The following is a 117,891-nucleotide window of genomic DNA, read 5'->3' on the forward strand; positions in this document are numbered from 1 at the left end:
TACAGTTTATCTTTTTTATTCACCACAAACTCATTCAGACCTCTGTCCTTTTTATCTCCAGATCTGCTCATCTAACAACCCAGTCAGCCAAAACCACTTCAGCTGAAATGTTTATTTATCAAATTTGCTTTATCTCAGAAGTATCGAATATCCTTGCCAGCATCCATGAAACAGCCGCAGCCCCATGTATACAGGTCAAAGTTATAATAATAATGTCACCACTCACAAGTAGCTCCAGTTTGCTGAGGTTCTGTGTGGTAGGATAGTTAAGAGCTAGCTAGGATGCTAAGGCAGGCGCTAAACCGCTGCGCCACCCAGGGATCCCTGTTCCAGCATTTTGAACTAAATGGCCGACATCGAGACATTTTACTACAAACACTTTTTGAGTGTCAATAGCATCGCTTAAAAAAACTATGTTTTTAAGGTAAAATTGACATAGAATAAAATACATAATATAGAACTCCATCATCACCTCCAAAAGTTATCTCAAATTCTTTCCCAGTCATGGTCTCCAAAAGAGCGCTTCTGTTTTTCTCCCCAGCTAAATTAGTGTTGTCTGTTCTCGAGCTTCAAACAAATGGAACAACACTCCATGAATTCTGTGTGTTTTTTTTAAGATTTTATTTATTTATTTATTCATCACACACACACACACTCAGGCAGAGACACAGGCAGAGGGAGAAACAGGCTCCATGCAAGGAGCCCGACATGAGACTCGATCCCGGGACTCCAGGATCGTGCCCTGGGCCAAAGGCAGGCGCTAAACCACTGAGCCACCCAAGGATCCCCTGAATTCTGTTTTTAGAAGACTTATTTTCCTTAGCATAATGTTTTGGAATTAATCTAGGTTGGTTGCATGTTGTTTCGCTTTAAAGAAATTACCAGGGGCACCTGGGTGGCTCAGTTGGTTAAGTGTCTGACTCTCAATTTCAGTTCAGGTCATGATCTCAGGGTCCTGGGATCACATCTTCAATCAGGCTCCCTGCTCAGTGGGAAACTTGAACAAATTTTTCTAAGCAGTTGTGCTATTCTCTACTCCCATTTGTGAGGTACAACAGTTCTGGGGATCCTTCCCAGTGTTTGGTATTGTCTGCCTTTTTCAATGTAGTCATCCTAGAGGTTGTGGAGTTGTATCTCAGTGTGGTTTTAGCTTGTATTTTCCTTATGACTAATAATACAAAACACTTTTTCATGTGCCTATTAGCTACTTTTTGTTAGATTTTTTTTTCTTACCAAGTTGTAGGAGTTCTTTATGTATATTTAAGGCACAAGCCTTTTGTGAGATGGGTGTTGTGAATATTTTCTCCCAGCAGGTAACTTGTCTGCTTATTTTCTTTTTTTAATAAAAGATTTTATTTACTTATTTGAGAGAGAGAGGGAGTGTGAACGAGCACAGGGAGGGGAAGTGGGAGAGAGATACTTCAGCAGACTCCTCGCTGTGCTTGGAGCCAAATGTGGGGCTCAATCTCACGATCCCAAGATCCTAAGATCATGACCCCAGCCTACACCAAGAGTCAGGCAGCCCCCTACAGCATCATCCAGGGGCCCCTGCCTATTCATTTTCTTACTGGTGCTTTTTGAGGAGCTGGAGTACTATTTTGGACTCAGCCCATCTTATCAATTTTCTCTTTTATTGCTACTGATTTTTTTAAAAATATTTTATTTATTTATTCATGAGAGACATACAGAGAAAGAGAGAGAGAGAGAGGCAGAGACACAGGCAAAGAGAGAAGCAGGCTCCATGCAGGGAGCCTAATGTGGGACTCAATCCTGGGACTCCAGGGTCACGCCCTGGGCCGAAGGCAGATGCTCAACCGGTGAGCCACCCAGGCATCCCTTGCTACTGATTTTTATGTCCCGAATACAAAATTCTGTCTACCCCAAGGTTATGAAGATATTTGTCCAGACATTTTACAGCTTTAGCTTATACTTTGAGGTCTTTGATGCAGTTCCGGTTAATGTTTGTGTACCATGTAAAGTAAAAGGTAGAGTTCATTTTGTTTCCATGGATATTCAGGTTTTTGTTTTTTTGTTTTTTTTTTTTTCTTAACCATCACATTTGTTGAAAATACTGTTCTTTCCTCATAGAGTTACCTTGAAACTTTGGTCAAAAATCAATTGATCACATATTTATGAAGTCCCTATTCTATTCCATTCATCTATATTTCCATCTGTATACCAATATACCTTGTCTTTATTATTGCTATTTTATGGTGAATCTTGACATTAGATAGTGGAAATTCTCTTTGTTCTTGTTTTTCAAGATGGTTTAGCTATTTCTGATTCTTTAGATTTGCATATAAATGCTGGTCTCGGGATCCCTGGGTGGCGCAGCGGTTTGGCGCCTGCCTTTGGCCCAGGGCGCGATCCTGGAGACCCGGGATCAAGTCCCACGTCGGGCTCCCGGTGCATGGAGCCTGCTTCTCCCTCTGCCTGTGTCTCTGCCTCTCTCTCTCTCTCTCTCTCTCTCTCTGTGTGATTATCATAAATAAATAAAAATTAAAAAAAAAAGTTTAAATGCTGGTCTCAGCTTGACAAAAATATTAAATATTCTACAAAAAATAAAGCTCGCTGGGATTTTGACTTTCTTTGGGAATCCTTTATTCTTTGGATCAATGGAGCATTGATACCCTAACCGTTTTGACTCATCTAATTTTTGAACACAATGTTTCTCTCCATTTATTGACCTATTCAGTTTCCTTCAATAATATTTTGTGGTTTTCAGTGTACAGGTCTCACACATATTTTATTAAATTTATCCCTTAGTATTTCGTGATTTAGAAGTGAGGGAAATTGTGTATATTTTATTTCAATACATATGGGAAGTACAAACAAATGAATATCATTCAATGAATTGTTACGAAGTAAAACCAAGGTTAAGAGTCAGAATATTGTCTGCATCCTGGAAGCCCCTCTACTACCTCTCCTACCCCACTACTCCCCTCTCCTCCCAAAGAAAAGTACTTTCTTCACTTTCATAGCATTTTAATGTTTCATGTGTGTGTTCAGTATTTTTTTTTAAAGTAGGCTCCACACCCAGCATGGAGCCCAACTTGGGACTTGAACTCAGGACCCTGAGATCAAGACCTGAGCCTGAGTTCAGCAGTCAGACACCCAACCGAGTGTGCCACCCAATTGCCCCTAGCATTTTACTTCTCAAGCATGCATCCTTTTTTTTTTTTAATTTTTATTTATTTATGATAGTCACACAGAGAGAGAGAGAAGCAGAGACATAGGCAGAGGGAGAATCAGGCTCCATGCACCGGGAGCCCGACGTGGGATTCGATCCCGGGTCTCCAGGATCACGCCCCAGGCCAAAGGCAGGCGCTAAACCGCTGTGCCACCCAGGGATCCCTCAAGCATGCATCCTTAAATGCCTATTTTTGTGGGCATTGCACAAATGAAAGAGGTAATACGTATTGTTTTGTGTCTGACTCTCAAAATTATATTTCTGAGATTTATCCTTTTTATGGTATAAAACTGTAGTACAGGGGATCCCTGGGTGGCTCAGTGGTTTAGCGCTTGCCTTTGGCCTAGGGCGCGATCCTGGAGTCCCGGGATCGAGTTCGTGTCGGGCTCCCTGCATGGAGCCTGCTTCTCCCTCTGCCTGTGTCTCTGCCTCTCTCTCTAAGTCTATCATGAGTGAATTAAAAAAAAAAAACAAACTGTAGTTCATTCATTTTTCTTGCTTTATAGTAATCCATTTTAATGAATCTATGACGATTTATCTGTCCTGTCTCTTTGCTTTTTTTTTTTTTAAAGATTTTATGTATTTATTCATAGAGATGCAGAGAGAGAGAGAGGCAGAGACACAGGCAGAGGGAGAAGCAGGCTCCATGCAAAAAAGAGCCTGACGTGGGACTTGATCCAGGGTCTACCAGACCACGCCCTGGGCTGCAGGCGGCGCTAAACCCCTGCGCCACCAGGGCTGCCCTGTCTCTTTGCTTTCATTTTTATGTAGGTATAATTGACATACCATAAAGTGCAAAGCATAAAGCTTTATTTATTTATTTATTTATTTATTTATTTATTTATTTGAGAGAACGAGAGAGAGAGAGCGCACATGAGCTTGAGGAGGGCACGAGCAGGAGGGGAGAGAATCTTCAAATAGATTCCTTGCTGAGCACTGACGCAGGGCTTGATCCCAGGACCCTGAGACCATGACCTGAGCCAAAATCAAGAGTTGGCCACTTAACTGACTGAGCTACCCAGGTGCCCCAAGTGCAAAACCTTTAATTAAGCACACGGCTGAATGAGACATGTTCATAATAGAATTTTGGGGGGTACCCCTGCGTGGCTGTGTTCTGTCTTGTTTCCAGTAGATACCCACCAAGTGGAACCACTGTTCTGACTTCTGTCATCTAGAGTACTTTTGCCTGTTTGAAAACACACAGAATCATATATTATATATAGTATCCATTATTTTTCTAAATTCTAAAACTTTTGAGGGGAAGTGATTTCAAACACTCAGAAAAGTTTCAAAAATAAATCTAGTACAGGGGCATCTGAGTGGCTCACTGGTTGAGCGTCTGCCTTTGGCTCAGGGTGTGATTCTGGGGTCCTGGGATTGAGTCCCTCACTGGGGTCCCTTCAAGAAACCTGCTTCTTTGCATGTGTCTCTACCTCTCTCTCTCTGTGTGCCTCTCATGAATAAATAAATAAAAATTTAATAAAAAGAATATACATATATTACAAATAACACCCATTGTACTCTTTACACAGATTCACACTGGTTAACATCTTACCCCATTTCCAATATAATTTGTCCTGTCTCTCTTTCTCATCTATCTACCTTACACTTTTTCTGAATCATTTAGGGTCAATCATACACAACGTGGCCCTTTACACCTAAATCCTTCGGTGTGCATTTCCTAGCAACAGAGATATTCTCCAATATAGCTGCCATAGTTATCAACTTAAGTAAAGTTAACATGGATACAATACTTTCATCTCTACTGTATTCTAATTTTGGCAATTTGAGAAGCAATTTGAAAACTTTGAAAAGAAATGGCAGACTTATTGTCATCCAGAGGCATTACCATGGTTAAAGGGAAAGTCTCTGCAACCAGATCACCGAGGTTTGATCCAGCCTCTGCATCCCATCAGCAAAGAGACCTTGGTCAGGTCACTTAACGTCTTGATTCCTCAGTTTCCCCAACAGTAAAATGGAGATACTTCCTAGGGATACATAACTAAAAATATTTATAGGCAAGTTGATACAATGTCTGGGCTTTGTTTCAAAACAATCCAGATTTTTGGGAGGTTGTGGGGAGAGGATTGTCAAGATTGGCCGTAAGTTGATCATTGCTGAAACAGGATGATGGATATATTGTATATCTACCTTTGTATGTGCTTGAAATCTTCCACAATAAAAACCTTTTTTTTTTTTTAAAAAAAAGGATTTTATTTATTCATTTGAGATAGAGACATACCAAGAGAGAACATGAGCAGGAGGAGTGCAGAGGGAGAGTGAGAAGCAGACTCCCCGCTGAGCAGGGAGCCTGATGCCAGCTGGATCCCAGGACTTCAGGACCATGACCCCAGATAAAGGCAGACTCTTAAACATTTGAGCCACCCAGGCGCCCCTAAAATATTTTGTTTTCAAAGAAAAAAAAGTAAAATAAACATGGGGAGGGGTGGAGGTTATTATTAGTCACCTCCATTTAAGGGTAATTAATAATTGGGGTTAGGAGGAAGCATTAAACAATTTAATTTAAATTAAATCTAAATTAAACATTTAGAACAGTGCCTGGCACATGGCAAATGCTGTTAGCTATTACTTTTTATTTTGTTACCACCAAGTGGTGCTGTCTCCCAGCAACGCGGGAAGCTGGGCTGGGGAATGATTATTAGCCTTGAGTTTGAATTCTGCTCTGCGGCTTCCTAGCTGAGATTTGAACATTCATTGTCTCCTTTATAAAATGGGGGCAATCATAGTATCAAATTCTGAGTTGTTAGGATGATTCAGAGACAATGATATAAAATGCCTGATGAAGTATCTGGTGTATATCTTTCTGGACACCTGTTTCTGGGGCTGGATCTGCCTCTGGGCGTAGTGTTCCTTATTTTTCCTATGGAGATTCTGCTACCTGCCTGAGTGATTGTGAAACTCTGGAGAGGTTACAAACAGGGCGAGAACATTCTCCATTCCTATGGCAGATCAGTCGTCCAGCCATGAGATGAGGCTGGTCTTTCCAGAAGATGGGAACTTTTAGAAATCCAGTGCTCGGGATCCCTGGGTGGCGCAGCGGTTTAGTGCCTGCCTTTGGCCCAGGCCGCGATCCTAGAGACCTGGGATCGAATCCCACGTCGGGCTCCCGGTGCATGGAGCCTGCTTCTCCCTCTGCCTGTGTCTCTGCCTCTCTCTCTGTGGCTATCATAAATAAATAAATAAAAATAAAAAAAACTCCTCAAAAACAAAGAAATGACGCGTCTTTCTTCTACATCTATTGTGTCATCCCCCCCATGAAGTGGTAATTGTAAAATATTCTCGTTGGCCAAAAGGTCAAAGGACCAAAGACATAGGAAGCAATAGAATGGAATCAAAATCTTGGTTACTAGATCTTGGTGACTGAGTTGGGGGCTCTAGTGGGAAACCAGTGGCACCCTCTAGCCAGGTAGTTCGGGCGAGTTTCATAAAGGGACTCTGTCAGTTTGCTGGAGCTGCTATAACCAGATACTGAGTGGCTTGAACAATTGAAATTTATTTTCTCTCAGTTCTGGAGGCTAGAGGTTCAAGATCAAGGTGTGGGTAGGGTTGGTTTCTGGCAAGGCCTCTTTTCTTGGTTTGTGGATGGCAACTTCTTGCTGTGTGCTCCTTCCTCTATGGGCACGTGCCCTTGATGTCTCTTTGTGTGTCCAAACATCCTTTTCTTTTTTTTTTTAAGATTTAATTTATTTATTCATAAGAGACATAGAGACAGAGGCAGAGACAGAGGCAGAAGGAGAAGCAGTCTCCTTGCAGAGAGCCCAATGCAGGACTTGATCCTGAGACCCAGGATCATGCCACGAAATGACAGCAGATGCTCAACTGATGAGCCACCCAGGTGTCCCCAAATATCCTTTTCTTTTTTTTTTAAATTTTTATTTATTTATGATAGTTACACACACAGAGAGAGAGAGAGAGAGAGGCGCAGAGACATAGGCAGAGGGAGAAGCAGGCTCCATGCACCGGGAGCCCGACGTGGGATTCGATCCTGGGTCTCCAGGATCGCGCCCTGAGCCAAAGGCAGGCGCCAAACCGCTGCGCCACCCAGGGATCCCCCAAATATCCTTTTCTTATAAGAACTTCAGTCAGATTGGATTAGGGCCCACCCTCATGGCCTCATTTTCACTCATGGTAATTCTGAGAGATTAGGGGTTAGGGGTTCCACATATGAATCCAGCTCATAGCATCAATCCTTCCCCTCTTCCCTCCTTCCCTCTAATTTTCTGTTGTGGTTTCTCTTTAGCCACACCCAACTGGAATCAGACTGTCCATGCAATCCAGCCTCTGGTACCCAGAGCAAGGTGGAGGAGGGCAGAGAGTGAATCTAGAAGGCAAATAGAAGTTGTCTTGCAAGAAGAAGAAGAAGAAGAAGAAGGAGGAGGAGGAGGAGGAGGAGGAGGAGGAGGAGGAGGAGGAGGAGGAGAAGGAGAAGAAGAAGAAAGAAGGAGGAGGAGGAGAATAAGTTGTCTTGCATGATGTTCTCCTTCTGTATTTCCTACCCTACCCCCATCAACTTTTGCCTACACACAAGAACTCAGAATTCCTCTCCCACCATCCACCCCCACCACCGCATTTTAAGAGGATGGGAATCAGGGCTCTAACCCCAAATGAATTCTTTAAAAAGTGATTCTCATATGAAAACAACAGGTGGCTATGCAAGATCTCTTTCCCCATACTTGCCTCGCCCCGCCCCCCCCCCCCCCCCCCCCCCGGCTCTCCAGGTTAGACAGGCAAGCCAGGAAACCAGCCACTACCCAGTCATCCAAAGGACTCATCCTTCCCAACATGGCATGCATCCATATTCTATATTTTTCCAAGAATTTGGGAGCCCCATGCAGCAACCCCTGAGCTACAATAGGCCCCTAATGGAGTGACAATCACCTATCAGAAGCAGCAACTAACTGTCTTTGTTCAGGTGATGACAATGGGCTGTCCAGTCTTTGTCCCTATTCATACCCTCTTCCTCTTCCTCACGATGCCTTCCCGCGGTCCTCAAATGTCTAATATGGAGAGGGAGATGAATGTTTACTGAGCTTGTGCTTCTCTACTGTCCATTTCTTTTTCTAAAAAAAGATATATTTATTTATTCCAGTGGGGGGAGAGGCAGAGGGAGAGGGAGACAAGTAAACTCAATTGCAGGACTCTGAGGTCATGACCTGAGCTGAAATCCAGAGCCAGATTCTTGACCAACTGAGCCACTCAGTGCCCCTCTACTGTCCCCTTCTGTCTTCCTACATTCCTGGTGGAGTCATGGAAATTACCATCCACTGATCCCATCCACAGTGAATTTTCTAGAACATGTCATTCCTGCTTAAAACCTTCCATGGCTCCCCATCATCCTTTGGATGACAGTCACTTCTCAGCCTGACATTGAAGACTTGCATCCTTGAACCCCAGACCCTTCTCCCACCATCTTTCCCGCATGTCTCTTTTCTAAGTAACCCATGCTTTTCACCAGATCCCCAAAACACCATCCATTTTCACATCTGCTGGCTTTTCTCCTGGTGATTATTCTGGAAAGTAAAGGTTCATTCTGGAACCAGGATAAGAACCCAGGCTGCTAATTTTCCAGTCTCTTGGAAAATCTACATTTTGGCAGTCACTTGCTATTTTGAGATTGTTCTGGCTCTGTTCATTTAGACCCAGGGGAGATATTTTAATTTCTAAGCATAAGATATGGAGTTCTCCAGAGGTCACTTCAGCCATGCCCCTGCCTCCACAGTCTATGTCTCCTGCCCATCCACAGAGCACCACATCCCGAGACTCCTGTGATACCTCACTTATGGAAGTCCCTGTGTTTTAGTAGCCTCTCTTGTGCGCATATTAGAAGAGGAAGAAAGGGAAAGGATGAGTACATATTGAATTGAAATGACTATGTCCCAGAGATAATCATACACCATCTTTTTCTTTTTAAATATTTTATTTTTTTATTTGACACACATAGAATGCATAACTCTACTAAGTAGAGTAGCAGGCAGAGGAAAAGGGAGAACAGCAGGATCCCCACTGAGCAGAGAGCCTGACTTGGGGCTCGATCTGAAGACCCTGGGATGACCTGAGCCAAAGGCAGATGCTTAACTGACTGAGCCACCCAGGCACCCCCCTCCCACTTTTAAAAAGATTTTATTTATTTGAGAGAGAGCGCGTGGGCAGTGGGGAGAGAGGGACAGAATGAGAGGGAGAAACAGACTCCCCACTGAGCAGGGAACCCAACACTGGGCTCCATCCCAGGACCCTGGGATCATGACCTGAGCTGAAGGTAGACCACTCAACCAACTGAGCCACCCAGATGCCCCACTCATATATCATCTTACTTAATCTTCTCAACAACCTGTGGGTCTCATTATTCCCATTTCATAGAGAGGCAAGGTGATTTTGCCAAGTTACTGACAAAACTGAATTAGTTAGGATAAGTAATACCAATTTTTGTAACAGACTCCCAAAGTCCATTGACTTAACTCAATAAAAGTCTACTTTTCACTTATGTAAAGTCTAGCTAGCTGTACATAGTTGGTGGATGGACTTTCATGTGATCATTTAGAGACCCAGACTCCTTCTGTCTTGTGGGTCCATCCTCTCCTGGATTTACAGAGTCTTTGTCACTCAACCAGCAAGAGCCAGGAAGAGCATCGCACGTGGGAGGTTCTTGGAGAGTAGATTTGCAATCGTCAGAAAACACGACTTCTGCTCACATCCCATGGGCCGGAATGTATCATATGACCACACCTCCCTGCAAAGTACATTGGGAAATGCTGTCCAAGCATGTGTCCCTGGAGAGGAGGGACACTGGGTATTGGTGTTTGTAGGCAGAGGCCTCTGCCACAGCCACACAGAAGGCAAACTTCAGAGGGGCATGTAATGTGTTGACCAGGGTCCACCAGAAGAAGCAGGACAGGATCCCATGATTGTACCTTCATTGGAAGGAATAGACTGATAGCTGAAGTAATTTGGTGGACCACACAAGCAGATATTGGTAGGCTCCAGTAATGCTACAGAGGGTGGAGCACAGGGTCTGACCTTAAGGCCTCCTTCTGAAAGGATTTCCTCCAGAGATTAAGGGCGTGGTGCCCAGAGTCTGTATTTGCCCTTAGAGGTGGGCTCAGATGAGGCCAGCATGCAGAAATGTCTACTGAGAAGACACCTTGGCTTTGGCCCCATGTTCTATACCTTTGTTGGGTGAACTTGATGTTAATTCTTTGAGCTGAAGATCCCACCTCCTTCCAGAAATGACACATTATAGGTCCAAGTAGGGGTGATTTTACAGGTGTCTGAAATCTGTACAATAAAGATAGGCACCTGATAGGTGGGAGGAGCAGAGTCGGGAGGCTGAGCCCTGTGTTAACTCTTTAGGTGTTGGATTCTGGGGAGGTCTGAAGGTGCTGGGGTGGGTCAGATCCGTATGGGAGCCATGAGGGTAGATCCTCCGGGTAATAGTGGCTATTTACCAGCATTACAACCATGTCAGTCTTGATCCCAAGATTCCTGAAATGCAGGAATTTCCATAATTTAAGGACTCCATAGTTCCATATGTCAATGAAGCAATACCCAGGAAGAGCATGGAGTTAAATCTTAGACAGACTCGCCTTCAATTCTGCCCTTCCATTTCCTTCACCTCTTGGAGTTTCTGTTTCATGTATCAAGTCATACATAATAATGCTTGTCATGTACAAACACAGCATTAGTACAAAGTAAATGACCACTTCCTGGAAATGATTGCTGGGTTATTTGGGAGACAAAATGATGTTATGGCTAAAAACTTGAGCTCTGAGGTCAGGCAGACCCTATTTAAGTTGTAGGTCTGCTGCCAACTCACTGTGTGACCTTGAGTAAGGCCTTTTTCCTCACCTACATATCCTCCTCTTGTTTAATTAATTACAGCTACTGGGGTCCCCTTGCTTTTGAGGACACACCATGCCCACCTGCCTCAGGACCTTTGCACTGGCTAGCTCTTCTGCTTGAAATGCTCTCCCTCACTCAGCATATCCAAATGACTTCCAGCCTCACCTTGTCTGGGTCTTTGCTCAAATACTCTCCTTCTCAGGGGGACCTCCCCTCTGCCCAGCATTTGCTTTGTCTCCTTTTTACTTTATTTATCTGATGTACATATATTTTGTTTGTTTATTTACTGTTTCCAAACTCTCCAGACTGGAAACCCTTTGAAGGCAGGAAATTTTGTCTGTTTTATTTGTAGCTCTTGTCCTAGATACATAGTAGGTAGCAAGTAAAATTGGTTGAGTGAGTGAATAAATAAAACTGACATAGGGGATGGATGTATAAACAAAGCATGGTCTAGCCATACAAGGGGCTATGATTCGGTTTCAAAAAGGAAAGAAATTCTGACACATACAGTATGGATGAATCTTGAAGACATTATGCTAAATGAAATTAGCCAGACATAAAAGGATAAATGCTGCATGATTCCTCTTATATGAGGTCCCCAGAATGGAAACATTCATAGAAACAGAAAATTGAGTGGTAGGTGCCAGGGGCTGGTGGGAGGGGAAAATGAGGAGTCAGCGTTTAATGGGTACAGTGTTTCAATTTTGCAAGATGAAAGATTTTTTAAAAAAAATATTTTATTTATTAGAGAGAGAGAACATGAACACACACATGAGTGGAGGGTAGGAGCAGAGTGAGAGGGAGATGCAGACTCCCCACTGAGTAGGGAGCCTGACATGGGTCTTGATCCCAGGAGCCTGGAATCATGACCTGAGCTGAAAGCAGATGCTTAACCAACTGAGCCACCCAGGAGCTCTTATGAAGTTTTGAAATTCGAAGGTGGTGATGGTTGCAGAACAATATGAGTGTTCTTAATGTTATTGAACTATACACTTACAAATGGATAAATGGTAAACCTTTACATTATGCGTGTTTTACCATAATTAAAAGTAAATAAATCAGTAATTGGAAACAAATCTTAAATAGGGCTTTTCAGGGATCCCTGGGTGGCGCAGCGGTTTGGCGCCTGCCTTTGGCCCAGGGCACGATCCCGGAGACCCGGGATCGAATCCCATGTCGGGCTCCCGGTGCATGGAGCCTGCTTCTCCCTCTGCCTGTGTCTCTGCCTCTCTCTCTCTCTCTCTCTCTCTCTGTGTGTGTGTGTGTGTGACTATCATAAATAAATAAAAATTAAAAAAAATAGGGCTTTTCATACTTTCCCCACAGTTGTAAAGCTTAAATAAGATGGTCCATGTGAGCACTCAATAAATATATGTTGTGATTATTAATATAGAGCTCCATATTGTGGGCCCCATCACTACAGAGCTAGCATAGCATTGTGAGGCAGGTACAGTATGAACCCTGACACTCTTGAATAAACCCACTGCCAGCCACACGTGTAGAGAAAGAGTCAGTCCACTTGCCCTTACTCAGTCTCCTTGGTTTTAGAGATCTTGGTTGATTTTGATAACGGACCATTTGGGCCACTTTTTTTTTTCTCATCCTATGCTTTACATTTCTGCTCTCCTGCTCTAAATTCACCAATAAAGAGTGAGCCCACAAAACCTTAGGTCACCACCCTTAAGACTCCAATAAAAACAGAACCACAGGCCCATGGGTTCCCTGTCTTCTTGCAATCTCACTGTATGGCGCCAGGTGTGCTGTGTAACTGCTAGGTCCTATAAATAATAAATCTTTTATTTTTTCAAAATTTCTTGATGGTTAGTGCTGAAGGGCATCTTGCAATCCTAATAAAAACTACAAGAGCCAGCCCAACCACAACATTGATACTGACAGGATGAGAATGGCACAGAACAATTGGCATAGTCGGTGGTGTTGCATAACTGCCATTGTGATTAATGGCAAATTCCCTTTAACTGGAACTTGTTTACTAACCACCTAACTCAGGTGACTAACCATCGAGGAAAGGAGCACTGCTTGCTGGGGCGGTCTGTCATGCTGCTATGTGCTTTCACATCTTGTTTCTGTCTTGCGTTGCCTGTAGTCTCCAACCCAAAAGGTCACAGCTGCCGTGACAATCCACTGAATCAATGGGTCACATGTAGGCTATGTGTCCTAACCCAGAGGAATGAACTAGCATCACAACTAGGAATCAATGGCACCAGCAGAGGGAGAGCATGACCAAAGTCTGTGGTCTCTGTCCTATCACTTTACTTACTACAGTCAATCGTTGGTCTCCTGACCCCATGGGATTTTATGGGTCCAATCCCTGGCATGACGTTGCTAAAAAAAATTAATGGACAGAGACCTATGTCCTGAACATCTGATGCCAGTGCTGTCTAAGGACTCCAGGGAGGCACACTAGCTCCTTGGTAAATGCAAAACTCCATGGGCTCTTCCTGGGCCATGCAAACCAACATGCTAAGACTTCAGAAGCCTAGGGGGCTTTCTCCAAAAACTGCACATATCACGCTAGTGGAGGCAGGAGTAGACCACTCCTGGAGAGGTCTCTTGGAACACCCTGGAAAGGAATGTGGCCACTTACCAAGAGGGCTCATGGTGATATCACCCAAAACTTCCTGGTGACAACATATATGATTAAGGCAACAGGAGAAAAATGATAAGTGGAAACTGAGATAAAAAACTATAGCTTGCAGGACACTGGGGTGGCTTAGCAGTTGAGCATCTGCCTTTGGCTCAGGGCATGATCCCAATCCCAGGATCGAGTCCCACATCAGGCTACCTGCAGGGAGCCTGCTTCTCCCTCTGCCTGTGGCTCTACCTCTCTCTCTCTCTCTCTGTCTCATGAATAAATAAATAAAATAAAATAAAACATACCTTGCAACTCTTGATTTTGTGGTTGTGGGTTTGAGCCCTACAGTGGGTGTGGAGATTATTTTTAAAAATTTTCCCAAATCTCTTGGGTAACTTGAAGCTTTGTGGAATTTTGACAAGTTAAATTAAGTGGTGGGACATTCATTGAATATCTAGATTATTTCCAAATAAGATAGAATACAAAACCACAAATTGTTAAACAAGTTTAAGTTAACCTGTTTTTTGACCTCTTCTTACAGAGGAAATAAAAATACTTGCCTCTCTTAGTAAACATATCTTGTGCCATGTTGAAAACTGTGCCTTGAGGAAATGTATGTTTCTAGAAATTATGAAGTGTATTAATAAGTTTGCTGATCTAAAAATGCTGGTATAAGAGGCAGGTCACAATTGCTTCTCAGTTTTTACTAGAAATTAAGGTTTTAAGAGTTGAAAATTCTAATAAATGTAATTTAAAACTACTAGAAATTAAAAAAACTATTAGAAATAATAAGGAAAGTAGGATGAATTTTTGAATAAGAAAGATAAGGGAGTGTGGAAATGCATTTTTAAAAATATTTTATTTATTTATTCATGAGAGACACACAGAGAGAGTTAGAGACATAGGCAGAGAGAGAAGCAAGCTCTCTGCAGGGAGCCTGATGCAGGACCTGATTCCAGAACACCAGGATCATGACATGAGCCAAAGGCAGGCACTCAGCCAATGAGCCTCTTAGGAGCCCTTGGAAATGCATTTTTATTAAGGGAATGAAAGTGATTTTGTCCTAAAGCAAAGCTGTTTGTTTCAGAATGAGAAAGAGGAAAAATAAAGGACAAAATGGTATAGAAAGTCGAGAAGAGAGAGAAAGAAAGGGAGAATTTGGGATGCCTGGGTGGCTCAGAGGTTGAGCATCTGCCTTTGGCTCAGGGCATGATCCCAGAGTCCGGGGATCGAGTCCCATACCAGGCTTCCAGCATGGAGCCTGCTTCTCCCTCTGCTTGTGTCTCTGCCTCTCTCTCTCTCTCTCTCTCTCTCTGTCTCTCATGAATAAATAAATAAATAAAATCTTTAATAAAAGAAAGGGAGAATTTTACCTTATGTGGTCAAGTTGGCAAAAATCAAATTGTTATTACAAGCATTTTATTTATTATTTTTAAAATTTTTATTTATGTTAGTGAGAGAGAGAGAGGCAGAGACACAAACAGGCTCCATACACCGGGAGCCTGACGTGGGATTCGATCCCGGGTCTCCAGGATCGCGCCCTGGGCCAAAGGCAGGCGCTAAACCACTGTGCCACCCAGGGATCCCCTATAAGCATTTAAAAAAATAAACTTTAATATCAATAATATGCGTATGCAATTTTCTTTCATCTGCTGAAAGGACTACGTTTTCTTTAAGTATTTGTTAGCTCCTGATAAAAAATTGTGAAAGATTTTCTTTACATTTTAAGTAATCTGCCTAGAAAGCAAAAAGTTTGTGTCCCATCTAAATAATTTCCTGTGGGGGCAACTAGCTGGCTCAGTCAGAGGAGTGTGTGACTTTTGATCTCACGGTTGTGAGTTCAAGCTCCACATTGGGTGGAAAGATTACTTAAATAAATAAAAAAATTAAGGAAAATTTCCTGTGCTTCATGTCTTACTCAGGTCTTTGATAACTTAACAAAACTGAATCTCAATATTTAAAGAGATAAGTTTTGCTCACAGCAATGTAGCCTTCCATATTTGCTTTAAAAGTATTTTGTCATTTTGGGGCTTCTGGGGTGGTGTAGTTGGTTAAGTGTCTGACTCTTGATCTCAGCTCAGGTCTTGATCTCGGGGTTGTTAGTTCAAGCCCTATTTCAAGCCAGGTGTGAAGCCTACTTAAAAAAAATTTTGTCACTTTTGTTATTAGATAATTAAGAATTGCTTCACAATGGTCTGTGATCCTATTTAGTCAAGTGTCTGAAACGTCTTGATATTTTTCACAAACTTCTCAAAATCCAATTCTAAAGTCTTTTTGAGGGGTGCCTGGGTGGCTCAGCTGGTTGAGCGTCTGCCTTCAGCTTGGATCAAGCCACATATCCGGGGGCTCAGGGAGGAATCTGCTTCTCCCTCTCCCTCTTCCTCCCTTCCCCACTTATGCATGCTCTCTCTTTCAAATCAAATAAATAAATAAATAAATAAATAAATAAATAAATAAATAAATCTTCAAACAAAAACTAAAGTCTTTTTGACCTTGGAAATAACTTTGAGATGTTTCAGAGGGTCCCTGGAACATCTCAAAGGATTTGTTCTTTCTCTTTATAAAAAGAGAGGTATTGCATTAACTGGGCTTATTTGACATGTTAAATTGCACAGGAAGCAATGTAAATAAGAAATAATGCCAAATTTCTTAATGAGTATCCTTGTATGGATATATGTTATTAATATAAGTGTTCCAGAAATTACAAGAATCCTAAAAAATCAGATGTGTACTATTATCAGTCATAATTCCAATTATCAACTTAAAATATTATTTATCACAGAAATAAATTTTCTTATCAATTGCATTATAATGAACTCTCATCAGATCTTTTTTTTTTTAAGATTTTATTTATTCATTCATGAGAGACACACAGAGAGAGGTAGAGACATAGGCAGAGGGAGAAGCAGGCTCCTTGCAGGGAGCCCAATGCAGGATTAAATCCCCAGACCCAGGGTCATGCCCTGAGCCGAAGGCAGACACTCAACCACTGAACCACCCAGGCTCCCTCTTGTCAGATCTTTAACCAAGGACATTTTTAAGACTTTTTGTCATTATAGTTATTGTTTTCCTCTGATGCTTTTGTAAAAGTGCTTCATCTTCAAAGAGATTCATGAAAAGACCTCTTACAAGTTTCTGATAACTTTCAGATCAGATGACTATACTGGGTAAGAATAGATAGAACTCTAAGGAAAAACTGGATTCATAAAACTGTTAGCAAAAGTTCAGATCAAGAATTAATTATATAGGACTGAATGGGGTGATGAGGATGATTACAATTTTTTTATGACGTTTTCTTTGAAAGAGAACTGGTTCTTTATTCTTGTTTTCTAGATTTAAGGACACTTTTTCTCTTAGGCTTACTCTGACTTACAGCAATTTAGTAAAATATACTTTTGGGAATGAGGATGAGACAGTTACCTTTTCTTCCTACTTGATCCATCCAGAATTTGGAAACTCTCAGTGAGTATTCTTATTTTCATGGCAATATAGTTATTTGCATAAGCTTCATAAGAATCTGTTCTCAGGGTGCCTGGGTGGCTCAATTGGTTAAGCATCTGCCTTTGGCTCAGGTCATGATCTTAAAGTCCTGGGATTGAGCCCTGCATTGGGCTTCCTACTCAGAAGGGACCCTGCTTTTTCTTCTCCCTCTGCTGCTTCCCCTGCTTGTGCTCTCTCTCTCTCTGTCAAATGAATAAATAAAATCTTTAAACTTGAACAGACTCCCCCCAGGGTCACTGACCTATTTTCAGGGCTAGACCCTTTCAAGTTGAGGCAATGTCTACAGACTGGATTTCAAACTGCTTCCTGGATAATTCTTATAAGATTTGCTACTATATCCCTGGGTGGCGCAGCAGTTTGGCACCTGCCTTTGGCCCAGCGCGCGATCCTGGAGACCCGGAATCGAATCCCACGTTGGGCTCCCGGTGCATGGAGCCTGCTTCTCCCTCTGCCTATGTCTCTGCCTCTCTCTCTCTCTGTGTGACTATCATAAAAAAATTTTGCTACTATAATACTTTCTGGGTTTAGGGGTACCTGGGTGGCTCAGTGTCTGACTCTTGATTTCGGCTCAGGTCATGATCTCAGAGTGGAGATCGATTCCCATGTCTAGCTCTGTGCTCAGCTTGGAGTCTGCTTGAGATTCTCTCTCTCTCTCTCTTTTTTAAAGATTTCATTTATTTTCATGAGAGACAGAGAGGGAGAGAGAGAGAGAGGCAGAGACATAGGCAGAGGGAGAAGCAGGCTCCATACAGGGAGCCGGATGTGGGACTTGATCCTGGGACTCCAGGATCATGCCCTGGGCCAAAGACAGGTGCTCAACCACTGAGCCACCCAGGCTTCCCAGATTCTCTCTCTTTCTTTTTCTTTTATTTCCCCCAATCTGTCTCTCAAATAAATAAATAAATCTTTAAAAAGTGCATTCTGGGTTACTATGTGCCCTACCTCTGATTTAGCACATCTGCAACCCAAGCAGTTAATGGCCTCACCATTGACTCTGAAGACTTGGCATCACAGGGTGTGTTATAGTGTAAACCTTGACACATTTTTTTTTCTTTTTCATTTTGTAATGCAAGTGCCTGACTTAAGATTTGGTTCCTGAGACATTTAGTTCAATGGCTCTCTCAAATAAGCACAGTGCCAGCCAGAGGCCTAGGTAGTCAGGCCACCTCCCCCTATTCAGATTCTTTAATTTTAGAGATCTTGGTTGATTTTGAGAACTGACCATTTGGGCCACTTATTTTTGTTTTCTCTTCCCCTGATTTAAATTTCTGCTCTTCTGCTCCCAATTCACCAATAAAGAGTGAGTCTACAAAATCCTAGGCCACCACCTGTAAGATCCCAATAAAAGCAGAACCCCAGGCCCATGGGTTCCCTCTCTTCTTGCAACCTCACTGTGTGGCCCCAGGTGTGCTATGTAATTGCTAGGTCTTGTAAGCAATCTTAATTTTTCCCATTTCCTGAATGGCATCTTGCAATCCTAATAATAATTACAAGGGCCAGCCCAACCACAACACTGATTCTTGATAGGCTGAGACTGGCACAGAACAGCCGGGCATTTCAAATCCTGGCTTTCCCACTTATCAGGGGTAATCTCTGTACCTCAATTCCTTCAGCTGCAAATTGGAGAGAACAGTACTCACCTCTTGAAGCTGTAGAAGGATTGAATTAATCACTGTAAAATACTGACAGCATTGCCTGTCACAGAGTAAGTGGTTAATATTTTGGTTGTTTGAAGAGCCCATGATTCTCGCATTCAACCTACTTATGATATTAACTACTTACTCTTAAAGCCCCTAAAGCCACTTTTCCCCCCAGATAAATGGGCTGTAAAATCAAAGCTCATTTAAATTAGAAACCATACAATTTATTGTCTGCACCAGGATTGTTTTGAGAGCCAAAGAGGCGCTATAAATAATTAAGCCATGGGATGCCTGACTGGCTCAGTTGGTGAGCCTGGGACTCTTGATCTTGGGATTGTGTTTGAGCTCCATGTTGGATGTAGAGATTACTTAAAAATACAATCTTTTTTTTTTTTAAGATTTTTTATTTATTTAAGAGAGACAAAATATAAGTGAGAGAGTTGGGGGAGGGGCAGAGGGAGAGGGAGAGAGGTAATTAAAAAAAAAGACATATTTATTTATGAGAGAGATAGAGACACAGACAGGGGATGCTCAACTGCTGAGCTACCCAGGCACTGATGCTGGGAGAGAGCTAATTTTAAGTGGGCTCCCCACTGAGTAAGGAGTAAGGAGCCCAACATGAGCCTCCATCCCATGACCCTGAGATCGCAACCTGAGCTGAAATCAAGAGTCGGCTGCTCAACTGACTGAGCCACCCAGGCACCTCAAATTTTTTTTTTTTTTTAATAATTGAGCCAGGACAAGTAGCGTCAACTAGGCTGTCCTGCACTCATTGGGCCAAGGATCATCTTTGGTATAACTCACCCCTTTACAGGGCGACAGCAGAGAGTGAGCCTTTTAGGCTGATCTTAAAAAATAGATTTCAGGACGCCTGGGTGGCTCAGCAGTTGAGCGTCTGCCTTTGGCTCTGGGCTGATCCCGGAGTCCTGGAATTGAGTCCCGCACTGGGCTCCCTGCATGGAGCCTGCTTCTCCCTCTGCCTATTTCTCTCTATGTCTCTCATGAGTAAATAAATAAATCTTTAAAAATAAAAACTTAAGTCAGGGGCGCCTGGGTGGCTCGGTCGGTTAGGTGTCTGACTTCGGCTCAGGTCATGATCTCTCCAGGACCTGGGACACATTTTCAGAAGACCAATTTTACTTTTACCTGTTTATGGTAATATCTGCAATGTTAGAATGTCCTTAAGTAATATATAATTAAGTAAATCAAATAAGGAACCAGAAAGGAACGGGTTATTGAGTTATTCACAGCACACATTAGAAAATTTGAGAACACATATTAACAACAACAGCAATAAAAAACACTGGCAAGCTCAAATGCAAGTTTATATGCTGAGTTTTTTTTTTAAGATTTTATTTATTTATTTATTTATTCGTGAGAGACACATGAGAGAGAGAGAGAGAGAGAGAGGCAGAGACACGGGCAGAGAGAGAAGCAGGCTCCATGTAGGGAGCCCAATGTGGGACTCGATCCTGGGACTCTAGGATCACACCTGGGCTGCAGGCATTGCTAAAACGCTGTGCCACTGGGGCTGCCCTATGCTGAGTTTTCTTAAAGATTTTATTTATTTATTCAGGAGAGACACACAGAGAGAAGCAGAGACAAAGGCAGAGGGAGGAGCAGGCTCCCCATGGGGAGCTGGATCCCGTGGCTGTGGGATCAAGAGCTGAGCCAAAGGCACATGCTCCACTGAGCCACCCAGGCACCCCTATGCTGAGTATTTTTAAAGGATTTAAAAAACATGCTCAGGGATCCCTGGGTGGCGCAGCGGTTTGGCGCCTGCCTTTGGCCCAGGGCGCGATCCTGGAGACCTGGGATCGAATCCCACATCGGGCTCCCGGTGCATGGAGCCTGCTTCTCCCTCTGCCTGTGTCTCTGCCTCTCTCTCTCTCTCTCTCTCTGTGTGACTGTCATAAATAAATAAAAAAAATATTAAAAAAATAAAAATAAAAAAATAAAAAACATGCTCAGTTAGCATACAACCTTTTCTCACTTATATAACAGATGCATTTCTATCTGCTTGCGTACTGCAAAGGGTTATAAACCAAATCAACTTACTTATGACTGCAGAAATGTGCTATATGAGAAATGTATTCCATGGAATTTTCTTCACTGCTCTTACCACTGATTCTTCAAATAAGCAAAGTCCAGAGGGCCTCATCCCTTGAAACTGTTTTTAAACACCACCACTTTAAATGGAAAGATAGGTAGAAACCTAGCACTTCCTGGTATAGCACTTGGACTTAGTCTTAATTAATGTAGGAGTTGAATGTACAACAGAAAATCTATCATTCCTTTATCGTTGGAGTAGAGGAAGGGAGAAAAAGAAGAGGTGGGGGATATGGTGCAGTATTTAAGAGCTAAATAGGAGCGTGGTGACTCATAATGCCATCAATTCTACAATGAAGAACCATGGATCTCATCAATTTTATAATTCATGTTGGATCAAGAAGTTTGGTTCCCCTCTGTATATCAATGAATTCAAACCTCATACTGTCCAAAACACGAAGATGAATAATATAAGATAAACTCCAACTGCAATAGGTATATCCTAAGAAGAAGACGGAACACCAGAGGGAATCCCTCCTTCCAGCATCTTTTGATGTGGTAAAATTTTGCCAAAGTGGAAACCTAACACTTAAATATGAAATTGCTTGGCGAAGTAAGAAACTACAGCTGTTGTGGGTATTACCTTACATAATCACTACATGTATTATATATTAAACCCAGCATTACATATGCTTGCACAATTGTGCTGTGAATGATGATAGTAGTGATGATGTCCGTGAAAAAGGACCATCTTTAGCCCCAAAAGAGTACTGGGGTGGGGGCGGTGTAAACAAGTAAAAAGCATACAAAGAGATGGGTATTTTCTGGCCAGGAAAGATCAGTCTAAACACAGATATAGGGGCACCTGGGTGGCTCAGTGGTTGAGTGTCTGCCTTTGGCTCAGGTCGTGATCCTGGGGTCCTGGACTTGAGTTCCACAGCAGGCTCTACACAGGGAGCCTGCCCCTCCCTCTGCCTGTGTCTTTGCCTCTCCCTGTGTGTCTCTCATGAATAAATAAATAAACTCTTTTTTAAAAAACCCACAGAAATATAAAAAGAAAAGTATTCCCTTGTTTCCCCATGTGAAAATAATGCAAAACATTTATATTGTAAATCAGACAAGAACACAGCTAAGTAATCCAATTCTACTGTACATTATAGAAATCATCCCTTCACCACAGTATAAGATTTAAATGCATCTGCACAAGGGTGCACACTATATAAAAGGAGTAAGGTTGCTGCTGCCCTGCTACGCAGTTCTGGTCCCTCCCCAGGTCCTACTGTAATACTGATGGTCCCAATGGTTTTATACAAATAAATTGTGTTTAAAAAATAAAGCACTTATTTTTTTAAAAAGATTTTATTTATTTATTTGACACAGAGAGAGAAAGCACAAGCAGAGGGAGCTGCAGGCAGAGGGAGAGGGAGAAGCAGGCTCCCCGCTGAGGAAAGAGCCCAGGACCCCACGATCATGATGCTTAAGCATGATGACCCCAACAGCAGATGCTTAAGCAACTGAACCACCCAGGTACCCTCAAAAATAAAGCGTTTAAAAAGACAAGTCAAAATGCCTCAGTAACCACATCTCCGACTCAAACTTCATCTATTTAAGTGTTATATTTGCCTCCTGCTAATAAACTTTTATTTCACTCAAACTGAGCAATAAATCTTCCATGCTGAAGTGTGTTCCTTGCCCAAATAATCCAAAGGGGAAAAATGGAAATAATTAGTAGAGAAATGTAGGGACTACTAACACCCCCTTTTAATGTTTTTAAATATTTTTAAAGTTTAAAAAGTGTTTAAAGGACATCTGGGTGGCTCAGCAGTTGACCATCGGCCTTTGGCTCAGGGCGTGATCCCAGGGTCCTGGGATCAAGTCACACATTGGGGTCCCCGCAGGGAGCCTGCTTCTCCCTCTGCTTGTATCTCTGCCTCTCTCTTTGTGTCTCTCATGAATAAATAAATAAAATCTTTTTAAAAAATGTTTAAAGTTTGTAATTCCTAGTTGGAAAACATTATCTGAATGGATACCCTAATGGCAAACCACTGTAGAATGTTTCAGTTGCGTGGGGCTGAGGGTAAGGATTCGCTTCACAGCATTCCAGCCTTCTTCACGAGAAGGTCAAAGGTACACTGGTTTGTATTATTGCGACATCTATTAGGTGATCAAAGTTGCTTTTCCTTCAGCAAGGGCTTTATTTGTCAGAAAGATGTTATGCTTGACCTCCAAATTTGGCTGGCTATTTACTGATGAGGTTCATAACCTTTGGGTTGCTCTGATATTTTCACATATGTGCTGGATTCTGGGCTACATCCTGGAAGGCCACCATAACTTCTGGATCCTGCATGGCTGTGAAAACCTCTGGGTCACTAGAATTTCATTGAGCCCAGGTGTTCCTGCCTTTCCAGGCATCACCCCTCCCCCGCTATTCCAGGCATTCCTCCGGGAAAATTACTAGGCATTACCCCAGGAAAGCCACCTAGGAGAGAGCCATACTGAGTTCCTTTTTTTTTTTTTTTAAGATTTTTATTTTTATTATTTATTCATGAGAGACGCAGAGAGAGCGAGAGAGAGGCAGAGACACAGGCAGAGGGAGAAGCAGGCTCCATGCAGGGAGCCTGACGTGGGACTGGATCCCCGGTCTCCAGGATCACGCCCTGGGCTGAGGGTGGCGCTAAACCACTGAGCCACCTGGGCTGCCCCATATTGAGTTCCTAATTGTCATCTGGCTTCTTCCTCCCTCTGGGTTCTCTGATTTTCTTCCTGAGCCTTCTTAACCCTTTCTATTCTTTCTTTGCTCTCTCGCTCTTCACGTTTTCACTCATACTTTTTCCTATGTTCAGCAATTTTTTGGGCCCTCAGTTGAGCTTCTTTCAGCATTGCACTAGCATCTTCATCATAATTCAGTTTATGAGCAAGGTCATGATCATATCCTGCTTCTTCCCAATGACCCAGAAGCCTGTGTGCTTTCCCTCACCACTTGAAAGGCTGAGCTGAATCAGGATTTATTTCAATAGCTCTGTTAGAGTCTCGAATGGCATTTGGCTTCTGTAATTTATTTATTTATTTTTAAAAGATTTTTAAAATTTATTCATGAGAGACACAGAGAGAGAGAGAAGCATGTTCCAGGCAAGGAGCCCGATATGGGATTCAATCCTGGGACTCCAGGATTACACCCTGGGCCGAAGGCAGGCACTTAACCGTTGAGCCACTCAGGGATCCCTGGCTTCTGTAATTTTTTTAAAGGATTTTATTTATTTATTCATGAGAGACAGAGAGAGAGAGAGACGCAGAGACATAGGCAGAAGGAGAAGCAGGCTCCGTGCAGGGAGCTCGACGTGGGACTCAATCCCGGGTCTCCAGGATCACGCCCTGGGCTGAAGGCGGCGCTAAACCGCTGAGCCACCGGGGCTGCCCCATGGCTTCTGTAATTTAATGAAGACACTGGCTCTCTTGGGATACAGAATGGCCAAGCGAGGATTCAGTTTGATGGCATCTGTGAACAAGTCAATGGCTTTCTCTAGTTCGCCATTATTTAGGGCGTCAATGGTGGCAGCCACTTTTTTTTTTTTATCATTTGCCTGATCCATCATTTCCTAAGTTATCTCTACATTTTCATCTCCCATTCCTTGAGGGGCGTCAGTATCTGACTCAATCACAGCTTCATTGTCAATTTCTAGATCACTTTCCTCACTTCATTTTGTGTCCTTTTTTTTTTTTTGATGTGTCTGTCTTTATGTTTTCTTCCACCTTCTTACTATCTGTTTTTTCTTCCTTGATATTGTCTTCTGATTTAGTTTTATGAATAGCAGGTGGTATTTTACCCCCCATGCTCTCCACTCATTCCCACAGGGAGCGTATTTCCTCAGTGTGCAGAACACTTGGATCCTGCTTACACATTTTCAAGAAGGCCTGAAGCTTGCTCATTTTGTGGAGGTCCACGGTCCAGAGGTGGTGGCAGGCTGCAGGTGCAGCTGAGATTGCGACCTGATTCCAGGTGCGAGTACTAGCTCAGTGTGACCATCCAGAAAGGGGCAGCTACTGTGAGCAAGATTTACTTATTTTTAGAGAGAGAAGAAAGGTGAGCATAGAGAGGAGAAGGGAGAGAGAATCTTAAGCAGACTCTGCGCTTAGTGCAGAGCCCTATGCAGAGCTTGATCTCAAGACCTTGAGATCATGACCTGAGTCAAAACCAACAGTCCAACGCTTAACCAACTGCGCCACTCAGGCACCTCTTAGCTAAATCTTTCCTGATTTCCTTCTTGAACATATACCTTCATTCTCCCATGAGCCAGGATGCTATATTCTCTTATCTACCTGTGAGGGCAGGTGCATCCTAGGTGGTCATCTTAGAGAATGTGGACAGCTCCATCTGAGAAGCAAAACCACCCCTCTGTCCAAGGAGGAGCTAAACAATGGCACTTTTTTTTAATTTCTAGAAACATGTACCTCTTAATAGTACAATATTTCAATATTGCACAGAACATGTTTACTAATAGACCCAGTTTCTCTAGGTTGTGTTTTCTTAACAGAATTAAATTCTTTTCTACATATGCCCATATTCCTTGAAATGTGTGGGGAAAAATCCTTCTAGAACAGGTTAAATAACCTTAACCTGCTTAAATTTTATTTAGGTAGCTCCAAGTGTTATACAGACTTTATTTTTACCCTGTTTATGGTTCTAGGATCCAGAACAGAGCGCGCGGGGGGCGGGGGGGGAGGTTGTATATTTTTTTAATTGAAATTCAATTTGCCAACATATAGCATAATACCCAGTGCTCATCCCGTCAAGTGCCCCCCTCGGTGCCGGTCACAGTCACCCCAACCCCCCGCCCACCTCCCTTTCCACTTGTTTATTTCCCAGAGTTAGGAGTCTCTCATGCTGTCACCCTCTCTGATATTTCCCACTCATTTCCTCTCCTTTCCCCTTTAATCCCTTTCACTATTTTTTATATTCCTCGTATGAGTGAAACCATTTAATAATTGTCCTTCTCCTATTGACTTACTTCACTTAGCATAATACCCTCCAGTTCTATCCACGTCGAAGCAAACGGTGGATATTAATCGTTTCTAATGGCTGAGTAATATTCCATTGTATATATAGACCACATCTTCTTTATCCATTCATCTTTTTTTTAATTTTTAAAAGATTTATTTATTTATTCATAGAGACACAGAGAGAGAGAGAGAGAGAGACGCAGAGACACAGGCAGAGGGAGAAGCAGGCTCCATGCAGAGAGCCCGACGCGGGACCCGATCCCAGATATCCGGGATCAGGCCCCGGGTTGCAGGCGGCGCTAAACCGCTGCGACACCGGGACTGCCCTCCATTCATCTTTTGATGGACACTGAGGCTCCTTCCAAAGTTCGGCTATTGTGGACATTGCTGCTATAAACATTGGGGTGCAGGTGTCTTGGCTTTTCAGTGCATCTGTATCTTTGGGATAAATCCCCAGCAGTGCAATTGCTGGGTCGTAGGGCAGGTCTATTTTTAACTCTTTGAGGAACCTCCACACAGTTTTCCAGAGTGGCTGTACCCGTTCACATTCCTTTTTTTTTTTTTTTTTTAAGATAGTCTTGTAAAAATTTATTTATTTATTCATGAGAAACAGAGAAAGAGAGAGGCAGAGACACAGAAGAGGGAGAAGCAGGCTCCATGCAGGGACCCCGATGTGGGACTCAATCCCAGGACTCTAGGACCACACCCTGGGGCAAAGGCAGGAGCTAAACCGCTGAGACACCCAGGGATCCTCCCAGTTCACATCCCCACCAACAGTGCAAGAGGATTCTCCTTTCTCCACATCCTCTCCAACATTTGTTGTTTCCTGTCTTGTTATTTTTCCCCATTCTCACTCGTGTGAGGTGGTATCTCATTGTAGATTTGATTTGTATTTCCCTGATACCAAGTGATGCGGAGCATTTTCTCGTGTTTGCTGGCCATGCGTATGTCTTCCTCTGTGAAATTTCTGTTCATGTCTTTTGCCCATTTCATGATTGGATTGTTTGTTTCTTTGCTGTTGAGTTCAATAAGTTCTTTGTAGATCTTGGATACTAGTCCTTTATCTAATATGTTATTTGCAAACATCTCCCATTCTGTAGGTTGCCTTTTAGTTTTGTTGACTGTTTCTTTTGCTGTGCAAAAGCTTCTTATCTTGGTTAAGTCCCAATAGTTCATTTTTGCTTTTGTTTCCCTTGCCTTCATAGATGTATCTTGCAAGAAGTTGCTGGTGGCCAAGTTCAAAAAGGGTGTTGCCTGTGTTTTCCTCTAGGATTTTGATGGTTCTTGTCTCACATTTAGCTCTTTCATCCATTTTGAGTTTATCTTTGTGTGTGGTGTAAGAGAATGGTCTAGTTTCATTCTTCTGCATGTGGCTGTCCAATTTCCCCAGCACCATTTATTGAAGAGACAATCCTTTTTCCAGTGGATATTATTCTCTGCTTTGTCGAATAGTAGTTGACCATAGAGTTGAGGGCCCATTTCTGAGTTCTCTATTCTGTTCCATTGATCTAAATGTCTGTTTTTGTGCCAGAACCACACTGTCTTGATGATCACAGCTTTGTAGTACAACTTGAAATCTGGCATTGTGATGCCCCCGGCTCTAGTTTTCTTTTTCAATATTCCCCTGGCTATTTGGGGTCTTTTCTGATTCCACACAAATCTTAAGATTACTTGTTCGAACTCTCTGAAGAAAGTCCATGGTATTTTGATAGGGATTGCTTTAAATGTGTAAATTGCCCTGGGTATCATTGACATTTTCACAATATTAAAGTGTTCTGTAGTTTTTAGGATATAGATCCTTTATCTCTTTGGTTAGGTTTATTCGTAGGTATCTTATGCTTTTGGGTGAAATCATAGATGGGATTGACTCCTTAATTTCTCTTTCTTCAGTCTCATTGTTAGTGTATAGAAATGCCACTGATTTCTGGGCATTGATTTTGTATCCTGCCACACTGCTGAATTGCTGTATGAGTTCTAGCAATCTTGGGGTGGAGTCTTTTGGGTTTTCTATGTACAGTATCATGTCATCTGCAAAGAGGGAGAGTTTGACTTCTTCTTTGCCAATTTGAATGCCTTTTATTTCTTTATGTTGCGTGATTGCTGAGGCTAGGACTTCTAGTACTATGTTGAATGGCTGTGGTGAGAGTGGACATCCTGTCATGTTCCCGATCTTAGAGAAAAGGCTCTGAGTTTTCCCCCACTGAGAATGATATTTGCTGTGGACTTTTCATAGATGGCTTTTAAGATGTTGAGGAATGTTCCCTCTTATCCCTACACTCTGAAGGGTTTTGATCAGGAATGGAGGCTGTATTTTGTCACATGCTTTCTCTGCATCTATTGAGAGGATCATATGGTTCTTGTTTTTTCTCTTGTTGATGTGATCTATCACATTGATTGTTTTACGAGTTTTGAACCAACCTGTCCCTTCCCAGGGATAAAGCCCACTTGGTCATGGTGAATAATCTTCTTAATGTACTGTTGGATCCTATTGGCTAGTATCTTGTTGAGAATTTTTGCATCTGTGTTCATCAGGGATATTGGTCTATAATTCTCCTTTTTGGTGGGGTCTTTGGTTTTGAATTTTTAAAAATTTATTTATGATAGTCACAGAGAGAGAGAGAGAGAGAGAGGCAGAGACATAGGCAGAGGGAGAAGCAGGCTCCATGCACTGGCAGCCCGAGGTGAGATTCAATCCCGGGTCTCCAGGATCGCACCCTGGGCCAAAGGCAGGCGCCAAACCGCTGCGCCACCCAGGGATCCCCTGGTTTTGGAATTAAGGTGATGCTGGCCTCATAGAACAAGTTTATAAGTATTTTATCCCTTTTCATCTTCCGGAACAGCATTAGTAGAATAGGTATTGTTTGTTCTTTAAACATTTGATAGAATTCCCCTGGGAAGCCATCTGTCCCTGGACTTTTGTGTCTTGGAAGGTTTTTGATGACTGCTTCAATTTCCTCCCTGGTTATTGGTCTGTTCAAGTTTTCTATTTCCTCCTGTTTCAGTTTTGGTAATTTGTGGTTTTCCAGAAATGCATCCATTTCTTCTAGATTGCCTAATGTATTGGAGTATAGCTGCTCATAATACGTTTTTAAAATTGTTTGTATTTCCTTGGTATTAGTTGTGATCTCTCCTCTTTTGTTCACGATTTTATCAATTTGAGTCTTTTCTCTTTTATTTTTAATACAGCTGTCTAATGGTTTATCTATCTTATTTTTTTAATTTTTTATTTATTTATGATAGTCACAGAGAGAGAGAGAGAGGCAGAGACACAGGCAGAGGGAGAAGCAGGCTCCATGCACCGGGAGCCCGACGTGGGATTCGATCCCGGGTCTCCAGGATCGCGCCCTGGGCCAAAGGCAGGCGCCAAACCGCTGCACCACCCAGGGATCCCTATCTATCTTATTAATTATTTTGGAGAATCAATTCCTGATTTTGTTGATCTGTTCTACAGTTCTGGTCTCTATTTCACTGAGTTCTGCTTGAATCTTTATTATCTTTATTCTTCTGCTTGGTGTAGGTTTTATATGCTGCTCTTTCTCCTGTTCCTTTAGGTGTGAGGTTAGCTTGTGTATTTGAGTTTTTCCCAATTTTTTGAGGGATGCTTGTATTGCGATGTATTTTCCTCTTAGGACTGCTTTTGCTGTATCCCAAATATTTTGAACAGTTGTATCTTCATTTTCATTAGTTTTCACGAATCTTTTGAATTCTTCTCTAATTTCCTGGTTGACCCACTCATCTTTAAGTAGGATGCTCTTTAACCTCCACGTGTTTGAGTTTCTTCCAAATTTCTTCCTGTGATTGGGTTCTAGTTTCAAAGTATTGTGGTCTGAAAATAATGCAGGCAACAATCCCAATCTTTTGGTATCAGTTGAGACCTGATTTGTGACCCAGTATGTGGACTATTCTGGAAAAAGTTCCATGTACACTTGAGAAGAATGTGTATTCAGTTGCATTTGGATGGAAAGTTCTGTATATATCTGTGAAATCCATCTGGTCCTGTGTATCATTTAAGGCCCTTGTTCCTTTGGTGATGTTGTGCTTAGAATATCTGTCATTTGCAGAAAGTGCTGTGTTGAAGTCTCCTACTATTAGTGTACTATTATCTAAGTATATCTTTACTTTGGTTATTAATTGATTGACATACTTGGCAGCTCCCACATTAGGGGCATAAATATTCATTATTGTTAAGTCTTCTTGTTGGATAGACACTTTAAGTATGATATAGTGTCCCTCTTCATCTCTTACTACAGTCTTTGGGTTAAACTTTAATTTATCTGATATGAGGATTGCTACCCCTGCTTTCTTTTTTAGGACCATTTGAATGGTAAATGGTTCTCCAACCTTTCATTTTCAGGATGTAGGTGTCCTTAGGTCTCAAATGAGTCTCTTGTAAACAGCAAATAGATGGGTCTTGCTTTTTTATGCAGTCTGAAACCCTGTGTCTTTTGATAGGATCATTTAGCCCATTCACGTTCAGAGTAACTATTGAAAGATATGGATTTAGTGTCATTGTAATACCTATTCAGTCCCTGTTTTTGTGGATTATTTCTTTGGGCTTCCTATTTCTTTTACAGGGTCCCCCTTAATATTTCTTGCAGAGCTGGTTTGGTGGACACATATTCTTCCAGTTTCTGCCTATCTTGGAAACTCTTTATTTCTCCTTCTATTCTGAATGAGAGCCTTGCTGGATAAAGTATTCTTGGCTGCATGTTCTTCTCACTTAGTACCCTGAATATATACTGTCAGCCCTTTCTGGCTTGCCGTGTCTCTGTGGAGAGGTCTGCTGTTAATCTAATATTTCTCCTCATATAAGTTAGGAATCTCTTGTCTCTTGCTGCTTTAAGGATTTTCTCTTTATCTTTGAAATTTGTAAGTTTCACTATTAAATGTTGAGGTGTTGAATGGTTTTTATTGATTTTTTTTGGGGGGGGGAACCTCTATCTCCTGGATCTGAATGTCTTTTTCCCTCTCCAAATTAGGGAAGTTCTCAGCTATGATTTGTTCAAATATGCTTTCTGGCCCTCTGGCCCTCTCTCAGTGCTCTCTGGAACCCCAATTATACATAGATTCTTCTGAGGCTATCATTTATTTGCCTTAACATTTCCTCGTGGTCTTTTGTTTTTCTCTTTTTTCCTCAGCTTTCTTTCTTGTCCTCAACTTGTCTTCTATGTAGCTCACTCTTTCTTCCACCTCATTAAACCTCATCATTAGGACCTCCAGTTTGGATTGCATCTCATTTAATTGATTTTTAATTTCAGCCTGATTAGATCTAAATTCTGCAATCATGAAGTCTCCTGAATCCTTTTGCTTTTTTCCAGAGCCACCAGTAGCTTTATAATTGTGTTTCTGAATTGGCTTTCTGACATCGAATTGTAATCCAAATTCTGTAACTCTGTGGCAGAGAGTACTGCTTCTGATTCTTTCTTTTGTGGTGAGTTTTTCCTTCTAGTCATTTTGCTCAGTGCAGAGTGGCTGTATGAGTGGGCTGAGTTAAGAATATCAACCATGACCTAAGTAAATTTCACCCTAGATGATTCTTGCTAGAAGCGAAAACCCTTCTCTCTGTAGCATTCCGGCTGTTACCTCTTTAAATCTCAGGTCGAATTCGTAGGTGTTCAGGATGATTTGAAAGTTATCTAGGTAAGTTGGTGGGACCAGGTGAGTTGAGGATGCCTACTCCTCCACCAGCTTGCCCTGCCTTCCAACAATGACATTTCTGGTATCTTCCCAGAGTGTTTGAAGTGCTGTGGCTTACAAAGACCCCAGACTCAATCATGTTTTAAATATGCCACAAAGTCAGATGGGATACCATGGATTCGTGGTCACTGCTTTAGATCATCCTTGGGTCTGTGTCCTCCTATCTTTCAATAGTGGTCCGTAAAATCAGGCAGTGGATGTATGTGACCCAGTGGATGTATGTGACCCAGAAATCCTAGCCATTGCTCCTTCAGTAATATTCCCAGATGTGGCCCAAGACCCATGCAGAACAATGTACACTGGAGCCAGGTGAAAACAGAAAACAATCGCGTGCTATGGGAATGAGTGAATACATCATGGTACATCCACAATAGAATGCCATGCAGTGGTTAAGAAGAATGGGTTAGAACTCTATGTGCTCCAATAGTATAATGTTCAAGATGCGTGGTTAAATGGATATTTGTAAAACACGTATTTTCATATTTACACTTGCATTTGCTTAGGCAAATTCTAGAAGGATACGCAAGAAACCATTAACTGTGCTTATTGCTAGGTTGTGGGACTTAGAATCTAGGGAATAGGACAGGATCAGGAGGAAGACTTTACTTTCATTTTATGTTCTTGCTCTGCTTGATTTCTTTCTTTTTTAAAAAGATTTTATTTATTTATTCATGAAAATAAATTTATTCATGCCTCTCTCTCTGTGAAAGAGAGAGGTGGAGACATAGGCAGAGGGAGAAGCAGGGTCCCTGCAGGGAGCCTGATGTGGGACTCAATCCCAGGACCCCGGGATCATGACCTGAGCCGAAGGCAGATGCTCAACCACTGAGCAACCTGGGCGTCCCATCTGCTTGATTTATTTTCTAACAGGTGTTTGCATTATATATAATTAAAAACTAGTTTAAATAAAAATACTACATACTACTAGCTATGTGTTAGAAGCTAATACATAGCTTCTAATTTTCAGATAGCTGTAACAAGAGTGGTCATTTAAAAAAACATTTGTTATTTTGAATTAAATGTGCTATTTGTTTTATCTAGAATTTGAGGGTTATACTTACTTTTTAGAAGTTTTTTAGCAAATGAAAAAAATTTTAAAGCTTTTTAAAAAATGTTTTTCAAGGATTAGTATAATCCTCACTTCCTGAGGGAGGATCAACTGTGGTTGGAACACACCTGGGCTCTCTATTCACCCTCCTTACGTAAGTCTGGCCTGTAGCATCTGTCTTCTGAACCAGCAATCAGAACACCACTTGCTTATGTTAAAGAGAGGGAAGGTGTCCTCCCTGGAGCCACGTAGCAGCCCCTGGTCTGGACAAAAGCATGGATGCTGAGCTGCAGAGAAAGACAGAGAAGCAGAGTTCCTCTGAAAAGCTCCCTGGCACCCAGGAGCCTCTGGGGCTGGAAGGAGAGAGTCCTAGAATTGATCAAGGAAGGCAGATTAGAGCAGCAGGAGTACCATGGTGCTCTATGGGAGGAGCTGGTCTAGATGTTTATGGCTGCCCACCCAGGAAAGCCCCCAGAGGTATGCTTCTTGCACGATGGCCCAAAGCTGCCTGGTCTTGTTGGCCCTCAGCAACAGCAGCATGGGGAGACTGTGGTCACTGAATCCCAGCTCTGTCATTTCCCAGTGAGGTGACTGGGCAGGTGACATCTCTCTGAGTCTCAGGAAGTCCATCTGCAGAGTGGGCATACTAGTACCTATTCAGAGGAGTAGGTGAAGTAGTGAGATCACTTGGCATATGGTAAGCACTCTATAAATGATTGCTATTACTCAGAGTTATGCATGAGGTCACAAAGTTGTGCCTTGCACAAGTAGGACTAAAATCTCAAAAGGGCCCCCCCTTTCATGCCACGCATTCAACAGGCCACTTGCCTGGAGGCGGTGCCTTTCTCACAGAGGGGCACCATAAAGGCTAGTGGCTGCCCTGGTATTATTTACGTCACTTCTGACCTCAAAAACAGGTTTCAGCCCCTTCTGAGAACATGTAGCTATTCTATACTGTCTGTAGCTCTTTTGATTGTTTTTGAGCATGCCTTAGGTTTTTTAACCTCTCTAAGGGTACTCTACTGTCAGTTCCAGCAAATAAGTAAGCATGCAGCCAGTACTAAGGGCATTTGGGAACATTCAGGCCACTGGGGACCACTGTATGGGCACTCTCTTGGCAAGTTGCTCTCTTCCCTGGCACCACTCACACCCTCTTCACACCCCCGAGGGATCATACCACCTACCCTAAGTCTCACGGAGACTTTGCAGGTCCTTGAAATCTGATGCAGGCACACCCTACTTTATTGCATGTCACTTTACCATGCCTTGTAGACATAGTTTTTTTTCAATTGAAGGTTTGTAGCAACCCTGTGTGTAGCAAATCTATCAGTGCATTTCTTTTATTTTTTTCAATATTTTATTTATTTACCTGAGAGAGAGAGACAGAGAGTGTGAACATGCACAAGGGGGTGGGGCAGAGGGAGAAGGAGAAGCATGTTCCCTGCTGAGCAGGGAGTCCCAGACAATGTGGGGCACTCGATCCCAGGACCCCAGGATCATGACCTGAGCTGAACCATGACCTGAGCTGAAGGTGGATGCTTAACTGACTGAACCACCCAGATGCCCTGTCAGTTCTTCAGAAGCATTTGCCTGCTTCATGTCTCTATGTCACATTTTGGTAATTCTCAAAATATTTCAGACTTTTTCAGGATTATTATATTTGTTTTGGGGATCTGTGATCAGTAATTACGATGCACCAGATGATGGTCAGCATTTTTTAGCAATAAAGTTATTTTATTTTATTTTTTAAAGATTTTATTTATTTATTCATGAGAGACACTTAGAGAGGCAGAGACATAGGCAGAGGGAGAAGCAGGCTCCTTGCAGGCAGCCCAATGTAGGACTCGATCCCTGGACCCAGGATCACGCCTTGAGCCAAAGGCAGACACTCAACTGCCAAGCCACCCAGGCATCCCAGCAATAAAGTATTTCAAAATCAGGGTATGTTCATTGTTTTAGATGTAATGCTATCACACACTTAATGCTTATCACAGACTGTAGTGTAACTTTTATATGTGCTGGAAACCAAAATATTAATTTGACTCACTTTATTGCACTATTATCTTTGTTGTGGTGATCTAGAACCCAACCAGCAATATATCTGAGGTATGCCTGTATTTATGCTGTAACTCAGGCCTGGAGAGGGTGTCTGAGGGGGTGTCTCAGGAGCAGACCCAGACCTGGGCATGAACCCAAAAAAAGTGAACACAGAGACTTGAAGCGATAGTTGCATGCTCATGTTCATAATAGCATTATTCATAAGAGCCAAAAGGTGCAAGTAACTAAAATGTCTACCAGCAGATGAATGGGTATGCAAAATAGGGCCCATCCTTACAATAGAATACTATTCCGCCTTGAAAAGGAAGGAAATTCATAGGTGCGCTATAACACGAATTGACCTCAAGAACATGATGCTAAGTGAAATATACCAGTCGCAGAAGGACAAATACTGTCTGTTTTTATTTTTATTTTTTATTTTTTATTTTTTACATGAGATCCTTACAGTAGTCAAAGTCACAGAGACAGAAAGAGTGGTCATTGCCAGGGTCCGGGGAAAGGAGAGAGGGGAGGTGGTGTTTAATGGATAAGAATTTCAGGTTTTGGGGGGCACCAGGGTGGCTTAGTGGTTGAGCATCTGCCTTCGGCTCAGGTTGTAATCCCAGGGTCCTGGGATCGAGTCCCACGTCAGGCTCCCCATAGGAAGCCTGCTTCTCTCTCTGCCTATATCTCTTCCTCTCTCTCTATGTCTCTCATGAATAAATCAAGAAAATCTTTAAAAAAAGAATTTCTGGGGATCCCTGGGTGGCGCAGCTGTTTAGCGCCTGCCTTTGGCCCAGGGCGCGATCCTGGAGACCTGGGATCGAATCCCACGTCGGGCTCCAGGTGCATGGAGCCTGCTTCTCCCTCTGCCTATGTCTCTGCCTCTCTCTCTCTCTGTCTCTTTGTGTGACTATCATAAGTAAATAAAAATTAAAAAAAAAAAAGAATTTCTGTTTTGCAAGATGCTGATTTGGGAGATGGATAGTGGGGATGGTTGCACAAAATGTGAAGGTACTTAATGCCACTGAATTGTACACATAAAAATGGTTTATTTTTTATTTAAAGATTTTATTTATTCATGAGAGGCACAAAGAGAGAGAGAGGCAGAGACACAGACAGAGGGAGACATCTGGCTCACATGGGCTGAGGAACAGGATGGAGCTGTACGTGTGAAGGAAATAGAAGTGAACCTGGGGCCAGAGTGACTCACTCTGAATGGTCACATTCCTTTGAGGAACTCTGAGAATATCCAGATCAAACCTTGCTTTCTAGGTGGTTGAGAAGGTTTCTTTGCCAGGGAAGGAGGAGAAGCCGTGCTTTATTTGACGGTTGTTGGTTGATATGACACTGCCAAATACTTAGTGAAAGTTGGACCATCACTGGTGCCCTGCCCTGTGTAGTGGTCCCTATGGTGGTCTCCCAGACCTGCTTTGTGACTGAGACATCTGGTTGTAACAACAAATAGGGGGCAGCCTGGGTGGCTCAGTGGTTTAGTGCCACCTTGGGCCCAGGGCCTGATCCTGGAGGCCTGGGAAGGGCCTGATACTGGAGACCTGGGATTGAGTCCCACATCAGGTTCCCTGCATGGACCCTGCTTCTCCCTCTGCCTCTCTCTTTCTCTCTCTGTCTCTCATGAGTAAATAAATAAAATCTTAAAAAAAAAAAACCAAATAGCTAAATTTTTTGAGCATTTACTATGCTCCATTAAGCCACTCACAACCACACAGTGTAGGTAGTACAATTGTACCCCTTATATAGAAGAAGAGACTGAGGTCCAGAGAGATTGATTTAGTTGTCCAGAGTGGCAGAGCTGGGAAGTGGTGGTACAGGGATTCAAGATGACTCCAGAGCTCTAGTTCTCAACTGTGGCACATTGGCGCTCCACTGGGGAGCTGGCAATCTCATCTCTGCTTGGGTTGAAGGAGGTGAGGTGGGGATCAGGCCTTGGAAGGACCCAGGAACCAAATACTGAAAGGCCCAGTCTGGCAGCTCTACCCAGGAGATTTGAAACACCAGCTGAACTCAGAGGACCCATATTCAGCCTGTACCATGGGGATGTGGTATCCCCAGAAGTGGGTGTCCTGGCTGACAGCATAGGGTACACGCAGAAGTATGATGTCTAGGAGCCTCAGGATATTGGGGAGGACAACGCCAGTATTTGGCACCCAGGCCCTGTCCTCCAGGCAGCATGGTCTCTCTCCTCACCAACCAGTCACTCTCTGCGTGACCCTGGCTCCACTCAGAAAAGGATGGGAAAAAGTTGTGATCATGGGAAGGCTTACTGCCCTGGGCATCTCGCCCCACCTTCAACTTCCCAGACTTCAAACCCAGGATTGCATTAATGGCAATCACCCTGCATCCTCTAAAATGATACTCTCCCATGGAACATACTAGGAGTCCTAGATCCTTGTACCCAGCTTTGAAGACATCAGGCTGAGAGGCTGAGTAACCTGTGGGTACTTCAGGGGGATCTGGAACCCATATCTGAAGTAGTGTTGGTTGTCTCCATCCTGGCAAAAAAAAAGATGTCAAGAGTGGGACTGAGCAAATTTTCTTGGTTGAATTCTGTGTGTGGGTCCCCTTGCTCCTACATACAAATGACAGAATGTCAGAATCAGAGAGGAGCCAAAAGAGGCCATCTATCTTGACCAGGGACGGCAGACACATGGCCCTCCTTAGTATACTTCCACTTCCTTGGTCTTTGCCCACAGCAGGCAGCACCAATCAATCCCAGCACTCTTGTGCACTAAACCTCAGAATCCTTCTCAGGCTCCCATTATCAAATGAACAAAGTTAACACACGAGATGAAGCCCATTTATAATTCAAGATCAAGACCAAACACCAGAAATTGCCACCAGAAGCTCTGTATTTCAGAGAGCTAGGAGGAGGGCTGGCAGAAATCCCTCCTTCCCCCTCTCCATTTCTCCCTCCCCCACAATGTAATAGATGCCTCTTAGATGCCGCACCTTTGTGTAGTGCACAACCTGAACAACCTCCCTGACACAAGTCCTTAGAGCCTTCACCTGAGCCAAACTTTTGGAATGGAATATGCTTTCCCCATTTTTAAGCTTGACTAAACACTACTCCTGCTGCTATTCATGTCTCAGCTCAGACATCCACTCCTCCAGGAAGTCTGTAACCACTACTCTCCCTCCATCACCACCATTCAAGAGTAGGTCAGGATCCTCCTCTGGATTTCTAGGAGCCCTGTGATTCTCCCATTATACTACTGACTCTTCTGGCTGATGGGGAAAGCCCAGAGGAGGTTCTTGACCAAGACAAGTAGGAGGGTTTTGAGAAGGTTCCCTGGAGATATCTACACTGATATTTGAGATGAATAGAAGTTGATCAGTTTAGAGAGAGAAGAGGTAAAGAAGAAAGCATGAACAAAGATCCAGAGACAAGAGAGTTTGGTGCTCTGGAGAAACTTGAAATGTTGCATTTTGCTGGAGCCTATGGAGGTGGTTAGACACAAGGCTGGAGCCCCCAGGAGGGGCTAGCAATGTGAGGTCCTCTTATTTACGTTAAGAACTTGAACTCTGGGGCTGCCTGGGAGGTTCAGTCTGTTAAGCATCTGCCTTTGGCTCAGGTCATGATCCGCGAGTCCTGGGATTGAGCCCTGCTTTCAGTTCCCTGCTCAGTGGGGGGCCTGCTTCTCCCTTTGCCCCTCTCCCTGCTCATGCTCTCCTGTGCTCTCTCTTTCTCTCAAATAAATAAATGATATTTTAAAAAATTAACTTGAACTCTGTCTTGAGTGCACTGTGGAGCCATGGAATGATTTTGAGCGGGGAGTGGCATGGCCAGATGCATACTTGGAAGGTATCACTCCAGCTGCCATGAAGAAGGTAGACTGGGGCAGTTGACACCTCCTGGTCCTGGCACAGGCACACCCTTTGACCCCACCTTCCTGATTTGGTGCCCTCTCTCCAATATTATCTATGATTTTTAGTCATCATTTTGACTATCAGGATGAGGACTTTAAGACTCTAGGACTTCCTAGGGCTTCTAGCTGAAAACCTGAGCAGGTGGACATGTTTTGGGTGTAGGTAGCTGCTGAAGCCACCTCACCACCACCCCATAGCCCTTTCTTCAAGACCCTGTCATTCAATTCAAATGTCTGCCATGAATTCTGATCTTGTGTCCAGCTCTTTGCTGGGTACTAGAGACACAGCAAGGGCCAAGATAGCCCAGTACTGTCCTTATGGGCTCACAGTCTAGTGGGATAGACAGACCTGTCACCAGATACTGATGACCCAGTGTGACAAATTTAACAGTCATTTGATTGATGTGTACTGAACCCACTGCACTATGCCAGCCTATAATGGGTGATGCTGAGACACAGGGGTGACCTGGAGCCCTGGGACCTGCCTTCATGGAGCTTTCAATCCAGAGGAGGAGATGAAACAGTCACAAGACAGCATCAGCTCAGAATGGACAATTCTGGGAGGTGGAGAGAGATAAGAAGAGGGGTTAGGGCTGAAGCTCAAGCAATTGTGGCACACAGAGGCAGTGCCTGCCACAGTCTGAAGGTCAGGGAAGGCTTTCTGGAGGAGATTCCATCTAATCTGAGACCTCAGTGATAAATAAGCATGAGCCAGCAGAAGTGAGAAGTATGGGGAACAATATCTAAGGCAGAGGGAACAGCAGGTGCCAAGACATCTTTTCTTCAGGGCCCCTTTCTTACCAGGACTTCAATGACACCTTTCCCATTCACATGCAGCAAGGGAGACTTGGAGCAAGATTCATTCCATTCTGGAATCTGTGGGGGCTGAGGGTCTTGGAGCATCCTTGGATGGGACTCAAGAGACCTGGGTCCCAAATCATCCCACTCTATACCTCTTCGTTTCCTATATGACCAGGTACAATTTTCTCCACATCTCTGGATCTCAAGTTTTCCATCAGGAAAACTGATAGACTGATAACAGCTTTTGGTCTAGATCTTGAATTATAAATGGGCTTCAGCTCATGTGTCAACTTTGCTCATTTGATAATGGGAGTCTGAGAGGGATTCTGAGGTTTAGTGCACAAGAGTGCTGGGATTGATTGGTGCTGCCTGCTGTGGGCAAGGACCAAGGAAGTGGAAGTATACTAAGGAGAGCCACATGGTCTGCCATCCCTGGTCAAGATAGATGGCCTCTTTTGGCTCCTCTCTGATTCTGACATTCTGTGATTTTGTGTGTAGGAGCAAGGGGACCCACACACAGAATTCAGCTACACTTATCTATATCTATCTATATCTATCTATATCTATATCTATATCTATATCTATATCTATATTTATCTATATATCTATCTATATCTCTTGAAATATCATTTAGACTTGTTACCACTCTGAAATTATAGTGCTGTCGACCCATGACCAGATCTTGTTATCTAATGTGTTTATGAGGAAGAACATACTACATCACACATTTGATTTATTTTTAAAATCTGATAATTTGGGGGGTGCCTGGGTGGCTCAGTTAGTTAAGTATCTGCCTTCGGCTCAGGTCATGATCTCAGAGTCTTGGGATTGAGCCCCACCTCTGGCTCAGCACAGAGTCTGCTTTTCCCCTTGTCCCTTCCTTCTCCCTTCCCCACACCTCGCTTTTGCTCTCTCTCAAATAAATAAATAAATAAATAAATAAATAAATAATAAATAAATAAAATATTTTTAAAAAATCAATAAAATCTGATAACTTTCAATAAAAATAATTTTATGGGAATTCTAGGAATTAAAAATTTAAATTATGGTAAAATACACATAAGATTTACTATTTTAACTATTTGAAATTAAGCTAAGTGGCATTAAGTACACACATGACATTGTACAACCACACCACTAACTAGTTCCAGAACTTTTTCATCACTCCAAAAGGAAAATCCATAGCATTAGGCAGTCACTCCCCATTCCTCCTCCCTTACTACCTGGTAAAGATGGATCTGCTTTCCGTGGATCTGCCTATTCTGGACATTTCATATCAATGGAATTACAGGCAATATGTGACCTTTTATGTCCAGCTTATTTCATGAATTCAATATTTTGCAGTTAAAAACATTATCCTAAGAGCCCATAGCACCATAGTGCCTTGTGATGTGTAAGTGAACAAAAGAAGATTTATAGCAAACTTCTTGTTGCATGAATTGGCTTTTGGCAGAAAAACAAATGTTTAGGGCACCCTGGGTGGCTTAGCGGTTTAGCGCCTGCCCTTCAGCCCAGGGTGTGATCCTAGAAACTCAGGCTCCTTGCATGAAGCCTGCATCTCCCTCTGCCTCTCTCTCTCTCTCTCTCTCTCTCTCTTGCTCTGTGTGTCTCTCATGAATAAATAAATAAAATATTTTAAAACCCCCAAATGTTCAGTGAGTGCACACTATGTGCCAGGGTCTATCTAAGTGCTTTACACATATAACTGAAATCTCACAACATTCCTGGGGGTGGAGAGTGAGCATAATTTATACCCGTTTAACAGGTGAGGAGAGAGGCACAGAGAGGTTAAGTAACCCTCCAGCTGTCCTACAGAAAGTGCTAGGGTTGGGACTTGAACCCAAGTTAACCACTAGGCCTTGATGCATTGCCCTTTCTCTCAGCCTTTCAGCTGGGTTCCTAACTCTCACTGCCCCAGCTCCCCACTCACTCTTTCTGCCCCTACTAGCTCCCTCTGCCCCTCGCTAGTCCCTCTGCTCCTTTAGTCCCTCAGCCCCTTTAGTCCCTCAGCCCCTTTAGTCCCACAGCCTCTCACTAGTCCCTCAGCCCCTCACTAGTCCCTCAGTCCCTCACTAGTGCCTCAGTCCCTTGCTAGTCCCTCAGCCCCTCGCTAGTCACTCAGCCCCTTGCTAGTCCCCCCTGCCCCTCACTAATCCTCAGAACCCACATCTTTCTATTCTGTCTCTTAGTGAGACTTCATGTCTCCATGTGTCTGTCTGTCTGTCTGTCCTCAGTCTCTGGGCTCCTGTGTCTCTCTGGCCATCTCATCATCTCTCTACCTCCCTCTTTGCCACATCTTTCCCTTCACAGCCTCAGGTATCACGGTTCCATCCTTGTGCCTCCTGCCCTGATAGGGAAACGTGCTGCCCTCACACTGCCTTATGCTCAGCAGGCACAGGCACCGACCCACCACAATGGGCGCTGGAGGAGAAATGACCAGCAAGGACAAATGAGGGTATGATGCCTGAATATCACCCTGTCACTCTGAATTACTCTGTATTTATTCTGTCTCATTGTCATCTGTCCCTCTCACTCGCATGTTAGCTCTGTGAGAGTCAGGTATTTACCTGTCTTGTTCACTGCAGCCTCTCTAATTGGTGCCTAGAGTAGTGCCTGGCACACAGGTGCCTGATAAATATTTGTTGGATCAATGAGTGAATGTTCGCCATGTGTCTCACTATTTCACCATCAGGTTTCTCACTCTCTTGCCCTCTCGGTCATGTCACAAGTCCCTCCTTCTGGGCCTGTCTGATCCTCTGCTCCCATTAGCCTCAGCCTCTGGGCCTCTCCTGTAGCCATTGTGCATTCATTGAGCACTTACTATGTGGTAGGCCACGAGTATTGGATCGCATCTCCATCCTCATAGTGACCCCACAGGCTAGGTACCCACACCACCTCCAGGAAGTGACCTGAGACTCACGAGGAGCAGATACTTGCCTAAGTGTCTTTGACATGACAAGTATAGGGTGAAGCTGAGATTTCAGACTGAGTCTGTCTGACTCTAAAAATTAGTGCTTTATTCTGACACATGAGCATGTCCTAGAGTGTGTTATTCAGATCCTTAGACCTGGAGGTGGTCTAAGAAATAAAATAAAAAAAAAAAAAAGAAGGAAGGAAAGAAAGAAAAAAATGAAAGATGTGTTGAGGAGCTACTGTTGACTCTCCTTGCCTCTTGCTGGGCTATTAATGATGAAATTAGTATTCTAAAATCCCTGAAAAGTCCTGCAAGAAAGGAACCAGTTTGCCTTTGTTTAATCTAGTCTCTCCCTTGATTATTTTTCCAAAGAATCCCTTTTCCCCAGAACTTACTGTCCTCTTCTATCTCTTATTTTTTTTTTATTGGTGTTCAGTTTACTAACGTACAGAATAATACCCAGTGCCCGTCACCCATTCACTCCCACCCCCCGCCCTCCTCCCCTTCTACCACCCCTAGTTCGTTTCCCAGAGTTAGCAGTCTTTACGTTCTGTCTCCCTTTCTGATATCTCTTATCTTTTCTTTTTCTTTCTGCCTTTCACTGTCTGCTATCTCTCCATGTGTCCTCGTGCCTCTCCATCTGTGCCTCTGTGCCTCTGTGCTTCTCAGAAAGGCAGCAGAGTGAAGTGATTGAATAGCATGTTCTGCAAATGAGACTGGATTTGACACCTGATTCTACTTCAAGAGTGCTGTGTGATCTTAGGCAAGGTCTTAACCTCTCTGGGTTAAGACAGCAATACCTCCCTGAGAGGGTGAGGATTAAGTGAGTTCCTCCATGTGAAGCACTTCATGCCTCCTGGGGTTGAAATGAGGCCCCAAGCTCAGTGCTAAATCACACAGCACAGCAAGAGCCAGGGCCTTCGGTTAGGAAAGTCCACAGTGGCACCTCTCCATGGTCAGGAAAGTACACATTCTACCTCTGAATTCAAAGTATCAGAATTGTCAGTCCCCCCTTCCTGGATAGAGGTGTATGGGGTAAAGGTTGGCCTGGCAGCTTTGACTTTCAGACTCAGATAAAGCATTGACCTTGCCTCACTCCCATGCATGTGGGGTGACTCAGAATCACAGAGGTGTATGCCCTTGATAACTGAGCTTCAAAACACATTAAGCAAAAACAAATAAAACTGCGAAGGGGGCATAGACAAATCCCAGTTATATTCAGAGATTTGATTACCCTTCTTTGAATAACTTATAGAACAAGTTGGTGGAAACTCAGCGGGATATAATAGCAGTGAACAGCACTATCAACCTAAGTGACATTTATAGCACACTGAACCGTGCAACAGCAGAGTACACATTGCTTCCATGCCTTGGCTGTTGCAAATAATGCTACAATAAATGGTGTGTGTATGTGTTTGTGTTCAGATCTTTTTGAGTTAGTATTTTCATTTTCTTCAGGTAAATACCCAGAAGTGCAATTGCTAATTTTATGGTAGGAACCTCCATACTGTTTTCCACACTTGCTGTGCCAACTTACATTCTCACCAATGGTACACAAGGGTTCTCTTTTTTCCACATCCTCACCAACACCTTTTGTTTCTTGTCTTTTTAAATTTTTTTTTAGAGTAATCTTTATACCCAATGTGGGGCTCAAACACACAACTCCAAGATCAAGAATCACATGCTCCACCGACTGAGCTGTCCAGGTGCTCCTGCTTCTTGTCTTTGTAATAACAGCCATCCTAACAGGTGTGAGGTGATCTCATTCTGGTTTTGATGAGCATTTCCCTGATGATGAGTGATGAGCCCATTTTCATGTACTTGACCTTTAACTGGCCAACTGATTACATCATTGGTCTACTTGAATAATCCCAGTATAACCTGAATGAAGATGATAACAGTACTTACTCTATGTTTCTCATCATTATCAAATGAGGCAATAAGAGACAAATGGTCAGTAGTAGCTGGCTTTTTTGAACATTTACTACGTGCTAAGCACCTTACAGAGATCTTCTTAGTCTTCGCAACAATCCCGTGAGGTGGCCTTGCTATTTCTCCCATTTTACATACGAGGAAACTGAGGTACAGAGAAGTTAAGTAACTTGCCCAAGTCCCACAGCTAGCAAGTCATGGGCTCAAATGTAGGGTCTTTTGTCATTAGAGTGCCTGTGCTTCCCACCACACCAGCACTGCACCAGCCGTGGATTTCCTTTGTAAGGCTGTGTGCTGCTCTTTGTATACTTTTATGATAACCCTTTTGGAAGCAGGGGTGGGAGCCCCAGATGCCCCCTGTGGGCCCATCCCTGGCCTTTGCCTCTCAGCTTGTACCAGCCTGCACAACCCTTTTAGGTTTCTGGAGCCATTGCTTCCAGGATGTGAGTCTGTACAGCCCCTGCCGCTTCCCAAATGCTTATATTTTATGCCAAGGCTGCTAGGAAGGTTCTGTGGCAGCCTCAAACAGAGCCTGTGACTTCCCCACTTCTGAAGCCCCAGCTTCCCTCCCAGAGTCATGTATATTCTAAGCCCCATCATCATCCACCCACTTGAGATCAGGTTCCCACCACAGAGGCTCTGTGCCCCTAAGCCAGGCCTGGCTGTGGTGCGGCCCGAAGCCCAGAGAGGAGAGGTATGAGCTGGTCTGTCAATCCCTGTGTGGCGTTCAAGGAAGGACCGCAGAGCTGCCAAACATCCTGCAGCTCGGAACTGGCATTCTCTTGATGTTGAGGGGCTCAGCTTCAATGGGCATCAGAAACCCTGCAGAGAATGAATGAGGAGCCGATGCCCAGTGTGGTTGTCTCAGTGATGGTACCCAAAGATCCTAGGCCCCAATCTCTGCAAGCTATATTTTGAAAAGAAAAAGGGTCTGGGAAGATATGATTTTAGGCAAGGGTCCTAATGTGGGGGAGATAATCCTGGATTATCTAGGTGGGCCCTAAATCCAATCATGCATGTCCTTTGAGGAGAGAGAGATTTGACACACGCATCAGAGGACAAGGTGATGTAAAGACAGAGGCAGAGATGGAGAGATGGAGCCACAGCCAAGGAATGCTGGCAACCATTGAAAGCTGGAAGAGGCAAGCAATGAGCTCTCCCTTCAATCCTCTGGAGGGAGCACCATCCTGTTACCCCCTCGATCTTGGACTTCTGGCCTCTGGCCCTTGGAGAGAATACACTTCTGTTGTTTATGCTACCAAGTTTGCAGTATTTTGTGACAGCAGCCCCAGGAAACTGATATACACAGCAAGTGGTCAGGAACAAAGGAATGTGGGTTTTAACCAGTTCACTAGGTGATTCTGAGGGCTCCCACCTCATTTGGTGGTCCTTAATTTAATCTCATCTACAAAATCCCTTCTGTCATATTAGGCAGCATTCACAGGTTATGGGGATTAGGACAAGGACATATTTGGCAGGCTATTTTTCAGCTTACCCCAAACTTCAAAATAATGATACCAAGTGGAAAGAAGGCAGGCAAAAAATAGTGCATATCACATGGTTCCACTTCACATAGAATTGAGAAAGTGCAAGGACGCCTGGGTGGCTCAGCGGTTGAGTGTCTGCCTTTGGCTTAGGGTGTGATCCCAGGGTCCTGGGATCGAGTCCCACATTGGGCTCCCTGTGGGGAGCCTGCTTCTCCCTCTGCCTATGTCTCTATGTCTCTCATGAATAAATAATCTTTAAAAAAGAGAATTGAGAAAGTGCATGCTAATCTCTAGTAATGAACAACAGATCAGTGGTTGCCTGGGGAGGAGATTAAAAATGGGAAGGGAGGTGTACAAAAGTGTCATGAGAAAACTTTCATTGTCTTGTTTGTGATGATGGTTTCACAGGTGTGCAATATTTCAGAATTGCCCAAATTTTACTTTACATGCAGCTTATCATATGTCAGTTATATCTCAGGAAAGCTATTAAAAATGAAAAAAAAACCCCACAGATTTTCATATATGAAAACCAGCTCTTTTGGGGTGCCTAAGTGGCTCAGTCAATAAAACGTCTGTCTTTGGCTTAGGTCATGATCCCCAGGTCCTGGGATCGAGCCCCACGTCACGCTCCCTGCTTAGCAGAGAGTCTGCTTCTCTTTCTACCCCTCACCCCATTCGTGTGTGCACTCTTTCTCATATAAATGAATAAAACCTTCAAGAAAAAAAAAAAAGAAAACGAGCTCTTTCGTTGAGACCAGTTCTGCTTGTGCCCCCCACAGACCCTGTCCCTCTGTCTTTGTAACTCTGCCTCTCTCTTGCTCTTCTGTTCTCTTGCTGTCTCTCTTGCCCCCTCCCTTTCTCTGCCTCCATCCTCATATTATAGTCCTTGTCTATTTCTTGGCCTCTGCCTCTTGGCATATCTTCTTCTCATTATAAGTCTTTGTAATCTGGTGTGTATTTTGCACTTATAGGGCATTTTTATTGGGACTTTGACTTTTCTTCAGAAATACTTGATCTAGGGACACCTGAGTGGCTCAGTCAGTTAAACATCTGCCTTTGGTTCAGGATATGATCCCAGGTCCTGGCATACAGCCAGTTGGCCTCTCCCTCTCCAGCCCCTTCCTCCTCCACTGCTCGTGCTCTGTCTCTGTCTCTCTCTCTCAAATAAATAAATAAATAAAATCTAAAAAAGAAAAAAAGAAATACTTGATCTGTGTTTAGATTTCATGAGATTTATAACTGAAAAAGTAGATTCACATACCTAAGTTGTTCTAAATGTACTTAGAAGTTTTCCAAGAACTGAACTGAGTATCAATTTCTACTTAAAATTAAATTTCACATTTTCTGCTAGCCATATTTTGAGTGCTTAATAGTTGCATGTGGCAAGTGGCTACTATATTGAACAACCTGCTGTGTGACTTTGAGTAACACTCTCAACATCACTGTGCCTGGCTCTCCCCATCTACAAAGTGGGGATGACAACCATAGTTACCTCAAAAGGTGAGGATTGAGTGAGTTATTCTGTGTAAAGCACTTCATGGGTCCCCATCAGCATTCCCTGGGGCTGGAATGAGTCCCAAGTTCAGTGCCAGATCACAGGGCACACCAGGAACCAGGACTTGGGTCAGGAAAGTCCGTGATGGCACCTCTCCCTGGTCAGGAAAGTGCAGATTCTACCCCTGAATTCAATATATCAGGATTATCAGTCCTTTTCTCCTGAGTCAGAGGAGTGTGAGTCAACTGCTAGGGTCAGGGTCCTGGGTCCCGCAACGGGACCCAACATTGCAAGACAGATGCTGCCTCATCTCCCCCCAATTCCCTTTTGAAGATTTATTTATTTATTTATTTATTTATTTATTTATTTATTTGAGAAAGAGAGAGAGAGAGAGAGAACAGCAGGGAAGAGAGACCTCAAGCAGACTCCCTGCTAAGTGCAGAGCCAGACATGGAGCTCCATCTCATGACCCTGAGATCATGACCCAAGCTGAAATCAAGAGTCAGATACTTAACTGACTGAGCCACCCAGGTGTCCCCACCCCACCCCCCCGCCCATTTCCTTTTGAAGGAGAGAGACAGAAGTGAAAGCCAGGCCCGGGGCATGACAGGTGGATGTGGCCACCTTCAGTCACATACTGGGAAATACAAGACTGATCCTGCCAGAGGCCGAGAGTGATGATGATGGAGAAAGACATGGGCCTAGGGGAACTTCAACCAAAATGGACCTAGTCTCTGTGCTCCTGGAGCTTAGAGTCTAAAGGCAGTAACAGAGACACCAAGACAGAGGGATATAGCAAGAGAAAGAGAGAGAGTCACAAAGAAAGGATCAGAGAAGTGTCCTACCATGAAGGCAGAGCCAATGGCAGAGAGAGAAGTGTCAGGCACTGCACAGAGCAACCAGAGAGCCAGGGAGCCTGAACGCTATACCTGCTGGGCCTCAGTCTCTGTCTCTCTCACCAATTCTGTGTCTCTTCCCTCCCCCGCCTCTCCTGTCGCCCCATCACTCCTAGCTGTGGCTGTTGCCAAAGTGCGGGTGAAGGAAGGAGGGTTGGAGGTAGACATGGAGCATCTGAAGGCCCTGCAGAGACAGAGACAGGGCAGAGATACAAACACGTGGGCACACAAAGACTCACACACAAGGATGTACATCGCCACCATCACCCAAATGCTAAACATATCCTCACATAAGAAGCCTCATAAAACCATACATTTGCAAAAATATATAAACAACCTCATGTAGATTCACACATCAGCGCATTCACATAAATACAAACACTGCTTCACATATAAAATCATACAGGCATACACACAGGTGCAAAGAGGTATGGGAGAGCAAATGCAAGCATAAGCACCCAAGTGGACAGTGCATGCTCACCCATACCTGCAAAACAAACACAACTGTGTGCCATACACATCCTCATGTGGACTTTGGAATCACTAACACATTGTACCAACAGGTAGGGTTGCTTGAGCAGGAAATATGGGTCTGTAATCACCACTCCTTCAAGTTCACATTCCTGGCCATGATGAGAGGAGAGGCGGGGAAGGGATGAAGTTACATAACTTGGTGGGGAGGCAGGCTCCGGATAAAAGGCTCAGCTCGAGGCTGCAGTTGGGAGGAAGGCACGTGGACCAAACCATGGAGCTCAGCGTCCTTCTCCTCCTTGCTCTCCTCACGGGGCTCTTGCTTCTGATGGCCAGGGGCCACCCAAAGGCTTATGGCCACCTCCCACCAGGCCCCCGTCCTCTGCCCATCTTGGGGAACTTTCTTCAGATGGACAGAAAAGGCTTACTCAAATCCTTCCTCAGGGTGAGATGCACATTGGATGGGGTATGAGGGTTGCTCCCTGCCTCCGTATTTGGGGATCACTCACCAGGAGTGAGGGCATCTTGTCACCCTAGGGGGTGGGGTGAGGAAGGGGCATGGAGGTGAAGCATGCTGGATGGTGGTCAGGTAGTCAGGTGTCTCTGCTCAGTTGGAGTGTGTGGGCCATGTCCCTGCAGTGAGCAAGTGGGCGTGAAGAGGCGTCTGGGTGCGAGCCATGGTGTAGAACTCCATTCTTCTGCCACCCTCTGTGGAGTATCTGGGTGCCTGCCACCCTCCGTGGATTGACCTGGGCACTGAAAGAGAGAGAAAAAAGGGATGGTGTCACCACTAATATAGATCTCTCCTCTGCCAACAGAAGAGGTCAAAGACTAGCCCAGGTCAGTGCTGGCAGGAGGAGGGGTGAGGACAGGAGGCCATGCACAGAGCGCTTAGCCATAATGACCATGAGTGAGCTGTAATAGCTAACTCTGGAGGATTTACCAGGCTCCGGATCACAGCTTTCCTGGCATGATTTCTTGTTTGATTATCCATTTATCTTTTAATAATATCATCCACACCATGAATCCACTTCCTAACAGAGGAACTGGATCACCAGCTTCCAGCTGCCCCTTGCTGCCCTGTTCACTGTCCCCCCACCCCCACCTTGCCTCATGATGACCACACTCCTGAATCTTGGCCTTCTCATCCCTTTGCTTTTGCTTACCAGAGAGAATTTTCCCACATATGTGGAAGCACCAGGTACATGTTATTTAATTCTCATTGTCTTCAATGCATCACAAGGGCACCGTGCTTTCCTGTAGACTCCTGGGCTTGATTTCCTCGCTCAAAATTACGTGGCTAGAATTTATCTGTATTGCTGCAGGAATTCATCAGGTCTGGTTCACCACGACCCTGCGGGCTAGGTAAGGTGCTACCCCTATCCTCGAGGTATGGACTGAGGTTCAGCCCGAGAGGGACACTTGTCTGCAGTCACACACCTGAGACTGCATGGAAGGAACACTGAGGTCCAACATAGCATATCTTCATCTCCAATGCTCTCCTAGACTGAACTGTCTAATATTTGGGGGGATCACAAAATACCTTGAGAATTTGGTTAAGCTGTGGGCTCCCTCCCCTTCAAATGTCCATAAACACTTTTGCATATAATTTTGAGAGTTCCAGACCCCCTAAATCTCTTCCATGGACCTTCCAGGATTCCCTAGGGGTCCATGATCCTCTATTATCATATCATCTTTGGGAATAGAAAGGAAGAGAATGACCTAGTGGGGGTCATGATGGGACAGCTTGGAGAGGGTGGCCCCACTCCTCCTCTGTTCCCCAATACTTTCCCAGATCTTTCTAGAGAGAAATAGATGTGGATTTTGTTTTCTAGATTCAACTCTCACTGAGTTTCAGTTCCTTCCTCTGTAAAATGAGATAGTGATAAGAAGGCATGACTCATAACATTGTTGAGGATGGGTGGCATATTTCATAGAGCCTGGTGTATATTAAGTGCTCATTAAATGGCAGCTACTTTGATCCATTTATTAATTTATTCGCTCATTCAATATCATTTCCTGGGCATCTTCTGTGTGCCTGGAATATTCTAGGCATTGATGATATGACTTTGGACAGAGCATAGAAGATAGACAAGGAAATATGAGGGAGACAAAAGCTATGATTAAAAGAAAGCAGGTTTAGAAAGTGTGGAGCTACTATAGATGGAATGGTGAGGGAAAGGCTCTGTCTCACTTAGTGAGCAGAGACTCTGAAAGATGCAAGAGAAGAGGCAGGAGCAAGCAGGGCAGTTTTTCAGGACAACATGAAGGCAGGATTGGAATAATGAGTGAAGGGGAAAGAGAGAGGACAAGCAGAGGAGTGACGGAGCCATGGTGGATAACTCAGATCTTTTTTTTTTTTTTTAAGATTTTATTTATTTATTTGAGAGAGAGGGAGAGAGAGCCAGAGAGCACCAGCAGGGGGAACAGCAGAAGGAGAGGGAGAAGAAGATTCCTTAGCAGGGAGCCTGATGAGGGCCTCCATCCCAGGACCCTGGGATCATGACCCTGAGCCAAAGGCAGACACCCAACTCCAGAGCCACCCAGGCACCCTGAGAACTCAGATCTTACTCTCTGTGCAGTGGGACCACTGGAGGGTTTGGAGCAGATTAGGGGTATTAATTAATTTACATTTTCATGGGACTACTCTGGCTTCAGGGTAGGGTGGGGTGGGTGGTAAACCGATTGTAGGGGAATGGGAATGGAAGTGGGGAGACCAGTAGGGAGGCTTTGCAGAGATCAGTATGAGAGATTTCTCAGTAAACTTAACCTTTTAATGATTTTTAAAAAGATTTTATTTATTTACTCATTTGAGAGTGCATGTTCACACAAGTGGGAGGAGGGGCAGAAGGATGGGGAGAGAGAGAATTTTAAGCAGGCTCCATGCCCAGCCCAGAGCTGACTTGGGGCTCACTCTCATGACCCTGAGATCATGACCTGAGCCAAAATCAAGAGTCTGATGCTTAACTGACTGTGCCACCCAGGCACCCCTTAACTTTTCATAATTTTAAGACAACTTTTATTGAGGTTTACCCTAAAAGTGCACAACTCATGTGTTCAGCTCAGTGAATTCTCTCAAATGAACATACTCATGTAATTGACATACAGATACATAACAATACGTTTATCCCCAGAAATCTCCTTCCGATCACCACCCTCCCACTATCTTGACTTCATATAAATAGGATTATGACCAGAGTGCCTTGGTGGTTCTGTTGTTTGGGCATCGGACTCTTGATTTCAGCTCAGGTCATGATCTCAGGGTCATAAGATTGAACCTTGCATCCAGATCCACAATGGGCGTGGAGCTTCCTTAAGATTCTCTCTCTCTCTCCCTCTGCACCTCTGTCTCCCCTCCTTCTCCTTCCCCCCTTGCTTGCACACTTGCACTCTTTCTCTTTATAAATAAATAAATAAATAAATAAATAAATAAATAATATTATGAATTATGGACACTTGTGTGTCTGGTTGCTTTCATTCAACTCTATGCCTGTGAGTTTCATTCATGTTGTTGGCTATAGAGCAGGTTCTTTGTAATTGTTACATAGTACTCCATGGCATGAATATATCATTATATATTTATTCTCTCTCTGTGTTGTTGAGCTTCCATGGATCTTACTGTTTATATTTTCGTGAACCTATGTGCACATTTTTGTTGGGCAGGCATCTGGGAGTGAAGATGCTGAATCACTTAGTATCCATGTGTTTAGTTTTGATAAATACCACTGAGCAGTTTTGCAAGTGGCTGCACTGATGTTATGATTCCTCAGATTTCATGATCATCCCAGAAGCCATTGTTTTCCCTTTTCTGTCTACCAGGTAGGTGGTTCAGGGTAGGTCCCTAGGGGAAATAGTCAGGAGGCAGACAGCAGGTTGACCTTGGGTCACAAGAAGTATGACCCTTCAATTTCAATGCTGGGGAGATCTGGCTAGAGTCACAGGTATGGGTAGGAATGAGAGATATTTAACCATCTGTGTTGCTTAGGGCACCAATCATGCAGACCCTGGCTGGGCCACGGGTTAATCCTTTAGTTGCTGGGTCCTGGGAAGGGGAAAGGCACCCTGGGCTGGAGGGTCTTGTCTTACACAAGACCAATCTATGTGTAAGTGTTTTTATGGTTTAACAACTGGTATGGCTGCATAGGTGCATATGGACTAATAGTAACCCTGGTGTGGATATGCTTTGCAGCTCCAAGAGAAATATGGGGATGTTTTCACGGTGTACCTGGGGCCAAGACGCACGGTCATGCTATGTGGGATAGACGCCATACGGGAGGCCCTGGTGGACAATGCTGAGGCCTTCTCTGGCCGGGGAAAAATTGCTGTAGTGGAGCCAGTCTTCCAGGGATACGGTAAGGGCCTCAAAGGCAGCAGGAAGGGAATGCTGGAGAAGGGGAATTGGAGAGGATGAATTTGGGAAGAGAAGATAAGGGGTGCACAGGGACACAGGGTCTCCTTCCAGTCTCCTAGGCAACCTATGCCTTCTCTACACACCCAGGTGTAGTCTTTGCCAATGGGGAACGCTGGAAGACTCTTCGCCGATTCTCTCTGGCCACCATGAGGGACTTCGGGATGGGGAAGCGGAGTGTGGAGGAGCGGATTCAGGAGGAGGCTCAGTGTCTGGTGGAAGAGCTGCGGAAAACTGAGGGTGAGTCCTGTGTGATGGCTATGCGGGGTGCATGGCAACAGAAAGACATAGGGGGTACCCATGGACAGAGAAAGAGAGGTAGAGATAGAAAATGATCCCAAGGGCACCTGGGTGGCTCAGTGGTTGAGCGTCTGCCTTTGGCTCAGGTCGCGACCCCAGGGTGCTGGGATCGAGTCCCACGTGAGGCTCCCTGCAGGGAGCCTGCTTCTCCCTCTGTCTATGTCTCTGCCTCTCTGTGTGTGTCTCTCATGAGTAAATAAATAAAATCATAAAAAAAGAAAATGATCCCAAGAGACCATCAGACAGAGGGATAGACAGTGATGGGGAGGAGAGGAACACAGGAAGCCAGAGAGATGTAGAGTGTATAGTGTTGAGAACAACTCAAAGGCATAAACTTTAGGTGCTAGCATGCTGTTTACTTGAATTCAGAGAAACCAACTCATGGATTAATTGTATCTATCAAGAACAAAAATAGGACTTATAAAAAGAAGGCAGAGAGAGAAAGGGGAAAATGACAGATACTTTGAAAATGATAAACTGGGTTTTCCTTTCCTTGGGTGAACTGCTGATGAGCTGGCAGTGCGCAAGGAGGGCAGCCGGGGCATTCCACTCTCAGACAGCTATACAAGCTGTCAAAGAAGCACTTCTGCCTGATTTGGGATTCTCCATAAAAAGGTGTTTATGAAAAAAAAAAAGGTGTTTATGAGACAGGGTCCTTCCATAAGAGATATTTTGGGACATAAATGCAGAGGTTGGGAGGGAGAGGCAGAGGTAGAAACACATGTAGCTGTAGAGGACTAGGGACAGAGAACAAAGAAGCAGACCGGAGGATACAGAGTGACTCAGCTGGAGAGACAGGAAAGGAGAAAGAGACAGAGAGGGAGGGACCAAAACAGAGAGAGACTGGAAGAGCCTGGGAGAGGCAGAAAGAAACCAAGGCAGAGAAAATTAGACAGACAGACAGACTTGCTCAGAAAAGGCTCTGATGGGGACCAAAGAAGATGGACAGGTGAGACCCGCAGAGAGAGAGGCTGATCACACGTTGCTCCTGGGCATAGTCAGGATGTATACAGACAGTGCAGGACAATTCCCTGGAGACCAGAATGCCCTGGAGGTGGAAAGAAGAGATGAAGGGAGAGTGACAGGCCAGGGATAGGGAGAACAGAGTTCTTTACTTTGCACAGGTGATTGACTGAACGCCTGCTCTGCATCCCTCTGTCCCTGGGACTTAACTCCCTGCTCCCAGGGTCAGAGCTGAGGCCGGAGAGGGACAGTCCCTAGAGCTGGGCTGCCTGGGTCTGAATCCCAATCCCAGGGATGAGGAGCTGGGTAACACTGGGCAAGTTACTCAACCTCTCTGCCCAACTGTGGAATGGAAATAATAACAGAACAACACTTTCCTCCCAGGATTGTGGTGGGAAATTTAATGAAATAATACATGAAGTGCTTAGAATAGAGCCTGGCACATCATCTGGGCTAGTGCTTGTTAGCTGTTGTTGTCTCCCTTTCTTTACCACCACTGGGTGAGGGAGGGCAGACACACAGACATGGGGCAGTAGCCAAATGCTCCGAAGGCCTCTGTTTGAGTCTGTGTCCCATGACCTGTGCTGCCTCCTCCTAGGAGTCCTCCAGGACCCCACCTTCTTCTTCCACTCCATGACCGCCAACATCATCTGCTCCATTGTCTTTGGAAAACGCTTTGGCTACAAAGACCCTGAGTTCCTGCGCCTGATGAACTTGTTCTATGTGTCCTTCGCACTCATCAGCTCTTTCTCCAGCCAGGTCAGGGAGAGGGAGTGGGAGGGTGGGCATGAGGTGGACATCTGGGGCAAGGCAGAGGGGCAATCTGCTTTGGGGGCCCAGAAATGCACCTACAGGCTGGAAGAGGAGCAGAGACAACAAGGAGGGACAGGGGCACTGAGTGCTGGGTGGCAGGAGGGAGGGACAAGAGACGGGCAGAGAGCATAGTATGACGAGGCTGAGATGAAGAGACAAGGGGACAGAATATGAATCAGGATATCAAGCTCTCTACTCTTCTGTCCCCAATTTCTTAAAATCTTCACCTCTGTCTTTGGCAAAGCCCCTCACTTGAAGCAGTTCAAAGGATATATGAAAAAAGGAATGACATTTCTTTGTTTACCCCATTCTCCTTCCTCTGTTTTTTTTTTTTTCTTTCTTTTAAATGTCTCTCAGGTTGTAAAGTAATATCCTCTTCTTTTATAACAGAATAGTGTGATTTCTCTTTCTCAATGAACCTGGAAATACCCTAATTGTATATTAAGTTAAGAAAATTAAACTTCGGGGGCACCTGGGTGGCTCAGTTGGTTAAGCATCCAACTCTTTGATTTCAGTTCAGGTCATGGTCCCACGGTTGTGAGATGGAGTCCTCCCTTGGGCTCCACGCTGAGCATAGAGCCTACTTAAGATTCTCTCTCCCTCTCCTTCTGCCCCTCCCCCACTTCCCTCTCTCTCTCTCAAAAAAAAAAGAAGAAAAAGAAGAAAGAAAGAAAGAAAGAAAGAAAAGAAAAGAAATTAAACTTCAGAGCACTATGACTATGTTTCTTAACTAGTAGTATATGTCAGATTCATGCATAGGATTGTCACAAATACAAATTCCCATGACCTCCTACTGGAGAGTCTGATCCAAAAATCTGGAATGGGGCCCAAGGTGAGTATTTGGAAGAAGCCCAACAGGTGATTTCACTTTTCCCCTTCCATGGAAAACCACAAAGAGAAAACTCTAGAAGGAGATTCACCAGAGTTAACAATGGTTATCCCTAGAAGGAGCGATTAAGAAAAAGTTTTCTGGGGAATTCCTGGGTGCCTCAGCGGTTTAGCACCTGCCTTCGGCTCAGGGCTTGATCCTGGAGTCCTGGGATCCAGTCCCACATCGGGCTCCCTGCGTGGAGCCTGCTTCTCCCTCTGCCTGTCTCTCTGCCTCTCATGAACAAATAAAATCTTAAAAATAAATGGGAGGAGAACAGATCAAAGGAGACCTAGAATCAGTGAGTGGGTGAGAGACAGAGACAAGGGAGACAGAAAAAGAGAGACAGACACAGGGAGATGATACCCACCACCACCCCTTCCCAGGTGTCAGGGCCAGGGAGGTCTCCCTCCACTGGGACCCACAGCTCAGCCCCAGGACGATCTCACAGCCCCCCTTCTTTCCCGCAGATGTTCGAGCTTTTCCACAGCTTCTTGAAGTACTTTCCTGGCACACACAGGCAGGTCTACAATAACCTGCAGGAAATCAAAGCCTTCATTGCCCGCATGGTGGAGAAGCACCGGGAAACCCTGGACCCCAGCGCTCCGCGGGACTTCATCGACGCCTACCTGATCCGCATGGACAAAGTGGGGTTTGCGGGAGGGGGATGGGAGACGCAGGGAAGGAGGAAAAGATGAGGAGGGGGGCAGAAGGCAGCGGCGAGGGGGAAGGAATGGGGGGGAAGGACACGGGATGCCAAGGGATCTTGGAAAGAGGAGGGGAGAGGCAGAAAGGAAACGAGGGGAAGAGTTAAAAAGGAGAAAGGAGGACAGAGGAAGGGAGAGAAAAACAGGAAGCGCAGGACACGGGACAGAAGTCCAGCAACAGGTGGCAGGACTCACAGAGGCCAAGAGAGGCTGGGAGCGAAAGGGGGACGCGCACAGCAGGGGATGGCAGAGGGATTGCAGCCCAGGCAGCGCGCAGAGAGGCGGAGACGGATTCGCGGTTGGGGGCGCAGAGGGCGCAGAAAAGGAAGGCTCCAGACGCTGCGAGAGACCCTGAGGAGGGGAGGGCGCCCCGAGGGAGGAGCGCGCAGCCAAGCCCCCCGCTTCCCCTCGGATCCAGGAGAAGGCCGAGCCCAGCAGCGAGTTCCACCATCGGAACCTCATAGACACGGCGCTCTCGCTCTTCTTCGCCGGCACGGAGACCACCAGCACCACGCTCCGCTACGGATTCCTACTCATGCTCAAATACCCCCACATCGCAGGTGGCTGGGTCGGGGCAGGGGGGATTTGTGACCCCTTTGGGGGCTGCGGAAGTGGGGCTGAGGTCCTTCCCTTTTTTTTTTTTTTTTTGAAAATTTATTTATTTATTTATTTATTTATTTATTTATTTATTTATTTAAATTGAAGTTTGATTTGCCAACATATAGTATAACACCCAGTGCTCATCCTGTCAAGTGCCCCCCTCAGTGCCCGCCACCGAGTTACCCCAACCCCCTTGAGGTGCTTCCTGAATGAGAGAGGTGGAGTTCCTTTCCTATAACTGTAGCACTCAGGTTTTCAATGAATCCCTCACTAAGCCAGCCCTGTGGGTGGGTGGGTGAAGTGTGTCAGTATGTTCTCCCGCTGTTTCTTCCCATTGTTTACAGGCTGACTCATCTACCTCCCCAGCCATCCATGCACCTGTCTGTCCTTTTATTTATTTATTAACCTGTGTACTCAGATTCTTTAATCAATGATTAATCCGACGACATCAACTCCCATTCTTTATGTGGATTAATTTTTTTCTTTATGTGGATTAATTGCTTCATCTGTTGATCTTTTAATTTTTTTTTAATTTATTTATGATAGTCACACAGACAGAGAGAGAGAGAGAGAGAGAGAGGCAGAGACATAAGCAGAGGGAGAAGCAAGCTCCGTGCACCGGGATCCCGACGTGGGACTCGATCCCGGGTCTCCAGGATCGCGCCCTGGGCCAAAGGCAGGCGCCAAACCGCTGCGCCACCCAGGGATCCCTGTGGATCTTTTAAAACAGTGATTAATCGAATGAACTATTTGTCATTGATTCATCGGCTCATTTGTTCGTGCGTGCATCCATCTGTCCTATGAACTAGATTTCATTCCTTTTTTTAAAAAAAGATTGATTGATTTATTTATTCGTGATAGACATAGAGAGAGAGAGAGGCAGAGACACAGGAGGAGGGAGAGCAGGCTCCATGCCGGGAACCTGACGTGGGACTAGATTCCGGGACTCCAGGATCGCGCCCTGGGCCAAAGGCAGGCGCCAAACCGCTGAGCCACCCAGGGATCCCGAAGATTTCGTTCCTTAATTCTCCCATCGGTCTTTCAATCCATCCTTCATCCATCTATTATTCCTTTACTAATTCACTCAGTTATCCATCACTAATTTATGGATATATCATTCAATCCATCCATCCATTCATTCCTATATTTACCTATTCCTTCACTAATTTATTTATTTACTTATTCTTCTATAGATCTAGCCATCCATCCATTTATGGGATTTTTTGGTTAATCGGGTTCATGTACTTTTCTATGGGCCATTTATTAATTAATGATTAATGATTCATTAATTCCTACATTGAGTGATACATACATCCATTCATTAATGTTCTTCTACTCATAAATCATTAGTTGATTGCTTTATGTTTTCATTTATTTATCCAGTTGTTGGTGGGTTAATCTGTTGATCTATTCATTGTTATATTCCTGAGGACCTAGCACAGTGTGTCATCAATAATACAAACAATAATAATTATTAGTTCATTTTCTACTCTTTTTAGAGGGAGAATTTTGACAAGCTTATAGTCTTCATTTCTTAATCTGAAATTCTATACAAAATTGTGATGTGTATATGTGTGCGCCCATGGGGGAGAATTTGTAACATTCATTAGATTTCAAAAGGTGAGAATTCTTGCTTCCTCCTCATTCCCCTACCCCAGGCTGGTGGCTCTGAGGGGTGTCAATGACCTAATCCTTTATTATATTATATATATTGTTCCTGACTCATTCGTCCATAGAAAGCAGTATCCCTGCTAAAATGTCTTTTTATTTTTTTAAAGATTTTATTTATTTATTCATGAGTGAGAGAGAGAGAAGCAGAGACACAGGCAGAGGGAGAAGCAGGCTCCAAGCAGGGAGCCTGACACATGGGACTCGATGCCCTGAGCCAAAGGCAGACGCTCAACCGCCTAGCCACCCAGGCGTCCCTGAAATGTCTTTTTAAAATGAAGTTTCCCTAGATGGTATTATGCTGAGTGAAATAAGTCAGTCAGAGAAAGGCAATTATCATATGATCTCACTCATATGTGAAATTTAAGAAACAAAACAGAAGATCATGGGGAAGGGAGGGAAAAATAAAACAAGATGAAATCAGAGAGGGATACAAGCCATAAGAAACTCTTAACCCTAGGAAATAAAATGAGGGTCCTGGAGGGAAGATGGATGGGGGGATGGGGTAATGGAGTGATGGACATAAAGGAGGGCACATGATGAATGAGCACTGGGTGTTATATAGACTGACAATTCACTGAACTCTACCTCTGATACTAATATACACTCTATGAATTAATTGAATTTAAATAAAAATAAATAAAATTTAAAAATGAGATTCCCTGGTCCCACTCATCTATGCAGAAAGAATCTACAAGGAGATTGACCAGGTGATTGGCCCACACCGTCTTCCTTCCCTTGATGACCGAGCCAAAATGCCATACACTGATGCAGTCATCCACGAGATTCAGAGATTTGGGGACCTTCTCCCCATTGGCGTGCCCCATATGGTCACCAAAGATATTTGCTTCAGAGGGTACATTATTCCCAAGGTGAGGCCAACTGGGCTCCCACATCTCTCCTATGTGGCCAGTCTGGGTGCTCTTAATCTCTGTACTTGACCTGTTGTTATTGTTTGTTTGTTATTGCTTTTGTTTTTTAATCAAATGGGTTGAGGAAGGGAATGGCAATATCTTCTGACCATGTGACCCTCCCTTAGGGCACTGAAGTATTTCCCATCCTGCACTCTGCTCTCAATGATCCCCATTACTTTGAAAAACCAGATGTCTTCAACCCTGACCACTTTCTGGATGCCAATGGAGCACTGAAGAAGAATGAAGCATTTATCCCCTTCTCCATAGGTAAGCCAGGCCCACACTCCCTTTCCCAGATACCATAGTGCAGATGCCACCCCCTCCTTGAGACAATCCAGGAGAGATCTTTGCTTATGGAGCATTTAGTATGTGCCAGTTGCTTTACCTGCTTTAATCTGCTCCATCTTCATTACAACCCAGGGGGGTTTAAGAAGTAAGATCATGTTCCAAAGGCACATCTTGGTAAGTTGGACCATGGGAAAGTATTTTAACCTCTCTATACCTTGGCATGAAATATCCGGGAGCACTACTCTGAGCTCAGTACTCTATTGGAGGCTGAAGATAATGCACTGGACAAGTCTCATGGAGACATGGTTTCTGCCCTGGGAAATTTATCATCCAGCAGGGAAAATGGGCATTTGTCATTTGGCCACAATAATGTACCTAATTAAATTAATTAATGCTTGCCATGTGATTAGGACTGTTTGGAACAAAGTAAGTACTCATAGAAGTGGTGATTATTATTATAATTAATCCTAATTGTGATAGATGCTCTAAAAGGGGCTTTGGAGATGCAACATAGGAAGGACTGACTACTCTTAGTGGTTCATGAAAAAAGCTTCCCTGATGTACTGGCTTCAAAGCTAAGAGATCAAGGATAAATATCAATTGGCCACTAGAAAGAGTGGTCCAGGCAGAGCAAGGTCAAAACCTGAGGGTGGAGACAGCATGGCAGATTTGAGACGCTAGATGAGCCCAGGGAGCCTGGAGTATAGATTATAGAGGGGGTCAAGGATGAATCGCTCAGCTGGAGGGCCTTGAAAGCTGGGAGGTAGTTGCATTTATCCTGCTGGCACTGGGGGCTAGAGAGTGTCTTGATGTGCTCTGACTTGTCTCTATCCCCAACTCTCCACCCTTTGGCCTCATGCAGAGAAAACCCCAATGCCCGGGTTCCTCATCCTTTGGGAGAGAAGAGGACCCTGGAATCAAGGCAGAGATATAGAGAAAGAAAAGGACAGAGACAGACAGACAAAGAAGGAAGGAGTGAGTGAGAAACAGAGAGACACAGAGGGAGACAGTGACGGGGGACATAGTGACAGAGACAGAGTGAGCATGAGACGATAGAGTGAGAAAGAGGAGAGGGAGACAGAAAAGGAGGGAGAGAGAGAGAGTTTCAAGTGGAATCAGAATCAAATGGACAGAGACAGCGAGTTTAAGATTGAAGAATGTGGGCAAAAGATGAGGGAGACAGAAGTCAGATAGGAGATAGAGACAGAGCAGAAGTCTGAGGCAAGCTCGCCATGGGGGGAAAGAAAGGCAAACTGAGCCTAAAAAGATGTTAGAGCCAAAAGGATAGCAAAGGAGTCCCACAATAGACAGCCCCAGGGATGAGGAAGACAGGGTGAGAGGGAGAGAGTAGGGCCAGGCTGTTCTGGAAAGAACTGGGTGACAGAACGAGTTGCAGGACCTAGCCCTGCCCTGAGTTTTCCTAAGTTCCTATGTCCTCACTTCTGATGTGCCAAAAAAGATATGGAATACACTCCCCCCCCCCCCCTTCAAGAAACCTCCACACAAGCCCAATGGAAGGTCTAGGAAATGTCTGGAATGGTCTTTCCAAGGTGGCCAGCCTGCAGATTAAGAGCCATTGAAGTAAAGGAGCAGGCTTTCAGCATCTCTGCCTGAGGTTTCCATGCCCTGTGTCCTCATTTCTCGACAAGCCCAAGCTCTGTAACCTACTGGGGGCTTTCACACCTCTGGAGTCGGCCCGAGGCCATAGACTCCCACTTCATGTGCAGTTTGATTTTTCCCCAAAACTCTTGAAGCCCATGGCTCCCACACTGAGTTCAGACGACAACTCAGAGAGACAATCACACAGTGCCACATACACCCCCATAAACACTCCCCACCACACTCACAAAACCCACCATACGACTCCCCCCCACATGCACACTTCTCACCACCCGTTCTCCTCACCACACACACACACTCCACACACTCCCCACCACACAATCACACTCGGCACCACACAACTCCGCCCCCACATGCACACTTCTCAACACACGCATTCTCTTCACCACACACATAATCCCCACACACCCACAATATCCACCACACAACTTCCCACCACACAACTCTCCCCCACATGCACACTCCAACCACAAACAAACACACTCCTACCACACACAGACCCTCTCACTACCCCCCACATTCCCTACCACACACACACTACCCCCCGACTACCCCCAACTACCCACACACTCCCTGCCACAAACATGCACATTCCCCCACATGCACACTCCCTACCACACACTCACATTCCCTACCACACATATACGCACTTCCCCCCACACTCCCGACCATAACACACTCCCTGACACAAACACACACACACACTCCCAAACACACACATGCCTTCCCTTCCACATACATACTGCTCCCCAATGCACATATTCCCTACCACACACACACACACACACACACACACACACACACATTCCCCACCACACACACCTAGAAAGAAACACAAAGCAACAACCACCTACAGTATCCTTAGTACAGGGCAGGTACTAGTCTAAGAATTTTTACAAATACTAATTTCTTTAACGTCATGATAGCCCTAGTTGATGGGTACCATTCTCCCCACGTTAGAAATGAAAGACATTAAAAATGTTGTCAGAAATGTGCACACACCTACACATGTGGAGGCAGACAGACAGACACACAGACACACACACACATTCTCTGAGGGGCCACTGAATCCTCTAGAAACCCTTTTAACAGAAACTAGAGACTCTCCTGGTATAATGTGCAAGGCCAATCCACCCAAATGTTTGCACCTGGTTTCAGAGAGCCTGGGAACTCCCTAAAAGTCCACCCTGAATTTCAGGTCAAAGGGCAATCCCAGACAAATGTGTTGCAATGGACACAGATATATGGGTTTGGGATGTGACAGGGCAAAGGATGTACATCAGCTGAGTGCCCACAATGATGATCTTCTGTGCCCACAGGGAAGCGCATTTGTCTTGGTGAAGGCATCGCCCGCATGGAATTATTCCTCTTCTTCACCACCATCCTCCAGAACTTCTCTGTGGCCAGCCCCATGGCCCCTGAGGACATTGACCTCACACCCCAGGAGATAGGTGTGGGCAAATTGCCCCCAGTGTACCAGATCAGCTTTCTGTCTCGTGGAGGGTGCTGAGGGAAGGGGGGTCAAAGGATTCCAGGATCATGAAATATGTCCACTACTTCAGAGAACAGCTGCTTGCCTCTCTCTGGGTCTTCCTGCCACTGAAAGACCCACTTCCAGCCAGTGTCCTTCCCCTCCTTGATTGCTGCCTCCCTGGGAAATTCCTCTCTGCCATCTCATCTCACCCCATCATTCTGCAGCTCTTGTAAAGACTCATGGGGGTGTGTTTCTTTCCTTTGTCAATAAAGTTACATATGTGGTGTAGAGCTAGAAGCTGGGGATTAAGGGGAGATTTGACTCAGGTGCTCTCTGCATTTCTGCCTCCCAAACCACAGCTTCCCCCAGTGACTCCTCCCATCCTCAGAACAACCACCACCTCCACTGAGCAACCATTTGTGCTCCATGATCTGTGCCTATGTGAGCTCACTTGAATCTTCCTTCAGTAGTCCCATGGGATGGCTACAGTGATTGTGTTTTACAGACGAGTAAACAAAGGCCAGGCACTGGCATCAGTTTTCCCAGATCATATGGCTGGGAGTGGAGGAGCAAGATTCACACTCTGTCTCCCTGGTTCTCAAACTCAAATTCTTCACCTAACCACAACCCCCCATTATATTTTTAAATTATAGTAAAATTCACATCACATAAAACAAGTGTTTTAAAGTGTATAATTTAGTGGCATTGAGTTCATTCGCAATGTTGTACAACCACCACCACTATCGAGTTCCAAACATTTTCATCACTCAAGAAGAAAACCCCTTACCCAGTAACAGTCACTCTCCATTTCCCTTCCCCCTCAGCCCCTGGCAAACACCAATCTGCTTCCAGTCTCTGTGGCTTTGCCTATTCTATGTATCTTATGTAAATGGAATCATACAATATGTGCTCTGTTGTGTCTGGCTTCTTTCACTCAGGATAATATTTTTGAGATTCATCCACATTGTAGACCATTGCTGTACCCTACTGTCCTCATTCTTACTGACTCTCCTTACTGCTTCCCTCTGTGCAAAGGGCTCCTTGGCTCCTTGGCCCATGGGCTCCAGGCCCATGATTCTAATCTAGTGCCTAAACTGGTTTCTTTACAGTGCCCTTCAATTCTCTGAAACTCAAATAAACATCAAAAGCCTGACATCCCCTGGTCAGGTGGTGAGCCATGCCATTTTGTGTGAGACCCATTTATTGTCAGGTCACTAGGGATCTTTCTGGGAGGTAAGAACTTCTTCACTACAATGCCAGCTCTGAAAAAGCAAAATATTTGCTGAGGAATGAATGGATGGATGGATGGATGGATGGTTGGATGGATGGATAAATCAGGCAACCCCAAATGCACCCAACATGGAGTTAGCCTTCCCCCATCAGACCTTGTCTTTTTCCTTTCCTTTTCTTTCTTTTTTCTTTTTTAGATTTTATTTAGTTATTCATGAGAGACACAGAAAGAGGCAGAGACATAGACAGAGGGAGAAGCAGGCTCTCACAGGAAGCCCAATGCAGGACTTGATCTCCAGACTGGGATCATGCCCTGAGCCAAAGGCAGATGCTCAACCACTGAGCCAGGTGTCCCAGAATTTGCCTGTGTCTTCATATCTTACTCTTTTTTGATACCCAGAACAAATGAAGACAGGATGCCCCAATTCTGCCTTCTAGCTATTCTCAGTCCCTCGTGATGCAATACCACCCTCTGAGAAAGCTGGCCAAGAGCCATCCTTGCAGTGCAACCATCCTTCACCAGAATCTACATGTTCCACCAGCTGGCACCACTACCCTTCCTTCCTTCATGAAAGGACTCCAGGTTCAAGGGCATTGCCTGCTAGGACACTTCCAGCTAGCCAAGGGCCAATGGAAAGCTGACTCTGGGACCCATTTGAGATGTTAAACTTCCTGGCTTCTGCAGCCTCTGCCAGCTTTGGACCTCCTGTTGCACTGGAGAGTTATCAAGAGCTGTGCCAAGGTAGATTTATGGCACAGTCGCCCCCATTGACCACAGGGAAAAAAACGTGACAAGCAACAGATCAGTCTCCCTTTTAAGAGGAATGGCAGGATGGAAGGCAGGCACAACCAGGACCATGGCACTATCAGCCCTCCTGCTCCTCACTGTCTTCATTGGCCTTTTGTTACTCTGGGTTCACCCAGCTTCCCGAGGTTGCCTCCCTCAAGGACCTTGGCCTCTGCTCTTCCTGGGGAACATTTTGCAAATAGACCACAAGGGCTTTCTCAAGACCTTCCAGGCTGTGATATGGGGAAGGGAAAGGGGGTGGAAAGGAAGAAGTGGGTGGACAGGTAACAGCTCATAGGCAGCAAGGCAGGAGTGCGGGGTCAAACTGTGGGTGGGATTTCGCAGGCCAGCTTGGGAATGTCTTCTTCCAGCCTTGATCTGCCATCTAGCACAATATGCCCACTAAAGAAGCTTCTGGAATTTCTATAAGAAGGAAAGCGGGGGGGGGGGGGGGTCCCTGGGTGGCTCAGTGGTTTGGCGCCTGCCTTTGACCCAGGGCGCGATCCTGGAGTCCCGGGATCGAGTCCCACATCGGGCTCCTGGCATGGAGCCTGCTTCTCCCTCTGCCTGTGTCTCTGCCTCTCTTTCTCTCTCTCTCTCTCTGTGTGTCTATCATAAATAAATAAATAATAAATAAATAAATCTTAAAAAAAAAAGAAGGAAGGCAGGGAAGGTAGATTGGAAGGAGAAATGATGATAGACATGAAGCTTTGAGCTGTGTCCTGCAGGTGTTGGAAAGGAGAGGTACCAGAGCTCACATGTAAGGAGTCTCTGTCATTTTGAAAATTCAAAGCTGAGAGTTCTTGGAGAAGCTAAGAGAACATTTGGGCAAGGGCTTACGAGGGAGGCTTGAAGGAGGCCACTGAGTTCAGGTTTCAATTCTTCCTTGATAAATATGTGATGGGGAAGGATGACAGTGGTTAGGCTAGGCTGGAGGTTGTGATCCAGGTGTGAGGGTGGAGACTCTTGTCTTGAGTGAATGAGTGAGAGCCGGACCCTGCCTCCACAGCTGCGGAAGAAGTATGGGGATGTCTTCACAGTCTACCTGGGACCCCGGCCTGTCATCATCCTGTGTGGGTACAGAGCAGTGAGGGAGGCCCTGGTGGATCAATTTGGGAATCTTTGCAAGGGGAGATATTAAAGATTGTCTCTCACTATCCCCAGGAAAGCTCTGATCCTGAGAGTGAGTTCCACTATATGAACCGAACCTCATCTACACAATGCTCTCATTGTTCTTCGCCAGCACAGAGCTCCAGTACCACTCTCTTGTATGGGGTTCTTCTTAAGAACCTGATGTTTTAGGTGAGCTGGACTTATGGTGAATGAGGGTCAGAAAGAGTTGAGGGTCTTGCAACCCTGCTGGAAGGTGGTCACGTGATGGGTGACCAACAACTTCTGTCAGCAAAGATCCACTCCTGTAGGGATCAGCAACTTATTATAAAGCTTTGCTGCTAACAAAAGACTTTGAGGTTGACAGGATAATTTACAGTTTAATTACAGTTTAATTTACAGTTTTTCATTCAGTGAGCACCCTATGGTTAGAAAAGTACTTTCATACTTATAAATTATCTAAGGTGAGTTGTAAAATGCTTTATAGTTTAGGAAGTGTGCTCCAGTCACAAGGAGTATCATTCACAAAGCATTTTGCAGTCTACAAAGGCACATGGCTCTAGGCAGAACATTTGGAGGTTGACAAAGAACGTGACTCTTTGGAGTATGCTGTTGATGTACAACTAATTAAAAAGCCCCTGAATTGGTTCTTCTTCTGACAGTCTGCAGATCAGACTTAGAGAAAATCTGATCTAATCAAATTCCCCTATTTTGCAGGTAATCAATTTCAGGGCCAGAGTGAGGAAGTGGCTTATTCAAGTCATATAACAAGTTACTGGGACAAAAGGATATGACAGTCCCAGCCACATCCATTTAAAAAAATTAGCCTTAAGTGTTGAATGAACTTCATCCATCCTTACCCAAGTGACCCCCACTCCTAACTAAGAATGGAAACATCAGGCAAGACTTTTCCACAATGAAGCCATTGACTTTCTTTCTCAATGCTTTTACTAAGAAGGAACAATAATAACCCAACATCTTAGGAAAGATTTCAAGACACATACATACACACACACCCGCCAGCCTGCAGGACATCTTTTGGGTGACTTTGTTAAGCTCACCATCATTGGCATTCATTGATGTTATTCTCCCTTCCACCCTTGCTATATTTAAAGAAAGTCGAGGTGGAGATTGACAGAATTATTGGCCCACACCCTTGAAGATCTGGCAAAATTGCCTTATACACATGCTGTCATCCAGGAAATTCAGAGATTCAGTGACATCATCCCCCTTGGCATTCCCCACTGTGTCACCAAGGACACTCACTTCCACAGTTATCATCTCCCTAAGGTGAGGCCACAGAATCTTGGTGCAGTCTTATGGCTTATGTCTCTGGTTTGTTGGACTACAATGAGAATTTTAAATTCCAGACTTCTATGGGAGGGAGAGAGATTTTATAAATGTCCTCTCCTAGCTCCTCCTCTTCCTCTTCTTTGTCACCTTCTTCTTCTGCTTCTGCCTCGATATGCTTAAAAAAACCCATATTCTTATTGATATATGTCATATAATAGAGCTGTCATTTTAAAAAGCCATTTGTCATCTCCCCTACCTTCCTCCTTCATAAGAAAAATTCAAAGTTTGATGTTTCTCTTTCCATAATTTCTTTAAGTTTATATGAACATGTACCTTACATATACACATACAAAGACAGCTTATATTTTTTAAAGATTTATTTATTTATTTATTTGAGAGAGAGAGAGAATGGGGGGGGGGCAGAGAGAGAGGGAGAGAGGAAGCAAGAAGAAGCAGAGGAAGAGAGAGTCTTAAGCAAATTATGGGCTGAATGCAGAGCTCAACACGGGGCTCTGTCTCATGACCCTGATATCACAACCTGAGGCAAAACCAAGAGTCAGAGGCCTGACTGTGCCACCCAGGTGTGCCCCCCAGGTGTGCCCCATATCAGTTCCTATTTTATCTATCACTTTGATATTTGTGTCCAGTGTGCCTGTCTTCTTCCCTCCTGTCTTCATGTGCATATCATTGCAATGTGCAACTTATCTTTTATTGTGTGTTTGTGTGTGTGTCTTTCCTTTTTATAATATATCAACAGTATGCTGTCAATATATTTGCAAGTCAATACCTATGATTCTAAGTCATTTTTTTCTGTGGCTGCACGTGTTCTCAAGCATAGATATACCTAGGGGTAATAGTCACAATATCTAATCTCCTAATGAGCACTAACCCATGAGAATACAGGCATACCTCACTTTATTGCATGTCACTTTTTTGCAATTTGCAGATATTGGGTTTTTACAGATTGAAAGTTGTGGGAACTCTGTGTCAAGTAAGTCTCTCGGTGCCATTTTTTCCACCAGCATTTTCTCACCTCACGTCTCTGTGTCATATTTTGGTAATTTTTTTAATATTTGAAATATTTTCATCATTATTATATTTTTTCAGGTGATCTGAGATGGAATCAACTCCTAGGGAACATGCTGTTAAAACTGTTGAAATGACAACAGAAGATTTAGAATATCACATATTCTTATACTCATGTGCTTATATGATAAAGCAGTGGCAGGGTTTGAGAGGATTGATTCTAATTTTGAAAGAAGTTCTACTGTGGATAAAATGATATGCAAAAGCATCACATGTTACAGAGAAATTGTGAGAGAAGAGTCAATCAGTGATGCAAACTTCATTGTTATCTTATTTTGAGAAATTGCCACAACCAGGGGCTCCCATCTGGCTCAGTTGGTAGAGCATGTGATTCTTGATCTCAGGGTCTTGAGTTCAAGCCCCACAATGGGGCTTACTAAAGCTTACTTTAGTAGGAAGGAAGGAAGGAAAGAAGGAAGGAAGGAAGGAAGGAAGGAAGGAAGGAAGGAAGGAAGGAAGGAAGGAATTTCTAGAGTCACTCCAACTGTCAGCAACCATCCCCCTGATTGGTCAGCAGCCATCAACATTGCACAAGACTCTTTTTTTTTTTTTTTTTTTTTTTTGCACAAGACTCTTGATCAGCAAGATTATGACTTGCTGAAAGCTCAAATGATGGTTAGCATTTTTTAGCAATTAAGTGTTTTAAAATTAATTAGTTTTTAAAAAGATTTTATCTATCCATTCATGAGAGACACAGAGAGAGAGAGAGAGAGAGAGAGAGAGAGAGAGAGGCAGAGACACAGGGAGAGGAAGAAGCAGGCTCCTTGCAGGGAGCCCGATGTGGGACTTGATCCCGGGTCTCCAGGATCAGGCCCTGGGCCCAAGGCAGTGCTAAATCGCTGAGCCACCCGGGCTGCCCAAAATTAATTAATTTTTACTATTAAACTTTTTCAGACACAGTGCTATTGCACACCTAAGAGACTATAGCAGAGTGTAAATGTAACTTCTATATGCACTGGGAAATAAAAAAAATTCATTTGATCTACTTTATTGTACTATCCACTTTAATGTGGTAGTCTAGAACCACAACTGTAATGTCTCTGAGGTATACCTGTAAATCCTGGCTCTTATTTTTTTGAGTTGGGTGTTGGAGGCTTCTGCTGGGCCAAATGTGAACCTTTTAGTTGATGGATTATGGAGAAGCCCAAAGGGTCTTGGGGAAGAGGAGACAGGATAGTCTTTGGGAATACCTGAAGGCTTGGGACACAGCTATTAACAAAATGGGCCAAAATTATTCAATATATCAGCCATTAGCTGTAGAGCCATCCAGTGAATGAAGCTCATTATCAACTGTGGATGTGCCATAATTGATTCAGCCACTCCTTATTTATGCCCATTTGGGTCCTCTTGGCTTTGATGATATCTTAGGATACTACTGTGTATCCCATTTTGAGCTCTGTCCTCCATGACCCATGCCCCTTTGAGAAACCAGAAGCAATCCACCCTGGCCACTTCCTGGATGCAGAAGGCCACTTCAAGACACAAGAGGCTTTTAGCCCATTCTCCCTGGGTAAGCTGGGCCCTTCCCCACCTATCTAGAACTCCTGCTCGCCACCTCCCTTTTGTGTAACTTTCTCCCTTTGTCCAGCCCCAAACACTGGGTGAAGATTTTTGAAAAAGATGAGGATTCGGGGGGGGAGGGGGGAAATGCAAAAAATCTACAAAGACAAAGATGGTGTGGGGAGAAGGAAAAGGAGGTGGTATAATGGAGAAGATAGAGACGAAGTCAATGACGAAGATGAAATGAAAGACAAAGACATGCACATAATCACACATGCACACACAAAGAATAGACAAATGAATGATCCATTACTGAGCATCTGCTATGTGCCAAGAATTGGGAAAGGCATTTGAGCCTTTCTTTCAAAATAAAAATAACTTTATTGTGTTTTTCTAATTTTTACATAAGCAAGGAAGCTATAAAATTGAAAGTGAAAATCACCTGTAATTCACTACCAAAATCAGACTTTAAAAAAAAATCTAATTGACTTTATTAAGTGATTCATGAATTGGGAAGCATCCCATCTAGCAAGTAGAGAGGAGCTCCAAACCCCAAACCTGTTAATATCATAGAGGATGTCCTTCCACATTTTTTGTTAAATATATGCACAAACACAAAGGTAGGTGATGGTTAGACAGCTAGATAATAGGTAGGTAGATATAAGAAAGGTAAGAAGAAAAAGAGAACAGTAGGGAAGGGAAAAGAGGATAGTGAATTTATTTATTTCTTTTTTTTAATTAAAAGTTTTTTGATTTATTTCTTATTAGCCAGTTGTTGAAATCCAAGCCCTAGGGCATAAAAATGGAAGCAGTATCCACTCACTTTTGTGGCTATGCAAGTGCCTTGATTCACCTATCAAATAATTTGACTGTTAGCCACTGACTTGAAATTTATCATATGCTAGCATTTTAAATCTCCTTAGGTCTATTTCTGGCTTACTTACACTGACCCATATCCACAATGATTCACTGATCTGTCTTTTCTAGCTATACCATACTATTTGGATTATTATACCTGTGTAATATGTTCTAATATTTTACAGGGGCTAGTCCCCCTCCATTACTCTTACTTCTCAGATAGTTTTTAAAAAGTATTTAATTTATTTATTCATGATAGACACACAGAGAGAGGCAGAGACACAGGCAGAGGGAGAAGTAGGCTCCTTGTTGGGGAGCCTGATTGTGGACTCCATCCCAGGACCCTAGGATCACACCCTGAGCCAAAGGCAGACGCTCAACCACTGAACCACCCAGGTACCCCTCTAACTTGGATAGTTATATGTTTGTTTGTTTGTTTTAACATTTTATCTATTTATTGATGAGAGACACACAGAGAGGGGCAGAGACATAGGCAGAGGGAGAAGCAGGCTCCCTGCAGGGAGCCCAATGCAGGACTCAATCCCAGGACCCCAGGATTGTGATCTGAGCCAAAGGCAGACAGTCAATCACTGAACCACCCAGATGCCCCTACATGGTTTTTGTAACGCATTTTCTTTTCTTTTCTTTTTTTTTTAAGATTTTATTTATTTATTCATGAGAGAGAGAGAGGCAGAGACAAAGGCAGAGGGAGAAGCAGGCTCCATGCAGGGAGCCCGACGTGGGACTAGATCTGGGTCTCCAGGATCACGCCCTGGGCTGAAGGCAGCACTAAACCGCTGAGCCACCCGGGCTGCCCTTGTTTTTCTTCCAAGTATACTTCAGAAATTTTTTTCAAGGTCTCAAAAAATCCCACTGGAGTTTTATTCTAATTTGCAGATTAATTTGGATGGCTTTGACAACTTGAGAAATTTGATATATCCGAGTCAAAAAGATAGTATGTCCATTGAATCAACTCTTGTATGATTTGGTGGCATCTTGGACTTTTGTTTTCTTAATTAAGTTATGCATATTTCTTGCTAAATTTATTTCTAAGAAACACAGGAGGAGATTGTGGCTCTTGATCATACAGCCTCTTTGTCTCACTCAGCTTGGGCTTCCTTTTTTTTTTTAAGATTTTATTTATTCATGAGTTCATGAGAGAGAGAGAGAGAGAGAGAGAGAGAGAGAGAGGTAGAGACATAGGCAGAAGGAGAAGCAGGGTCCATGTAGGGAGCACGATGTGGGACTTGATCCCAGGACCACCCCTGAGTGGAAGGCAGATGCTCAACCGCTGAGCCACCCAGGTGTCCCTCAGCTCAGGCTTCCTAAAGAAAATGTCACAGACTGGGGGGCTTCACCAGCAAACCTATTTTCTCATAATTCTGGAGGCTGGAAATCTAACATCAGGGTGTCACTATGGTTGGTTTCTGGCAAAGCCTCTCTTCCTGGCCTGCACATGGCTGCTTTCTTGCTGTGTCTTCACATGGCAGAGAGAGTGAGCTCTGGTGTCTCTTCCTCATTTTTAAAGACACTAATCCCATCATACAGACCCCACCCTTGTGACCTCACTGAAACATAGTTTCCTCTGGAATTTCTCTTCTCCAAATACCATCATGCTGATAGGTATGGGGCAACATATGGATTGGGGTGGAAGGGAGACACAATTTAGCCCATAGCACTCTTTTAATATAGTATTTTAAATGGTTTTAATTAGTATATCAGAAATCCCGTGGGCTTTTTTTGGTAGGATATTTTTGTCAAAATTCGACAATTTCCTTATATCACTTTTATAGAGAACAGCTTTTCATTTATTCCCTTAGGTCTTCCAGATAATTGGTGTTAGAATCTGCACTGAGGATATTTGACTTAGTATTCTCCTATGTTAATCCATATGTTTTCCTTAATTCCGTGGGCCAAGACTTCCAGAATCATGTTAAATAATAGTAGTGATAGTGAGCAATCTTGTCTAATTCTTAACATTCTGAAGGAATCTTTTCTTTTCCTCTATTAAGCTTACTGCTGGGTATAGCCCTTTCCAGGTATTTTGTGGTTATTCTCTTTTTCTTTCTTTCTTTCTTTCTTTCTTTCTTTCTTTCTTTCTTTCTTTCTTTCTTTCTTAGTTAAAAAAATTTTTTTGTTAGAGAGAGAGAACAAGCAGTGAGGAGGGGCAGGAGAAAGAGAAAGAAGCACATTTCCCGCTGAGCAAAGAGCCTGATATGGGGCTGGATTCCAGGACCTGAAGATCATGACCGGAGCCAAAGGCAGACTCTTAACCTCCTTGGGCACCCAAGTGCCCTTGGTTATTCTATCATATATTTTTCTCCATTTTATATCCAATTAAGGAAAAACCCTTTCTGCCTCTACTTTACATCAGGTTACTCATTTTCAAACATTTTTTAAAAGATTTATTTATTTATTTTAGAGAAAGAGAGCATGCGCAAAAGAGCAGGGTGCAGGGTACAGAAGGAGAGAGAGCATCTCAAGAGGACTCCATACTGAGAGTGGAACCCAACCCGGGGCTCCATCCCAGGACTCTGAGATCATGACCTGATCCAAAATCAAGAGTTGGACTGAGCCACCCAAGCACCCCCATTTTTAAACATTTTAATCAGGAGTTTGTGTGTGTGTATTCTAAAATAACTTTTCTGCTCCTGTCATGATGGTCAAATTGTTTTTCTCTTTTGATCTGTTTAAAAAATAGGGGCAGCCTGGGTGGCTCAGTGGTTTAGCGCCGCCTTCAGCCGAGGGCATGATCCTGGAGAACCGGAATCAAGTCCCACATCAGGCTCCCTGGGTGGAGCCTGCTTCTCCCTCTGCCCCCTGTAGAGATGGGAGAAATTGGAGCCTGTCCTGACATGTGCACACCTCCATGACAAAAATCAATTTAGCCCTGATTTCACTGGACAAAGCAAGTTGTATCCAAATTCAACATGGCAGAGATGTTTTATGCACCCAGAAATAGGCCATGGCTATTTGTGAACTACCGTTCCCTTCACCACACTGTGAAAGGCAGCTCTCTGGGCCACCTCCCTCTCCCACTGAGGGTGTGGGTCAACAGGATGCAGTACACACTGTGGCCCAGCCCAGGACATGTTTGCTGCCCACCCTTGGCTATGCCAGTAGAAACAGGCCTGTGCTAAAGTCAGTGGGATATTGAAGGCTCCATCTGGACAGGACATTTTTGTGTCATTGGCCCCATCCTGCAGGGAGATATAAAAGGCAGAGGTGTGATTCTGAATGTTTATCAAACATTATGGGGCCCACTGACCAATCAGAACTGCCACCTGTTGGGATATGGAGACTGGGTCTGGGAGGCTTATGTTGTTAGCTGCTGATTGTGGGCAGGGTCTGGGGGCTTGGAAAAGGCCAAGGTGACCAGAAAAGTGGGACATTCAGAAGCTTAGATCAGTGGCTACACACTGGGGGTTCAGAAGTAGTTCTATGTCTTCATAACCTGTTCAATACTGTGCCCGCCTACTGCATATTGGTCTAGGCCCAGGACCCCAGAGATTTCAATTCTCCTCTATCTTTCTCATGATTCCTCATACTCAGGGCATACTAGCAAGATTCTTTCCACTATTTGCACATTTTCTCAAAAGATTGGCTCAGCTGAGCATGTAGAAAGATAGAGAACTCCTAACAGGCCAAGACTGGGGACCAAGAGACACAGGGGAGGTCACAGTATGGGACAGGCTGAGAAGAGGTGGGACCAGATAGAAACCTGTGTGCATGCATACACTGGTGTTTTTAGTATTGAGGACAAGAAAAGGAGAAGTACTTCACATGTAAAGTTATGTAAATGAACATGCAAATATCCCAGGAGAGTGGTGGTGGAGCAACAGAGTGCTCCCAAGGGCTCCTCCAATGACACATCCCCCCATCACACCCTCAGGAAGACACCTCTACTTGGGCAAGAGCTTGGCCTGCTCTGAGCTCTTCCTGTTCTTGACCTCAGTGCTGCAGAACTTCACCTTGGGATCTCCCAAGGCCCTGGAAGACATTGACATCACACCTCAGAGGAATGAGTTGGCACAAATGCCCCCTGAGTTCCAGCTCTGCTTCCTGCCCTCCAGGGAGTGGGAGAAAGGATGCAGATCCCATCACAGCCTTTCCATCTAGCCCCCACCTCTGCCCACAGGAAATCTGTGGAGGCATCCTGACTCCTCTCTGCTCACTCTCCCCTGGGGAAAGTCCTTTCTCTAGTCTCTCCTTTGTCCAGCCTGCTATCTTCACCATTAATCCCCAGATGGCCTACACCGTTGATGGAGGGTAAAATCTTGGGTTTCAGGGCCAAGAAATGCCTTCACTAACTTGGTGTTATCACCATCCATAGCATAGTTGGGGAAGCTGAGGCCCACACCTATATCCAACCACCCCCCAACCCTCCCGTTCTTTCCTTGAGTTGAAAAAGCCACTTCAGCTCTCAGCACCCTGTGCTGTGTGACTCCTAAATATCTCCCATATTTCTCCGATATTATTCACCAAAACCAATTAGATCAAAATAAAGTTCCACTCTTTCTGGACCAAATGGGTATCTGTGCTACCATGTTTTTGTTTTTGTTTTTGTTTTTTTGAGGTAAAATTCACATAACATAAAATTAACCACTAACCATCTTAAAGTGACAATTCAATGGCATTTAGTACAATCACAGTGTCATGCAACCATTGTCTCTGGTCTAGCTCCCAATCATCTCCATCACCCAAAAAAGGAAACTGTATTTTTGAGGGCCGAATAATATTCTGCTGTATGGAAATACCACATTTGGTTTATCCTTTTATCAGCTAATTGGCATGTGGGTTGTCACCTTTTGGGTCTTGTCAACAGTGCTGCTGTGGACATTTGTGTGCAAGGTGACCCTTTACTCTTCATCAGGGAATGGAAGGCAGGTGTTCTTCAGTTTCTGCTTTCTCACTTGAGGCTCTGGAAGGACAGGGCCAGACCTCCCCTCCCAGATGTTTTTCACAGGTGGTGTTAAGATTAAATGAGACAGTAGTGTCAAGAACAGTGCTTGGCACCAAGTGAGTATCATTGCAGTGTCTGACAAGTAAATAAATCCTCCAGGAGGTGAAATCACTGTCTTGAAGGTAGAGCCTGACACACTAGAGCCCAATGACTCCCAAAGCTGAGTTCTTGACACTGGGGTTCCATGGAGAGGGGTGACCTGTCCCATCAGCCCCGTGCTTAGGTTTTCCTCCTGCCCCATGCTGAGGGACCATTCAAGGTATGTCTGGAGTGAGGCAATTTCATAGAGCAGGGTGGGAGGGGTAGCTAGTTCCTATATCCGAGAGGATGGATGTGAGGATAGGGGGTCCTAGTCAGCCAGAGTATCCCCCCTTCCCTGTTCCATCCTCTTTGCCTCAGCTCCAGGCAGCTGCATCACACCAGTGCTCAGGAGAAAGGAGGCTGGGGTCTGGGGTGGGTGAGGGGCTTACTGTATCTTGCATTATGGTCTTTAGAGAGTCTGAGCTGCACCTTCCCAACTGAGGGATGGATCATGGTTGAGGTCACATGTGGACCTAACCAGTGTTTCTTCCCTTTGCTATCGGGGCCATAGATAGCAAGATTTAGGCTCAATGGGAGCAGGTAGTCAGAAAGAAAGCTGTGGAAACTACACTCTAACACTCGGAGGAACACAAGACATTGGTCTTTCTTCCAAGGGCTCTGGCAGATGACTGTGCTGTGGGATTGAGTTTGCTCAAGAGCAGCTGATGGAATAGTCCAGAGATCCTTCAGTAGGGATGAGATTGGGTTGCTGGCAGTGAATCTCACAGGGAATCATTAAGTGGAGTGTGAAGCACAGAGAGAGCCAGGTGGAAACTACTGCCTTCTAGCACCTTGCCTTGGAATTCTAGCAGTGTTACTTCCTGTGCATTCCATTGGCCAAGGCAGCTATGAATTCTACGCAGGATCCAGAGGAGGGAAAAGAGATAACATTGAATAACCAACAAAGCTCATATTTAACAAAGCAGGACAACAAACGTACTTATTTACAAATTACTTTGTAGTTTAGTGTGCTCAGCACTTTATACTATGTAAGAGCCTTCGCCCCTTGTCAATAACTTATTATAAAGCATATAGCAATTTATTTATCTTTCCAAAATATAAAGTGTTTTGCAATTGAAGAGCACTTTATACTTGCAAAGGAATTTGATGTGGACAGATCATTTTGCACTGAAGAATATTGTTTGCCTTCAGGAAACTCTTTGAAGTTTGCAGAGTGTTCTGTAGCATACAGAACTCCTTGTTTACAGAACATTTTGTAGTTTTTAAAATAGTTTCACATTTACAAAGCACGTCAGCAATTACAAGAATTCCATTTTGTAACAAAAATTTTTCTATTTACAAAAGATCTTAGCAGAGTGGCAGGGTGCATTGTAATAAAGTGATTTTTCCATTTTACAAAGTGCATATTTGTTAATTCCTTTATAATATTCACAAAGAAATTGCCTTTCACAAGGGACGCTATTTTTGCCTATAGAACAAGTCAAAACAAAACAACACTTGATGAAGGTTTCAACGTTTCCAAAGTACTTGGGGGAGGGGAGGAGTTTATAAGGCCTCCAGCTTTCATCAGATAAATGTTAGGTTGTCAAGGCGGGGATTAGGCAGCAAACTCGAGAGACACCCCTGCCATACTGGAACTGACATTCAGTGGAAGAGAAAATAAATGAACAAAATCATGACAGACACTGATAAACTCTATGAGGAGAGAGCAGAACTGGCAAAGATAAGAAACAAATGGGAAGACATAGAGAACTGATTTAGGGCAAAGATTTTCACTCAAGGGGACTGCAAAAGACATCCCCAACTCACTGGCCATCTACAGTACATTTCTATTTACAAAGCACTTTTGAAGTTATCATTACACTTGACTCTTAAAATAGCTTTGGGAGAATAGTACATATCCTAAACTAGTCTTGATTCTGGAAGACGTTATCTAGACCAACCCTACATCTTAGACATTAGGATCTAAGAAAGGAAGTGGTTCTCCAATATCTCAAAGGAGATCAGTGGGGTGGGCAAAACTTGGAACCTCCCCTGTAACCTCCCTCTTGTTGAAGTGCTTCCTGCAGAAGTCTCAGTTTTAGCAATAATTCACCCCAAGACAAGTCTAGCTAGGGCCAGGAAAACTTGGAATGAGAGTCTTTATTCTAAAAAGAGATTTTTTTTGTTCACTAAAGTGCACAGAGGGTTTTCTTCCAGACTTTCTTGGGGAAAGAGATTTGCATAAAGCTCCTAAGATCACTTAACCCCAGGATATTCTCTACCTGGAACTTAGTCCTTTATAGCTTCACTGATGAAAAGTTAGACAATTCTCTTAGCCTAGATGAGGAAGAGATATTTAAAGATGATCTTGCCTTTATTTTTGTCATTTGAATAAGCAGATCAAATCCTCCTGCCCCCATAGGGACCTGGTGTGGAGACTGACTCCTCCTCCTACTGGACCAGGGAGAGGAACTGGGTCCTTCTTCCCTATATATTCAGTCTCTTTATGGGAAACAAATAGGACAAATTTTAAAGAAAGAAAATGAGATGAAGTATGTTAAAATATATATAGTAGTTATCCCTGGTTCCTGGGACTTTGTTATGCTAATGAGGTGACTCCTAGTGGACCCTGAGACAGGATGGTGGCTGGTCAACCAGAATGACCAACTATATGATTAGATAACTAGAACTTTAAACTAGCCTGTCTTCTGGGAAGGAGAATGGAGCTGGAGACTGAGTTTAATCACATGGCTAATGATTTAATCAACCACCCCTCTATGATGAAACCCAGATAAAAACTAACTAGTTTGTCCTCACCTGGTTGATGAACATACTATTGTGCTGGGAGGATGCCCATATTCCACAAGGAGATGGCACAGAAATTCTGCATCTCTTTCTCAGACTTTGCCTTATGTGTGCCTTCCTCATTTAGTTGCTCTTGAGTTGTATCTTTTATAGTAAAACTGTAGTCCTAAGTACAGTAAGTTCTGTGAGTTGTTCTGGTGAATTAGTGAATTAATGAGAGGGTTGTAGGAAGCCCTGAATTTGTAGTCAGCTAGGTAGAAGTCTGGGTGGCTTGGGGACACCCAAAACTTGTAGTGTCTGAAGAGGGGCAGTCTTGTGGGATAGAGCCCTTAAATATGTGAAATCTGATGCTAACCCCAGGCAATTAGTATCAGAATGGAATCAAATTACAGAACACTGAACTGGTGTCAGAGAATGGATGACAAGAGGGACACAGGAGCAACAGGAGGAGGAAAACAATTGGGTAAGGAGGAAGGAGAGAAGGAGAGACTAAAGAAAGGAAGGGCAAGACTAGAAGGAGGGGGAATAGTGGGTAATAGTGTGACAAAAAGACTCAGGAAGATAGTGAATGAATGAATAAGTGAATGAATGAAATGACCTTTTATGTGCCAGGCAAGGTAGTAGGTGTGTCCATATGGTTTGATAATGTATTATATATATAATACATATATATATAAAATACATATAAACATTATATATATTATATATATAAAATTCATTTTCAAACCATATATATGTGTATATACATAATGTGTATATATCTACCAGAAAGTCTGTTTATTAAGACCTGAATCCAACTGAAAATCTGGAGTCCTTCCTTCTGGGGCCCAAGGTGAAAGGGAAGCTGCTACCTCAGGCATACTCTCTCTTGCAGATGACAGTAGCATAAGAAGCTACTCAACCTGGGCCAGCAGTTTTAAAGCATCTGCTTGCATTCCACTGGTTAAAGAAAGTCATAGGATCAAGCTCAACATCAGTGGGGCTGGGCTATATATTCTGTCCCAAATGGCAGGTATTGCAAAGGCACTTGGCAAGGGATGTGGGTGTATAGTCTCATAACAGAATAATGAAATTTTGGAACAATTTAGTCTTTCCCAGGGAGTAAGGCTCTTCCCTCACCCAGCCACTGTACAGCCAGAGGCAGGCACATGATCTAATTTATATTCACCAAGTGCTCATTCCTTGGACTTTGAGTCTTGAGTGACTGACAAGGAAGGATAGAATGTTTGGAGGTCAACTATCAGCAGCTATGGAGCCTATGACTCATTTATAGCCTTCCAAGACATCTTTCTCTGCTCAAGATGGCAGAGTCTCACCTATAGCTTGTTCTGAGCACTTCTACCACTTCTTACCTCTAGAGCAACTCTTCTCCAAATGTCCACACTTTCCACCAGTTCCACATGTATTAGAGTATCCATTCCTCCTAAGTCGTCCACTTGTTGTTGTTTGTTTGTTTTTATTCACACATCAAAACATTCATTTAAGCCATTAGCAACATGAGTTCTGCCAGAGTCCATCCTTGTAGACCCCTTCCCTGCCCCCTGCCCCAGGTTTTTCTTGCTACAGCAGTTTTTAGGGACCCTGGAGGATTCAGTACTTTAGGAGAGAGTCCAGAAGATACTTGGAAAAGTGTGCCAAAAGGGAAGCCATCAAAGTCTCAGTAACTGCCTCTGAGAAAAAAGCTGGATGGTTCCCTCTGCATACGTTTCCATGATTTATATCATGTGACTCTGTCCTCTTGGTCAAAGTTTCCACATCTGCGCCAAAAGAAAGCAACCATCTAGAGGCTGGATGGGCAATGAGACTAACAAAAATTTGGCCAGAGGGACATTTTGAAATTATTCCCCACCCCTAGTCTCTTCCATTGATATAATTTTTACTATATTACCACACCATTTTGGCCACAGTGATTTGGACTAAGGATGACCTGACATGGTGACAGGACAGGAACCAATCCATGGGTAAGATCAGTCAATTTCTCTTTTTTGACACTATGTACCCAACATCACTTTGCTTGAGTAAGACGCAATGTCAGGGAAAGCCAGAGATACACTGAGCTATAGTTTCTGGGTTCACAAATTGAAAGCTTTTAGAACAGGGCACCTGGGTGGCTCTGTTGGTTAAGCATCCAACTCTTGGTTTCAGCTCAGGTCATGATCTCAGGGTCATGAAACTGAACATCAGGTCACGTTCCATGATCAACAGGGACTCTCTCCACCCCTCTGCTCCTCCCCCCATTTGCACACAATGGAATGCTCTCTTTTTCTCTCAGATAAATAAATAAAATCTTTAAAAACCATCTAGAAGAAGTTGATCTACAGAAAGGGGAATAAGTTGGTATGTTGAGGGAAGCAGAACAGGCTATGAGTTTCCAGAGGGAGATATTTAGATACAGTCCTAATTCCCATAATGGGTTCCATGAAAGTACTTTTGGTATTTTTACTTGCATTTCCTTAACTGGGTTCATCAAAAGGGAGATTATTCTAGTTGGACCTTGCTTCCTCACCAGCCCAATCAGACCCTTCATCCACCAAACTCAAATAGAAGCAAGTTGGGAAGTCATACCCATATTTAAGAGAAGGGGCATCAGATTCTCCCTCTGACTGGAGGAGTGTCAAACGGCTCAGGGACATATAAAGTTGAAAGAGTTTGGGAAGGAAAAGGAGGTTTGTGGGCCACTGTTCATGGTGCTGAGGAGTGGTTGCCTTTCTGGCAGTTGGCTGTTTCTCCCAGTCCTGAAGAACTGGGGACTTCCACAACCTCTCCAAACCATCTGATGCTGCAGAGGAAGGAATTCTATGGAACGAGAAGAAAGGGTGCCTGAACAGAGGGAGAAACAAATGTACAAAGGCTGATGAGGTGGCAGCATCACAGAGAGCCAGGAAGGAGAGATTCATGTTGATATCATTTTCCAATAATTGCTCCTATGGAGAAATATGTATTTTTACTCACTGGGGGTGAAGCTCTTGTGCCACTGAAGTAATACAATGGATGTCTTTGGTTTGGGCTTTCCCAGATCCCATTCCCCTCTTTTCAGGTATCAGCACCTGTATTTAGCTCTGGGTACCTCCCAATCCCTATTAGATAAAATCTACTTGGGGTTGACCAAGTTGCCCATACATGTCCCCTGGGTCACATGACCCATATCAGATCCATTAAGTACTCCTTCCTGGATTTTGAATTTTGAGGGGTTGAGTGATTCAAACAGGAGAACCCTGGGCAGCCGGGGTGGCTCAGCGGCTTAGCGCCACCTTTGGCCCAGGGTGTGATCCTGGAGATCCGGGATTGAGTCCCACGTCAGGCTCCCTGTATGGAGCCTGCTTCTCCCTCTGCCTGTCTCTGTCTCTGTCTGTCTGTCTGTCTCTCTCTCTGTGTGTGTCTCTCATGAAAAAAATAAATAAAATCTTTAAAACAAACAAACAAACAAACAAACAAAAGAACCCAGACTCATTCCCATGGCTTCCAGACCTAGCCAGAGTCATCCTCTGCCTCATCCCTCATCAATCACCACATTCAAGTCCCACTGATCTCTCTGTTTCCTGAACCCTGGAAGCCCTTTCAGGCTGAGGGCTGTTGCACTTGATGTTCTTTTGCCTGTGATTCTCTTTCCTCTTCATTTCTCAGCTGCCTTCACTTTCATCCTCCAGACCTCTGCATAAAGGCTCTTTGTAAGATTGAATAAACTTATTTAAAGTAGCCCTCCAATTAAATTACTTTTAATTTTCTTACTCTGTCTTATTTTATTGATACACTCACTGGCCAACACCTTATTTCTGTGTTAATTTGTTTCTTGTCTACTTCCTCTACAGTACGATGTCACTCTCTGTAGTATCTGCAGTACCGGGAGCACTGTCTAGCCATAGTAAGAGCATATGGTTTTCCTCTTTGATCTATTAATGTGATGGTTTATGTTACTACATTTCCTAGAATTGAAATATCTCCTGATATTAACTGATTGATTGATTGATTGATTGAAAGGGATGAAGTGGGGCGGAGGGAGAGAGAATCTTAAGCAGGTTCTTTGCCCAGGAGGAAGCCCGACATGGGGCTCAATCTCACAGCCCTGAGATCATGACCTGAGCCTAAATCAAGGATGCTTAACTGACTGAGCCATCCATGTGCACCATAAGTCACATTTATTTTTTCTTTTTTTTGAGATTTTATTCATTTATTCACGAGAGACATAGAGAGAGAGAGGCAGAGACACAGGCAGAGGGAGACGCAGGCTCCCTGTGGGGAGCCTGCTGTGGACTCAATCCCAGGACCCTGGGATCATGGCCTGAGCCAAAGGTAGATGGTCAACCATTGAGCCACCCAGGTGCCCCTAAGTCATGTTTCTCAACTAAACAAATATGAAAGAATAGGCAGCCAGTGTTCTGACAGAAGCATTCAACAGTTTCATTTGTGCTTCATGGAAGGCTGTCTCACTCCAAAATTGCTGGTAGGCAGAACTATTCTAGGGAAGGTGGCAATTTGCAAGGCACTTGTGGTAGACTCTTATTGTTCACAGCCACCCAATCTCCTCGGTGAGAACATGCCCATTCAGCAGATGCCACATGACTCCAAGGGCCTCTGTGAGTGTGGTTACCTCCCCATGCACCTGTCTGGCTTGGTCATGTGCCTTGCTTTGGTCAGTGTAAAAAAAAAGGAGATTTTGTATCCCACCTCTGAACAGAGGCTTTAACCATGCTTTGTGGTTCATCTCAGTCTTTGATCTCCACCTCTCCATCCTAAAGAGCATGCCTCACCTTGGTGCCATTTCTTCAGCATGGTGCCAGCACAACAAGATGAATAGAGCTGAGGCTCAGCCTCAGACACATAACATGAGTGAGAAACAAACCTGCGTTGTTCAGTGAGTTGCTGAGAATTGAGGGCTGTTTGTGCTGTAGCATTCCGATGAATGAAATCTGGGTGAAGCTCTCAATATTAAGACATGGAAACGTGTGGTGGAGACTTGTTCCAACATGGTGTATCATTGGTGCTTTCCAGCAACACTTCCGTCCCAGCGTTCAAGCACGATGAGCGTACTCTGAGGAAACAGCAGAGGATGGGAGTTTGAACTTCAAGAGCTATAACCTTGGAGACCAAGCGTGTGCACAACTGTCTATAGACTAGTGGGTAAGTGTGCTAGATAGTCGCTTGGCCCCTTCCCTCAACCCTGTTCTCTGGGGCCCTTGTTAGGAAAGTAAGTTTAGATGGAGCTATGAGAGTGGAGACCCAGGATGGGAATAGTGACCTTATAAGAAGAGGAAGAGACACTAGAGCTTCTTCTCTCGGCCATGTGAGGATACGGGGAGAAGGTGGCTGTCTGCATGCAAGAAGAGCATCCTCAATGTTGGGGCAAGATCATGAGAGACACAGAGAGAGAGGGGCAGAGGCACAGACAGAGGGAGAAGCAGGCTCCTCACAGGAAGCCGGATGCGGGACTCAATCCTCAGACCTAGGATCACGCCCTGAGCCAAAGGTAGACACTCAAATCACTGAGCCACCCAGGAGTCTTTTTTTTACTATAAGATTTTACTTATTTATTCATGACAGACACAGAGAGAAAGAGAGAGGCAGAGGAACAAGTAGAGGGAGAAGCAGGTTCCTCACAGGGAGCCCGAATTGCTGGGGCAAAATCAAGAGCTGACTCTGATCATCCACTGCACCCCTTGGCTTTTGGGTTCTACTAATTGGGTTCAGCTAAGGGAAGGTCCTAGAAGAAAAGAGAGGTCCTTCCCTGGTTCACCATGGTTTTGGCAATAGCTGCATCTTTGTCTAGTCACAGATCCCTGGCTTCTTTTCCATTGCTCCAGCTCTTGCTGGCTTCCAGTGATGGGTCTCTCTCTTTGCTCCTCAGGTTTAGAGATAATTACCACCTCTGGCTCTTGCTATTACTTGAGCACTGGGTCCCCTAGCCATGCCCACACGTCCACAGATAAGCCCACCATTGAGCTCCCCTTGGTGAAGCCTTGTGAGTGTGCCATCTACACCATGCTAGAACCTGGCTGATGCAGACAGAGGAGGCATTGCCACAGCAGTTCCCATTGCATACCCCCTGAGAGTGAACCCAGGGGAGAATCCTGTTTTCTGCCTGGCTTCTGGAATAAAAACTGATGTCTTTGGGAGAAAAACCCCTGGATTCCTTGATAATTTGGGAAGGAGACGTAAACACTGGATTCTTGCTATTATAGGTATGTGAGATCTCAAGTGATTAACTAGAAAACACTGATAGTGTACTGTTTACGTTTTCTCCAAATTAAAAGGTTGAAGTCCTAACTACCAATGTGAGGGTATTAAGGGATGGGGCCATTAGGAGGATATTAGGTTTAAATGAGTTCATGTTATTGGAGCCCCCAGTGGGGAGATTTGTGTACTTATCAGAAGAGGAAGCAGAGTGCCTGGGTGGCACCTAGGTGGTGCCGTCAGTTAAGTGTCCAGCTCTTGGTTTGGACTCAGGTCATGATCTCAGGGTTGTGAGATCACCCCATGATGGGCTCTATGCTCAGTGCAGAGTCTGCTTAAAGGCTATCTCTCTCCCTCTGCCTCTCCCCCGATGTGCAGGCTCTCATGCTATCTCTCTGAAATAAATAAATAAAATCTTAAAAAAAAAAAAAAAGAGGAAGACACAGCAGGCACCATGTATCCTCTCTCCACTGTGTGAGGATAGAGGGAGAAGGCAGTCATCTATAAGCCAGAAGAAGGTGCTCACTGAGAAATGAATCTGCTAGCACCTTGGTCTTGGACTGCCCATCCTCTAGAACTGTGAGAAATAAATGTTGTTTCACCCACAGTCTATTGTCTTTCATTATGTCACCTGGAGCTGATTATAACATGTATCAGGCTCACATCCTAATCTGACGAAATAGGCCATGCGGGCATGGTTTAGCTGCACCCATCAGGCATGTTTGTTTGTATGGTGATAGTTGAGTTTCCACCTGTATCCTAGCTACCCAGTTTACCTAGTCTCAACTATTTCATACTTACAAGTTTTACAGTTTACATGGCTTAGAATATGAGAACAGAACAACACAGAAGTGATATCCTTGGCAAGCTCACCTGGGCTCACCTGAATTCATTTGGGTCATCACAATCCAGGCCAAGGAAACTGGTGGCTTCTGAAGATCTCAAAGGTCTTAAAAGTTCCTGAAATGGTATCAGTTCTCAGACTCTTTCTCCAGATTCCTTCTATGTTTCCCTCCGTGTATGAATTAGATGTGGTACATAACAACATGAAAGACACATGACAGCCAGCCAGCCAGCAGGTAGTAAGCAAGTCCTGAGTGTACTTTTTAATGTGTCCACAACAATGGGTGCTCTCCCAGTGGAAAACACAGTTAACGTCTAACTACTTACATGACTGGCTTCATGAAGTTCATGGGTATTGCAAGTTGGGTTCTTTGGGAAGCACATCCTGATATGGAGTTTTGTTTGCAGGATATCTATTAGGGAGTGTTATTGGGATTAGCCAACAACTTAGAAGGGAGAGAAGGAAGCAGGAGTGGGTGGAGGGAGAAGTTAAGCTCTATTGTAGATACAACATCAGCCTTGGCCAACTCCTGGGCTCTCGGGAGCAAATACAGACCATTAGAATTGCCCCACATCTCCATCATTCACTGAAGTGGGCTGTCCCAGGAAGGGCATGACCTTGGGTGAGGTGGCCCTCTTTCTCTTCCTCCCTCTTTTTAATATTTTAAAATATTTTATTTATTTATTTGAAAGAGAGTGAGTGGGAGGGAGAGAGAATCTGAAGCAGAATTTGCACTGAATGCAGAGCCTGATCTGGGGCTCGATCTTACAACTGTGTGATCATGAACTGAGCTGAAACCAAGAGTTTCATGCTTAACCAACTGAGCCACCCATGCACCCCACCTCTCTAATTTTTATAGAAAGTGGGATTCAACATACATTTTCCAGCAAAAAGGAAATATACAGGAAGGATTGGTACACTGCTGCTACAGAAACAAACACAATGCTGGAAAAGGAGAAAAAATAAATGGGGTTTGCTAATTCTATTTTCCTGCACTGGAACTAGACCGGCAGTTGACACTAGTTCCAAAGTAAAGGAAAACAAGACAGAGATGGAAATAACAACATACAAACTAATATCTACATCAGTGGAATTCACTTGCCAACTCACCCAACATAATAATTCAAAAAGCATTGGGTCCTTGAAAATAGATGTTCAAACCAAAGCTTTAACATGAATGTTTGTAGCAGATCTATTCACAACAACCAAGAGTGGACACAACTCAAACAGCCGTTGACAACAAAATGTGGTCTATCCATACAAAGGAATATTATTCAGCCATGAAAAGGAGCAGAATTCTGATGCATGCTACAACATTGCAATATATCAAAAGCCTTGAAAACATGTTAAGTAAAAGAAGCCACTCACAGAAGACCATATATCACAGTTGATCCTTGAACAATATGGGGATTAGGGGCCCAAACCTCCTTTGTAGTTGAAAATCCATATATAGCCTTGACTTCCCCCAAACTTAACTACTAATATTTACTATTCACCAGAAGTCTTACCAATAACACAAACAGTCGATTAACACATACTTGGGGTGTTAGATGCAGTATATATTGTATTCTTACACTAAAGGAAGCTAGAGAAAAGGTTATTACAAAAATCATAAGGAAGAGAACACACATTTGCAGCACTGTACTGTACTGAAAAAAATCCACATATAAGTGGACATGCAATTCAAACCTATTGTTCAAGGGCCAACTATATATGCTTTCATTTACACAGAACGTCCATAATAGACAAATTCATAGAGACAGAGCTTCAACTAGTGGTTGCTAAGAGCTGGGGAGGGCACTGGGGAGAAGCTGTCTGATAGGTTTGGGATTCCCATTCGGGGTGGTGAAAATGTCCTGGAACTAGGAGGTGATAATGGTTTCACAGTATTGTGACTATAGTTAATACCACTGAATTGTACACTTTCGGGTAGTTAAAATGGTAAACCCTGTTATGTGTATTTTGCCAAAATAAAACAATAAAAAGATATTAAAAACTCATTGGGTCCTATGGTAGTCCCAGCATTCAGCACTCCTCCCCTGCTGCCCTGGATAGCCTCTCCCTCTTGTCTCCTCATGGTTTCCCCTCTCCCCCCACCCTCCGGGTACCTAATGGCCCTTTCACTTGGGGGAAGGCAGGCTGCAGAGAAAGAAGTCAGGTGTGGCCCTTCTAAACATCAGGACACAGCAAAGACGGTGGTGATTGCTGGTGATTGCTCGGGGAAACCTGGCAGCCCCAGCTGATCTACCCGCCTCAGCCTCCCCCCCTCCTCCCCGCCTCCTCCGCGCCCGCCGGGCCCTGAGGTTGCAGCCTTCCTACTGCAGGGCGCACACGAGCCCCGGGTTACCCTCTCGGCCGCGGGCCTGCCGGCCGGGAGAACCTCCAATGGCCTTAACTGCCCTACAGCCCACTCTGCTGCTCTGGTATGCGCTCTCCTCCCCGCAGGGCCAGCTCTGTGTGTGGGTGGGGAAGGGGCCAGCCTCGGCCAAGGTTGGTGCTTGTTTTGTTTCTAAAGGAAACAGTGTCAACAGCAGGAGCCAGAAATGAGATTATGAAATCAGAGGTCCTGCCTTGTCGGGAATGGGTGAGGAAGGCAGGGCACAGGAGGGATGGGAGGTGGGGTGGTGAGGGTGGTGCCAGGGAGTTGGGAAGTGGAAAAGAGAGGGTCACCTGCCTTCACCGCTGCGCACCTCTCCAGCACCAACTCAGGCCTCCTCATCTCTCCCCTGGAATTTTCCAGGAGTCTGCTTTCTGCTTTTTAAGTTGTCCCTTAGTATTTATTTTGGAGCAGCAGAGACACAGCAAAGAGGGAGACAGCCGGGGTTCCTGCCCTTACAGAGCACACAAACCTGCCCCCAAGAGCGACAGTACAGAGTGGTCAGGCCTGGGATGGGAGGCACAGGCAGAGGCGGGTGGGCTGGGATGGTGAGATGTCCGGGAGTTTGGACAGCCAGCCTCCCTCTGTTCCTCCCTGTCCTCCTGTCTCCTGACTCCTCCATCCTGTCCCTTTCCCTCTCATTCCTCCCCTAAGGAGGTATCTCTGAGCCTAGTGGCAGTTTCACTCCCATCTTCCCCAAGCCAGGAAATATGAGGTGAGGAGAGCTGAGGGCTGGATATGTGTCCCTGAGCAAGCCCGTGTCAGCAGGAGTGAGACCTGGAGAGAGGTTCGCCTGCCTGGGGAACAGCTGTCTTCCCTACCGGCAACATGAGAGGGAGGTGCTAGGCTGTCTAGATCACTGCTGTGTCCCCAGCACCCAGCCCTGTAATATTCTGGTGAAATCTAAGGAAGGAAGTTTCCCTCCCAAAAGTATTTCCAGCCTGGGCATTCTTTGTTAATCCACCATATTTTGGGATCTGGTTCTTAACCTTTGTTCTGTGTTTTCTTAGATTCTGTATTTGTGCCTGAGAGAGAGAGGCAGAGACACAGGCAGAGGGAGAAGCAGGTTCCATGCAGGGAGCCAGATGTGGGACTCGATCCCGGGTCTCCAGGATCCCGCCCAGAGCTGAAGGCAGACAGGTGTCCCTGGAGCAAGTTTCTTAAGCTCTTTGTCTCACTGTCTCCATCCACAACCCCCTCCTCCAAGGCCTGCAGAGCGATTAACTGAGTTAAAACTCCTGAGAAAGGCAGATAGAGCCTCTCGTGGTCTATAGTGTTATACATGAGTTTATACATGAGTTTATACATGAGTTATTGCCATTACCAACCGACAAAGGTTAAGTGAGCACATACTACATATTACTGTATGCATAGAGGCTGTAGCAAAGAACCTGACACTAAAAAATCCCTTCCCTTGTGAAGGCTGTTAAATTCTAGCAGGTGAGGGAGGCTTACGGAGAGCAAGCAGCACATTGAATAAATACAATGACTTCAGCTTGCGTTAAACACTGTGAAGAAAATGAAACGAGGAAATATGTTGGATGCTGCCTGATGAGGGTTGCTGGAGATTGGGTAGTCAGGGAGGGCTTTTTTGAGGAGGTGACTTCTAAGAGTCAACCTTAAGAAGGTACAGGGAGAAACATTCCTGGCAGAGGGCACAGCAAGGGCAAAAGCCTTGAGGCAAGAGCAAGCCATCTCGAAGAACTCTGAAGAAGAAGAACTCCCGGAGCATTCAGTGTCTCTTCCTGTCCAAATAACATCCCTGAGGACAGAGATTCTCACCAATTTATTCATTGGGGTGATTGTTTGCTTTGGTCTCTGTGGACCCCCACCCTATCCTTCAGAACAGTGCTCAACATGTAGGGTTCATAATAACCATGGTGGAGGGGCACCTGGGTGTCTCAGTGGTTGAGTGTCTACCTCTGACTTAGGGTCCTGGGATCAAGTCCCAAATCCTGTGATCCTAGGGTCCTGGGATCAAGTCCCAGATCAGGCTCCCCAAAGGGAGCCTGCTTCTCTCTCTGCCTGTGTCTCTGCCTCTCTCTCTCTGTCTCTCGTGAATAAATAAATAAAATCTTTAAAAAAAAAAATAAAAGCAGAGAACCTTTAAAAAAAATTGGGTTCTTCCTGTTGGGCCATCGGGATCATGGGGGATTGGGAGACACCAACAAATTGGCGGTGGACCTTCCATCTTGTTACCCCTCCTCGGAACATTCCCGCCACTTGCAGACCGCCCAAGGACACGTCATCACGGGAAAAACAAGACCTATGCAGGAAACAGGAACCGCACCTTACCCAAACCCTCATTATATGGGCATAAGCAGTTATCGCCCCGTACTGACTCCACTAGTAATATGCCCTAATACCTATCACCCCATACAGACACAATCCCTTACCCCTCCCCTTAAAAAGCTTGCATGTACTCCCTTTGGGCGCGACTTCCCTGGCCCAGTGACTTCGCTGGCCCCGTGACTTCCCTGGCTTCACTCCCTTGCGGAGCCCCGGAACCTCGCCCAAGAGTGCTTCCATTAAAAGCTTGCCTCGACCCACCTTTGCCTGGTCTATTTCATGTCACTACCAACTGGATCAAACCTGACACTTCCTCTTAAACAAAAGAAGAAGAAGAGGAGGAGGAGGAGGGGGAGGAGGAAGGAGAAGAAGAAAGAAGAAAGAAGCTCCTTCCATCAATCTTGGGACTCCAGGCTAAGAACTCTCACTTTTGCAAATTTAGGGACCAGGACTTTAGGGTCCCCAGCTCTCTCTTGAAACTGGAGAACTCAACATGGCAGATTGGGGCCAGACTGCCTGGGTGTTGACTCCTGACTGCTAGCTGGTGACCTTGACTTAACCCTCTGCATGCCTCAGTCTCCCTGTCTGTGAAAAGGAGCTCATAGTTGTCCCTATGGCGTCAGGTTGCTGTGGGACTAGGTCGATGTGTTTAGAGTGCTTAGACCATCCCGAACATCGTCGTCAATGCTCTGTAAGCGTTAGCTGGTGCCCTCTGTCAATGAGGCTTGTGGTTGGGATTACAAGGGATCCAGTCCCACACACAACATGGACTAGAAAAATAATGTCTGCTGGATGCTCACAAGGCTTGGCCAGGTCGCCAGGCCTTTGATGGGATCATCTCTCTGAAGCTCTGTTTCTTGCTCCTCTAGATCTCTCCCTGTGTCCACATCTCTCTCTCTGTCTGCACATCTCTGAGTGAGTGTCCTTTGCTCTGGCTCTTCCTTTCTCTGTGTCTTTCCCTCCAGGGCTCTGTCTCTGTCTCATGTGTTTTTCTGATTCTTTCTCCCCATTGCTCTGGGTCCAAGTTGGCCCCTCCCTCCTGTCCTCTCCCCACCTCTCTCTCTTTTTAAAAAAATTTTTTATTTATGATAGTCACACAGAGAGAGAGAGAGAGAGAGAGAGAGAGGCAGAGACATAGGCAGAGGGAGAAGCAGGCTCCATGCACCGGGAGCCCGACGTGGGATTCGATCCCGGGTCTCCAGGCAGGCGCCAAACCGCTGCGCCACCCAGGAATCCCCCCACCTCTCTCTTATCTCTCTCTTCTGAGACTTTCTCTCTCTCTCTCTCTCTCTCTCTCTCTCTCTCTCTCTCTCTCTCCCTCTCTCCCCATCCCCTGCCACTCTTTCTCTCTCTTGCTTTTCTGTCACCCTAAGATCATTTTCTTTGCTCGGTTCTTATTTACACTTGTTCTTTGCCCAGACCCCTCCCCTTCTGGCTCCTGCTGTGTAGGATGGGGCTGATTATGTAATTGTTTGTTATGAATAGGGGCGTTGGGGGGTGAGGAGGTGACCAGGAAGGAACATTTTCTTTTGTCTCACCTTTCTTAGCTTTCTCTCTTTTTTTCTTTCTCAGCCCACCAACCCAGCCTCATTCTTCCTGGATTGGGTACAGAGATCAGATAACTGCCTCCCTCACATAGAAACAGAATAAACAGGTCAGAGGCTATAGTCATGGGGAGCTTCCCCAGAGGAGACAGGCAGGCAGGCACAAGGGCTCTCCCCTAGCCCCTAGAAAAAGTGTGAAGCAGTGCAAACAAGGTGGTGATGGAAACTTTGGGGAATCATCCAATTCAGCTGAGCTGAGGAATTTGAGGACAGAAGGATGTCTGGTTAAAAAAAAAAAAAAAAGAAGAAGAGGAAGAAGAAGGATGTCTGGTATTTGCCCAGCCTGCTGTTATGGGGCTTCAACAAGGGAAACAATGCTTACGGTCTCCCCGCTTCCTGGGGACTCTTGGTCCACCCTGGTGCTCCTGAAAATTCAGTAGGTCAGTGTCCCACCCACTGGAGAAAAACTGTAAGCAACTACCATCCCAAACCTCCTTTCAGCTGCAGGGACCCCTCACCCCACTCACAGCCTCCCTAATTCTTACCCCCTCTCTGATACATACCAGCCGATCCCATCCCCAAACCTTCCCTCTTCAAGGAGAGGACCCCAGGCAAGTCACTGGTGGGAGATAGTTCCTGGAGGGGCAAATGGGCATGCTAATCCTAACTGCCCTTGAGAGCTAGTAACCTGGGGGAGCCTCGGCCTGTTTGTATATAAAATAGGAATGATGCACAAACACATGAAAATCTGTGAGAGTGTAACAGTCAGGAATTTAGCACAGCGCTGGCGCACAGAGGAGGCCCAGCAACGGGCAGCCCCCACCACTTCTCCCTTCTGGTCCAGCACCCATTGACAGTCTATCCTGTCGTCTCCCCACAACCTGCCACTTACCACAGCCTTCACTCAGCCTTGCTCAGCCTCCCTGACCGAACCATCAGCCCCATTTACAGTAAATTCCTCCCTGAGAAGAGATTTCAAAAGGCTGAGGAGCCCGGGTTACAGAGTTGATGGTTGAATGATAGTAATGGCACTGTGCTGTGGCTTTAAATACATTTAATCTGTAAAAACCTCCAGGTTTGGCAAGGGAGGTACTGTTATGGGCATTCTCATTTTATGGAAATGGAAACTGAGGCTCAAAGAAATTAGGTGTCTTGTTCCAGATCACACTTACCAAGAGAGGAGCAGAGGTACAATGCAAACCTGGTTCTCCCAGACCCTAGAATGTCCATGACCTTGGACATGTTCTCAGGGGACAAACTTGGAGTATGTGGATGTTAGCAAAGAGGATCTGAAGGGATGAAGACACTGCACTCAATGGTGAGCTCAGAGGAGACTAGAAGTTACATAATCTCCACAGCCATGGCAAGCTCCCATGTGGGATCCAACCCCCAGGGATTTTAATCCAAAGGTATTTAGGTTACTAAAGAATCTGAGTCCCAGGATCTCTTTAGCCAGGGCCCATGGCCAAGGACAGTTCCTTCTTCCTGGTAACTTGGAGATCTGAGAGGTCCTCACCCTTTTCCTTTTTGCCACGTGTCCGTCCTGGTGAGCTTTATAATCTGGAAGCATGTGAATAAAAGCGGCAATATGCTCAAAGTAAGTATTCGTCTCTGCCATGTCTGGAAACCTGTCTGGGACCCCCACTTCCTATCCCAGAGCTTCATAACGATGAGTGCATCAGCTGAATATCAGCCATGCTATTTGCAGATTGTTTTTCTTTTGTTTCGTTATCAGCCCCGGGTTTGATACCCATGGCAAATGCTATTAATTATCTCCTTACACCCATTTACCACTTCTTTCCTTAGTAATAGAATCTCTGAATTTGAGTTCAACTCAAGAACCATCCAAAATAATATTACATTTCCCAACCTCCTTTGCAGCTAGGCATGACATTGAGACTGTGCCCAAATGAGATTTGGGGATGAGAGGGTGAGGTGTGACCACTTCCAGGTTGTGCCTTCCACTCCTGGGCCTCATCGTCCTGCTAGTGGGTATGCAGACCCAGCACATGATATAGTGAGCTGAGAGGATCAGGGCATTGCCCTGGGAAATTGTGGAGTGAAAGACAAAAGAAACATAAGTTCTTGATGCTGGAGCTGCCATATAAGCCTCTGACTGCTGACATTCATAGTGACATGTCAGAGATATATTTACCTTGCTTAAACCACCGCTATTTTTGGGTCTCTGATACTAACAGATACCACATTTGTTTCTCTTGTGACTTTGTAACTGATCGTCCCTAACCCCAAATCTATAGGAACCATATACCTCCAGACTCTAATATCTATCCATTCATCCTTCACTGCCCTTCACCAGTTTCAAAAAGCCTTTCCCCTCCACTCTGGTTCATTAAGCCTTCCCTTCAGTCTGCCCATCATCCAGGCATACTTCCTTCCATTCACATCCAACAAGGCAAACATCAGTACTGGCTTCCAGTACCATCCATTTTTCTATCCTTTGTCCTCTGATACACTCATCCTACACTTCTCCATTCCTCTCTCCTACTGGGCATCCATTTAGCCATCTGTCCACTCTTCAATAATTATATCCTTTCATCCATCTCTCAGTGCATTTATTTCTTCATCCTTCCCTTCACCAGTACAGGCAACCCTCTACATATTTGCCATTGCCACCCTCCCATTCACTTATCCATCAATTCACCCACATCCCGTGATTCTTCTCCATTTGTCCACCCATCCTGCTGTCCATCCATCCATCCCCCCAACCATTCATCCTCCTTTCCATCATTCAGTAATACATCCTTCCACCCAGTCTTTGTTTGAATCTATCCCTACGAGCTTTGATCCTTCCCCCTCTCCATGTCACCTTCATCAGGACATTCCACACTAACCGATTCACTTTCCCTCCCTCTCAGTGTGACCCTATCACTGAGTCCTGAGCTATCTTTTTTTTTTTTTTTTTTTTTTTTAGGAATGAGAATGTTGAGGTCTGGTCTCTTTGTCCAATTTTAGAAGAAAAGAGGAAGAGTGGGAAGGACCAATGAGCTGGGCTCTTATGGGGAGAAGGCACAGCAAGAAGAATAAAAAAACGGGATTCCAGGCAGTTCCAGATGACCTAGGCTGGGCTTTTCCTCATCACTCATACACCAGTCTCATCCCAACACATATGCTCACTCCCTATCACTGCCTGAGCCACCACTCTATGTTCTCTACTGGAAGGGCTCCTATCCCGGGTTTCAGCCTCCTGGGCTGTGAGGGATAGAAAGAGAGTAAAGAAGAAGGGGCCCCTCAAAAATCTGATACAAGGGTCTGTCGCTGCCCCCACTCCACTCTTCCTACAGCATGGCTGGCCATGAAGCTGGGCACATGAAGGAAAGAGGGAGATTCCTAAAAGAAGGATCTAAGATAGCTCCTAGCATGTCCCCAACCCTGGCTTTTGAGTGAGAAGAAACAAAACCAGACCTTAAGGTGCTAGCAGATGCAACTGGTCAACAGGGAACATGGGAAGATCTTTCACTATTTCTTGAATTTTCTGCAAAAAATTCAAGAAGAATGGGAAAAAGAGCAGATCCAGGAGGAGGCTGGTTTCCTGCTGGAGGTGTCCCAGGAGATTATGTGCATGGGGTGCAGTAAAGGATCAGAAGAAGGATATGGTATTGTGTTGGGTTGAATAGTACATACCCTCCAATTTATGCCCATCCAGAGCCTCAAAATGTGATCTTATTTGGAAGCAGGGTCTGTGCAGATACAGTTACTTAAGATGTGGTCCTACTGGACTAGGGTAGGCCCTAATCCAATGGCTGGCATCCTATAAGAAGAGAAAACAGAGACACAGACACAGAGAGAATACAATGTGTAGTCATGCACACACAGGGAGAATGTCGTGATGATGGAGGTGGAGATTGGAATAATGCCAAGGATCACCAAGGATTGCTAGCAATCACCAGAAGCTAGGAATAGTTAAGCAATAATCATCTCTTAGGGCATTCAGAGAGGACATGGCACTGTTGATACCTTGATTTTGGTTTGTTTGTTTGTTTGTTTGTTTGTTTGAATGTAGTATATAGTGGAGTATTTTTGTATATTCTTTTATTGGAGTTCGATTTGCCTACATATAGTATAACACCCAGTGCTCATCCCGTCAAGTGCCCCCCTCAGTGCCCGTCACCCAGTCATGCCATCCCCCTGCCCACCTCCTTTTCCACTACCCCTTGTTCGTTTCCCAGAGTTAGGAGTCTCTTATGTTCTGTCACCCTCTCTGATTTTACCCACTCATTTTCTCTCCTTTCCCCTATAATCCCTTTCACTATTTTTATATTCCCCATAGGAGTGAAACCATATAATGATTGTCCTTCTCCGATTGACTTACTTCACTCAGCATAACACCCTCCAGTTCCATCCACATCAAAGCAAATGGTGGGTATTCATCATTTCTAATGGCTGAGTAATATTCCATCGTATATATATATATATGATAAATATATATATATCATATATATATATGATATATATATATATATATATCATCTTCTTTATCTGATACCTTGCTTTTGGACTTGCCTCCAGAACTGTGAGAGAATAAATATCTGTTGTATTAAGTCACCTCGTTTGTAGTACTTATTAGAGCACCCCTAGGAAACTAATATAAGGATTATGGGTTCAGCTCTGAGAAGCTTAAATCACATGGTAGGAGTCCCATTGAGTCTGAGGCAGGCTGATCTCTTGGGAAGTTCTGGGCTGGTGTTCCTAGATACAACCTATAGCCCCTGGCTGCCTCTTTATAGGAGAGGTCATTAACATTCCTCTTGCCAGGAAAATATTTACCTAGGGTCCATAACTAGAATTAGAGGGTCTCTGTGGAATCCCTGAAATTGTGTGCAAAACCCTCTTAGCAGAAATACCCATGCATGCTATGCTATATGTTGGCAAATTGAACTCCAATAAAAAATTAAAAAAAAAAAAAAGAAAGAAGAAATACCCATGCAGTCCAGTTTGGAAATAGTGTCACATTCCGGAAAGCATCATCCTGCTCCAAAATAAATTAAAAGCATGTTGAAACTATTATTTATCTTTCTATCAGGACAGTAAAAAAATACCGTGATGAAAAGAAAAGGAGGGGCACCTGGGTGGCTCAGTCAGTTAAGCATCTGACTTCAGCTTAGGTCCTGATCTCAGGGTCCTGAGACCAAGCCCCGAGTCAGGCTCAGCATGGAGTCTGCTTATCCATCTGCACCTCCTCTGGCTTGTGCTTTCTTTCTCAAATAAATAAAATCTTTTTTTAAAAAAGAAAATTATGAGGGGCCTGGGTAGCTTAGTTGGTTAACAATCTGCCTTGGGCTCAGGTCTCAGGTCACAATTCTAGGGTCCTGGGATTGAGCCCCACATAGGGTGCCCTGCTCAGCAGGAAGCCTGCTTCTCTCTCTCCCTCTGCCCTTCCCCCACTCATGCTTATGCGCTCTCTGAAATAAATAAATAAATAAAATCTTAAAAAAAAAAGAAAAGAAAAAAAAAAGGCATTGTGATAGAAATTGACTAAGTGTTCACCAATCCCATTTCTTTCTCATGGGTATATAAGGTTACATTTCCCAATATCCTTTGTAGCTAGCTTAGGACCAGGGACATCAGAATGTGTTTCATGTAAGTAAGAAATAAACCTTCTTGTCTTGAGTTAACGAGATTTTGGACTTGTTTGTTACAGCAGTGAGGGCAATAACTTGCAGATCCAAGCACATAGCCGTTTGGGTCAAAACTAGCATTACTTCCCACATATTGGTTATGATATTTAAAAATGTAAGTTTTTATTCAATTAAATTGAATCATTATTCTGAAAAACTTTATTTCAATAGTAATAATGTCTTTTGTATGTTATTTTGAAGTAATTTCTGAAGTCTTGAAACCTTGGACTTACATTAAAATTTAATGGATAGTCACAATCTTGCAATAGTGGTTACTAAGCATGACTGTAAAAGTACGTAAATTTTATTTCTATTTTTACATGCTATGGAGCTATTCTGACTTATAGCCACTTTATTTTTATTTTTTTAAAGATTTTATTTATTCATTCACAACAGACAGAGAGAGAGAGAGAAAGGCAGAGACATAGGCAGAGGGAGAAGCAGGCTCCAGGCAGGACTCGAGCCTAGACTTGACCCTGGGACCCCAGGATCACACCCCGGGCCGAAGGCAGGCACTAAACCTTTAAGCCAACCAGGGATCCCCTTACAGCCACTTTAATAAACAGGTTCATTTTGTAACTTTTTAATTTTTTTAAAGTAAGTTCCACACCCAGTGTGGAGCCCAACATGGGGCTTGACCTCCAAATCCTGAGATTAAGACCCTGGGATCAAGACCTGAGCCAAGATCAAGAGTTAGATGCTTAACCAACTGAGCTACGCCGGCACCCCTGTTTTGTCACTTAAAAAGATGTAAAAGGGATGTACAGGGTTGTAGGAAGTTGTATTGAAAGTTTTACTGATCGGCTGAAATGCCGATATGAGAGAGACAGTTCTCAACTATCTCTTTCCCCACAGCCAGTTTTCTCTGTGAAATAGACAGTAGTTGCTTTGGTTAAAAATTAGAATTAATATGAATAGTTTGGACTAGGGACAGTAATTACAGAGAAATACAATTGTGTATGTGCTTTTGGGTGTTTTTTAGGGAAAAAAGTAATTTTGTTCAAAAGCGATGATTCTCAGGTTACTATTTATTTAGTCTCTTATTGAGGAACCCAAAGAGCTTTAGTTTATGTGGGTGAGGTCTATTTTTATTTACTGTAGTGACAATTGAGATGGAGAAAATTTTAAAATATTTATGAATCCATTTAAGATAACAATAATGAGAGCATTATGTATTTGCATAAATAATATCTTGGTATTGACCTGTGGACCACCTCAGAGAGACTTACTGTCTTCAGTATCAGTTTGCTCCAGAATAAAATCTTTTTAAAAACCAACTCTCCATTTCTCCTTTCCTTAAAAATTATTTTAATTTGAGTATAGTGAACACACAACATTATGTTAGGTTTCAGGTGTACAATATAGTGATTCAACAAGTTTATATATTATGCTATCCTCACCATGTGTACAGCTACCATCTGTCACCATGTATCACTAATACAATTTTTGCCTTATTTTTTTAAGATTTCATTTATTTATGCATGAGAGACGCACACGCACAGAGAGAGAAGCAGAAACACAGGCAGAGGGAGAAGCAGGCTCCATGCAGGGAGTACGATGTGGGACTTGATCCCAGGTCTCCAGGATCACACCCTAGGCTAAAGGCAGCGCTAAACTGCTGAGCCACCTGGGCTGCCCTCTGCCTTATTTATGAATGATGTATTTGCTATATATAGAATTCTTGCCTGACAGTTTTTTCTTCCAACACTCAAAAGGTGTCCCTCCATTTTTTTCTTCTTTGCATGATTTCTAAGAGAAGTTTGTTATGATACTTATCCTTGTTCCTCATAGGTAAGGTGCATTTTTTCTTCTGGTTACCTATAAAATTTTCTTTGTCTTTGGTTTCCTGAAATTTGAATAGAATATGTTTACATGTGTTTTTTTTTTTTTTAATCCATTGGTGGTTTTTGATCTTCTTGGATCTGTGGTTTGGTGTCTGTCATCACATTTGGAAAAAACCCAACTGTCCTTTCTTGTAATATTACTGTCCTATTATGTCTCTCTCTTCTTTGTCTTCCTTTGGCATTTCAGTCGTGCACATGTAACACTATTTGATGGAAGGAGGGATAGAGGAAGGAGGAGGAGGAAGAAAGAAAGAAAGAAAGAAAGAAAGAAAGAAAGAAAGAAAGAAAGAAAGAAAGAAAGAAGAGAGAAATGACAAAATGAGGGAAGCAGTACGTTGAGAGAGTGAATTAAGGTAGAAAGAAGGAAGAGAGGGGAGGGTATTTGAAAGAGGAAAGAGAGGGGAAGTAGGGGATAGAGAGAGAAAAAGATGAGAAGAAAACAGAGGTAATAGAGTGAAGAGGGGAAAGTGAAGGGAGACAAGAAGAAAGAGAAGAAGAAAATGAGGGAAATAAAGGAAGGATAATTTTCAAATGATAAAAACATAATTCTCAAAATAGATGAATATGTGCCAAAGATTATGTAATCCATTAGTTAGGGAACTAGATATAAACAAAGCTGATTCAAAAGACAAATGAGGAATGCTTGGGTAGCCCAGCAGTTGTATGTCTACCTTCAGCTCAGAGCGTTATCCTGGGGTTCTGGGGTGGAGTCCTGCATAGGGCTCCCTGCAGGAAGCCTGCTTCTCCCTCTGCCTATGTCTTTGCCTCTCTCTCTCTGTGTCTCTCATGAATAAATAAATAGAAATAAATAAAATCTTGGGATGCCTGGATGGCTCAGAGGTTGGGCGTCTGCCTTTGGCTCAGGTCCTGATCCCAGAATCCGGGATCGAGTCCCACATCGGGCTCCTTGCATGGAGCCTGCTTCTCCCTCTGCCTCTGTCTCTGCCTCTGTCTCTGTGTCTCTCATGAATAAATAAATAAATAAACTGTTTTTAAAAAAATAAAAATAAATAAAATATTTAAAAAGAAAAAGACAAATGAAACACTAGGATTTTTTATAGGAAAAAAAGAAGTTCTGAGTTAAATACAAAACTAGCTAATGTCTGATTTAATGGCATTATTATTTTTTAAAATTTTGGTGGAAGGTCACCTTCTCTACCAAACAGAAAAGATAGTCATCGTGACTTAGCAGTTTTGCAGAACTGTAAAAAGCTTAGACCTTGATTAATAGTGCAAACAAAGTAACATTCCATTTTGGGGATGAGATTATCTTTAAATGGGCCTGTTAGAAAATACGCCTAACTTGACATGAAAAGGGCCCATAAATCATTTTTTTTTCTTTATTCACATGTTTCAAATAATTTTTCTTAGCAGAAGGAAAGAAATTTGGAGCTCCATTCACTATCCTTCCCACTTTCCAATAGAAAAAAAATGATCTCTGTGCCGCATTCACCATCCAGGATTTGGTTCCTAAGATTCTACAAGTTTATTTTGGTTGTGACTGAGAACAACAGGTATGTACCTGCTGTACCTTTCTGCTCTGAATGAAAACATCCAGAATGGAATGAGAGGTCATCCTGCCCCTTTTTCCACATTCCTCCCTTTTCTTTTAGGATTTTATTTAGTTCTTCATGAGAGACTCAGAGAGAGTCAGAGACACAGGCAGAGGGAGAAGCTGGCTCCATGTAGGCGGCCCCACATGGGACTTGATCGCAGGTCTCCAGGACCATGCACCAGGCTGAAGGCAGGCACCAAAAACTGCCCAGCCACCCAGGCGTCCCAACTCCTCCCTTTTCTAAAGCTCATCCCTACTCCCAACTAGAAGAATCTATACACTGAAACTGAAAATCATAGAATTCTGGAATCCTCAAACATTAGAACAACAGATTCTGAGAACCATGGAATCTTAAAAAAAAAAAAAAAAAAAAAAAGCCAGCTTCAAGAAGCTCAGTCTTGGAATGATCCCATAAAACATCTCCTATAATGGGTCTTCTTGGACAATGCATGAAATTCTCCAGGCCCTAATCTTATCTCCTTAGAAAAAAGTATTCAATTCTAGGTACTCTCCCTTGTACTACAGCCAAAAGAGAGGCTAATAGATTTCTTCAGGTTCCCGTGTCCTTTCTCCACTCAGCTTTTCCTAATCCTGGCTTCATGCCCAGCGGCGCACTAATTTTCATTTGAACTGATATTTATTAAGTGCTTGTTGTGTGCCATAACTCACCAAGTAGTCCCCCAAACCCAAAAGATCAAACAATCATTTGTCCCATTTCCTAGATAAAAAAACTGAGGCACAGATACTGTCCAAGGTGTATTCAGGGAATCTTAGAATCATGCCATTTTATAACTGTCAGATGATGCTAAAAACCTCACACTACTTGAGTTCTTTATCCTGGGCCAAATTTTAAAAACCCTATGAGGGAAGTACTATTGTCATCTCCCAAATACAGAGGACAAAGGCTCCAAGAGGGAGGTTCACTTTCCTAGGGGCTTCATGTCTGTCAGTCTCCAGACACGTTAGAGTGCTGCCTCCTGTATAGCATTGTCCATATGCCCTATCCTGTAAGCTGGACATTTGCGTTAGAAGGTACCCTGCTTGTCAAACACACAGCTCAGTGCCTGGCACAGGATGACAATAAATAAATAATGACATCCTCAGTAGCATCACAGTATTTCTTGGTCCCAGAGGAGAGCCATGTGACTAGACATAAAATGATCCAGGCTCCATTTCATGCTTATATCCCATGAACCCCAAATCATTCTCTCTCCATTCACTTTGCTCTGTGTTTGTCTCTCTTCGTATCTCTTTGTGTCTTTGTCTCTCTCTCCCTGTTCATCTCTACCTCTGAGTCAATGGTTTTTTAATAATGAGAGAGGGAGGAAAAGAGGAGAGAGAGCACTAGCTCTCTGGGTTCCTCTTGTCTCTTCTTCCTTGACCATATGTCTCTTTCTCAGTCTCACTGAAGCTTTTTTTTTTTCTTCCTGTCCTATATATATATATTTTTTTCTGATTGTCTCTCCCTCTCTTGGTTTCTTTGAATTTTCTTTGTCTCTGTGTCTTCCTTGATACCTATCTTTGACTCATTCTCTCTCCCACTCTCCCCCTCTCTCTGCTCTATTTTGGTCTCACTCTAGTTCTAGTTCTCTGCACACTTCTTTCTTTTCTTTTCTTTTCTTTTCTTTTTTCTTTCTTTTCTTTTCTTTTAGTATTTTACTTATTTTTTTTTATTTGAGAGAGTGTGTGCATGCATGGGTGGTGAGGGGAGTAGGGGGAGAATAAGCCAACTCCAGGCTGAGCATAGAGCTGACGCCAGGGCTCCCCTGTACCCTTCTTTTTTCTTTGTTTCTCTCTAGTCTTGGTCTCTATCTCCATCACACGAAACCTGGCACAATCAGCCTCTCTTTATGTTTCTCTGCAGCTATTTTGACTCTTTAACTTGCTTACACCATTGAGTTCAAGCGCCTTCACTCCTGGCTTCTTGCCTAGAGTGGGATGGTGAGAGGGACTGCTCTAAGGACACCTCTCCTTTCCTGTCTGAATGGGAAGACAAGACTCAACCACCACCATCACAGACAATTAAGGAACTAGTCCTGAAGGTGTAAGTGTGTGTGTGTTGTGGGGAAGGTCAGAATGGAAGGGAGAAGCCAGAGCTGGGAGGGTCCTAGGAGGCAGCCTAGAGCTAACTCTTATCCCAGAAAAGACATCATAGCAGCCCATTGAAAATCTAAAAGATGGTGCTGTGTGAGTCACTCTGTTTTCCCAGAATCCCTACCACTTCTCTCGGACACAAGATGCCTCAAATCAGCCAGCCAGGCCTATTCCAAAACTGGCAGGTTCCCTAAGGGATTCATTTTCCATATCTGAGAATCAGGACATATGAGAAGGGCATTTGATTTTAATAACACATATAGGTAGGTTATAATACCCTAGAATTTTGTTTCAGGACAGTACAAATTTACAAATATTTGGTACAAAAAGAGTTAAAAATCATTTACTTAGATTAATACAGAGAACAATCAGTTCACCATGATTCTAGAGATGGTCTTCCCCTCTGGAGACTGGGATTCAAAGATCGTCTCTATATCTTAGACTTTGGAAATCAATGTACGCACACACACACATACCAGCAAGGTCCTGATAAACAAACATGAGTAATCTTTGATTATCACTATTTAATATCACCTGGAGGAAAAACAAGACTGAATAAAACCCTTTCAGGGTGCCTGGGTGACTCAATTGATTGAGCATCCGATTCTTGGTTTTGGCTCAGGTCATGATCTCAGGGGGTGAGATCGAGCTCCACATTGGGCTCTGTGCTTGGTGTGGAATCTGCTTGAGATTATTTCTCCTCCCCCTCCCATCCCTTCTGCTCCTCCTCCTGCTTGCACTCTGTCTTTCTCTTTCTAAAAATAAATAAAATCTTTTTTAAAAATCCTTTCAATTGAGTTATTTCTTTTGCTATTCTGAATCTTCATCTCACTATATTTTTTAAGTATTAATTAGGGTCTGGCAAAGAGAAAGGAGTCATCTTTGTTCTCTACCAAGAACATTTTTTAAAGATTTTGTTTATTTATTCATGAAAGACACCCAGAGAGAGGCAGAGACATAGCAGAAGGAGAAGCAGGCCTCCCACAGGGAGCATGATGCAGGACTTGATCCCAGGACCCCAGGATCATGAACTGAGACAAAGACAGACACTCAACCACTGAGCCACCCAGATGTCCCTACAAAAACTTTCTAAAACAGTATGACTACCTTATTTTTGATAGATTCCAGAAACTGAGGCCAAGAGGGTTAGGCAACTCACCAATGAAGAAAAGGTGAAGCGGAATTTTGAACCCAGATTGTCTGATTCCTAAATGCAATAGCCTAAAAATGATGTTCAACAGCCTCCCATATCCTGCCAAGACTTTTTGAACTAGGGATCAAGCTGAGAGACTGGAAATATGAAGAAAGAGGGATGGCCCCAGCGGATTTCCCTGGGTGAATTCAATCCATCTTTATTCAGGTGGGAGATTATAAGTTATATAACCACCACCTCCCCCAGATAAAGCAATATCCTCTCTAATGGCCTCCATACCCGGAAAACATGAATCTCAGGGTGTTCAGATTTCTGTACAGCTGATTTCCCAGAACATATTTAAGCAGGATCTGGTGTCCTGGACACAACCCCTCAACCTGGCACCATGGAGCTAGGAGGGGCCTTCACCATCTTCTTGGCACTCTCCTTGTCTTGTCTACTCATCCTCATTGCCTGGAAACGGAACAGCAAGGGGGGGAAGCTTCCCCCTGGTCCCACACCAATACCCTTCCTGGGGAATGTGCTGCAAGTCCGTACTGATGCCACTTTTCAGTCTTTTATGAAGGTAAGTCTAATTACTCTTCTCACAGAATTGGAAGCAACTAATTATATAGACACACACACGTATAACCTTCTAGCATCTAAAACACAGACTCTTGGAAACTAGACTCCATAAACTTTAGAATACTGAAACTCTGAAATCTTAAACTCTAGGAATACAGACTCCTGGCACACTGGACCTTAAGACTCTCACAAACTCAGGACTTTGGAATCATAGCACCTTACACCCTTAAACACAAGAACTTGTGCACTCCTTTGGACTTAGAACTTTGACACTTAGTATCATGAAATCTTAGGGTTCTAGAAATTGAGCATTGCAGAGAAAGAAGCATAGATCTTGGAGTTCAGCTCATCCAGGTCCACCATATTACAGATGAGGAAACTAAGACTTTAGAGGCATTGGGGGTCTTACACAGCATCATAGAAGCCAACACATCTGTGCTTTTTTTCTCAATGGTCCTTCCAAGCCCAAGACTCACCTACATTTGTACCTCTTGAAATTTCCACCCTAAAGTCCTTGATTGGTCTGTACTTGGTGCTCCAATCAGCTCCCTTCTCTTATGCCTTCCTTCACTCTCAGCTCAGGGAGAAGTATGGCCCAATCTTCACCGTGTACATGGGTCCCCGGCCAGTAGTTGTTTTATGTGGACATGAGGCAGTGAAGGAGGCCTTAGTTGACCGAGCAGATGAGTTCAGTGGCCGTGGAGAATTGGCTTCAATAGAGCGAAACTTCCAAGGTCATGGTAAGTAAAAACAACAACAGCAACAACAACAGCAACGAAATGATGATAATATACTTCCTATGTCCCAGGTTCTTTGATAAGTACTCTGCAGTGTTGCATAGCCTGCATTATTGCATTGACTCCTTTGAAAGAACTATTAATGTCTTACTAATTTTGCAAATGAGGAAGTGAGGGTGGAAACGTTAGGTAATACTACACAATAAGTGGAGAACCATTTTGTTTTCAACCCAAACCATCTGATTCTTCAGTATCTGCTGCATTATTTGTTTTTAATGGATTAATGACACTGTGTACCCACTGAAGCCCTTACAGCCAACCTTACTTCTCATTTCTCTATACATACACACATACCCAGCCCATAGATCTCTGCCACCTCCATTTAGGTTGATATCTTTCTAGTGTGTCCTATATATCCATCTCTAACTGCTCACGCCCTGCAATTCCAAGCAGCCTCATGTTATTCTTTCTCTACTTCCATCCACCCATCTATTGCTATATATTTCCTTCCATTTATCTAATTTTCCATTGATCCATACATCCGCCAAAAACATTCATTTATTAATTTGCCTTTCTGTACAAATTTCTTTCTATCCAATTTATCTGTACATCTATGAATTAATTTTCCATTTACCCATCTATCCATCATTCCACCCATCCATTCATTAACCCTTACATTATTTACCGATCTTTTAGTCTTTCAATGCACAGATCTTTCCAATCATTTATCCATTCATCGCAAACTATCTATCCATTAATCCTTTACTCATCCATTGAGCCTTTCATCCACTATCAGTCATTATCAGTCATCCCAGTCAAAAATTCTTCCTTCCATTCATTAAGCCACCAAAATAATTTCATTAAATTTCCAAACATTAATTATCAATCCATGTACATCTGGTAATTTCTAAATGTTTCTTACTACAGGGTAGCTCCTTTTGGGTAGGTCTATTGACGTACAGGTGTGAGCTTCTGCGTACATGTATGCATATATCTACAGAATCCAAGTGGTACATAGAAAATAGAAGTAGTTCTCCATTCCAGGGTACTGTATATGACATTATATTTATACCTTCCTCCACATTCCTATGCATCTAACCAGTTATTTATCCAGTTCTAGGTCTTTATCCTATAAGAAATACTCCTGATCTCTCCCAATCACTCCTAGCCTGACTTCCTTTCCTGTTTTTGAGAGTCTTGTAGGGAGGGAACCATAATCAATCCATCAAGCCTGGGAGGTTGAGAGGGGCTTCCCTGAGACAAGAGTCTAATATTTGTTTCTAATACTGCTTTCATAATTTGTCCTCCTTGTGTAGCATAGAGTTAGACACAGGAAGGGGAGGGTAGGCAGGAGGTTGACACAGAGATTTTGGCAGGTGTAGCTCTGGCTAATGGAGAACGATGGAGGATCCTCCGACGCTTCTCCCTGACCATTCTTCGGGACTTCGGAATGGGAAAGCGGAGCATTGAGGAGAGAATCCAGGAGGAGGCTGGCTTCTTACTAGAGGAATTACGGAAGACCAAAGGTATGGGGGCCACCAGGGACAGGGCTAAAAGGTGACTGAATGGCTATATAGAGTTCAGTAGTGAGAAGATAGGCCTTGGCAGAGGAAAGCTCTAGAATGGTAGAGGATGAAAAAGACTAAGGGTTTACTGAGATTTCCAGCTAGGTTCCACGTTAAAATTAACATGAAGCCCCTTAAAGACCACTAGTTCAGAAGATTTAATCAGTGGATTTCCGGGATTTTGTGAGCTCCTGAAATCATGTGCGGACTTCTGCAATATGTAAATTAGTGTCTTTTTCTGGTGACAGGATCAAATTTAATTTACATATATATGTATACATAAAATACATACATACAATTATCATAAAAACCACATAATATAAAATTTTACCATCCTAACCATTCCTAAGTGTCTTTGTCAGTGTACTTGCATTGTTGTGAAACAGATCTTTAGAACTTTTTCATCTTGCAAATCTGAAATTCTATGCCCATTTGATTCTATTTTTTAAGGAATCTGATCCTTGTCCCCAAACAAGGTCTGGAACCAATGGGATTTAGAGGAAAAAAGACAAAGCAGCTAAGCAATATAGATACGAATAAATAAGGTATAGAGAGATAAATTTCTCTAAATCAGAGTTTTTCTCCTAGTTTTCATGGATGCTGATTAAACAGTCTATGTAAAGGCTTTGAATGTCCATGTACCCCCAGAAATTATTTGCAAAATTGTGTATCTGTGAATATGAGCATTGTTCTGGAGAAATTGATCCCTGATCTAGGATCCTGTTTTAGATGTGCAGCTGAGGCCAACAGAAGAATTTTCTGAATAGCTCAAATGGAATCATTGATAGAGATACTCAGAATCCAGCCATCCTTTTTTAAAAAATGTGTCCCATGCATGACTTCTTTCCCAAATCTGTGACTCTACAGCACAAATACAGTTCAATACTAATACCAAAAAGTAATGATTAAACTCCATCAACATTTCTTGAGTGCTTACTTAAACATGACAAGGACTGTGAAAGCATTTCACATGGATAATTACATCGAAGCCTCAGGCTGAGTGGTTACTAAACCAATTTGCAGACTGGGAGATCTAGACTCAAAACACAAAAATGAAGTAACTAACACATGCTATTAGGCAGTGGAGCCAGGACTCATATCCATCCCTGAATGATTCCCCATCCCATGCTTCTAATCATTGTCTCCAACCTAGATAATTTCCATCATCCAGGTTCTCCCATCGAACCCACCTTCTTCCTGAGCCGCACTGTCTCCAATGTCATCAGTTCTGTCGTCTTTGGAAGCCGCTTTGACTACGAAGACAAGCAGTTCCTGAAGCTGCTGCAAATGATCAACGAGAGTTTCATTGAGATGAGCACACCCTGGGCACAGGTGCCCACCAACTACCTCCCTGCCCACCCCCAATCTCAGTTAACTAATCACCTGCCAATCCTCACTTAATCCTCCCCCCACAATCCTGGGAGGCAAGTGTCAATACATCCCAAGTCTCCAAGAAGCAAATGGACTCACCCAATCCTCAGACCCAGAACTGGATGTTCAGCCCAGGTCACTGACTCCAGATGCCTATGCTGGCCCCAGGCGCCCATTGCTGACAAACCCCCTTTGCCTATTCCCCACAGCTATATGACATGTATTCTGGAATCATGCAATATTTGCCAGGAAGACACAATCGCATCTACTACTTGATAGAAGAACTCAAGGACTTCATTGCCTCTAGAGTGAAGATCAATGAAGCATCTCTTGATCCACAAAACCCTAGGGACTTCATTGACTGTTTCCTCATCAAGATGCACCAGGTACCTCTTCCCCTTTCTCCAATCCTTTTTTTCTCATCATCTTATTCCCTAGCACCTGCAACTTTAATTTGCAAACATGTTGGAGCCAAAGAGCAAGCATTGTTTCACATGGTTGACTTTTATTTATAAATGAGATCTAGAAACTGTAAAGGCATACATAAAGTCTTACACTTTTAAAATAAACTTTGAATCTCAAAACTGCAGGAGCAAAGATCCTTGAAACTTAAGCCTTTTAAATCATTTGTGATTACAACTGCCAGAGACTTACAAATAAAGAAAACCAGAATGAGTATTTATAGTCTTAGAATCTGTGAAGCTTAGGCTTTAAGAATTTGAGAAGCTTAAGAGTTTAAGCTTTAAATTTAAAAGTCTTAGAGATATAGAAATTTAGAAGCTTAATATAGAAATTTAGAAACTTCTGTATCATAAAGTCTTAGAATTTTAGAAATTTTTATGTATATTTTTATTATACAAACCTTTCTTGATTTTTTGTTATAAACTTGGAAATGTATAATTATATAGCTTAATGTCCTAGAACTTTCAAATCTCTACTTTTTTCTCCTCACATTCTTTCCACTGTCTACTCCAACCACTACTGGCCTCCTCCTTGCTGTTCTGCTACATACCAGGCACACTCCTGCCCCAGGACCTTTGCTCGGCTATTTCTTCTCCCAGATAGTCATTTGGTTTACTCATCTATTGTGTTTTAACAAAGGGAGAAAATAAGAAGATAATGACAGAAGAGGGTGATTCTGTGTCCTATCCCTCTTGTTTTCAGGATACAAATAATCCCCACACAGAATTCAACCTCAAGAACTTGGTCCTGACCACTCTCAACCTCTTCTTTGCTGGCACAGAGACTGTGAGCTCTACACTACGTTATGGATTACTGCTAATGATGAAGCATCCTGAGGTAGAAGGTGAGTGTCCACCTGAGCTGCTTACCTGGTGACTCTCACTCCCAAGGAGGAAGAATACATAATCTTGAAACCTTAGAAACCCAGGGCCCTACACTCTTCACACTTAAGAATCTCAGGCTATGGGATCTTACAATCTCTGATTTAGAAGGTCATTTAATTAATCTTCTACTTTGTGCCTGTGTTAGTTTCCTATGGCTACTGTAATAAATTACCAGAAACTTAGTAGCCTAAAGTAGCATAGATTTATTATCCTATAGTTCTGGATTTCAGAAGTTCACACGGGCTTTCACTAGGTGGAACCAAGGTAGAATTAGATTCCTTGCCTTTTCAGCATCAAGAGTGTATTCCTTGCATTCTTGGGCTCATGACCCTTCTTCCATCTTCAAAGCCAGCAGCGTAGTATCTTCAAATCTCTCTGCCTCAATTGCCATATTTCCTCTGACTCTGACCTTTCTGCTTTGCACTTATATAGACACTTGTAATTATATTTAGGGCCAACCTGGATAATCTCCCCATCTTAAGAGCCTTAACTTGATAATGTTTTCAAAGTCCCTTTTGTCCTCTATGGTAACATGCACAAGTTCCAGGGATTAGGAGGTAGATATCTTTGATGGTCATTATTTAGCTGACTGTAGTGCCAGAATCCAATAGGATCCATCTCCAATAAATTAAAATCTGATCTCGTTGGTTAACTAGTGATGAGGAACTCATTCTTTGCTTAAGGAAAACCCCCAATTTTGACAGTTCTCTCTTCTAATGCAGAAACTTACAAATAAAGTCTTCCCCCAAAACAAGCCAACAAATTTCTCCTGGTATAGAAGATGGAAAATACTAACTTGTTTCCATCAAACTTTACTAGTTTTTCCCCCATTGTCCAAGTTGTGTTTTACTAAGTATCTAAATAAGAATAATATTCATAACAATAACTAACTATCTAAATAATCAGATATTTAATGGACACCTGGTATGTGCTAGGCACTGTTCTAGTTACTTGCACACTGGATTTTATGTAAATTTTACAATTCTATGAGCTTGTTGGACAATCACATCCATTTAGAGGGTAAAGAAACAGAGACTCAGAAGGTAAAGTCATTTGCCTCAAAGTCACTAATCCAGGAAGTACAGGGAGGGGTAACTACACCAATAGTGTTCTTAATTCCTGTTTCATAATTGCTGTCACTTGCTTCAGTCCTGTCCTGGTTTTGTACCTTTTCCCCATCCTGCTAAAAACCTGTATGACAGCTCATCTGGGACCAGGACACTGCCCTGCTCCTTAGATCTTTTAAGATAAAGACCAAACATCCCAGCAGGCATGGAAGGCTCCCAAGCTGTGTGCCTCCTAGTAGGCTGATGAGTATTTTTTAACCCCACCAATGTCTCAGGTGTTAAGAATAAAGAGGCAATGCAAACATACACGGTGTGGTCCCTTGGAATCCACAGGTACTAAAGATACAAACCCGTAGCCTAGCCTTGACCTCCATAAACACCTCCTGTGTCCTTGTCTGCTATGTTTTCTGGCCCCTTCTAGCCAAGATCCATGAAGAGATTGACCAGGTGATTGGACCACACCGGATCCCAAGTGTGGATGACAGAGCCAAGATGCCCTACACAGATGCTGTGATCCATGAGATACAGAGACTGACAGATATCGTACCCATGGGTGTCCCCCATAATGTTATCCGAGACACTCATTTCCGAGGCTACCTTCTGCCCAAGGTGGAGTTGGGTCTCATTGTTACCCTTTCCTTCTCCCTCCACCTCCCTCCCCTCTCTTCCTAGTTCCCTGCTCCATCTTCCAACATTGATTTCTCCTAACTGTCCCCCTTTTTCACCCCAGGGTACTGATGTGTTCCCCCTGCTTGGCTCTGTTCTCAAAGACCCCAAATACTTCCGCTACCCAGATGCCTTCTATCCACAACACTTCCTGGATGAGCAGGGCCGCTTCAAGAAGAATGAAGCCTTTGTACCTTTTTCTTCTGGTAGGTTTCTATGGTCTGAGTCCCCTGCTCCCCACCCCCAGGAACATGCTAGATATAACCCTCACCCCAACCATTGGTCTGTATTTGACATTCAGGTTTGAATGGGAAGTTGAATGTTATTTCCCAGAATCCCAGAATCATATTAAAACCACTGACTCTGATAATTAGAAAAGGAATAGCACTAAACAGAGATCAGCAAACTTTTTCTGTTAAGGATCAAATAGAAAATATTTTAAATTTCACCACCCATAATGTCTCAGTCTGAACTATGCAATCTGAACTATTCAGCTGCCCCATAGTACTGCAGAAGTGACCATGGACAGTATGAAAATGCATGAGAATGTCTGTGATGCCAAAAACCTTCACTTATGGACATAGAAACTTGAGTTTCATTGAATTCACACATGTCACAAAATACTATTTTTCTTTCAATTGTTTTCAACCATTTAAAGATGAGAAAAGAATCCTTAGTTTTGTTAAAGAACAAATACTCAATTGAGTAAATTTGAATATATAATTGGCTTTATTAAATGATTCATGAATCAAGCAGCATTCCACCTGGTTAGTAGAGGGGAGCCTGGGAGTTGTAGAAATGGAAGTTCTTTATGGGAAGGGGGAGCAAAAAGTTATTAGCAAAAGAAACGAAAGGCTTGTTAAAGGAAAGGTCACAATCCCCTGGAGGAAGGGCAGGAGCTTTTTTTTTTTTTTTTTAGTTAATTAATGTATAGTGTGTCATTAGTTTCAGAGGTAAAGTTCAGTGATTCATCAGTTGTATATAACATCCAGCGCTCATTAATCAAATTCCCTCCTTTTTTTTTTTAAAGATTTTATTTATTTGAAAGAGAGAGACAGAGATAGCGACTGAGAGAGCACAAGCATGGAGGATAGGGAGAAGTAGGCTCCACACTGAGCAGGGAGCCCGATGTGTGGCTCTATCCCAGGACCGGAGGATCATGACCTGAATTGAAGACAGATGTTTAACGAACTGAGCCACCCAAGTGCCCCGATATGCCCCTCTTAATGCCCATCACCCTCTTACTGCATCCCTTCTAATTCCCTCCCCTCCAGCAACCCTCAGTTTGTTTCCTAGAGTTCAGAGTCTCTTGTAGTTTGTCTCCCTCTCTGATTTCATCTTGTTTTATTTTTTCCTCCCTTGCCCTATGATCCTCTGTTTTGTTTCCTAAATTCTACATATGAGTGAAATCATGTGATATTTGTCTTTCTCCAAATGACTTATTTTGCTTAGCATGATACCCTCTAGTTCCACCCATGTCATTGCAGATGGCAAGATCTTATTAGATGGATTACCTCATCTTCCTTTGGGTTGGAGAGGGCACATGTGACAGATCACTTCACTGATGTTGATCAAAAAAATCTCTGACTAAATAGTTAAGACTACATTTCTGGGCGAGGTTGAAACTGCAATAAGGTTAGATTTTGATTCTGGTTTGATGACTCGATCTAACATAAGTGACTTTATTTGGGGCCTGTGGTTTTCTTTTTAACAGTTTGCAGGCAGTACAAAAAAAAAAAGGCAGCAGGTGGATTTGCCTAATGAACAGTAGCTTGTGACCCATGACATAATCCCTTATAATAGTATTTTAAGTATAAGCCATATTGAGTCAGTGCAGTGGTTAGGAAACAGGACCTACCCCTCCCCTCTCTTTATAAAGTGTAGAGTCATAGGTGAGTTACTTCCATTCTCTGTCTGTAAAATGGAGATTTATTTCTCCAAACCATTGAAAGGATGACCAACAAATAGTAAGCATTATTTAAGTGTGAGCTTTCTTTTCTATTCTTTTTTTCCTCACCAGTGTCTGGCACCTAGTAGGCATTTGATAAACCTTTGAAAAATTTAAATGAACAGAAACTTCAAAATCAATATTTTTTTTTCTTTTTTTATTCATGAGAGACACAGAGAAAGAGGCAGACACATAAGCAGAGGGAGAAGCAGGCTCCCCGTGGGGAGCCCGATGTGGGACTTGGAGATCAAGACCTGAGCCAAAGGCAGACACAACCACGGAGCCACCCAGGTGCCCCTTAAGGGTTTTTTTTTTTTTTTTAAGATTTTATTTATTTATTCATGAGAGACACAGAAAGAGAGGCAGAGACACTGGCAGAGGGAGAAGCAGGCTCCCTGCGGGGAGCCAAATGGGTGACTCCATCCCAGAACACCGGAATCACAACCTGAGCCAAAAGACAAATGCTCTACCACTGAGCCACCCAGGTGTCCCTAAATTCGAGGATTTTTTTAGAACCATTCCATCGTGGGATCTGATGAAACCAAGCCATTAGAGAAGTAGCTGCCACGTGTTGAGCCCCTATAAGTGGCAGATCCTAGCGGAGCCCACTGAGTCTTTATAATAACCCCACAAAGTAGATATGGTATTATCATGACCCCAGAGATGCTGCGGACGTTCTGAGATGTGATGAGGCCAGAACGCTCCCCAGGCCCTCCTCATAGCAATACAGATATGAGCCGTTCTTCCACCCTCTCTTGCGTCCACAGGAAAGCGTATCTGCCTTGGTGAGGCCATGGCCCGCATGGAACTCTTTCTCTACTTCACCTCCATCCTTCAGAACTTCTCTCTACACTCGCTGGTGCCGCCTGCTGACATCGACATCACACCCAGGGTCTCAGGCTTTGGCAACATCCCTCCGACTTACGAGCTCTGCCTCAAGGCCCGCTGAGCGCCCCCTACTGGGCGCAGAAGGAACCGTCAGAGAACAGAGCTCTGTCCACCGGTACAAGTGCACCACCTCATCATCTCCGTAAATTCCCACAACAGGGCACCTGGGTGGCTCAGTGGTTGAGCGTCTGTCTTTGGCTAGGGTCGTGATCCCGGGGTCCTGGGATCGAGTCCCTCTGCCTATGTCTCTTCCTCTTTCTGTCTCTCATGAATAAATAAAATCTAAAAAAAAAAAATCCCAACAACAGCTCAAAGAGAAGGCACTATTCCTACTGTCATGGGACTGCGGGTCAGTGAGGGTCACCTGCAAATATAGAGATGTGCATCAGCTGCATCCAGTGGAAAAGGAATGCACTGTCCAAGATTTCAGCCCCCTCTACGTGTGTTTCTGGTATCCACCAAATTCTTGTTGTAGATTCTGTCTTTATGTGATAGTGACCCAAATGTAGTTGACCATTCTTCCTAATTATCATCTCCCACACAAAACAAAATAAAATAAAAGCAACCATGGTATCAAGGCTGTTGTGAGTAGCAGGTTTCTTGTGTGTTGTGTGTATCATCACTGTAGGGCATAGAAAAAACTAAAATGACCTTTTAGACATCCCTGTTATTATCCTTCCTAGCAGTCCACTAACAGAGATTACCCACTTGATGGTCCACTCCCTTAATACTCCATTCTCAACCATATTCCTGCCTCCTTACCTCCCACCCCCATCACTCATCTCTCCCTCTAAAAGTGCCTTCCTGGTCTGGAGAGAACTTCTATCACAACTCCCAGTTCCAAATTCTTCTCATTCTATTTTGAAGAAGAGTTTAGCCACTCCAACTTCTATTATCATATTTCCAAACTCCATCAACATGCTTCCCTCATGCATCATTTTATTTGACCAATGTTTACTGAATACCCAATTTGTGCCAATACTCTCTTCAAGTACTTAGGATCCATCAGTGAACAAAGCAGACCAAAACTCCTGTCATGGTGGAACTTCATTCTAGTGGGAGAGGTAGACAATGAAGAATAAACATAATAAACAAATAAATGATATAGTATGTTACAACAGAAGAGATTCTGGAATTGGAATTAGAATCAAGATAGGGTAGGTCTCACAAGATGTTGGAGGAGCAAGTTATGCAGGTATCTGGAAAGGAAGCATTTCTGGCATGGAGATTAAAAATAACAAAGTTGTAAAGCAGGCGGCTATGTGTGCATGTTCTAGAATCCAAAAGGGGATTCTGGCTGGAGTGGAAGAGGAAGAGTAGAGGTAAATGGGAAGAAGGCAGAGGATTACAGAGCCAGATTGTGTAAAGCTTTGTGGTCCTCAGTAAGGACTTGGGGCTTTTATTTTAGCCTGAGTGAGATGATGGTTCATGGTGAGCATAGGGTGACTACACTGACTCATATTTTAAAAGCAAATTCCAGCTGCTGCATAAAAATAGGCTGAGAGTAAGGAAGCAGAGATACTTGTTTTTTTCTGTTTTTTTTTTTTTGTTTTTTTTTTGTTTTTTTTTTTTTGTTTTTTTTATTTATGATAGTCACAGAGAGAGAGAGAGAGGCAGAGACATAGGCAGAGGGAGAAGCAGGCTCATGCCATGCACCGGCAGCCCGACGTGGGATTCGATCCCGGGTCTCCAGGATCGCGCCCTGGGCCAAAGGCAGGCGCCAAACCGCTGCGCCACCCAGGGATCCCGATACTTGTTTTTTTAAAAAGATTTTTATCTGTTTATTCATGAGAGACAGAGGGAGAGAAAGGGGGGACAGAGATGGAGGCAGAGGGAGAAGCAGGCTCCCTGCAGGGAGCCCGATGCGGGACTCGATCCTGGGTCCTCAGGATCACACCCTGGGCCAAAGGCAGCACTAAACCTCTGAGCCACCCAGGCTGCCCAGAAATACCTGTTGTACAGGCAGGGAGAAGTGAGTGGATTTGGAATCTGCTGTGAAGATGGAGCCAACAGGGTTTGCTGATGAATAGGATGAGGGGTGGGAAAGAAAGAGGGCAGAGACGAAACCTCATCCTTTGGAATCTCTTTTAACTTCAGGTGTTCTGGGCACATGAGTCCCCATAATAATTGGCTTTGTAATTTTAGGGAACATGAACAAAATTTGGCTACTTAAGTATATAAGGCTGCTGGCTGCTGTAAGACTCTCAATAAGTTCATATTATTTTGTGAATTCTAGAGACCTTGGCTCAGAATATGAGTGGGAAAAAAAGAGTTTACAGCCAGCAGCTGCTGCTGTCACTGCCTCCCCCCCCCACCCCCCATGACCCCTGTGACCCTGGACACCGAACCACTGCTATGGGACTCTTGACTCATTGCTGTCACTATGGACAACTTCCTCATTGTATTTGTGATTTTGTGTTACTTCCTCATGATTCAAAGTTCCAGGAAGGACTTACTATCCAATTAGTCACATGTTAAAGCCTTAGGGCTCAGGGTTTGGTGAAGAAGAATAAATGGCCCCTTTAGCTGCTGTGGTGGATGACAAAGCCTGGCCCTTGACCAAGAATCTCACAATAGGAGATTCTCCCAGAATTGGAAGGGATCTTGAGATGGGGTAGGGAAGTAACAACAAATGTCATTCCTTACACACAATATGTCCATTGGGTCTTCTGGGAAGCAGATGTTGGCTTGATGTTACGAGGGAAAGTGTTTCATGGAGGGATAAGAGAGGTAAGAAACAGAATGGGTCGGAAAGATCTTCAAACACAGGTGTAGATGCAACACATTTGTGGAATGAAAAATGAAGGAAAATTGGGCAAGAAGAGACACGGATCTCCATGCAGAGCTGACAGTCTCATTCCATCAAAAAAGTACATCGGGATTGAAGATTGTCTTTTAGGGGTGCCTCATGTTGGGCACAAATGGTCATGCCCCATGCCCCAACTGTCTTCAGTCACTGGCTGGGGCTTCCTTGGAAGAGCGTGGACTCTGCTCCAAGCTAAGGTAGATCCTGATGGTGCTGGAGCGGGAGGCTTTCAGCTTACTGCTCTCCTTGCAGCTGAACGGTAAATTCTTCTTGAAGGGGGATTGGGATACACGTCTCCATGCTTACCACAGACATAGATACACAAACACACATCACTATAGCCCTACTGCTCTTTCCATGAGTAGTTTTAGAGCTATCAACTCACCTAGCAAGTATATAGTCCAAGGGTCATTACACATTCTTAGCTGTGAAAATCCCATGCCAAATATTCCTGTGTGCAAGTCCAATACATGAAATATGTGAAGTACAGAAGAGCTGTAGACCCTCAAAGGCTCTTTACTTTCTTTCATGAGGAGACATCCCCAGGGTAACAAGCCACCCAGTGATTCCAGACACATTCCTTCTTCAGTCCTACATACTGTTGGGATCTACTGACACTAAGGTAATCAGGATACAGCCAGTCACTAGCCACATGGC

At 43.9% G+C, this 117,891-nt stretch overlaps 2 protein-coding genes and 1 pseudogene across 4 annotated transcripts; 2 read left to right on the top strand and 1 right to left on the bottom strand.

Moving 5' to 3' along the window:
• Positions 1-23,042: 23,042 nt before the first annotated feature.
• On the bottom strand, positions 23,043-48,277 carry LOC112643712 (hsc70-interacting protein-like; annotated as a pseudogene).
• A 449-nt stretch (positions 48,278-48,726) lies between these two features.
• LOC112645436 (cytochrome P450 2B11) lies at positions 48,727-64,299 on the top strand. The gene is made up of 9 exons (XM_025424911.3): positions 48,727-48,938; positions 52,683-52,845; positions 52,992-53,141; positions 54,763-54,923; positions 56,316-56,492; positions 56,971-57,112; positions 59,505-59,692; positions 59,860-60,001; positions 62,962-64,299. Exons 1-9 carry the CDS (start codon positions 48,768-48,770, stop codon positions 63,150-63,152), a joined length of 1,485 nt encoding a protein of 494 aa, XP_025280696.1. The 5' UTR covers positions 48,727-48,767; the 3' UTR covers positions 63,153-64,299.
• A 774-nt stretch (positions 64,300-65,073) lies between these two features.
• Positions 65,074-114,959, top strand: LOC112645437 (cytochrome P450 2G1). Of its 3 annotated transcripts, none has more exons than XM_035702675.2 (9): positions 65,074-65,368; positions 105,418-105,580; positions 106,954-107,103; positions 108,314-108,474; positions 108,723-108,899; positions 109,678-109,819; positions 111,348-111,535; positions 111,657-111,798; positions 114,308-114,959. In XM_035702675.2, exons 1-9 carry the CDS (start codon positions 65,171-65,173, stop codon positions 114,487-114,489), a joined length of 1,503 nt encoding a protein of 500 aa, XP_035558568.1. In that variant the 5' UTR covers positions 65,074-65,170; the 3' UTR covers positions 114,490-114,959. The 3 variants fall into 3 exon arrangements, with proteins under 3 accessions (XP_035558568.1, XP_025280698.1, XP_048967215.1); XM_025424913.3 differs by lacking the exon at positions 65,074-65,368 and adding an exon at positions 104,659-104,841; XM_049111258.1 differs by lacking the exons at positions 65,074-65,368; positions 105,418-105,580 and adding an exon at positions 104,659-104,841 and having other exon boundaries at positions 106,944-107,103.
• Positions 114,960-117,891: the final 2,932 nt, after the last annotated feature.

The sequence above is a fragment of the Canis lupus genome, chromosome 1 (genome assembly GCF_003254725.2).
Source record: "Canis lupus dingo isolate Sandy chromosome 1, ASM325472v2, whole genome shotgun sequence".
NCBI lineage: Eukaryota > Metazoa > Chordata > Mammalia > Carnivora > Canidae > Canis > Canis lupus.

What these genes read in the sequence shown, in the direction of transcription:
- LOC112645436 (XM_025424911.3), top strand. Translation starts at nt 48,768, where the DNA reads ATGGAGCTCAGCGTCCTTCTCCTCCTTGCTCTCCTCACGGGGCTCTTG. An exon ending in GCCAGTCTTCCAGGGATACG is followed by an intron (nt 52,846 to 52,991) that starts GTAAGGGCCTCA and finishes CTACACACCCAG; the next exon opens with GTGTAGTCTTTGCCAATGGG. An exon ending in TCAGCTCTTTCTCCAGCCAG is followed by an intron (nt 54,924 to 56,315) that starts GTCAGGGAGAGG and finishes TCTTTCCCGCAG; the next exon opens with ATGTTCGAGCTTTTCCACAG.
- LOC112645437 (XM_035702675.2), top strand. Translation starts at nt 65,171, where the DNA reads ATGGCAGGATGGAAGGCAGGCACAACCAGGACCATGGCACTATCAGCC. An exon ending in GAGGCTACCTTCTGCCCAAG is followed by an intron (nt 111,536 to 111,656) that starts GTGGAGTTGGGT and finishes TTTTCACCCCAG; the next exon opens with GGTACTGATGTGTTCCCCCT. An exon ending in CTTTGTACCTTTTTCTTCTG is followed by an intron (nt 111,799 to 114,307) that starts GTAGGTTTCTAT and finishes TTGCGTCCACAG; the next exon opens with GAAAGCGTATCTGCCTTGGT.